Consider the following 142734-nt stretch of genomic DNA (forward strand, 5'->3'; position numbering starts at 1 on the left):
TTTGTTTCAATGGTAAACTCAATAATAGATGTTTTATGGCGTTCTATCAATTGACGTGTGCCTTCGAGGCGAAGGGCATCAACATGGCGTCTCCATACAAAGCTCTATAAATTTGGGGAAGACACTTTTCCGAATAACGCGCGAATGAATAACCGCACAGACCTAAATTTTGGAGAGGTCGTTCATCTATCATATCCCAGACTTAACTTTATTGAATGGTTACGATTTTTATTTTTGATTGCGTGACAGTACAGTGTAAACTAAAATCATGGACGAAAGTCTTGGGACAAATTTGCGCTTTTGGCGCTTTTGCGCACACACCAGACGCGAACACAACTTCACCTGCCTAACCTCGTCCCCCAGCCCCCATTCAATGTTGAAAACTAGTACCATTGTGTTGGGTGGAGAGGGGCGACAGCAACGCGTTTTTAAAGGATATAGCAACGCTTTTTTTCAAACTTCAGTTCTAAAACACAGATAACTCGTTACATTACATAAGTGTCCCAAGGACTTTCGTCCACGATTGTAGTAATTCACGAGGGGAGTCCGTGTAGTCCTGTCATTATCTTTTGTTCCTACTTCTGGAAATTTCTTTCCTGACAGCGTTAACAACCTCCTGCAAAGGAGAATAATTCTTTCTTCCGAAGCGGGGGGTGGGGGGGGGGGGGGGGAAACTCCCATATGTGGGCTATATAAGTAAGTGCCGCGGGATAGGGTAGGGTTTTTGAGGTTCTCAATCCTTAAATAGGGTATCATTTTTTTCCCTGTTGGCATTGTGTCCCGATGTGATCCGTAGATAGGGTACCTAAATTGTATCAGCTACAATTGCAGCGCGTAAGTGCCCAGCTAAACGGAAAAACAAATGATTTGTTAGAATTGAACCTTCGGCTAACTTCCAATGTTACAGAAACGAAATAAAGACGACCCCTTCATGCTATTCTTAGTCTTTGATTTTCTCTTCAATGGGGAGTCATTTTTCGGAATAGGGTGTCACTTTCATATCCTTCATCCTTAAATAGGGTCAGGGTTTAAAACCCTTCGCGACAGTCTGGCAAAGCACAATGACAGTACAATGGAAACAAAATAAGCATCAAGATGACCCTGAGAAACATGGATACTGAAATACCGTCTTCAAGTTACCACAGAGCAATCCACTACCAGCTATAATAAAATGTCACACACAAAAAAGTCGCGGATAAAAAAAAGTCGCGAAAAAAAAAAAAAAAGGCGCGGATAAAAAAACAGAAGTCGCGGATATATAAAAAAAGTCGCGGATAAAAAAAGAAGTCGCGGATAAAAAAAAAAGTCGCGGATAAAAAAGAGAAGTCGCGGATAAAAAAAAAAAGTCGCGGATGAAAAAAAAGTCCATGTCCCTTCCAGGCCACCGTAAGAAATACTCCTAGTCGCTTCATGCTATGGAAACCGGGATAAGCTGCGGCCTGATGGGCCACTTGGTTCGTATGCAGACTTTACCTTTTTTTCACCACATGAATTTAGACTTCTTATAACTGGTTACCTGTAACTGGACGCCTTCGCCATTCGCATGTCAATTACGTGAGCTACAACTTATTGAAAACCCTACTGACTTCCTCACTAAGAGAAGAAGAAGTTCTCAAGAGACTTTATTAATCTCAAAATTTAACTGGATCTTGTGTTGCGCAATTCAGGGAGAAATTGTGCTCGTAATTTCAAATTGGCCTCGCGCTGTGTGCTCGTCAGATTTTGAAATCACGTGACCAATTACCGGTGCCCCTTAAATAATTATTGTACTCCACTTGGTCAATTACTATCACTTATTATAATTGTATTATTATTATTATTATCGTCCTCACGTAATGTTTGCTTAGAGTCCTTAGGGCCGAGACCAAACCATGGTCCTGGGACACTAGGGGATAGCCAGTTTTTAGCTTGATAGCACCCTCCTCAAAATGTGTGCTGTACCTAGCAAGGTTATCTTTTGTAGTTCACTGATGCTTAATTGGCCGGGAATTCTTCCAAGATAAGTTCCTAGTCCCTTTTTGATAGCTCCAAGTGCTCCAATGATAACTGGTATCGTTTCCGTTCTCATGCCCCACATTCGGCTTGTTTCGATTTCCAAGTCCTTATATTTGGATAGTTTTTCACTGACTTTCACGGATGTGTTTCTGTCTGATGGTACTGCCATGTCAATAAATTTACAGGTTTTCGTTTTGTGGTCTTTAATCACTATATCGGGTCTGTTGGCTGTTATTTTCCTGTCTGTGTGTATTGGCATGTCCCATAATATCGTGACATCCTCGTTTTCTGTAACTGTTTGCGGCTCATGGTCATACCACTTTTCTGATGTCTTTATATTATAGTTGTGACAGACTTTCCAATGTATATACGCGGCTGCTTTATCGTGTCTGTGGGTATATTCTGTTTTCGCAAGTTCAGGACACCCAGACACGATATGGTCAATTGTTTCGTCGTATTTGTTACACATCCTGCATAGGGGGCTAGTACCGTCTTTGATAATGCTGGCGTGGTATGATCTGGTAGCTAGGCTTAGGTCTTGAGCTGCGATTATGAATCCTTCCGTTTCTGCCTTCAGTCCACTGCTTTTGAGCCACTGGTTGGTTTTGTGGTGGTCAACATCTGCCTCCTTTATTCTCTTTGGGTTATTATTATTATTATAATTAAAATTATTATTATCATTATCATTATCATTATCATTATCATTATTATTATTGTTAGTATTATTATTATTATTATTATTATTATTATTATTACTATTACTAGTGTCATTGTGGGTGATTTTCTCTCGTAGCATCCGAGTCCAAACCATGGACTTTGGGAGGCAAAGAGGGTTTCTACTTGATGGAGAGGTCCGCCTGAGAAGGTGGGGGGTAGAAAGGAGAGTTATTTTCTGGAGTTCATGTATGTTGATGTTACCAGGTATTTTGTTGATGTATTACTATTATTATTATTATTATTATTATTATGATTATGATAATGATAATGAAAATGATAATGATAATGATAATAATAATAATAATAATTTAAATGTGTAGGATATTTTTTACTATTCTTATTTACATTTTTTAGACAAATGACAATAGACAAATTTATGAGGGTTGTAAAGAATGAGTGTAATTTGTAATTCGTTTGTAAGTTAGTATTTCCCTGACATATATATTGTCCTAAGAATTTTTAGTTGTAATTTTTTATAAGCCACTAATAAACATTATTATTATTATTACTATTTCCATAACATCGCAAAGGTATGCAATATGAAACCCTTGTTTTCTCCAAAACACACGGAAGATGAGCTTGTTTTTTGGAGATAAATGAAAAAAAAAGTTAAATATCTGATGTAGTGACGAAGATGAGGAAGAGCGATGTTGTTTTACTAAAAAAGCAAATTTTCTTATCACGAAATACCACTTTCATTTTCTGTTGCCACCTTTGTTGTTCACAATATAACAATTCAAAATTAATGCACAACGATATTGGTGGCTGAAGTTTCAACGAAAACTATTGAAAGTTAACAGCGCTACTTGACCGATATGAACGAGTCTCCTCAAAGACTGATTAAGCTAATATGCGCTTTCATTACGGTGCCACGGAGTCTGCAGCAACATTTGAGCACTTTCCAGACTTTTTTTTGTCACAAATTTACAACTTGCGGAGTATTAAAGCCACCAACTTGGGAACTTTTTGGTCTCTCTTACAGACGCAATTAAGGCAAGAAATAAACAAGCCGCTAAGGAGAAGCAATACATTTGAACCCTGACAAACACACTATTGTAGATTGAAAACAGCAGATGATATTTGTTGAACCGACCTGATAATTCTAAAAGTTACACAGCCACAGTAACGTTTCACTTTTGCAATAAAAAGGGACAAGTGGCGCTACCTGAAAAATAACTGCCGTCCTCGGTCACATGACATGACATGAAATATAAAATACCGCGTGGAAACATAGTGTATAACACTAACGATGCTAGAACGCATGCGTCTTACATGTTGAGTTCTACGTACCATAAGAAAAACCACTCAACATTTGTGCGTGATTCCGTATGCAATGTATCCTCGACCTAGTACAGAAGCCACAAACGTTAATAATCTGCGCATGCGTTGAGAGCAAATAGGTTTTGTTCTAAAGAGAATGGTACCGCAAGGAGAGCAAAGGGTTACCTGAAAGAAATATATAGCTTTGCGATGTTCCCACTCAACTGACGTAGATGGAACATGCTTTACGTAGAGTACACATGTACCTTTCCCACCCCACTCCCACCACTTCCTTGCCCCTAGACTAGTTAATTAATTGAAATCAACTAATTAAACAAACATTAAAGTTTACACCTTAGCGCCATAGCACGATATCGCATACCAATTTAGTACCTTAGCGGCAGGCAGCCCCCAAAACCGTCCCAATAGTGCACTCTGCACTAAAAATAACCTAATTTGTATAAAAACGTGTTACTTTCAGTTTAGTAATATTTCTAGTGCAGCTTTATGTTATCTGTCTTTTTCTGTCAAATTTGTTGTTTCATGCCCTGAATAAATAGGGTGTCTGGAAAACCCGAATACCGAATAGTCTCGAATAGCGAATAGTACGAATAGCGCGAATAGTCTCGAATAGTGCGAATACCCAGTATCTCACAGTCAACCTCGCAGGAACATGGGATGGGATTTTCCTGCTAACAAGCACAGACGCTTATCAGGACAAAAGGTGTTCCTAAACGTAATTCATCCGTTTTCAGTGCTGCAAGAGTAAATACGTCTTTATTAGGTTATCCTTGTGTTTTCTGTTTTCCTAATGTCGGCGATGGACAGCCCTAGCCTGAGTCCGGAGAAGAGGTAATAAATTCACTGAAATTCTGTTGCTTATTTGGATAATTAACGCAAGATATAGACGTTTTTGTTTTTAGAACCGGTTATCTGAGCAGCTCGTTTCAGTTGAAAAACTAATCACAGACCACTTCCGTCACATTTGTATTTTATTGTTTTTTTCACAGAACGAGCTTGGTCGAATTTATCAGCGTCCGCAGATAAACGCTATTGCACCAAGTGATCAATTTGAACGAATCCTGCAGATCAGTGCTGAACTAAAGCGCTAACTATTGACGAACATTGTCGACTGTTCGCCACTATTCGAGGCTATTTGCACTATTCGTGCTATTCGCTACTCGGTTTTCCAGATACTCCTGAATAAATATATAAATTAAGAACAAATATTAATTCCGTTGGCCTGGAGGCAGGTGCTTATTAACAAAAAGATTCTTGTGCCTTAAACCTTTTTAGAGGGTTTTCTGGTTGTCAGTGGCTGCTTCCATCTTTGAACTTTTCTATTTCTCTAAAATGATCTCAGAAGAAGTTCCGCAACCAGTTTTCTAGAGTGGTGTTTATTTACTTTAATTTATTGACTATTGGATAGCTAGTGAATTTACATAGAGTGTACGTAAGTTAGCAACTACCAATGCTCCCTATATTCACAGCGCAATTGAGTGAATTCACTCTACTGTACTGTATCTCTTGTTGAACAACCACTCGTTTGCCATTGATTTATGAGATAAAAGATTAACAAATCACCCTAGGTTTTTTTGGCACCCGTCCATTTTGCACTTTTGCTATGAATTCAACAATGCTATATTGACTTTACAATATTAAATCTTTACCATATTGGAGACAGACGCTTCTTATGTCATTAATCCAATAAATTCATAAGTATAAATGAACACTGTCCTGTACGCTGGATATTAATACCGTTTACAACTGCACTGCTGAATTGACAGCTTCTACCTTACTTTTCTTGCAACTAAAATAGTGCAATTACACCTCAACAAACTCCATATTGTGTGTGTGTGTGTGTGTGTGTGTGGGGGGGGGGAGTGGTGGTGGGGGGGGGGGTAAGGGGGTAAGGGGGTCAGAACCTCCGCTTCCCGTACCCTGCTCTCCCGCTTTCTGTACCTGCATCTCCCGACTCCCGCCCTTGTCCGTCTTGCTCCCGTCCCCTGTAAATAAGGAGACTCAAAACACATCTTAGTCATTTATCTGGCAATCCTTAGGCGTTCCCGTTTCCTTTTTTCCTTTGTTTTCAGCCTTGCTCCTCTTACTCACGTCTTTTAAAAGCTTAAACGACAATGACGTAACCACTGTAAAAGGGTTTCCAATTTTACCGGAAGTAAACCTCAGTTGTTTAGCCCGAGAGCGAAATTTCGTTTTTCCGTTGGTTCAGAAGCCTCAAAATAAGCTCAATGCAAGTCAAATAACATTTTGGGTTGTTGTTTTTTTAGAGTATTTTAACGCTTGGTAAATGATTCTCCCCTTCTTAGAACTCCCACTTCCCTCCCTTTCCTCTCCCGCCTCCCGCCCCCTATTCTCCCGGGCTCCCCGCCCCCCTGTCCCCCTCCACCATATTCCCTTTGGCATAAAGAATCACTGAATAAAATGAACTCAGAACAACAAAGTTCATTAAATGAACAACCCAAGTATATAATGAAATGTTGGAAAAACGAACCAAGTAATGTAACAATCCTCGGTTCAAATGTACAGGACATCATTATAATAATGAAACAGCACCATACTATGGACTTGAATTTAACAAAGAATGAGCGATCAAGAGAAAATTTACCCTTGCACACATGATGAGAAAATATTGCCGCATACCGATTCTTTTTTGTTTTTAGGTCGAAAAGGGAAATAATCATTATTGCATGGTACAAATACACTGTTGTTTTTGTTGTTACTTGTTACATCTAAGTACAGTAATACCACACAGAACTGCTTGCTACATTGGGATTGAACCGTACCTACATTTGTAGCTATGCTCTTAACTTTGCAAACTATCATGGTTAAATGGCTGCTAAAAATAAATAATATAATTTAAAATCCCTTTCGTTTTTCTTTCGTGTTCATTTCACTTGGAAAATAACATAATTTGGAACATCCCCCTTTATACTTTTTAGTCTCCATTGTTGCCTTGTTGTGCGATGATCCATGTTAACGACTCGTTGCGTAACTTGACTCGAGCCACCTTTTGATTGGTTGATTTTCATCATCAGCCAGGTGACTTCTTACTCCTGTTCGTGATTGGTTAGTTTTTCCAGTGTGTGCCAGTGTGTATGAACCTGGTTTGGCGTCTTAAGCATGTCGTACCAATGCATCAATGAACTGCCGCTTGAATTAATATCCATTACAACTCCACCTAAGAGAAAAAGGTTGTCATTAACAAATTGTTACTACTTATTTTTTATTATAAATCTTTTTCGGAGACTTTCAATTCTATATACAAAATCCAAAATGGCAAACTGGAAGTGCCTTCTAACTTGGAATTTCTTGCTACAGAAGTGGTGTTGACAATCAGATAACGTAAACTGCCGCTTATAAGCCCTGGGCTTATACAACTTTGTAAGGGGTTTTTAGATGGGCTTATAAACGGAGGGGCTTATATCCGAGGGGGCTTATAACCGGAATAAAAAGAAACCGTTTTGAAACGAGCTATAAACCATAAACTGTACAACTTTATATGTATGCCGATTTCAAATCTAAATTAAGTCGCCACAGTTTAAAGTAATATCTTAATTTTAAGTACATTTTTAGACACGGCCTCCATGAAAAGCAGTTTTTTTTCTCTTTTAAATTTTTATTGTAAGTAGGCAGATAGGTAGATAGTCCAGTAACTTTGTTGACTGATGGAAGAACTGTGTATAAATAAAGTTATCTTATCTTATCTTATGTTGATCGAATTAAAAAATTGACGTCAGCTTTTCATGATCCGCAGACTACTTTGACAATGTTATGACGAAATTCATTGTCAGTAACAGGACAGACGCATGAAAAAGTGACGTCAATTTGTATTTTACGATAACAAATTGTCAACTTGTCCACTCTCGTTCGTTGACGCATTACATAAACATATTATAAATTCATGTGTCTGTCCGCTTATTGACTGTGAAAATTAGCCAATGAGCACGCGAGAATTTCTACAGTTGTCGTAAAAATACGTTTTTCATTTACTTGTAATAAAGCTTTAAAACACCATGATAATAAATTGAATTCAAAACAAGGCAAGCTTGAGGGGACTTATATCGGGGGGGAGGGGCATATAAGCGGATGTATTTTGGGGTTTCCAGGTGGATGAGCCTGTTTCCAGGTGGATGAGCCTATAACCAGGGGGGCCTATAAGCGGACGGGGTGGGGCGTGGGGGGGGGGGGGGCTTATAAGCGGCAGTTTACAGTAAGAAAAAGAGGGACTCACAACTTTTCCCACTTTAAGTCAAAGTCACCCTATCTACGGTAAGCATAAGCTGGAGTTTCTCACCTATAAAGTCGTTGCTTTTTCCTACATCATAGTCCCATACTGTTAACTCTAAGCATTTCTTTGCGAGATCATGGTGAGCAATTTCATAGACAAACTCCTGTGTTGATGGAACAAAACCTTGTGAGCACTTGCCAATTTCACAGAGTAGGTTCATGATTAGTATCGTGAGGTGCCAAAAAATATTGATTAACCAATACTACACCAAACTCCAAGAGAGGGTCTGTTACACTTATGCGGTTTGGCAGTTTAAGCCAGTTTTGAGTGCTGATTTGCGGGTACATTTACAGTTCACTGGCGGTTTACGGTTAAGAAATCATCGCACAGTTGCGGGAAATCATAAATTTACATGTAGCTTGCGGTTTTCAGTTTTTGCGTGTTTCTGTAGCGGTCATTCAAACAGTAGGAGGCTCAGATGATTGAGATGACTGAGTGTTGGCTTTATCTTGCTTTCAAGCTTCTCCCTCAACAAAAGATTACCTTTTAGGGCTAAAGACAATTGATTTGTTCTGTTCTTAAGATCTTTGTGAGGAGAAACACGATTATTTATTGAGAAGAATTTGTTGCTTACCGTTGAAAGATAGGTTATGATGATAATCGTCATAGTAGTAGGGCGGTTTTGGTTTTTAGGAAAAAACGAAAAGTGGTTGGCAGTTTCGAAGGAACATAATATGGCGGTTTGTAGAATGTACAGTGCACGACCCCCTATAATAAACCCTCCCAAGGGGGAGGGGGGTCACATAAGCCAGCACCTTTAAAGGAAAGTATAAATCAAAACTGGAATTTCCAGAGGGAGTTAGGGAAGGGGGAGGGTTCAACAAAAAACCCTCTGTGGGAGTATTGCTATTTTCTGGAATAACACACTGATTCCTTTCTTCACTCTTGCCAGCTGCTGGTAAAGTGACAATTTATTACAATAATTACATGTATTAAATGGGATCAATGATCCAGCTAGTTAGTCTTACTTCATTATATTCAGGATTAAGCGTCTTTTTCTTTACGCTGGTTCTTCTCTTGGATTTTTTGTGTACATCTGGTTTAAGGTAACTGAAGAGAGAGAGAGAGAGAGAGAGAGAGAGAGAGAGAGAGAGAGAGAGAGAGAGAGAGAAAACAAAAAAATAAAAAATAAAAAATAAAAAGTAAAAACAAAAAAAAACCAAGAGTACAACCATAACACATAATTTATTTACAGTAATTAAAGAATACCCTTTCCATGGGTAAGGTATTTTAATGTTTTGTGTTTTGGGGTTCAAACTTAATTACCTCCAGTAACCAGCCCTTTATGAAGAAAAGAGAGGTTAGGGTTAGGTACTTTGGTGCTTTACATCTATTTCACTTTTCCTTTTTTTTTTTTTGGGCGGGGGGGGGGGGGGGAAGGGGGCTAGGGTGTAGTAAATCACAGCTTCATTCAAACACCTTCCAACTTTGTTCTGTATTTTGAAAGCATTCCTTTTCGGCGGTAAAAATTGAACAATGCTGATCAATTTGCTTATTCTCACCACCTGTCTGCTTGATGGTCTAATGTCACTTAAAGGAGAAATCAGATATTGAAGACTCACCACTTGACATAAGGATCTGAATAGCCGTTAGCGTCCATGGCTGCTAGTCCGGCACAGCGTATCACACCAACAACAAGTTGATTTTTCTGTGATTTGTAGTTAAGGGAGAGCTGAATGCGGCCAAGATCAGGCTCCGGAGATTCCTGCAATAAATTGTAGTTTTGTCAGTCTGTGTTTTTAAATTTGCTTTCCCTCGGTGACCTTCTTGCTTAAGTCAAAGCAAATTTAAGGCTTATAAATCTTCACCTTTTTAGTAAGATGATAGACTTTTAAAAACAAGTTTAACTTTGAAAAGGGAAAAGTGAACATCATCCCATGTACTTATTTAAGTGATCTGCAGCTTATTTATAAATTTCATTGGTTGCACACTAGGGTTTCATCCACAGAGTAGAACCAGTACATGATCACTTGACACAAGATTTGATCCATGGAACAAAATTTTGGCATTCTCTACTTGAACAAATCCCATAATACACCTCTTTTACCCCCTTCCCCCCCCCCCCCCCCCGCCAATATTTTGCATAATCATTGTTTGCAATTTCTCCTGGGACATAAAGATGTCCCAAGAGAAATCTAAAACAATGCCTATGCAAATTTTTTGGGGGTAAAATAGGTGTATTATGGGATTTGTGCAAGTAGAGAATTAGAAGTCTGTTTAGTTTTTAAAGTTGATTGGTTAAGGCAGAACTTCAATGTTTTGTTCATTGGTGAACAGAAATATTTTAAATATTTATGGTAGACATCTATAGAAAATACCCAACTGGTCTGTTACATGACACTCACAGAGTTTTATTTCAGTTCTACACACATTTTGAATTACTTGTTTCCAAAGTTGTTAGGATTGTGAAAACAATTACAATTTTATTGCAGTTGATAATGGTTTAATATTCTAAAAAGCAAAGTAAGGTAACATACCCGTCCATCATCAAACTTTTTCATGATCCACAATAAGATTTCCACCAATGACAGAAAGGTACAGATATACAAGGAAAAAACCAACACATGTTAACATAATGGCCAAGGGAAGAAGAAACAAAATACTGACAGAAAAGTGCACACTTATATTAAATTTCACACTCACGGAAGCTCTAGAGACAAGTGACCTTTTCAGTGACTGCAAAGGCTTACTGTGGAAAATCTTAAGAGTCACACAAGTCTCCCCAATAAAGCTGTTGCGACCAAGTTTATCTTCATCAAAAATCTGAAGTCTGTTGGAAGAGAAAGCAAAAGCAATAAGTCTGATTTATGTGCACTGTTTCTGTGGATGGTACATGTGTAGTACATAACAAGTTATCAACTAACTTGAGGATCAAAGCGGGTATTATAAACTAATTATCTACCTGAGTGATTTCTTTGATATGTCGTCATCTGTGATGCCATGGTATACCAGCGTTTCATCAAATTGTGGGTTAAGAGTCTTGTACTTTGTATGAGTCCTTAACTTGTTACTCTAGGAATGCAGTTTAAGGTGGCATATCAAGTAAGGTAGAGGCAATTAAAGATGATGTTAAAAGTAAGAAAATGGTGTGCCACCCACAACCTTGCTAGACTGGACACTAAATAACCCAGGGGTTTCAATCATTAATGTCTACAGCAGGACTGGCAACTGGTTTTTGGAGGTGGGCAAAATTTTTTGAACTGAACTTCTTTACAAGAAAAGCTATCCTCTAGATGATCAAACCAGGTGGGCAAAATCATCCTCACCGCCGGTCTATTTGCCCAATGCCCAGCCCTTAATGAAATCCCTCAGTGATACCACTTACAGTGTAAGCATTGCTCCCTGAAAGGAAATGTCACGTATTAGAAAACTTCTTATACAGCATTCAAACAAATCAGACACCACACAAAGCAAGACACCGAAACATGGGGTGGGGTGAGTATATCTGTTACAATCTTGAGACGATTCACATTTCTAATCCCCATTATGAGATGATAATGAATTTGTACTTAATATGCAGTACAGTCGAATTAGCCAAAGGCACACCACTTTTTCACCAAGAAAAATGTCCACTTATGAGAGGATGGAAGGTTAGAAATCTAGTGTCTACGTGGATGGGACAATGATTAAGTGTCTGCTCATGAAAGGTGTCTGTCTACCGGAGGTGCCCCTTCACAAAGGTTCAACTCAATTTGTAGTAGGCGCATATATACAGACTGTACCTTACTAGCACCAGGGAGAAGGTGAAGCTTAACATAAGGATCGGATGTACCACCAGAATCCATAGCTTTCAGGCCCTGCAAAAAATGAATCAGAACAAAAAAGATAAGTATTGTAAGTTAAATAAAATTCACAAATTATGAATGATAACCCAGATAAGACACCACAAACAAGATTAATGAGAGTCATATTTTCAAATTAAAGAGTTTTTCAAGAGGAACTTGTCATCGTGGATGACTCCCATATAAAAAGGACAGGAGTGCTTGTCGAACCTTTTAGGGATTAAAAGAAAATGACAGGAGATAATGTGTTGTTTTAGACTTGATACCTCTTCAAGGTGAAAAAATTTTTGAAGCCATGCTCACAAAATAGGATCTTGGTACCTCGCAGGGGTTCTTTGCCAAATTTCAGACAAGTACCCCCTCCTCTTTATTCATTCATTCATTCTGTTTATTTTGCCTTTTTACTTAATGTACAGTATTTATAAATATTTTAATGTGAGGCGAGGTGACCTCTAGAAACTATCAGGCTTTTAATTGAGGCCACCTCGTACGTAACAATATGGTTACATAAATAGTGCAACAGTGTGCGGCTTTTATTTTACAAAAAACTTGTGCAGTTTTTTTCTTAAAATTGGGAAAACTTGACAATGAAGTGATTGCAACAGGAAGGGAATTCCAGATCTTTGGACCTTGTTAAAGAATTGTGAATTTTTTTAGATTTGTCCAGCAATGATGCACGCGCTAATTATTGGCTGTTCTGGTGCTATAGCCACGAATTTGACTGTTTGTAAAAAACAAGTTGAAAAACAATGGAGGCAACAGGTTGTTATGACAATAGTACATAAATTTAGCTATTTGAAACGTGTTGATTTGATAAATGTCTAAAATTCCTAATTTGGAGAATAAAGGAGCAGAATGTACTCTACAATCTGAATTGGTAATAGCTCGCACAGCCCGTTTTTGCAAACAATAAATTCTATTTAAGTTAGTTATGTATGTGGAGGCACGGTGGCCTCATGGTCAGTGTGCTCGTCTCCGGATCGAGCGGTCCGGGTTCGAGCCCTGGCCGGGGACATTGTGTTGTGTTATTGGGCAAGACACTTCACTCTCACAGTGCCTCTCTCCACCCAGGTGTATAAATGGGTACTGGCGAACTTAATGCTGGGGGTAACCTTGCGATGGACTAACATCCAATCCAGGGGGGAGTAGAAATACTCCTAGTCGCTTCATGCTACAGAAACCGGGATAAGCTCCAGCCTGATGGGCCACATGGCTCGCGTGCAGACTTTACTGTTACCTTAGTTATGTATGTAGACGACCATGTAGAGTTACAATAGGTGATTTAAGGATAAATTAGTGAGTAGTACAAGGTGAGTTTAGTTTTTGAGGATAGATAGAAGCGGGACCTGAGTAACATTCCAATTGATTTGGAGATTTGTTTACATAAATAGCTGAATGATATGATATTTCCAAGTAAGGTGCTCCTCAATATATACCCCAAGAAATTTAGTAGCGTTGGTTTGCGTTAAAAGTTGGCCACCAAGGGAGATAGAAAAGTTGTGGTAACATTTCTTCTGCCAAGGTTTAATTGAAAATGAGGTAAGACATTTTCTTAACATTTACCAGTCAATTGCAGACGAGATTTTATTAAGCAGATGAATTAATGTGTGTGATATTGAGTGATTTTTACCAAAACCAAACTGACAAAGATGGAATATTTCGTTTGTTTCGGCAAATTCAACTAAACAATTATACATGACCTTTTCAAAGAATTTTGAGAAATTTGGCAGCAAAGAAATTGGTCTATAATTAACAAAAAGACTCGGATCCTCTGTTTTATAAATGGGAATTACTTTACCTATTTATGTGGGAGTCTTCCCCCCCCCCCCCCCCAGCTTGTCTTATGCGCAGATGCACATGGCAAGAATTGATGATGATACTGTCTTGAGAGTGATCCACGATCTATGGCAGTGATGCTCTACACATTTGGCCTTTTCAACCTCCATGCTTTAAAATCTAGTTTATTGCCGTGTTATTGCCAGGCAATATAAACGTGTGGGAGAAATAGCGTTCTCTTAATGATATATAACATTCTTTCTAGATCTAATAACTTCTTAGAATTGTCTTGAATTTCAAAATTTGTAGATTCTAAGGAGTCAGGGAGTTGGCCTGATTAATTACACGTATGTTGCTTATGAAAATAAATGTACTGTGCACACCCTGGGGATTACTCCCTTATATGGGCTATATAGGTATGTGCGGCCCCAAAGCAGGGCTCAAAATTGCGACTCACTGGTCGCCAATGCGACCAAAAATTGAGCACTGGTGACTAAATTTTCAGAACTGGTTGCCAGCTGGTGACTCGTGTTTTGTCCGATAACTAAATAAAACCATGACACAACTTTTGTTTTTAAATCTTCATTTTAGGAAATCAATCGGATATGGTAGCTTAAGTATACAACTCACCTTTCCGTCCCCAGTAAAATAATGTCTGAATATTACAAGATAATCAAAAAAATTGAGTGTATTTCAACACGTTGATACTGTGTTCACGGCGCACCATATTGTTTCAGCGGCTTCTTCCGAAACTGGGATCGCAGGTGCACTTCAACACCATGTGCTTTTCATTTGCCATGAAAATGGCGGCAGATACCAATCAGTTGAAGGAATTACGCGAGTCTTTGCATGCGGGGAATGAAGATTCAAGCATGGTGTTGTTTGTCGGCAGCGAAAAGCGTTGAGGAAAGCAAATCGAAAATAAAGAACAGTATTTCGAAGAAGTAGAAAGGGAAAATACACAAGGACCGTGTTTGTCTCACAATGAAAACCACGGACTAGAAATGTTTTATGCTTCGTTTCATTTAAAATGACTATGGAGACAACCATCACCTTCGGACCAGAGACATATCACCTCAGAACAACAGTAGCTTTCTGTAACTAAGTGTTACTCGTGTTGTTTTTAATTGTTTTCGCTCTTCAATTGTGACCTTTCTTGCATGCGAATTAACGTATAAAATCTTGTTCCTGTGTAAGTTATATATAAAATAAGTTGGTGACCAAAATTTACGATCTTGCGACCAAAATTTTTCCGTTAGTCGTCAGCTGGCTCCCGAACGAAAAAGTTAATTTTGAGCCCTGCAAAGGGTATGGTTTTTCAGCTGTTTTGATCATAAATAGGGTATTGATTTTAGCTGATTTTAGCCATTTTGGTCATAAATAGGGTATGGATTTTGCACTCTAGCCTTGAAATGGGTATGTTTTTAAGAAGAAGCCACTTTTTCATCATTATTGAAAAGAAGATCAACAAAAGCCCTTCACAAATTATGTTAACGGTTATTTAACATTGGTCTGAAACAGGGTTTTGATTTAAGGGTCAGGTCATAAATTGGGTTTTGAATTTATGGTCAGGTCATAAATAGGGTAGGGAATATGGCAGATTTTGGTCATAAATAGGTTAAGGGTTTTGGGAAGCGGGCTACACACCGCCACCCAATTTTTCCGTGTGTACCCCCCCCCCCCCCCCCGGGTATGCACAGGACCATGGACAGTACCCAATTGTCACTCTTATACAGGGCAGGGCAGGAAAAATTTCAGGTCTGATTGCCTGCGGCAGGTATCTTTTGCTTTTGGGCAAGTGAAAATGGAAGTCTGGTGGGCAAGTGAAATTAGCCTCAGTAGTCTTATTAGTGATAATTTCCAATCAAAACCAATTTCAAAACTTAAGACTGCAAGATTAGCAAAACAAAGAGTTGAAAGCTGGATTAATCAAAAATATCCAAGCATACTTGATTATAGACAGTACCTAGAGTAAATGATGTAGCTGATAAGCATGAACATTGCACACCTAATGGGCAATAGTAATTCAATTAGTGTGGGCAACTGAAAAGTGAAATGTACTGGCTCACTGGGCAACTGGATTTCAAAATTTATTTCCTGCCAGGCTGCAATAAGAAACTTACCTTTGCACAAATGACTGTCACCTGAAGCTGACTGTGTTGTTTATCATAATGAACATCAAACTCTATTGTTCCCAAACCTGCCACAATAGGAGCAAGAAATAAGATTATATATTTAAGCTTATTCACTCACTTGATCACACTGTGTCAAATTGTACTGACAGAGATGAACACTGACCAAACTGAACACTCAGTCTGACTCAGTTAAAGTAAACCTATTTAACTGGTACTTAATTAACACTCTCTACATTCCACATTGTAGAGTTTGTAATCACTTGCAATGAGACTTTCACACACATTCTTAGTATATAAAAAACTCCTAACAATCCCACTTTTGGAATTTGAAAATGATGACAGAATGAGTCATTGAAATGTCATTCGAAATTATTATCGCTGATTTTTATTCTTAATATAATCAAATAAACATTGCAATTTGAAATTCTGGTCTGATACAAAATGGATCAAACTTCGCACTTGAACTCTACCCTTGTTCTAACTTAAAGGCGTATGGATGAAGACCTCGGGTAAAATCAATTTTACATTTGAATGACAGGTATTGAGAATAAAGCGTTAAAAAAATGAGGTTTAAATAGTATTCGAACTCTTGAATGACCAGTGCAGCACTAATAAAACAACTGTGAGCTATCAGGCCACCTGGGAGCTGTTGACCCCGGCAGGGGGGTGGGGGTTCCCCTATAAAAAAACACAGGTGCTGGTCAAAAATTTTGAAACAAACCCCTAAGAAGTACCAAGATTCTGTTTTGTGGCTGTGGCTTGAAATTTTTTTCACCCCTAAGAGGTTCCAGTTCTAAAACGACACATTAAGTCCTGTAGTTATATTTTTTTCAGCTCAGTACTCTGAAAGCTTCTGCTGTGGACCTTTTGAGGCTAAACACCCTAAGAGGATTAAGAGGTATCAAAACTGCTTTTTTTAACCCTTGAAGGCACACCAAGCACCTCCATCCTTTCATATGGGAGTTCCCCACCCCCCTCTTAAGGGGCTGTTAAGGTTGTGAGTTCCTAATATACCTCTAGATGGTGAAGAATACAAATGAATGCAAGTAAATGACAGATCATATACTAAATTAATAATATGAACCATGGCAAAAGATGTAAAGACATGAGTGATCATGATAACAGTTGTCGAGGAAAAGGTCGTTGTTATTCATCGTGGTAGATGCGATAATAAAGTGTATTATCGTTTGTCTCAAGATGTAGTCACTTGAGACGTAGATTGCGACGTTTCGACTGCTTACTGCTAGTCTTCTTCAGGCGATAAGGTCGACTGATTGCACAGTATCATTTATATCACAAAGGTCGGCTGTGATTGGTGCATTTCGATCCTCCTATTGTTCCATTGTTCCGGCGAGTAGCTGTTCCCTCAGTGGTCCACTGTAGTACCATTCTCCTGTTGTTGTGTTTCTTGATTGTGGGTATCCATGCTTCAGGAATTTCAATTCCACTATCCCTGTTGATGTTGTTAGGGTGAAGTCTTATGTGAATAGCTTCCTTGACCCTACGTGTGTACCAGTGAGGATCTCGATCAATAAACTTGACCTCATTCCAGATAGGATAGTGGCCGGTCTCGTGGGTGTGTTCAGAAATGGCGGAGGTCTGGGTACGGGCGAGCCGTATATATCCCTGTCGTGTTCTTTGATCCTCTCCTGCATAGATCTCCCTGTTTCCCCGATGTAGACTTTGCCGCACTCACAGGGAATCCTGTAGACAACACCATCTTGTTTAGCCGGATTGACGGTGTCCTTTGGTTGCACTAAGTGTGACTGAAGTGTCGTGTCAGACTTAAAGACGGTGCGAATGCCTTGTTGTTCTACGCAGCGGCGGAGAGACTCCGAAACTCCTTGGACATAAGGTAAAACGGTGGTGGATTTAAATTCCGCAACAAGCTCTCTTCTTGGGGTTGTTCGTGCCTTTGTGATCTTCTGTACAAAAGAGGAGGGATATCCGTTAGAAACAAGTACAGATGACAGATGTTTCTTCTCTCCAGCGATTACTGATGGTTTGGTCACGAGACGTTTAGCCCGGTCGTACAGACACTTCACCTTCCTTCGTATCTCCCTTGGCTCTCTGCATCAGTCTGATTCTTTCCCTCAGGAATCTCATGGATGCTAGTTCAGCGACTCTGCGTGCACCTCTGGTGGGAACTGGCGGCCGAACTTGCAGATCTCTTGGAACAATGTGGTTCTTAATACACCTTGTGAGAAAGGTGAGATGGTTGGTATAGCGTGCGAGCTTGTGTGAGCAACGCTCATGTCGACGAATCAACGTTGGGGCTGTGCGCCCATATTTCTGGTCAACATTTCTGGTCATATTTCTGGTACAGCGGACCACTGAGGGAACAGCTACTCGCCGGAACAATGGAACAATAGGAGGATTGAAATGCGCCAATCACAGCCGACCTTTGTGATATAAATGATACTGTGCAATCAGTTGACCTTATCGCCTGAAGACTAGCAGTAAGCAGTCGAAACGTCGCGATCTACATCTCAAGTGACTACATCGTGAGACAAACGATAATACACTTTATTATTGATAACAGTTGCGTACATAATGTAATGAAAGCTGAAAAAAAAATCAGGCTTGGACAATTAACAGGATTCATAGCCTTGACAGACGTGCAGGGTTCAAATCCTCTTCAAGACTGAATTTTTTCAAACTTAATAAGTTGTGTATGTAACTGTGATGATCATTCACGTCTTTACAATGTTTATTACGCATACAAGGTGGTCCTAACTTTCTGCAAATGAAACTCCGGGAGGTGACCATGCAAATGACAATCTTGTCCCTAGAATTTGCTATTTTTTTAGTCAGCACCAAATGGAATGTGGACTCTGACCAGTAATGATGCATGGACTTAAATAAGCTTTAGCTTAATGCTGATTAGCTGAAAATCCAAAAAGAGCACTTAAAGGCATGCTCAAAAACTCGGGACTGGCCAAAGTCTGTGTTTTTGGTGCTGACCAAAAGAAAAGTGGCCTTTGGGGACAACATTGTCCAAATGAAAGATATAATTGAGCAGTATTTTCAAGTGGTACTGTTTACATTTATGTCCAATGCAAGGTGATACTATACATATAGCGTTTAAGTGCAAAAATAAACCTACTGAGTGGCTTACCAGCATCCCCAGTATCCTTAGGCACAGCAGCCTCAGACTCCTTAAATGTCCTCACCAGTTCATCAATGTCTTCTTCTTCTGTGTCTTGCTTTTTAACCAGTGTCTTAGCTCTGCCATCAACTTCGTCTCTCCTGTCTGGTACCGTAGAATTGACACTTCCTGTAAAACTACCACTTTTTTCCCTTTTGGGTGACTCTGCCCTTGTATGACTGCTATCTGGTGCTAAAAATCAGAAGGGAAAAAGAGTAAAATCTTAGAAGCCAAGTAAACCTCTATATAGTCAGCTACTGGAAGAATCTACCAGGAATGAACTGAAGGAAATTTCATCTAAACTGATAATTAACTTTCAACAATTTTAAGCACTTACAGAGCTGGCCATTCGTGGTTTGAAGTGAACTTGAATTTTGGCTGATTTCAGATGGCCGACGCTGCTTTTCATCTTGTGTCATCGCAAGAGTTCTCTTGCGGAATGGAGGAGGAGTGTCTATGCTTTCTAATATGCTGCTTCCAGGCATTGACATTTCCGCTGATCTCCGATTTGTGAAGGATACTGGGTCCTGGGAAGATCTACCTCTGTTTGAATGGGTGTACTCTTTAGAATGTTCAAACAACATTTCATCTGAGGAGCTGCTAGACTCTTCCTCCTCTGAGTAGCTTTCTTCTCTGATATCATCATCCAAATTATCTGTACATTAATATTTTAACAGTCAATTGCAAATAATATTGTTAAGACCTCTTGCTATTTGTTATTGAGTCTTAGAGGTACCAGCATATAATTTTTCCTCAAAATACATCAATCATAATTTTTTCTGCTTATCATTCTTTTATTTATTTTTACAATAAAATTCTTATTAATTAAAGTTCTTTACAGCAGCATCTAATGCCACACGTTTTGCGAATTGTTTCATATGGGAACTCGACAGATCTATAAAAAGAAAATCAAGAGAATCACAGAAAAATGCTGACACAATTGGACAGATTGATGCATTGCGATTAACACTGCACACTTATTTTGCATCAACACTTGCATTTGTAGCCCAATCAATTCAACGGAATGTCAGGGGGCCATTTCGGCATTCACCAACTTCTGTGCCTTAGGAAAGGACTGATTAAATCAAAACAGGACATAATTTTACCAAATTTACGTTTCGTATTTAGTATAAATTTACAAAGGATCTATCGTGAATGCTGTTCCCTGATTGGCTACACTACTCACTATCGATTCTGTTGTAGATAGTGAGAAGCCTAGCAGAATGCACTTGCTAACAACTCTCAGCCACTTATAAATGTTTTTGAACTGTCTGTAAAGAGAATATAGATTAAAGTTTTGAAAGACAAGTAGATTCATACTAATTAAAAAACAATAATTATTCACTCTCGATTTCTATGTGTGATTATAGACTTAGGCTGTGCATGCCCTTGTCAGTTATCACGCGAGAAAAATCTCCAGTTGATATTATCTAACTGATAAATAGCTTGCAGGGATTTCCCTTGAAACAGCACACGTACAGTTTTATTCTGGGAGACACCTGCAAAGGTTTGGAGTATTATCTTAAGATTAACCATCGATCACCTTTTGATTTAGAGTAACTTGTCCATGTGCTGTTGTACTTATAATTTGATATGTCAGAGCTATTTGAAGCAGTTGTGTCCTGCAAATCAACCAAAAGTCTTGTGTTAATTTTTTTTACTGTCTTTAAATCCATAACTTTTAAGATACTAACAGTAAAATAATTATCATGGAAACATGTCTGAGCAAAATTTTTCTTTAACTTATTTGTTTCAATCTATGACTCATAATTTCTAGTAATGAGAACTCTGCAAACTCACTTTTCTGTTGCTGGATACTCGACTTCTCACTTCAGGGTATGTGTATTTGGGTATAGCTTTAAAAAACCAAGCACCAGTTCTTTTCCATAGCTACAGTAAAAGAAAATAACAAGATTTGAAATTGAAACAGACTAATTATTACCAGAAATTTATAATAACCTCTCCCATGCATACCAAACTAATAACTAAAGAACACTTCCAACAGTCTATTACAACAAGTTTATCTAAATTAGTGATCAGTACCACATTTCTCTAATAAGACCCTTCCTCGTCTCTATAAATAGCCTGTGAGTAGGTTCTGGCTGGAAGAGTCTGATTGCTGTGGGAAGGGCTGAGAAGGAACTGGTTGAGACTGAAGTGGCTGAGGGGGCTTGGGGTGGGGGTTGGGGTGTCAGAGCCTATAGACAAAGGTTTTCTCTCCCTTCCCTCTAATCCCCCTCCTAGCTCCTTCTTCCCATCTTTTCTCTTCACCCATCCTTGACTAGAGAACCTATTCACAGGCTACATCTCTATTAACTCCTCTCTCCTGAAAAGATCTTGGAAAGACTGACAATTGAAAACAGGGTTGTGAATATACAGCCTCTGCGGTAATGGAAATGCTACAGTGGTGTTGGGATTTACCTCTCTGTGTTCACTGCACAACATACACAGCCATATAACATCACCATCGCTATCAAGAGTATCCAGGCCACACTTCTGACAAACGTACTGAAATAAATATAAATAAATAAATAAATCACTTTATTTATTATTTAAGTGTCAAAGTGTTAAGCACTACAGCTGTACAAGCAAACAAATATTGGGAATTAAACAGCAACTTGTTGAAAATCCCAACTGGCGGGAGGTTGACCACTTGGCTATTTACAAAGCCTGGAGGAGTTGAATCTGGGACCACCAAACACAAATCCATCTAGTGGCAGGGAGGAGCATTTGAACTTGGGACCTCTGGATTACAAATCCAGCCCGCTAACCATTAGGCCATGCCGCCTCCACTAAAGCATAAAAGAGTTGGTCAGGAGTCAAACACTTAGTCTAACAAGGAACAGAGATTTCAAAACAATTTGTAAAATAATCTTTTGAAGAAGTGATTAACATGAGAACTTGGACACTTCCCATCCAGATCACTATACTGAGTGAACTAACAATCTCTGTCTACTATCCATTCTTGCTCAGCAAGCACATAGAGCCACTCAGAAGTAACCTTACAGGGAACGATGATGTTAGTATCAGAAACGATTATGGAGCAGGATAATCTTATGGATTGGGACTTGCAATAAATGAAATGGGACTCGAGTGAGTGTCCCCCTTTTCAATAACCACTCCTCCTGTTTTAAATAAGCGTCCCCTTCCAATAAGTGCCCTCATAGCAAATTGACACAGCAATCAAGCCATCAACATAGAATTTATTAGACAAATGAATTATCCAGTCAATGTAGTTTGCATTGATTTCTCATCTGAACATAATGTTGATCACATTGATTTGGTATAAAAATGTTTGAATATAAGGGCTCTCATTACAGTTCTAGAGTTAATTAAAAGTCTGTTGTTTTATATTAAATAATTATTGTTGTACCTCATTCAGATGAATTACAGTCAAAATGAAACAAGTGCCCCATTGCACCCATATCTGATAAGTGCCCCCCCCCCCCCTCCGCAAGCCGCAAGCTACATATACTAAAAGCAAATTGGCAAACCCTTCAATCCATTGAAACAAGGCGCACAAAAAGGGCTGTTCGGTCAGCGGGGACAAGTAGATTTTACCACTGGGCAAGTAGCTTTTCATTCTCGCTAACCCAATGGGCAAGGGCCCAGGTAAGTCATCTGCTAACTAAATATTTGAAACAAAAAGTAAGACTTGCCCAGGGTAAGGAAAACTTTAGAGCTGCTTTTCCAAAGGGAAAGCTGGAATATAATTCAAGTTTCTTCTAAGCCCTGGTCTAATGTGACATAACTTTTAGACATTGTCTAGTGTCTGATGCATACTATTAGTCAAGGTGTACCTTCTCACAAATATCACATCTCTTTGCAACAACTTTCAAGGTTCCGAACTTGGAACTGCATAAAAGGCATGTATCTCTTCCATCTCCAATGGCATTATTGCGCATGTTATCCAACTTCTCTACCAGTCGCCTAGACAGAAATATCCAGCAGTACCAAATACTAGATTAAAACATGGAATGAATCTACAATACTTATAGAGATGTAAAAAGAACTAAAATAGTTTGAATGAAAAGAAAATTCTTAAAATGACCTTATAACTTAATCAAAGACCCCTTGCCTGGGCTGCCTCATGTCACCTTTCTAGTGTCAAGAAATCCACTGCTAAACCAAACAAATGTAATGCAAGCGTAATGCTAGATCAAGTACACAGGATACATTTTTACTTCTGTTAATTTTACGAATAAAATTTGATCTGGCCAGATTCAACCCTTATTGACAATAATTATTAATTTTAATTTGTAATTTAGACCTGTTTGCTTACTCTCAGAAAGTGAGCATTATATGATTACAGTGTTTTTTAACCGTCTCTTTGTGATCCCTAGATTTTACTAATGTTATGGTTGCATTTAGCTTTTTGGGACACTATTTACAACCCTTTATCAAAAGGGTTTCCTAATAAAAACAGATTGTCACAGAGAACTTTTCGAATTCCTGATGTCTTCCATTTCAGGAACATTTACATTTTATTAAGTACAGATTAACCAAAAGTTTGCAAATCAGAATTATTTGCATCAAAGGGCGAATATATATTCAAAACCGGTTAATGATAGAGGTGGAAGGCATGGTGGCCTCATGGTTAGTGCACTCTGGAACAAGCAGTCCAGGTTTGAGCCCTGGCCTGGGACATTGTGTTGTGTCAACTCTTGGCAGGGCAAGATGTTTTACTGTCACAGTGCCTCTCTCCACCCAGGTGTATAAATGGGTACCAGTAAATTTAATGCTGGGGGTAACCTTGCGATGGACTAGCATCCCATCAAGTGGAGAAGAAATACACCTAGTTGCTTTATGCTATAGAAACCAGGATAAGCTCCGGCCTGACAGACCATTTGACTCATATGCAGACTGAACCTATTCCACCAAAACAAATTTCAATTGTACTCTCAATATCTTCCAAAAAGAGGCATCACCAATCCCCATACATATGCAAATTTATTTTATGGCTAGCTCCATGAGTTGGCAAGATGAACCAAATGCTGCACTGTGATTGGCTACTCGAGCAGGCAAGATAGAGCTATCTTGTTGCTCAGGACTACCTCCTGTGTCCCACAAGAAAAAAAATCTCCTAAAAGCCATGAGGTCAAGATGGCTGGATATTGGCCTTGTTCTTTTTTTTTTGCGAGTTTATGGACCTTGCCTCCAACTCAGTCCATAAACACAACATCTGAGTATATATGTAAAGTGTGCAATATTTCCCCCAGAAAAGAAAACTTCTCTTTTTTTCTCACATTACACTAGCAATCCATTTTTTAATTTACATCACATTTAGCAATTAGCCATGCAAATACCTCTACTCTTTGTCTCTCTTTCAATGATTGATTTTGACATTCAGTCTTTTTTTAAGTAATTGCTGTAGCATTGCTGATCAATGTTGTTGTAGATTATCCAAATCAATAAGTAAATAAATGTACTTAGAGTTAAGTATTGGGTAGCATTTTGGGAGAACACCATTGTATTGTAAGTAATGTTTTTAATTGTACGTTTCATGTGAAAGTATCTCATTATAAGCAGTCTAAGTATTGTACGACAGGGTTGTATCTAGTAACACGCCAACCGAGGCACTTGCCTCAGCAAAAATTTGGAATTTTTTTTTATTTTTTCAAGTTTCCATAATAGGCTTAATGCAATAAAAGAAATAATTGAATTATATACAAGAAACAGTTTCTTTTTTAAGAATTTTAGTCTGGCTTAAAGGTCATGTAAGAACAGAGCACAGTATCTTAAGTAGTGAGAGTACCCAGTATTGATATGTAAATAATAGCACTTGTACTTAGCAAATCATGTTATAAGTATTTTTCTTTCTTTTGTTGGAATAAATAAATATCACAAAAAAGAGGTAATATGGTAATTCAAACTTATGAGAGCCTTGATAATCATGAAAATGACAAAATTTAATTATAAATGAAGACTGGTTGTCCTTGGGCGGGAAGGATTCAGTGACCTTTCAATTCAGTTAGTAAGGGTTAAAGGCCAGTTCAAGCTTAGAAATGAAAAACACAAGCTCACCGGGAAAAGTCAAGGCTGTTTTATCGAAATAAAGCACTGCATTTAATTTACAGAGATCATTAAGTCCAGTCCTATATAAAAGTTTTTTTGTTACGAATAACTGAGGTCAGTCTATTAGATGTCTGGATACAATCAATTGTCTTCTAATTAGCCTAACAGATCAAAATGGTCAGAACCAACCAATCAAACATTAGCTAGCAGGTATTGATCATTAGAATAATATATCAATTCACTAATACTCCAACAAGCATCTTTATTTCAAGTGCTTATGGGGAGGCAGTTTTCAAAAAATATAACTACCAGAAACGTTCATTATGTACTGCGATTATCATTATTGACCGCAATGCACTGAAACGCTTTTTGACCAAAAGAAAACAAATTATACTCAATGTAAACATCAATTGAATGCAAATCACGGCAGCCAAAGTGTTAAATTTTAATGTAGAATATATAGTACATTTACATTTTCTTTCATTCCGCACACACAAAAAAACTCAACCTCAGGGATCTCTAATGATGTTTTAGTTCGGCTTAATATTTCTTACCCGATCCTCTCTTCTTCGACTTGACGAATTCTATCAGCGCGCTCCAAAACATTTCTGATGATCTCTTGTTCGTTGTCAGTGATATCTGTCTTTCTGCCAGTCTTCCTTGCGGGCCCACTTGAATGAAAAGACCATCCCGAATTTAGCCTAAAATGAGGTGAAAAATAACCCTCACTAACGATGTACTTCAAGCTAGTGCATTTATCTATCAGCTTACTCTTAATTAGCATCCAAAAGTTCACAAAATTACAACGTAAGCTTATTTAATCTTGCAAACTGAAAGAGGATAAAGAATCAAGCCTGATTGAAAATAGAACGATCAACCAGAGAGAAAAAAGCAATGTACTAACAGCAAATTCTCCAAAGACTTGGGCCATCTCGTACGAGTTTTCTTAAAAAATCTTTTCAAGACTTTCTTGGGACGGAAACACATCGTGTTTTCATGGCCAAACAAAGCGTTGTGTACAATCGACCACTCGCAGGTATCTCAAAACCAAACTGGCAACACGCACAGAAAAAGCAGAAAGAGATGATAAGAATGGCTGTAAAAACCAGGTGTTTGCGGCTAAAACAATTTTGAATTATTTAGGAACCGGAAACAGAACATTCATTCGCTGTTCTGTTCTGTTCTGTTCTGTTCTGTTCGCTGTGCGTAAGATAACAAAACAACCAGATTTCCCTCTATAGATATGGTAAATAATTCTGTCACGGTACGTACTAGCTAAAGTTAACTCACTTCGCTCTTAAGTTCAATTGCCGATCGTTCGGGCAAACCCATCGTTGTTCTTCTTCACTGGCTAATTCTCCCATGTCTGATTCTTTTCTCGAGGAAAATCAGCAAAGCTAATATTAAGTTGGAGCGGCGGGAAAATCTTGCGTCGTCTTCATCGCTCGACAGCCTGCGTCGAGTCAAATGAACAGTTCACTTCCTGAAGTGGGTGTACAAATTTACTCAACGGGGGAGAAAAATCACGCCAGCAATAAACACAGAGCAACTTGAATTTTCTCCACAGCAATGCTTGAAACCATTAAAATCTGTGCAAAATCTCGTTACCTCCCACTTACACTCGAAAGTCAAACAATCCAGCACAGTACGAAAGTGTTTTCCATGACTCCGTGTACCACGTGATCGAACAATCTATGAATTAATATTTTCATTTATAACTGATTAATAATTCTAGGCAGGCATGAGCTCAAAATGGCTGCGATGTGTTTATCAAAAGAGCAGTGCCGAGATTAGACTGATCTGTTTTCCTTGGGCTGGAGGTGGAGCGGCATTCTATGCAAACTGGGGAAAGAAGTTTGCTGGCGAGATTGAAGGTTTGATGCTCTTTTATTGTTGGAGATTCCAGAACCGTTTGTTTCAGCAGAGATAAGCGAATGTCAGATATGTTTTGGATGTTTTGACGGCTTGTCTTTGATCTAATAATCATGCGTCAATGTCGGTATTTAGAAAGCAATTGAAAATCCATTAGTTTGCCGTCTGATCGACTCAGTTAAAGATGTTGAATGGAGATTAGTATAGAACAGGAAGTTGATCTGAAATTTCCATGGGAGGCAAGGAGGAGAGCAGAATTTTAAAACGAGTATATAAATATTCAGAGCGGAGGAAGTCGATCCTGGTGTTTTCTTAAGGCGATTAGACCTGAAAACAAGATCTCTTTCATAATCTTTAATACACTGATGCTTTAAATAATAGCTATATACTCAAAGAAGCCAGAGTCCAATACCCCACCCCCAGGCACCTAGTAAAATGTCAAATTCCTTCCCTAAGGGTAACCTATTTCTGTCAGAGACACACCTTAATAATTGGTGAGGGGTTTTACATAACTTACAAATAGTGTTTCAAATAGTTTTCTTTCGCTCACATCATGATGAACAGAAAAGCAGAGAATTCCCTTGCGCATGGTGACTTCCAGGATGGCAGAAACTCATTTCCAGGTCTTCTCTGTATTTTAAGATGGTGGCGATGTACAATTCCCGACCCTCTGGAACAACACCTAAGTGTCAAAATCCCTACCCAAGGGGAGGCTTGCCAAGTCAATTTCCCGTGGTTAGTCCACCCCTCATGTGTCTTTTAGGAGTCAAATAAACTTGAGCCATGCCCAGGTTGATCTCCTGTTTGGGTCAAATTCAGTTTTATCCAGCATCCCATGCCCTTTCACATGGGATATATTATCTCTCCATGGTACAGTCCTGTTTCTATCTATTATCAATATTTTTAACGTATATTATTTTGTTGTTTTACTGAGGAATCAGTTGTTTATGATGTTACCAGAACATTTAAATTATCTGTGAACTCCTAAAGTGGCAGGAATAGTGTTTCTTATTTTAACCGTACTGAATATTGTCAGCAGTGCATGGAGTGTGCTTGCCGGGCAGAGAGAGCAGATTTGTGGAGCCATTTATTGTTGATGATTGGAAATCTCTTCTGAAAGACTTCTGTAAGGATGTTCACGGGATTTTAAAGGAAAAACCATTTGCATTCTGGGGTCACAGGTTTGTGTTATAATTATTCTCTCTATCAAGCTTCAAACCCTTTCAATATGACCACCATCAGACCACAAAACTGTGGTTGTTTAAAGGAGTGGTCATATTAGGAAAAAAAAAAAAATACCGGTAAATAAATTAAAATGAAAATAAGAAAATGGCTGACCAACCATTTGCTGCGGGTCAGGAAAAGTGGTCACAATAAGGTGGTCATAAGGCAAGGTGCCGAAGTGACTACACCCCATGTTGAGTATATATGTCCCCTCTACGGAGTCCTCTTTCTTAGATTGAACTGGTGCACGATATTGTTGTTGCATCTCAACAAGATGTAAGCACAGAAATTTGATTAAAAATAAAAACATAATACACTCACTGGCCACTGGCCACTCCCCCCTCCCCACTTCCATGGCAACCAAGTTAATTTCACTACAGGGGCAATGACTTCTTGGAAGGAAGTGCTTATTGGAACTGGGGTGCGTATTAAAAAACAGAACTCAGTGGGGAGTACTTATTGGAAAGGCGGAGCTTCTTGTAAGGGGGGTGTTAAATCATATATAATTTACAGCTATCGACTAACGATGCAGGCGAAACAGGTGGCTGCTTTTACAGGTTGAGTGCTGCTACTGTCTGGAATTTTAAATCAGGCCTGATGCCACTTGGGATATCTCGTGTATTCTCTCAAACTTTGAAGCCATGATAAAGAAAAAGCAACAAAAATATTCGTCTACCAATATTATCAATCCAAAAAATAGTATTTACCGATCCATGGGTCACTGACAAATCATGTTGTGACGATTATTCCAGTCTAGGAGCTGGAATTTGTTTTGAGGCAGCAAGATACCTGAAACTGCACTACAACATGCAACCAGTCCACATGTTAATATCATCGGCAACAGCACCCCAGGTCAGTAGAAGTTCATTATGATTAGACAACCATTGGAGAAGAAAGATTGCATGAGATACCAAGAGAACCTTTGTGTAGGATGCTGGAGCTATAGTTTGGGCTTGTCACACAGTCTATATACCCCCGCCCATGAACATTCTTAAGGCAGAACTGCCTGACAAGCCAAAAATTTCTGTGTGGGAGCACTAAAGCTACGTCGCAGATGTAGAGCATCAGGAAACTTTTTCAAGCTTGGTGTTTGTAATCCTTGTCTATCTGTCCCTGCCATTTGTATTTCTATTTGCTTTATTCGTTTTCCAAATTGAAAGAATAATATTAAAATTTGTAACAAAACATCAGTGTGAAGACTGTTCATTGTGCCAGTGATGACAGACAGTCACTGGTAAAATCTAAATTATGTCGTTTTTTATGTATTTCATTTTTTTTTCTTTTATGTGCTTTGCTCTGGACAACAGAATGGTGTTTGTTTCAATTTAATTCCAACCCAAGATTCCAAAAGGCTCTCACTGCAGTATTTTGTGCTTCTAAATCTTCCCCCTCCTTACCCCATCCAGCCAAAAGCTGCTCAATGCCAGATATTATTTCCTTGTTAAGGTGTGCGATTTCCAATTCCCTCTTTTACTCACAGATACCAAGAACAGTACTTGATGTTTCAGTTCTCAGTGATGATGAATTGATTCACAAAATTCGCAGTTGGGGCGGAACACCAAAAGCACTGACAGAAAACAAAGACATGATGAAGATCGCAGTGCGTGTATTAAGAGCTGATCTCACACTCCTACACAACTACAGGTATGGTAACAGACCGCTCCCACTAGATCTCTCCTCTGTTCATATGATGACGGGCATGATAATTTTTACAGAAAAATGATCGAAACGATTATTAGAGGTTTACACTTCCTACATTACTTGCAAAAAAAAATTCGGACGAGTTAAATTTCGGACAAAGAAAGTGTCCGAAATGAAACCGTCAGAAATTTTTAACCATCCGAGCTTTTAAATAGCCCCAAAGCCATTAGTTTCCTTTATGGAGAGAACTCTAGTTGAGAAACTCCTTGAGATGCGTGAGGGCTTTATAGAGTATTTCGTATTTTCCCGTCGTTGTCTCTGTAAAACCTTGAAGGTGCAGTAAAACTATAATTTTTACATAATATTATGTTTTTTCAGTATAAAACGTATTTTGTAGGCGTAAATTTACGGAAGCTATGTTTCAGCAAAGTGTCCGAAATTTTTGTCTGAAATTTGTCCGAAGTGAGATAAAAAGTGTCCGAAATTTTATCGCCCGAAAAGAAACGTCCGAAATTTTTTTGCAAGTAATGTATTGGTTTAAATCGTATGTACTAGTTCCTTTATTATTTTAAACAACCCACGTCTTTACTACGGGCATTACTTGACCGTCCTAAACCTTCTTAAAGAGATAGGAAGTTTCCTCCCTCCCCCTCCCCTTGCACGCTACCAACCACCAAAACTGGAGAATCCAGTTGCTTCAGAAGCATGAAGCGACCTAGCGCATTTCTCCTCTTGAGAATGGGATACTAGTTCTTCCCAGTATCCCCCAGCATTTTCTTCGGTCGGCTTTACTTATCTACTGATACGCCTGGGCTGGAGACGAATTACCCGACTCTGAATTTATGTTAGGTGACGGTTCATTCCTCTGAGACGACTTATCCGCCTCAGACGGATAAATCGTCTAGGTATAAATCCAGTGATTAGACGAATCATTTTGCGGCCAAATTCGTCTTCTGTTGATTTGTTTGTCAGTACGTTGTACCCGTCACAAGCAGACTAATTACCCCTCTCACTTGGCCAATTCCTCTGAACAGAAATTCGTCCCAATTATGAATTAAATTCGGCCAGTTAAATGTCTTGTTCAAGAACTGTAACGATTGAGGGGCCGATCGCTCATTTGAAGAGCTTTATAGAAGAACTTACTGCTAGCCATGCATTCTAAACATGTTTTATTTAAACTGACAAAGATATTGAGAACTTTCACACGGAAACGAATGCACGGCTTGAATTAGGTACTATATTGGCCTGCAGGCGCAAGGTGCAGATATAGCCTTTTCGAGCGTGAGGTTTGGGAGCAAGCTTGGATATTTCCCACAAGTCGAGATGCAAAAGCCAAGATGAAGAGAGAAAAAATTCCACGATGTTAAAAATCAAAAAAAAAAAAAAAAAAAAAAACGCGAAAGATCTTGGGAAATTTTGTATCGATCAGTGGGTAGTAGAAATCGATGGCACATCCGTTTTGTCTCTTCTCTTGTGCTGGTCTGTACCACTCATAATTCCAAGGACAGATAATGACCCGATACGCGATACTCATAAGTGTTTACTTGTAACAATTCCCTAAGCGAACAAATAAATTCTTTGTCTCACGTTTACAACGAGATAAAAGCTATATATAACAATGTATGCTCTTGACTGATAAGCAATGACCGCAAAATGTGGACAAATGACTTCGTATAATGGAGTTCAATGTCAGTGGAAAATGAATTAATAGATATCGGACCGATGAGGCAATACGTTGCGCTAATGATGCCCTGTTTACCGCCTCATTATCAGATACTGGAATAAATACATCATGGAACGACTATGATAACTGCCATATCACTGTGTGCGTTTCATGACAGAGATGATAAGTGGAACATCTTCTGACGGCTAATTACTTGACCTTGCACTGATGTCATAAGTATTTGGCGATTATCAAATTCTTTGAGTTGGTACATCTCAGTGTCAAAACTATCTCATGTAAGCTGGAAATGTAAAGATAATGTTTAAATTCAAAGCAGATGCAAACCTCGATATCTCATCGTTGACCATCGTTGTGGTTCACAGCGCACGTGGAGTTATTTATCCGGGGGGACTCCCATATTAAAAGGACGGGGGGGGTGCTCGTCGTACCTTTATGGGGGTTGAAAGGCGGTTTTGGTATCTCTTAGGGAGTTCAGCCTAAAACGTTCCACAGCGGGAGCTTTGCGGTACCTTTTAGGAAATTAAACCGAAAGACATGACAGAAGATAATGTTTTGGTTTAGAATTGGTACCTCTTAGGGGTGAAAAAAATTTCAAGCCACGCCCACAAAATAGGATGTTGGTACCTCCTGGTTTTTTTTTTTTTTTTTTTTTTTTTTTTTTTTTTTCAAAATTTCCGATGAGCACCCCCATCCTTTTTATATGGGACCCCCCCCCGGGGGTATTTATTTGGCGTTGTTCTTGTTGAGGTCGCCGTCGTGATTTTTGCCCCTTCTACACTACCCCGGAGAAATTTGAAAACGGCGTTTTCTCTCTGACTGGAAAACGCTCTAAATGTTTTCCGCCCAAACTACGCTGGAGAAATTTGAAAGCCCAACAATTGTCGATGATTTTGGATTTAAGTTTGAGGAAGACTCGGGCAGCGAAATCACATAATTATCGTGACGTCACAGTTTTCGAAAAGCTCCGTTTTCAAAATGTTTTCCATCCACACTACTGAAAACGCAAAGCCGGCGTTTTCAAATCCCTCCGGTTTGAAGAGCATTTTTCGAAAATTTCCATTTTCGTGATGGATTAGTGTGGACGCTAGCTAGGCCTAACCGTAGAAATAAAACTGCGTTTTCCAATTTAACCGGCGTAGTGTGGACCCGACCTTTGTTTACTGTTTTCAAGCAGTACGTAAATAAGATAGATATTTTTCCCTCCAACAAGAGTTGTTTGCGGAAATAAAAATCGTGAACCTCTTTAGTACTGAAGTCTTGCCGCTGATGCGTGCTTACGCCATAACACTTTTCACAGACTCATTCGCCGCTCTCCTTTTAACAGCTTTAAAAATATTTCTAGGTTTGAAGCTGATGACAACGCAATCCTGGACTGTTCGTTAACTTGTTTTGATGGATCAGAAGATCTACACAACCAAGACGGTAAGTTGGTGATCATAATGCTCGTAGATGATGCCGTTGGTTACCCATCTTCTGTTAGCTGGTTTCAGTTACTGGGAAAGAGTCGTGCGGGTTTGTGGAGAAGAGACCAAATGATTGCCCTTTAAGTCTTCAGACATCTAATCTGTACAAGTAGTAGGAACGAGGTTCGGTTACAGAGCCTTTTTCACGCCAATTAATTTAACCGCCTCCCACCGCCCAGGAATTTTCCGCTTAGCCAAGCACTGATTTATATTCTAACTCTTGCTGAATCTTCGCTACAACGGTCAGCTCCGTACAACGGCCATCGTAGAAAAGCTCGAACCATGAACGAATCAGCGCTTCGAAACAACCTTCAGAAATTTATTTTTGCCCGAGGTCAAATTTTTACTGAATTCTCCTCACATTTCACCACATATCTCTTTTAGTGTAAGTTCTGAGAAATCGTTGTTCTGTCGAAGACTTATCAAGTCGAGCTGGGAGAGCCTAAAATTTTTGCGACGTTCAAAATCCAAAGGGTGGGTGGAAAAGGAGCGGCGCCTGGACTCTCTAGAACCACGGATTTTGATAAACATGGCTACGTGTCTCTATTATATATGCTAAGGAGAAATTGAGTGTTACTTAGGCACTTTCTTGCCCACGCAGGCTGGACAGAACTCATCCAGGGACCTTTTAAAAGACACGTCCTGCCAGGAGGACATTTTTACTTCATGGAAAGAGACAACGAACGTTCCGTCATAAAGCTTGTTTCTGCGGCTTTGGGAGTCCAATGATCTCCGCATCTATAATAAATTTGAATTTTGTAGATTTGGGTTTTCGTACCTGCATGCTTAACTGCAGTCCCGAGCTCGAATTACTGATCAATTCTCTTTAATGTGTGCAAGTCATTTATGAATGTTAGATGGGAGAATTTGGTGAAAGGTCAGACAATGTCTCTAGCTTATATGACAAGAGCTGATCGCACTTTTAGTGTCTTCACACCACGCGGTGACGTAGTGATAAGTTTAAGGGAACAGTTATATAAAAAGAGAAATCAGTTGGAAAATGAATTAGAATTTAATAGAATTTAATGAAGCGAAGGTCTTTTTGGGTTTATCTGAAAACCTCAAGTTTCCCTCTTACTTGAGGCTTTTTGCCGGCGAAGAAAGATATTGGTAATTTTGGAGAGGTACGTCAAGAAAAACAACTGTTAATAATAAATGATTATACGGTCTGATTTTGATAAGTTGCCTTCTTCAAAGCTCATGTTGAAGGGTATTAAAAGATGTAACCACAAACATGATTTTTGTTTGCGAAATTCACGCAATTGATACCATGACCGGTGCAAGTTTAAAATTTTCCGTGGAAACCGTTACTGATATGTTCAGTTAAGAAGTTTTCCTGATCAAGTTATTCGCAAGGAAACATATTCCTGTGCATTTTAATGCAACCATAAAATTGTTCCACTCTGTTCCGTTCGAAACTATCTTAATTCATGAAAATCGCTTAGAGTAAGGTCAAAAGATAATTATTTTATCTCGTCCCGTCCCTCGGGTTTTCTAATACGTGAACGCGCGCGCGTGGTGACCATTGTGACCTATTAAGAAAACAAGATTTTACATTACAAAGGCTTTTGTGTTTATACATTGCCATGGACGCCTTGAGTAGAGACGAATGGCTGACATATCAAGCGTACAAAAATGCCAACACAGACTAAGAAATCGGTGTCTGTGACGCCAACAGAGAGACCTGCTAAAGCAAAGAAGAAGAAGAAAAAAGAGTCGGGAAGAAACAGTCGACATTCCGGCAGTAAAACGCCCGCTTCGGGCGCTGATAGCTCCAGTGAAGGTTTGTTAGATTAATTCTGTTTGTTTATTCTTACACTGAAAAGAAAGGCCATTAAGTTGAATGTTCTTATTTGAAAGAGATTCGCACTTGCCAAACGCTAAACTTACAACCTTTTGAAACATCTTGAGTTGACTTTAGTCTGTTGACGTAGGAACCCGTCGAAAGTCAAGATCGAAGTCACGAGCAGACACCGAGAAAAAGGTTGCAAGCGATTTCAACTCGAAATCTTGCTCTTCAAGCACACAAAATCCTTCTTCAAGTAGCTGGCGAACAAGCAGTTCGGACGGCCGAAGCACAAGCAGCAGTGGAGAAAACTTCGGCGCAACAAGTTGTACAAATTCAGCTTCTTCGAACGAAACGCGTTCACGAGAAAACGCGGTCAACACAAGCACATTGGCCGTTGCATCGTCGTCGACTTTAACTCGAATAAACGAGACTTTAAGATGGGACTTTACAAAGTGTGATGATCCAGCTGAGGAAGAGGAACGGTTAAAAATCTATAAATTACACAGAAGGAAAAGATACATGGATTTTTTGCACAAAAGGACGGGTGGAGAACCTCAAAGTAGCTTCTATGCGTAGATAACTTTTTGTGGCCTAGCAACTCAGCGAAAACTATTTATAGTGTATTTGATTTTGTGACTGAAATGCGGAAGCTTCTCTTAAAGAGAGTGCAAAGCCAGATAATAGACCTAACTGTATAGCAGATAGCTTGATAATTTATTTACATTTGTCGTCTACTTCTTGACATTTTCGGTCAAAGATCTTTCCATAACATATGAACAAAAATTTGAGAAAACAATTAAGGACGCGTTAATTAATCTTTTACTCAGTACTACGTACGTGACAAGGTCACACACGAAAGATAACTTTTAGGTTATTTACACAGTGTAAAAACCCCTTCTCTGTTTTCATTGAGAAGGACTATTAAGGAATCTTTGACAGCTAGATTTTCACGTTACATAAATAACGTATTTCGCTCGCGAAAAACGTGAGATCGATTTTTTGGATTTTAACGGCATTCAAACGAGAAGGATTAACGCGGATTCAGAATAGCTTTATTAGCATACACCAAACATAACATCCATTTGTTTAAACTGTACTATTATTCCCCGTTGGTTTGTACGACAAACTACTGTACATAGCTCAGGCTGTTTTATTGCAGACCTCAAAATGTGTAAATATGTGAATATGTTTTCATCGTGAGAGATGTAGAGTGAATTGAGTTTTAAGAGCAGAGGGATAATATATTGAAGACTAAAGAGTGTCACAAAAGACAAAAGTAGTATTGTACTTGAATGTTTACTCTGTAAAGCGAATACAACGAACGATTCAATAGTTTTCCATTGTGTGGACGACCTGCTATTAGGTTGTTGGACCTTCCCAGCTTTCTTTTTGCACGCACCACAATTGGCTTTTGAACAGTAAGAAAATAAAAGGCGGAAGGAAATTCTTTAAAGCTCTAGTTTTCAGGAAAGAGTAACACTAAAAGCATGGGCGATGGACGAAGGATAGGAGCTGTATTTTCAAGTGAACATTTATTGTCAGTTTACAATGTCTATTCACAAGGGTTGACAAGTGTTTGGTTCTACCAGCACTCCAGCTGGATTAGAGAACAAGTTATTATGTTCCTTTCTTCTTATATAGATCTTTATTCACTGTCGAAAGTGATGGACAGTGTACTTGCATTGATTTTGGGCTAGTTTACCGCGTTACCTAACTCTTATTTTAATACCGGGCCCGAGTATTTTCTCTGCGGGTTTCCACAAGTTTCTTAGTTTTTCTGCTCTCTCCTACTCAGTAGGGCTCAAAGGAATTTATGTTTAATGCAAAATAGACAAAACATGTTCCAATCCTCTGGGGAGGAGAGTTCTTACCACTGATCATGATGAACTGTTAGCAAACTCGCAATCTGATTGATCGGAGAGGAACCACTACATACATGTACGTACTGATCGAGAGAAACTAGTGTCCGGCAGGATTAGTATTAGGCAGAACAGTGAAAGCACAAACTTTGTAAAGTTTTATTCTAACAATTCCTTCACTTTCTTGGCTTGCGATAACGGTTTCGTGGTTTTCAAATGTCTAATTAAGTAGTGGTCAGTGGGCTTAGCTACACTTAGCTAGCTCACAGGCATGTCACTTAAACTGAAAGAAACTGATACATCAACTAAAACATACCGTAATAGGCTTAAAAATCCCAACTGACGGGAGCTAGGCAGACCAGTTACAAGCTACGAGCATGACCGAGGGGTCGAACTAGCGTCAACCGAGAAACAACTCCAGTTAAGTGGTCAGAGCAGGGATTGGACCCGCGACTTCCGGATGTCAAGTCCTGCGCGCAAACTACTCGGTCAAGCTGCCTCCTCAGTCGGCCCGCAGCTGCCTCTATCCTGTACGCTTTCGCTTCCACCTTTCTTTTAATAATAATAATAATCAACTTTATTTATTGAGGGTAAGACAGAACAGTAATCACTGAAAAACCAGTGGCCCTCAAACAAAAATCAAACAAAAAGTATTCATAACTGCGCGTTTTCACTTACATTCGACACAATTTAGGCACGTGACCTCGATTTCCTTATTCATTTTAAATCAATTCAGTTTGTGGTGTGTTGTTTTTGCAAAACCTCGTGTGATTGACACGTTGTTTAATCCCTTACTGACAGCCTAAATCAACCGATTGGCAAATAAAAACCGAGAAAAATAAGATTTGTTTGTGATTCTTGGAAAGTTTATCATAAAGCGATCGATAATTCGTCCTATTCGGATGACGTCACGTCGTGTGAAGGCAACACACAGCGCTTTCATTAAAGACCAAAATAAATAAAACATCGAAAATTTGCGAATTCGACGTTTGCAACTGCTACCCGCCTGGAATTGATATTTACGTTTCAATTTCTCCTTTTAAAGCAAAGTTGCATTTTTGGCTTCAGTGTGGTTTCATTGGCGAAAAATTTGGACGAGCCGGGGAGAAAAAATGCACAGAAACAGGTTGGAAAAAAGTGGATTTTATCAGCCTCGGTCAAACAGATCAAATGCTCAAGCCAGCCACGTAAAAAATGATGAAGTAAAGCTAGTTCCCGAACTATATTCGGACGGAATTTGCTTGTACACATTAGGGCCGACACAAGTTTATTCCTACCACTACACTATCAGAACTACGTCGACGAAAAGTTACGTCAGCGAGATATTTTTCTACCCTAAAGTGGTGAAGAAAAAACACATCTCTGTTGTGGTTCACTACCCTGCCAGGAACAATGCAAGACCATATACGCTGTACAAAGATGTTGTATGTTTTGTGCCACGTTGCCTCGAACATTATCAGTCGAGAAAAATTATCAAGGAGCCAAAACTGGAAGCGATTTTCAAAACTGGGGTTCACCAACAGCCGAAGAAACAAATACGCGAATATTCTTCGTCCGTGCATTTAGTCCCTAAATCGATTGACACCGTCCGATAGACAATTTGAATTTGTGTTTTTTTTATGCTCGTCGATCATCGAGGGATTGTGAATAATGCGTTTTATAAATAGAAACGTGCTTGTTGTTTTTCAACCTCTTGCCAGTTACGTGCATTAAAGATTTATCTTTTCTCGCCGCAACATTCATTTTTTTGATGAAAGAAAATCGCCATTGAAAACCAACAATTATTTTAGTGTAGTCTGAAATGGTAGCTAGCGACGCTGATCGCAATAAATCTAAAACTATTGCCAGAATATTTACATATCATACTATTTACTCTAGAAGGCAGTGAAGTAAAATTTTATTGTTGAGGTATCAATCGACATTGGCGATATGACAAGATCTTGAGTGACCCATCATTCTGTTTACAGCCTGCATTATTTTCAATATTCAAATATGGTCTGTTAATTTTGAAATGAAACGATGAAATTCCGTTTATTTATCAGTTATATGAGACGTTTCCATAGACGAAAAAACTCAACGTATGAAAAAAAAAGGAAAATTGGCAGACGTGAACACAAATATAGCTGGCCTTGTTAACTGATAATTTGCATTCATATATATTATTTATTCGCAGAAATACGCACATGCAATGAAATTTAAAATTTAATGCCATCTGTCATGAAATGAAAACACAGCTTTTCGAACCGAAGAAGTTTTTTCTTAAAATAGTTTCCATTGATTTTCTTTCTGAGTTTATTACTGTTCAAAAGGCTGCAATGAAGTAAGAAATGTTTTTCCAGGGAAACATAATTATTCAAAATTGAGAAACATTAAGCGGAAAAGGTTTATAATAAACACTTGTCCTTATTTGGAACAATGAGCCAAATTTTACGGCCTTGAGTTTTTTTTAGTCCCAGTTATTACAGGTGTTCGTATGCATGAATGGAAGTGCAATTAAGAATTTCAACTAGGAATGACATTTGAAAATTCTCTCAAAATTACACGAGCGTTTACGCTAGTGCAGTTTTAAAGAATTTTCAAATACATCACGAATAGTGTTCATCCTTCATGAATCTCTCGAACATTCATACGATTTGGCTTAAAAAATTACGAACGCGCGCGCGTCAATATTCACTGAGGTGCAAATTAAAAATTAACGATAAATTGGCCAATCACAGTGACGTAATTTTCTGAGTGATATAATAATCAACCTAGAAGTTCTCCTTAACACCTAACTTGCCACGAACTAAGTATTTTTTCGGAGTTCAAAAAAACTGATTGTCGTTTTACATAAATAGGCAGATTACAATCACAGAAGCATATCTTCACCCCAAAAAACGTTTTCTTTGTTGTATTGTGTTAGTTTTACATTATCGTTTTGCTAGTTGTGGAAAAACACTGCTAACCCGTTGTTGCCAGAAGTAACAATGCGACCAAGATCAGGTCTTTCCGTCTTTTACTTTTAACAATTAATTATTAAACGTTTTTTGAGTATCACATCCCTCCGAAATAGCGAGTCTTTACTCTAGCAACTCTTTGGTCATTACTTACTCTGGAATTCTGACTACACTAACACGCGACATTCAATGTGAATAGTTTATTGAGGATGCGTCAGTCAGTCATCTGATATAGATGTATTCAGTCTTAACACATAATCTGTATCCTTGCAAATTACAACTAATATTATACATTGAACTCACTATCTCTTTTCTGATTGGTCAAAAGCGTACAGTGAAATTTCGAAATCAGCGCCTGTGACGTCATCTCTGCAGATCATAAAATAACCATGTTAAGAACACTCAAGGTCACGGGTACTCATGTCAAGTTCGCGCGCTTTGTGTTGCTTGCCGTCAGTCAAAAAGCTAAAACGTGACTTCCAATTTTTTCGTTCAATGTATAATAAAACAATTGTTAGATTCGGTTTTTGTGATATCCAGAGTAATCAAGGTCTCGGTAAGGGTTATCAGCCTCAGCCTTCGGCTTCGGCTGATAACCCCTACCTCGACCTTGATTGTTCTGGATATCACAAGAACCTTATCCAATAAGCTATCGTGTCGTCAGAAAGATAATTTCTGACTAATTCGTCCCTCAATCATCAGAAATTACATTTTACTCTGGAACGTTAAAAGTAAGACTTCATCGGTAGGAAGGGAAGGGATAAGTGTTTGTCCCCCGCCCCCTCACCCCCACCCCTGGGCCGGCATGATCAACTATCTCAACCCTTTAACTAGGCCGGAGGAATTTTTCCTTCATCTCTACATTTCGCGTGGTATTAAGCGATCAACCTTTGTCATGCCATGTGTTGTCCATGTGTCTCGGGAGGCTCTGACTTTCGTATCCTAAGTAAAAATACTTATAAGCGGATTTTTAAAATGTTGTCCCGAAACATGTGACGCTTGGAACAATTTTCTTCCGGAAGCAACGTTTCCTCGTTTATAATCTCTCCATATAACGTTAATTCTAGAAGGCAAAAACAATTAACAATTCTGAGTACAGTCGAACCTCCGGTTGCGACCACCTCTCCTCAGCAACCAGTTTTCCAAAATACCAAAAGTTTCCAAGTCAAATCACTATATTTGCAGTCTCTTGTAAGCGACCACCTCTCGTAAGCGACCGCGACCACTTTTAGAGCTAAAAGTTTGAAAATTCCTTTAGTTTTTAACCTCTCGTAAGCGACCACTTGACAGATAATAGAATGAAAATTGGATACTGTAATAGGGTTTTGTAACATTATCGCGAGGACAAGAGATGGAAATTTCTCAATTCGCCTTTATCGCACAGCAGCCATCTTGGATTGACGTCATGTACTTTTGACATCAATGCGAGGCCACGCGTGTAAAGTCAACTTCCGGCGATCGAGGAGACAAGGCGATCATCTGCAATCATGCCCAACGGAGATCACTGTTGCGTGCCGCAATGTAAAAATAATCGCGCTAAAAATATTCCAAATCATACCTTTCACCAATTTCCCAGTGATGAAGCCATTCGAAAGCAGTGGGTTGTCAAAATACGGCGAGACGTGGGCAAAAGTGTCCAGGTAAGTTGGTTGGGTTATCGATGTCATTGTTGCGCACATGTATTTACATTAATTATTATGATCTGGTCCATCTACAGATAACAAACAGCACAAGAGTATGTTCTGTACACTTTAAGGAAGCGGATTTTCAGACAACTTTAACAGGGAAGCGTGTTCTGGAGAAGCATGCAGTTCCAAGTATCTTTTGCTGGTCAAGATCACCCAGGAAAAGAAAATCTCCCACAAAGCGAGAACCACCGCGTGCACGAGTGCGATTGTTTGATGTAAGCGTGCCCTCGTCCCCTGTCACTGTGACAGGTACATATTGTTGTCGATATTTCTTTAAACATTCCTTGGTTAAAATCGTAAAATAATCAGAAGTATTTTTATGTTTTTCATTTTAATCCATAGCATCAACTTTCGGCCAAGCTTCTGGTGAGGAAAGTTCTATGGAGGTCCAACCGGAACTGTCATCCTCTCCTGTTGTTGCGGACTTCCCGGAGCCAATATACACTGTCACTGTCACACGTAAATATTGTTGTCGGTATGTCCACCAGATTGCAGTACCAAAACTCTGAAGAAATCAAAGTACTCGCTGACTCAGCCATGATGTTTCAACACGCGTGGCCTCGCTTTCATGCGAAAAATGGTGACGTTGCATCCAACATGGCGGACTGTGATTAAGGCGAATGGGAAAGATCGGATTTTTTTCTTAGGATTGACTTTTCACGTGAATAGAACATTTAAAACATGGGGTAAGTCTCTGCAGTTACAATATGCTAATGAGGCAAAACTTTACCCCAATATGGTTTTAACTCTCGTAAGCGACCACCTCCAGTAAGCGCGTACGGGAGGGTCGACTGTATTTCATGAACCCCCATTGGATTGGTGATAAACAACAAACGAAGCCTGTGGTGCTGAGATTGTCATAATCATGATAATCGTCTCGTTTCCAACAAAAGCTAACGGAATAAAAAAAATATATAAATAGACTTGATGTTGTGGATGTTTCATTGTCCTTTAAATGAAGGGATGGTTTGAAAAAAGGCGGCAAAAGTGTGCGGCGCGACGTGTGGCGTTGATGAAACACGAAGAAAGCGAGACTGAGCTTTCTTCCGTTGTGTTCCTCGTACAAAGTCCTTTAAAGTCGCCTATTTTAATTTAACGAACAGATATAAAAAGATAAAAGTCCGAAGTAATAACGTTGCTGGCAAGTTACTTTTTACGGCTCCACGGTTCCACGACTCCACGACTCCACAAGTTATTTTGAGACGAAACTGCTCAAAAATCGGTCAAGTTCAACGAGATATGAAGAAGCAGGACCTAAATTTAAGGTAAGCTACGCTTAACCAAACCTTACTGCAGTGCCATGCGTAATTTTAAGATTAAATGCCGTGTTCACTTTCGGAAAGAAATTGTATTATCTTCCCCTGAATTCCATGCAGCTTTTCTCCACCCAATTCAGTCGCTTTTGTTTTTATACATTTTATACAGTAAAGCCTTTCAAACCCTGATTGACGTAGTTCAATTAATCAGCGAAATTCTGTGGCGTTTTGTAGGTCCAAGAATTGCGTTTTTTCTTGCATTCTCAAGACAAATCTGCTGAGCAAGTCACTTGTACAGGTTTTTCTTGAGAATGCAAGAAAACCTACAAAACGCCGCAAATATGAATATGATGTCTTCGAATCTGTCGCGTTTCGACATTTTTTCTGCGGAACCCATTTTCCATATAAGGTTCATAACGAAGATTAATAGTCTGTTTTCCATATATTAAAATTCCGCTTGGAAATAAGCCGTTAGAGGACACAAACATAGGAACTTGAATGAGCCTGTTTATTCATTTCTCTTGTTTGTGTCTCTAGGTCTAGCTATCAAGCTGAATTTCAACACATCAAAAGTAGCCTAATACCAATGATCAGAAAGCCAGAATCCGAGGTTGAGTCGGTATTTAATAATAACTGATATGTAAAGGTTAAATGCCTGTTCGGTAGATTACTACACAACATTTATACAGCAGGCTATCTATAATCTGTACAATGCCTTCATAGTTTTTGTAAAAAATTTACATCACACAGCTGCGTATGTGTGAATACCGCTCATCTGTTTGTTACTGGTAGCCGCTTGTAAACAGGTTAAACAGGTAAACAGTCAAACATGGACTCAGTGACAGAATGTGATGCCTCTGCTACTAGTTATAAGCATAAAATGCCTTCAATTTACATTTTGAAAGCGGCAAAATCGGTTAGCAAGGCTCAAGGGTATCATTAACGTTTTCATCAGGAGGGCAACTGGTTTTTACAGGCGGGAAAAACGTTTTGAACTGAACTTCCTTATATTAAATAAAACTTTCCTCTAGATGGTCAAATCAGGCGGACAAAATTATCCTCTCAGCCGGTCAATTTGCCCGGTGCCCGACCCTTAATGAAACCCCTGCGGAAAGCTGTCTACAACTTCTTAAAGCAAGGGGGACATTCACTTCAGTGTTTCTTTCTTCTTCGTTTGCACACTAAGCAAAGTTGCCAACAGTTTCCGGCGTTAAATTTCAACTTCAACTTTCAATGGAATTTCAGTCTCAATCAGCCTCACACTGAGCTCAGTCGCTCATTCTTCCGCCAATTCCCAATAGGAGTAGGCAAGGGAAGGTTTAAATGCCCAGACTACTTCGCATTAGGAGTTCACTTCAAGTGAGAACAATCCCGTCTTGAACACAACGACGCATTCTTCATTTCCACGCAGCTGAAGAATACCATTTCATCACGAGCTAACAGCGATGTTGCAATCTTTTAGATAGTCTGCTATGGCATCCAGAATCTCCAGGAGCAGGTCTCGGCTCAGTCTCCTGAGGTTTGGAGATTTTGCAACCTTCAGTGGGAGAGAGAGGACAAGAAACGAGTCAATGGTTTGGCCGCACTCACTCGAGAGACGTCTTTGATTAAACCCGAAAAATTCCATGCTTATGACGTATCTTCGAGATCCGTGTCACATGTGTCTCTGATTGGTGGTTGGTTGCTTGATTGACACTTCACAGACACTACAGATGACACACGGACCTCTGTAGATTGACGCCAATGGTCGGCACGAATCGCTAGAGTTTGGGATGAGAAGCGCGCTGTTTTGCTCATTACTATTTTAGCCATATCGCAATATAGTCGCTTAAATCAAGTCTGTCTTGGTGGCAAATAAGCTCCACTATTATTACTAACTGGAAGAAAGGTACACCGTATTAACTGTTTTGATTTACTCACTCACTCACCCACTCGTGCCCAGTGGCACATCAGACCTCAAGGTTACAGTAACGAGATTTTTTTAACAGAGCAGTGTTGTTAGTCCTGCGCAAAAAAAACCCAACCGGGAGCACTAGGGTAGTGTCTGGTCAGGCCCCTCTCCACCTGTTTTGGTTACCTTTACAAAATGGCCGACAACAAGGTCCAGAGCATGTTTCTTCATGTCCGAGGCTCCAATCCTGTGAGCAGCTTCAAGAATCTGACAAAACAGGTAAAGAAAAGTAAAGTATGTTTCTCAGCCTTAGCGAAACCGTTTCACAAATGTCTTGTAATCTTTGCCATTGACTCTGATCTTCACGCGAAACATTTTTCTAAAGATGTCCGTATTCATTACTAGAAGCACGTAACATAATAGCATGCTGCAGTCATTACTTAATTGTACGAGCAATAATTGTTTTCTTACCTCAACTACATTTTCAAATGACACGTTCATTTCCAGGTTCTGTTTACAGAAAGCCTACAGGAAGAATAAGAGTTAGTGGGGAGTATAAACAATTTACCGATGACTCATTGAAGCCAAAGAAAGGTCTAAATTCCGGCCAAAAGGAATCACGTGTGATCATGCGTTCTAATTGATTACATTTGGCTAAACACGCATCAATCAGAGCCAAATATGCTGTTTTCAAGTAATATATCAAACACGAGAGACAGTGTTTCATCGGGTTATCCAAACACCGAGAAGAGAGTTGAAAATACGACGCGCAGCGGAGTATTTTTGACGAAATTCGAGGTGATTGGATAGCCGATGAAACACTGTCCCGATTGTTTGATATATCTTCTCAATCGAAACAAAAACTAGGAAGTAAACGGAGAAGTAAAATCGTCGAAATCTATGCTAATTAAGACCGGGTATCCAAACCTCCTTCACGGTTGTGATTTTCTTTGTTTTAACTTGATGAATTCCTGATGAGTTTGAGAAATAAGTGGCGTAAAACCAAAACCAAAGTTATCACTCCAGCCAATCACAAAGGACACAGACAATAAGGTGAACCAATCAAAACTTGAAGTAATTACATGCAGCTGACGCAAGGCGCGGGAAAACGAGTGCGAGCGATTAATGATTGGGTTTAGTTTTACTTCTGATTGGATGAAAAAGTGGCGCGAGGTTTTTAAGCCGATCGTAAAGCGTAGTTGATGCAGAACAAATTTCTTTTCGACACTCAAATGAAAACCGCTCTATGCTGTTTTTCAATGAATCAGAGGCAACACCAATACCAATCGTGACCTTTTCCGACGCGCGTTTTTCCGCGCTTCCTTCTGGTTGCATGTTTTTCCTTCGAGTTCCGATTGGTTCAGTGTGCTATTATTGGTGCGTTGTGATTGGCTAGGTGTAACTACTTTCATTGATTTCCGTTTTTCAACAGTCACAGACACTCCTACAAAAGACAGCTTAAATACAACTAGCACGTTTACGGGTAATTCAGTATCTCCTACTTTAACCGAACTGACAACCTTACACCCTGCTATGAATAATACATACCTGAAGTCGATTGTTGGTGAAGCCAAAGAAGTAAGGAGCAGACAATAGATATCTTGTAAACAGCGTTAAGAGAAACCAAAAACACATTTTTTTCCCCACTTGAATTCTGAAAAAGTTCCACTAAAAAGAGACCACCCTCTGGAAAAAAATACACATAACCAGATAACCAAATATATGGAAAGTATTTCACACAGATTTCGATTAAAATAATTTTCTCCTGGCCATATTGGCCCCATTTTACTTTACAATGACCAAGGTACAGGTTGTTAGTCAGTAGTATGTCAAGTTAGGATACAATGAATCCTCTGGCGGCATGGACACGTCTCCGTGATAAATATAATGAAGAAGCGAGTTGAAAGCTTCTCGCGAAGGAATCGTCTCCCCAATTGTGATCTGATAAGTAGAAAGAAGATAACAAGAATTAAGGATGAACCTATCCACAAGGTCCATCCTGAGGAAAATTATTTGGCGGTAGGAGGGAGAGAGAAGAGGGAGAAGGGCAGAGTGGATAGGGGAAGGACGGGACGAAAAATACGGGCAGGTTCGATCGTGCACCGCAGGGAGACATGGTCTAACATGTATCACCTGGGACGAAGTACTTACAGGCGTGCGTAGGTAGCTTGATTCCGAGAAGATGATAAATCAATACTATCCACAATTCACAGGAAAGACGCCAACGACAACAACAAATTGATTTTGTAGATTAATATTCGCCAAACGACAGGAACCAGTTTGGTAGACAGGATCACTAACGACGACATTATGAACTCAAGTTTGCTGAGTGGGTATTCTATGCAACACAGAATTCAACGAGAAATCGGTTTCTGTCATTAGTGACACTCGGAGTTCATTAAAAAAAGCAGTTTTTATCACCGATAAACTGAATTTTACTTACCGTTACCGTATTGTCTTCGGGCATAAATGATCGAAACATTGCCTCAAAGTAACTACAAAGGAAAAAAAAAGAAATATACGACAGCTTGATAACATAATCAAAACAAGCATATATGGTGTAAATAAAAATACGCGTCTTGGTTGGGAATCGCACTCCCCATTTTTCTAGCCTGCAATGCTGGCGTATTTTGGGCGCGCGAGTGCACATTCTCGTATTAGGCCGCCATCTTGGATTTGGTAACCGTGGAGGGTTGCGGCGAGGGAAACTTCCCGAGGGAGTAGGCATGAAGTGGAAAAAATGCGCGAAAAGGAGCGGGAAGAGAAAAAAGTGCCCCATTCCCCACCCGTCTCTGCCCCAAGCATCCAATAACAATCCAAGATGGCGGCATCGAAATCCTGGTTTATCGAGCGTCCCGTTCCCAAATAACGCCTGCAATGCAGGCTTCCATTTTTCGTTACCCAAAACTTAGTCTCTTCTTTAGTTTGTCTACGTAACACTAAGCTCTAACTCTCCTTAATGAGTGCCTTACTGAGATATGGCGGCATATCAGAGTGATGTCCCTTCGTTGTATATTTTCTCGCGACCTGTCTACTTGGCAATGTACTGATAATGTAAGGTGAAATTCAATTTTGATCAACTTACCTACACCTTGCAGCCAGAACTGCCTGCAGAGAAAACAAAAAACAGTCAATTCCTTTACAACAATGTTAGAACGTACATAAAACAAGTTAAGACATTCTGCCATCTGAAGAGCAGATTTCTTACAGTCTTAATACGTGTCTGTTGAGAGCACTCCACTTAAGAAATAGAACACATGCACCGTGTTTCTAGCGAGTTTAAGTATAAATCTACTAGCGTTCTATCACGAGTGCCGTTCTCTTATTTGCTACGCTACTCACTGTCTATTCTGTTGTAGATAGTGAGTAGCGTGGTAGTGAGCGCTTGCTAACAAACTGGCAGCCTGCTTCCTTGAGTGTCTGTTATGAAGATTTAGATTAAAGTTTTGAACGACTAGTAAATTAATGCTAAAACAATTAGATTATTTCCTCTCGATTTCTATGCGTGATAGTTATCCTTACCCTTCCCTACATCTTAGCCAGTTAGTTTCCTTCGCAGCTATTATCAACCCCTACTCTCCCAACCCCTGTTCCCGCGAATTTCGCAGACTATCAACTCTCAGACAAGAATCCTGACGAAACGTACTTTGTGCGCTCCTATTGGTTCTCCGTCCACAATCAGCGTAATGTCATGGAAGTCCTGGCCGCGCGCGCCCTGGAGGAAGTCCAGCATGTCTTGCTGCAGGGTCTTCTCTACAAAGTACAAATACACGCGCGATGAGTGAATTAAGAAAATCAGCCATGGTAAAGCTTCCACAATTCGAAAGGTGATTTGTTTTAGTGTACCTGGATGCGTAGATCTGCACTGGTTGTCTCCTGGATTATGAGCACTCGCCTGAAAAGCAAAGAAAGTATTAATACCACATTTAATTTAAAGATTTACACAAATTTTCGCAGAAACCAAGTACTTTGTCGGGGTTGCCACAGGTCAGGAAATGGTCAGGGGAAAAAAATCTTCAAGGTCAGGGAAAAGTCAGGGAATTTTATTTAGAGTCAGCAAAAATTGACATTTAGAAGAAAAGTCAAGGAAAATTGAAATCATTTAACACGGCTGATTTAACACCATTGAAGGCTGGAAGAAACATTTGGGGTCACTGTAATCACAACGATATTTTTCCTTAACGAAGAAGGAAAATTTATTCTCAAATAATTCATCAAGTTTAAACAAAGGAAATCGTGACCATGACGGTGTTTTGGATATCTGATCTTAATTAGTATTTATCTTTACAATTTTATTTCTTCATTTTCTTCTTAGTTTTAGTTTCGATTGAGAAGATATATCAAACACTCAAGACAGTGTTTGACCACAATTCCAAACACCTCGAAGTTCGTCAAAAATATTCCGCCGCGCGTCGTATTTTCAACTCTCTTCTCGGTGTTTGGAAATGTGGTCAAACACGGTCTTTCGTATTTGATATATTACTTGAAAACTTACCAGTCTTATTGAACGAGTGGAAAGGACGGCTATAAGTTCACGCCAGAAGCCGCTACTAAATCTAGATTTTGTAGCTATTTGGTTAGGGAAATTATATTTTTATCAGGGAAAACTCAGGGAATTTTGATGAGTGATGTCTGTGGTATGACTGTTTTCCGCAATTTATCACATGTACCTGTGGGACTTGTCGTCTTCTGATGATCTCCACCATGAGTTTTTGTGGCACAGACTCAAAGTTCTTGCTCATGATGATGTTGTTGTAGTTTGCTTCACGGACAATAAAACGAAGACAGAAATCCTGTAGATAACGGAAACACACAAGGAATCGTTACTCAGTCCGTGGAGACAATAGCGCTTAGACAAACCCATCGCATGCAACCTCACTAGCATTTTGGTCAGGTTTCCCAGAAAATTCAACGATACCCATTCATAAACCGACGAGGAGAGTAATGACCAGGGGCCTGTTTCTCAAAAGCCCCGGAAACCTTTCGGGCCCGAGAAACCATTTTTAGTTAATCTGTATCTAAAACAGAAAGGTGTATACGCCTGAAACTTCTTGTATGAAGGGAACTGCTGGTCATATTAAGAATATGTAAATAAAACAGCTCTGTAATTATAAGGTTTGAGATTTTGCTACGGCTTTCCGGGTGCGAAAACTTTTCGGGACCTTCGAAAAACGGGCCCCTGGCCCCCAACCAGGATGACTCCACCCGAAGTCCAGCGCACTAATTATTACTCCACCGCGCCTCCATTGATCATCTGGCAAGAAAAAGTAGAATTTCCCAGTGGGAAGTTGATCACGAAGACAGTACGAGCCAAAACCAAATTGAAGGCGAGGTATGACTCAAGCTTTACCCTGGTTATAGCCCGTGAACAGCCTCTCTAGTCGAGTATGGGGCGAAGAGAAAGCGGGAAGAAGAAAGAGGATAGAACTGAGAGAGAGAGGAAGGTAACCCAACACCCACCCCATTCCTCCCTCGGCCACTTCACTCTCACCCAGTTCCTTCCCGACCCTTCCAGCTGCGGTCATACCATTCCAACCGGAGCCTGTTCACAGGTTTTTTATTAGACTCCGGCGCGCTTTGTAGCTCATGTGATTTTACCCCGTGGTCTTTGAGATTCACGACGAACAAGCAAAGCTGTCAAACCTTTAGTGGATCCAGTTGTAGCCGCGCGGCGCTATCCAGTGCCACTAAGACGTTTTCTTGACAAATTGAAGACTCGATGTACTGAACACACAGCGCTTCCAGTGAACCAATCTCAAGCTGTAAAAGGCAAAAACACATAGTTCAGGATTTATTTGGTTATCTTCATCTACTCGACCATTCTGATAATGCGTGAGTTAGATTTCTTGTTTTCCTTCCACTGGATGAATTCAAAATTTCATAAAATGCGAGCCTTTCTCTGACTTTCTACATATTTCAATATATTTCCATTCTCACCTTCGTTGTTTTTGTTGTTGTTGTCCTAACTTGCTAAACACTTTCTGTCATTTGTTGTTTTCCAAAAATATTTTCACTATGTTTTCTATGCTCTAAGTATGTTCTGATCTTTTCAAAACCACCAATGCTAAATAAAGTTGGCACAGTCATTGTAAAAACGATTTTACCTTGAGCGCCAACCTGTAAACATCCATGATTAGACTGATCTCCTGTAAACCCTGACAATCTGTTTGAAAAATAATACTGTTTTGTACAGCGCTCTTTACTGGTTCGTTCACACTGTTCGGAGTGGGAGAAATGCGCTGCATTAAAAGGAGTTAGGTCAGGCTGTTTCAGAACATTTTGCGTTTTCTTTGACCCAAAAATCACAACACACCTAAAACTATAGTAAACAAACGAAACACTTGATAATAAGTCTTTTACATGTATAGAAGAACAAAACGGAGCACTACTGAGACAGACTGTCTGAAAATGTCCTGTTAAAAGAGACCTTTCTATTGCGTAGTCAAAACCAACTCCGATCCAGTGAAACAGACAGAGAGCAGAAAAAATTCTTCATCCAGGAAGCACGTTGTCTAGTTGGTTGTTGCTTGTTTTTGCGCGCAAGATTAACAACCAATGAGGAACGCTAAACGGACATCACCCACAGCGCAATGTCATTTTCGTCGTGAATTTCAGTCGACTTTCTCTCTTCGTAACGTTTGCGCATAAGACGCAAACATTTTCTAGAGATTTCACACAACGATGGAATGACAAATGCTCACCTTTCACCAAGGGGAATATACAGTCTGTATACATGTAGCGAAGTGCGACTGCGAAAGACTGGACTTCAGCTTCGGGCAGCTTCACTTGCAGTTTCTCCTTGACCTGATTCTGTTGTCTGTCTTCAATTGGTCTCTGAGGGTGCACACAATTAAAATTAGAAACTCTAGGATGTTTCAAGAGTTACTAGAAAACTACGATGGAAGAAATTCAAAAAGCTAGTAATGCCCGCAGTGAACGCGACGGAGAATATTAGAGAGAGTGTTTCATTTTCAGTTATCTTGCACTCACAAATCTTTTTGTGAAAAGTCGTTCGAACTGATTCATGCTAACTTGATCCTGATTGTCACTAGACTGGAGATTCGATCAGAGACATTTTTTTTCGAGAGTACACCTTTGATGAACCAGGTTCTCCCACAAGCTCGTAGATGGAAAAGTCGCAAACTTAAGTGATTGTCTTCAGATCCTCCAACAAAATCGTAATCACCTCTCTCTGTTCTTCTTTGGCACTAAACAAGAAAACCGAAGGGACACAACCTGCATTTATAAAGCGTAAGTGTACAGGAGATTGAACTAGATACTTCCATACGGGAAAAGATGAGGAATCAGGCAGAGGTGCAAAGGATGGCCCTGACATTTGTCTTGGCTGTCAAAGATGAGCATTATTTTCGACTGCGTACAAAACTCTCCTGTCTTGAAGATTTCGCATTATCTACTACACTCTAAAACAGTTTAAAGAACGATTGTCTAACCTGTGATGATCTTTCACGTGCTCGCAACAACTGTGTTCTCAACCAAGGCGACCTGGCCGCAACAAAGGCCGCGTGAGACGGGAATCGAGTTTCTTCCTGCAAGTACATAACAACCATGGTCACACATTGACAGACGGTTTAGCACAAGAGAATACGTGTTGAAAACCCGGCGAGAGTCGCGAGCGGTAGTGTGACTGCCGCTGGACAACGTTTTTGTTGATTCTAAACCAAGCTGGTGTGCGTTCTTCTCCGTTACGCAGCCACATAATAATTTAAAAAAAAAAATCAGAATGCACACATGTAGAACTGTAGAACTACTACGTTGCACGGGACTAGAATTAATATTAGATTAGTAGCACCACCATTTCACTTACTTCACCCACAAGGAAAACCATGTCACAGAACTGTTTGCTGTCCAGTAAGCGACCAAAATCACCTCTGAGTGTGCACCGAGGATAACTTGCCAACTGTACAAAAAGTCAAAGTCAGCTTCCGCGTACAAATTCTCCCTTTACTGGGCTCCATACCCTTTCTACAGCACTAGTTATAAGAAATTAGATGATGGTCACTTCTGGTACTAAATTACAACGATTTTATTAAGTGTAGATGTTTGTGTGAAGCCACATTGATAGATTTAATTATAAGTACTTGGGTCAAGCAAACTGTTTTTTTATATATAATTATAGCCTTTTGAGCAGTTTGCTGCATGTAAGCTCTCAGAATTTGGTGGAGGGTGTGAAATAACTGATTCAGTAAGTTCGTGTTCTATTGGGATCAACCGTTTTCAACCGACACCGGTTTGGGCTGATGGGATTGGCATTTCTCAATAGGACACTTTTCCAATCGTTTTCGGTTGAACGCGGTACCACCTAGAAGTGACAACTTATTTTGAAAATTGAAATACACGTGATCATCACTCCTTGTAAGTGTAGTGTAGTTTTACCTGAAATCTGTACAGTTCACTGCTTCGTACATTGTTATCAACAGTTCCGCCAAATATGTACATTTCGTTGTTAATAACGTCTACGTCATGAAAAAGGCGTCCTGATGGAACCTGCGGAGAAATAACACACAGAAGTGCAAAATTCATCGCCAAAATGAAGTTCACAACTTTAGAATATTGTTTGATGAACAAACTACGAACAACGTTATTTAGACTGCGATCCAAATACCTTACCTCACTATCTTGTGCTGGCTGAACAACTTCCCATGATTTGTCGTCAAGAGAGAACCTCAAAAAAGCGGGAACAGTGAATACGTTAACTTTGTAGCGCTGTAACACACCGGTGTCAGAATAAGCAAGCAAGTTTTATTCGAGAGTTACGGTCACACGAGTGAAAGAAATGTCTCCAGCCAGATTCAATGTGAACATGAATATGACAAGTGCAGATTTGGAAACGACTTTCAAGACGAGGTTCTTGTTGCTTCCGCAACAACAAAGTCCTCAGATCTGTAATGTTCAGTAACTAATTTCAGCTAGTGAATCTGAAGAGACCAAGCTGCTTCAGACTCTTTTTCCGTACCGTTTTCGCTCGCTAAAAGTTTGAATTCTTATCAAGGTTTCGACAACTTTGTTAGATTTCCAAATTTCGCAGCCAATCAAGGTACAACAACCACGCCGACACGTACATGTTTCTAGCATGTTTGTTCCACAGACTAACTTGGTTTGGATGACCACACAAAGGCAAGCCCAACAACTACATGTAATAAAAAACAAATCTAACAGCAAAGCGGATTGGCGCATTTTAGAAAGTTTGAGAGGGAACAAAGAAAACCTCTACAAGTCACTTTTTTGAGCATCATTTCGCTAGTAAACCCTATATGACATGCCCCCTAACGCCTTCGCGAAGCTTGACACACTCTATACAGTTATGTAAGAAATGTTATGGGTAATGCAATCCTAACGTCTTTTTTTGTTTCTTTTTCGTCCTTTTCAGTTGGATTAATTGTGGTAAATTTCGAACGTCGTGATGGGAAGACCAAAATTAATAAAACTAAATTGACTCTACCTGTAGAGATCCGACGGTAAAGTGTTATCTGCTACTCCACCAAACACGTACAAATACCGATCAAACGCCACCATGCTGTGACCATAACGCCGCTGAGGGGGCGCGGGCGAACCACGCAACAAATGCGCTGACGGAATACGAGTCCATCTGGTGAAAAAACAGGCACGCAACGCGTGCATGAGGTGTCAACCTGACTTTGAAGTGTTTAGTCAAGTGCACCTACCTACAGTAAGTGCAATTACTGCACATACCCGGGGAAAATAAGCTTGCCCTCAACCGCTGAGCGAAGAACAAAAACTTACAAAAGACAGTGGTGTAGATCACCCCTAAATGCACCTTGCAAGTTAACAGTCTGGTTCTAATTCCACTTTGAAAAAAAGAATCACAGTAATCTCCATCTCTTGATCTTTCTCTCTTGCTTTACTCTAATCCCTTACTACTATTTGCTTTTCAAAGAGTGCTGCAAAGAAAAATGCCAGTTTAGGAAGCTAAAGTTTATGTGGAAAAGCATTGTAAACCTACAATGCAAAAATTAATATGTCAGCATTTATTCTGCGGTTGACAATCATAAACAGCTGTTTTAAAACTTATGTCTTCTCAGTTAGGTTATCAGTTCTTAGCCAGTTCCAAGTAAACAGCTACACGGCAGTTCCTAAAATAAAGTTTGTCATTTTCACCTTTGGTCCAGAAAATTGAACTCAAACATGTCATTAGTGATCTTGGCTCCACTTTGTCCAGAGAATACAAACATGCTGTCCCTAACCACAGCAACAGGAAAGTTACAGCATGTAGGAGGTCTATCACCTGACTGCTGAACCTGACAGACACAGATGATTATTGTTAGTAGAATTCTACTAGTATACTAATGCAAATGCTGCAATCTGATTGGCTGAGCTACTCGTATAACTATCAGCCATTAGAGTGCAGTAGCTGTCGGTCGTTCACAAAATGCGACGTTTTTATCGTTTTTTCCGAACTTTTGGAAGAAAGTTTAGATTAAATGGGTAATTATATTCCTGAGAAGACAAAAAGAAGGACATAAACGGGTTCTTGACTTTAAAAACTTGAAATTATTGAAAAAACTGGTGCGCGCACGTAAACAACTGCAAATTTACCAAGGACAATTCAGTACGTACGATGCTGTTACAGTGTAAAGTTCAATGATGCGTCGAAAAATATTTGGAAACCACTATCTGCGTTAATTTAAGTTAGAATCTTAATAATTAATAATTAGATTATGAGCTCTTGATTTCTATGAGGTGATAGTTGATTCGGCCTTTGGCCTCAACAACTATCACCTCATAGAAATCGAGAGCTCATAATCTTATTGTTAATTATAAGACAACCTTGACCACTACTATATTGTTACGTGAATAAGTCTTGATGATGACGAGTTGAGTTATGGTACCAGTGTGCCAAAAGGGAGGCTAGGTTAGGTTATCCACTCCCAGCTACTGAGCAGCACTTTCATGTGACACTGCTAATCATGCTATACAAGATTTAAGTTTATTTTTTAAATGTAGGCCATATGGGACAAAGTGTGATGCTGTTTGTTACAAAGAATGCACAATGTTGAAGGTTGGTTGAAAGTTGTAAATCTACACAAACAAAAAGATTATTTACCTCTTGCCATCGTGGGTTGAGGTCTGTCAAGCAAATGGTCCAAAGATCGTCCAACCTACAACAGAAATGTACCATTTTGTGGCTGTTTCCTTGTATCTAGTTCTGCAGTTAGAAGTTTTGTGACTTTAAGAAAAGACATGTATGTTGTCACTTAGCCAGGTATTGTAAACTGATGCTTATCAGCCCTGGGCTTATCAACAGAGGGACTTATATCCAGGGAGGCTTATAGGCAAAATAAAGAAAACCAATTCGAAATGAGCTAAAGCATTGCTGATTGAAATACAATTTTCACACTTCTAACAGTGGTTTTTTTATTATAATAATTAAGGTTTAAAACATCATAATGAATCAAATTCATTTCACTTTAAACTGGCGGGGGGGGGGGGCGTTAAATCATGGGGAGCTTATAGTGGAAAGTAATGTTTTGTTTACAGTTAGATGGGCTTATAAGCAGGAGGGCTTAGTTTATGTTATATGCATGAACACGTACGTACCTTTTGTTACCATCATAGCCAGCAAAGATCCACAAGTTGTTCTTGTAAATTGCTGCACCATGGGCAGATCTTGCAGGAGGCAATCTACATGCAAAAAGAAGGAATTATCGCATGGACATTAAACTGCAGATCTTTTCTTTTAAACGTTTAGTTACCTACTGAGCTTTTAAAATTAATAATGGTAATAGGACTGAGTGGAGTCTAATACGGTTTGTAATCATATGAGTGATTAACAAAATCGGACAGCCGCGAAGCGGGAGTCCGATTTGTTAATCACGAGTATGATTACAGACTGAATTGGATGACATGATGTCAAAACTATGACAAAATTCACGAAACGAACAAACCATCGATTGAGCACTGAACAATTTTAAAACGTTGTTATGAATGCTGAAAAACCCAGCAGTTTACTCAACAAAGTGCACCGCAACAGCGCACGCAAAATGACGCGTACTGTCCAATTACAAGCATGACGCGTACACTGTCCAATTAGTGCTCAAATCGGGCTGCTGAAAGCCAGTCACATTCGAAAATTTTGTTATAGTTTTGATTAATCAAATAAACTGAGCAAAACGTTTATGAATTTGGAGATAAACTTAATAAAAATATATTAAGACATAAGAATTCATGTACATGTAACATTTGAAAGCTGATCATAACTCAAACATTGGTCAATTTCACTAACAGATCTGCAGTCAAGAACTGCCAAAGGGTTTATAAAAGACAAAAATTTTACAAAAACTCTGCTATTAAAGCCTCAGCGTTTTAGATTTCTCTGAAATGATAACAGTGCAAGTAGAAATCTGGTATGGCACGCATCACTGTAAATATAACTCTAATATCATAATGGTTACTCTGAGGATCAGTCAGTGAGAATCAGTCAGTGAGAATCAGAAAATATCGGCAAACCTTCCTTCCATCCGCCACTCGGTCCACTGTCCAGTGTTGAACTTGTATTCAAACAAGTCATTCTTGTTTTGAAGGTTAGAGTTTGAGTAAAGATCACCTGTAGTCAAAATTGTATCAAGTAATAAATCGATGTTACTCAACACTCCTGTAAGTGATTGAAGAAACAAGTACATGTACTTGAAGGTCAGTGAGTCAATGTTTACGTCCATGTCACTGGCATATCAAGAGGTCAAATTAAAAACATAAATGGAAACACGCCAGAGAAGCGTTAACTATACCAGTGAATCCTCCAAACACCAGCATGTTGGATCCAAAGATGACAGCTGAGTGGTGATACCGAGGAGCAGGTGGGGCACCTTTGGTTACAGCTCTGAAAAATTGAGACAGGTTATCATTTCTATGCATACACTGTATATGATGCACTGTGGACACACAATACTACCTGTAGATACCGGTATTTTAATTTTCATAACAAAACACTCATGTAGCATAACAAATAAGTGATGTTTGTAGAGAAAGTATATAACCCATAACAGATCAAATAAAAATATCAGTTAACAGTACTTCAGCATTTATTGTGGAGGGAATGTGGTGGCCTAACAGTTGATGCACTGGAATCAAGATTGAGTAGTCTGGGTTTATGCCCTTGCCATGGTCATTGTGTTGTGTTCTTGAGCAAGACACTTTCACACTGCCTGTCTCCACCCAGGTGTACAAAAGGAGGTATCCAGTGGACTTTGAGCTAAGGGGGGAAGGGGGGGGGGGGGTGTTTTACTTGCCCTGCTGGCTTTTCTTCCTTCAGTCATTTCTTCTTTTTCCACCCAAAATAAGGGGGGGCCCTCCATTAGATCCACCACTGGTATCCCTGCAGTGAACTAGCATCACAGGGCTTCAGATAAGTTTTCAAGGCAGTGTGCCAACACTGAAAGAATTACTAAAACAATGGATCAACTCCCACTGCTCCTACCAAATCATTATAAATTTATTTAATATTTATTTGTCGGGTCATGCAGCTGGCCTTGTAGGATGTTTTACCTGAAATCCCTCACTTATCATCACATTTCAGGGAGGAGTAGAATTGCCCGTACTCCTGCGGTTGCCTCATCCTAGGGAACCTGGCAATGGTCAGATAGGGCCACTTGGCTCAAACAAAGACTTAAACAATAGCATTTAATACTTTAAGCTATACCTGCTCCATGAATTGTCTTTGATGTCAAACCTCAGCATGTCATTCAACATTCTCTTCCTGTAAATTCAGCAAAACAAATCTTCATGAAGCATTTACAGTGCTTAAGAAATAATGTTCATGATATATCAGGGCATGACTTGTGCTCTTTTAAATCTCTATTTAGACCAGTCACATAGTACTAAATTGAATTTGGTTGGACACTAATGTAATTTGCACCCACGAATAATCTGATGAATCTATCTTTAGCAATACAAGAAGTAATACATGTGCTTAAAGTAACACATTTATAAAGGTTTGTATGGGAACGCAACAGTTTTGCTTGAAAAGTCAATTATTTCAATCCATATTTTGGCCGCCTGTGCATTGATCAGTATCATTTGTGATTTTTAACATACCGTAAATCTTCGAATTAGCGTCCCCCCTTGAATAAGCACCCCCTTCAAATAAGTACCCCCCTATCGGCTGAAATTTAAAATAAGCGCCCCCCCCTCGAATAAGCGCCCCCTCCCCTCCCCCCATTTTGTGGGCGAGTAATGAGACAACAATGTATAGTTTTCGTCATGTAGAGCTTAGATCTTTACATTGTTTCAGTTTGTGAACTCGTTAAGTGAACACGTTGAACACTTTAAGTATTAACAGTGCTGTGATTTAAACTTTAGGATCAGCTTTTTATGTCAATAAACAGTTCATGTTGTTGGTTACGTGCAGATGATGTATTAAAAAAAATGATCATGTCAGGCCACGATTTCGGAAAAATTAAATAAGTGCCCCCCCTCGAATAAGCAACTCCCATCTTCTCCTAAATTTGAAATAAGCGCCCCGTGTGCTAATTCGAGGATTTACGTGTATGGTATATAATTTTCAAAGCAAACATGGTCTAGGAACAAGATCTCGCAACCAAAACCTGTCATTTTGGTACTTGGTCATGTCGTGTGTACATGATGTAAAAATAGTTGGACAATTCCACAAATTTGGTTGAACAATGTTTGATGACCAGCTGTTATTTCCAGTACTGATTTAAAAAATTCTTTGAGCCAATTTGAAAGCCACGAAACACTTAAAATCGATTGTCACCTACCCATTGTCTCCACCAAACACGTACAAGGCATCATTCCATGCAACAAGAGTATGCTTGCTGCGTCTGGAAATGAAAAAAGATGGAGTTAAAAATGTGTGTTTCCAAATGACACTTTTTCTTTTAGTACAGTTTGCAAAGACCTACAATCCATTGTGATCATAGATCTGAGGTCTCCCTTTGCCACATGAAAGTATAGTGGCCATTTGACCTACCGGTACTCATATGATCTCACCAAACACACAAGACTGGGGGACTGTAAACCATTGATGAGTTATCACAGACCAGGAAATCTGGTGTACGTAAAGTCCATTTCATCATAATGTACTGATCAACATGCCCTCCCCTCCCTCCAGGGCATACTCTGGGCATTCGACCAGTTCACACACCACAAGGGGGAGATTTCATATCTGTTGTGGATATTAGGGTGGGATATATGTTTGACATATATGGAAAGGGGTAGGGAGAGATTTGAACAAGTTACCTTAGAATTATGGTGAAGCTACCAGGTATCAAGAGTTATCCCCAGAGTGGAGGGAGATGTATATGAAAAGGTCGCGGATGCCTGTTGGAAAATTGTTATAAATTACTAGCCCAAGGAGTCCAATCTGGGCATGGATCAAGATTTATTTGACACCTAAAAGATACCACTTAAAATTGAATAGGCTTGATTACCAGCCACTGTTCAGGAAAGGAGTCTGCTCTAATTGACTGGACTCCAGAGACCAGCAGAAATCGATCGTAAAAACAGAAATAAAAGTGTTTTTCATTATCATACCCCTAAGAGAGACGACAAGCATCCCAAGCCTTTTCATATCGGAGCCCCGCCCCCCCCCCCCCCCCCCACTCCAGGAAGTTAACACCATTCTTTGAATATATTGTGGATTAGATGTATAAAGGACTAAACAGTTTGTGCTGTACTGTTTGTTTCAAGGTAAACATGAAGTTCTGGTTGCCTGGATGGGGGAGGATGTGGAAGGTTTCCAATTAAGTCAGATGCATGTGTACTCTTTTTGATTTTTGAATCGGAAATCAGTCACTTTTTTGTTATGACTATACTGTGAACCAACAAACCAATGGACTTCAGTAAGCTCATTTTTGATCGGGTTTGACTGATCGACTTTTCTGAGTGCAATTTTCGCAATGTCAGCAAAAGAAGAATTATTTCAATATTTCTTAATGAAATTTCCCTGCTTTTATACCTTGCTCCCACAAATTCGTCACATTCTGGCATTCCCTTCCATCTGTTGACTCTCTCGTAGCGTCCGAAGTCAAGCGAAAGTGAATCGATAGCCTCCATATCGCCATCAATTTCAAAAGGTCGGAGAGTAGGACTGCAGTGACTTCCGGTAGCCATTTTGAATCCGTGAGACACATTCAGCATAAAATGGCTGGCCTCTGACCGATCCAATCCCTTAGCACCCTGTCTTTAGGGTGACAAAATACATATCTTTATGACTGAAACAAACCAAAAAAACCTTAGAACTTTAACCTCTGTGTTTTTCTTAACATTTGAATTGCGCTTAGAACTAAGCTACTAAGTGGTCACAGTGTAAGAGCGATTATACTTATATCCTTTGGTAACAGCGTAAAATAAACAATTTAAAACGAACTAATGAAGAAGTCGATTAAACCTTACCAGTGCAGATCACTGAATATTATTTTTCGGCTGGGATATTCATTGTTTTCCTTTCTTCCCGGCCCCGCGCAAGATCTGACAGGAAAGCACGTGACCAAACATCACACAAGGCTCGAGGAGGTCTGGTCCCAAATTTGATTTGTCGCCGTTAATGCTAAGCTTTGCACGATGTCGAAACGTAAAGTTCAGTTTGCTGAGAAAGATGGAGAAGAAATTCAAGGAGAATCTTCTTTGGGTCGAGTCAAAGCACACTCTTTGGACAGCGATGAAGAGGGTGATGATGACGATGGAGTTAAAGACGACGAAAAGTATGTCCTACGAGAAGAGGATTTGGAAGGTCAAGAAGACGCAACGATCGACTTCGACGAAGGAATCAAAATTACACCGTTCAATTTGAAGGAGGAAATGGAGGAAGGCCACTTTGATGCAGAGGGAAATTACTTTGAGAAGAAAGAGGAGGTGATTCGTGATGAGTGGCTGGATTCGCTGGACTGGGTGAAAGTCAAAGAACGAGGTGATCAGTTTCGGAAGTACATCAGCGATGATGAAAGCAAATTTGAAGACGCCGATGAACCAGCCGATCAAATTAACAAAATGAAAGAGATTTTAGGCATAGTATTACCTGGGGAAACAATCTTGAAAGCGCTCAGACGTCTTGGTGGAAAGGAAAGTGGTCGCGGAAAAAGTTCGTCTGCTAGTGCACGCTGGCAGCTGAAGGCGAAGAAAGCAAAAGTTTCCGGGGATAACAGCGAACATCCTGCTTCAGAGGAAGATAAACAAACACTTTTAAAACTTACCGAGCTGGCGGACCATCTGCTTCAAGCAGGTAACTTCAGCATATATCAAGATACATATGAGAAGTTGGCGCACAAAGTCAAATCTATGGAGGAAAGTCTGAAAGAAGCAGACGAAGATGATGCCCTGGAGGTTGCTTTTCGACAGGGGGGAGGAGAGGGTGATGGAGCAGCCATGGAGACAGAAAGTTCTGACACTGCCAAAACAGAAACAGCCAATGAAGATGAAGTGTATTGGCAATACAAATGGGAAAACACAAAAAATGCAACTGTGTATGGACCATACTCATCAACTTATATGTTGATTTGGAATGATCAGGGATGTTTTGGAGATGGAGTGTGGGTGCGAAAAGTTGGGGAAGATGAGGGACCATTTTATAACTCGAAACGTATAGACTTCGAACTCTACACCTAAAGCTCAAAATTTTACATTCACTGGTTTCCATTGTAGTGGTAAAATACAAGACAAGAGTCATTTCTTGTCAAAATTCATGGATGCTATGTCCTGCAAGAGGTTTTGGACGGAAAACCATCTGCAAAACAGTTCTTTTCAATCCTTCAAGATGCATTTATCATTGTGTTCCTTGCAAATAAGCAGGACACATGAAGCACCCATAAGTAAGGGCAAGCATGTCACCTTTTTTGAAATGCTATATTTTGAACGAATAAAAAAGTGTAAACAACTCTTCTACAGTATAGAACAGGAAGGTAGAAAAATATTAGAGAAAACAGCTGGGAACTTGCTTTTATTCAGAATCTTTCAGCATAGATCTTGGATAGTTGCCTCCCAGGGAATAAACTGTCTTATTTCCCAGGCTGCTGGTAAAGGTACAGCGCTAAATTTTAGGTGCAAAATGGTGGTCATCTAAATTTATAACAATTATGCTTGGTGTCCAGTCACTCATCTGATCGCTTGTCCAGTCACTTGCTCTGTATTGAGATAACTCAGCATTAGTCTGCTCCCACAAAAAGTTAGATGATGCCACACAGAAGTGACTTCACTCTCAAAAGAAGTGACTTTGTTCCACAGAAAAGTAACTGCTCTTTAGATATATTCCAAGATTCTGAGTAGCAATAAGATAGAAACAATGCCAGAAAACCTGAAGGTAACAAAATAAATGGGGGTCTTGCATTTCAAAACACTATGTTAAAAATATAGAATTTGTAAATGATTATCCGTACCCCAAACAAGCTGTGCAGAGTTGTTGTGTATCAAAAACTGGTTATCTAACAGATGGGTAGATTGTTGTCTTGTCTAGTTCAAAGTGTGATACTCTTGCATATATTGCTTGTGCATGTGCAAGTTATTTTATAAATACACAGAAGATACAGTGCAGAACACCCAGTGGGCATATACATGTAATGTTTTAGTTGGAAGAGGAAGTACAGCCAATGAGAAGAGCCTTTAGCACACAATAAGTGGAAGATCCAGAAGTACACATACTTTCTTGCCCCAAAAAGAACCTCCCCCCATGCAGGCATCAGTTTTGCAATGAAAGTGGGAGTAGGAGGGTGTGGTTCCTCTAGGTTTACTACTGATCTGAGAGTAACTCAAACTTGTCCAAAAAGCAAGCTGAAAGCACTTTGCTTTGACGAAGGCTTAAAGTGCACCTAACCCCAAAAATTTTTTTTCGCTAGAACGAATCTACTTATTATTTGAAATAGTTCTGCGAAAAAAATTTTGAATTCCGTTAAATCCTCGATTTTCTGTGCCACGACGAAATCTCGAAAATAGCTCCAAAACACCGCCATTTTGTTTCACGACCGAGTTTGAGGAGAATGGGTCCAGCGGCTCTTGTGACGTCTACCCAGGAAGGTTGGATATCTCATTTCCTCTCATTTCCTTCAGGATGGTGCAATACACATTCGAAAAGTGCGCAGAAACGCCTTCCAGAGGTGCTATCGGCTGTGGCAGCAATATTCCAGATTTAAAGAAAGATATACTGTACAATTTACTGACGATGATCGGCTAATGGTGCAATAAAGACGTAAACGATGGTTGATTTTGTCGAACCGAAACAAGCGAACTGAATCTGTGAGAACCATAGAAGAACTCTCACTGGAATTTGTTCCGCAGACTTTCGAACGCTATTTTCATAAATTTTCTGCTTAAAGCTAACCAGCAATTTGTAGAAATACTACCTACAACCTATATCTTCCAATCCCGCAATATTTATAACATAACCGGCAAAGTTGTGTGATCCGGTCATGATCAAGAAGCGTTATACTGATATGTAAATAGGTCGCAACTGTACGCCGCTAACCAACACTTATTTCTCTTTCGATTTAGATGAAAGTCGAAGATTAATCCTCTAGAATTACATGATAACAAAACTGTTAGACTCACAGAGTTTTTCGAAGGTTTGGAAATCAGCAGTGCGACAAAGATTCTGTGCAATAGCGTCGAAAATATGACCGCGTAACATTATCTGCGGACCGCTTAGGGAACACATCCTTTTCGCTTATCCGACGAATTTCACTGCAAACTTTGAGAACAATTTACATTGGTTATTTGGAGTTACGACTTAAAACGTGTGACAATGTGAAATCGGTAATTGTATGAAATGTTTCCTTCCGCCTTGCTTCCCGCAGCTTCAAAAATACAGGTCCAAACAATACGATTTTCAATCGATCGAAGCCAATGTTTTGGAGGTCATCAAGTCTCGAAAACTGCAACACGTACGTCGCTCTTATAAACATGAAGCATTCAACTGAAAGTAAAACACAAACTGGATTTAACAGAACCTTGACAAAATACATTCTCGGTAAGGACAAATGTAAACGGGCTATAAACACGCATGGGAATCTTATGTTTAGTTGACGAAATTACCATCCAAAGCAGTCCTTGAGTTTTCTTTCCTGCTTTTCGTTTGCCTGCTCCTCCACTTCGTATCTAGCTTTCCATTCCTAATATACAAGCAGCTCGTCCGCAAAGACGTCTTCCCCGTCGTCGCTTGAAATATTGTAAATATTGCTCTCAAAGCTCTAAGCAGTGAGTTCACAGTTGTCGAACGTGCTCGATCGAAGTTTATTTCGGAGCCTTCCGAATCGAAACTTAACTCTGACTCCAGTGACGAAAAAGAAATGATTCTGAGACAAAACGTGGACGTTTTAGTCCCAAAATACATCGGAACGATTAGTTTTGCGTTCTATTTTCTCGAGCAAATACAGAGAGTTGACTGAGGCGCTATTGTGTTTGGTTCCTGGGTAGACGTCATCAGGTACCGCCGCCCCAGACTCCCTAAAACGCGGTCGTGAAACACTTAATCGCGACTTTGAAAGGGCATAGAAAATCGAGGATTCAACCAAATTCAAAAATTTCTTCGCCCAAATGCTTCAAATAAAGTCTAGATTTGTTTTAGCGAAAAAAAAATTTTGGGGTTAGGTGCACTTTAACACTTGAAACAGCAGCTCAATAAACTCGCTACAGCTGTTAACTTCAAGGTGATAAAGGTAAATTAGCTACAGTCACAACAAAATGATCAGGAATTTGCCTAGTTTCATGTGCCTCACTCGGCTTAAAACCTTGACATACTGTACTAACACAACAAGACCAAGAGTTAATGTGCAGGCACTAGGCTATGTTCAGCTCTCTCCCAGGCCTTAAACATCAAATTGATTCTACAATAGCAATTTTGCATGTCAGAAAAATCAAGGACATTTCAAAAAAAGGGGGGAACAATAAAGTTGCCAAATTACGTTTTAATTACAATTGCACTTAAGACTGTGAGGGTTATTCTGTTACACTGATAATGCCAGAAAAGAAGATTTTGAGAAGAATAACAATGGCCATGCATCCACAACCCAACTACAACAAATTTACATCCCGAGAGTAAGATCACTTGAGTCTGCAAACTGCTAACATTTCATAGATCAACATTTTGCAGACAAAGTTCAGCTTGAAATGATCACCTAGGATTCCTATGCAAACAACAAATTCAGGCTGTCTGCTAATTCAGGATAATACAACTTTAATTAATCTAACACTGATCACAACCATCTGATAATATGTTTTGGAGGTAAATTAAACAACTTTTCAACTCTGTAGGAAACAATCAAAGATTGAAATTTTCATATTGGCAAGAATTGGGAGGAGGGGGGAGAGGCAGGGGAGAGAGTAATTGGAAGAGTAATTCTTGAGGGATGTTTTGAAGCCCTTCTTATATTCAAAGACTTCTCAAGACTGTAAGACCTTGTGCCAGCCAAATACAAATGTCTGTCATAACTTCAATGCTAACATGATCTGTACCGGCCAATCACAACTGAGAAATTTTGAGCCAATCAGCACTCAATTTGGTGAAGCATGAAATGCAAACATAGCAGTAACAGCCTAGCCAACATCCAATCATGTGTAGAAAGTGGTTCTAACAATTTTCAAGCATAGGTTAGGGGTGTGTTTGAGGGATGGTGGGTGGGGGGGGGGGGGGGTTTGAGAGAGCGGAGGACAGTTATGGCTTAGCACTGATTGGAGTAGCACCCTGGCATAATTGCTAGGAAAAAAAAATGTGTAACACCCTGGTCCCAGAGGTTCTCTGTCTTCTCTACATCCACTGCCTCCCCTTCAGTAAATGAAAGACAGAAAACCCCTGGAACCAAGGTAATCAAGGAGGGCATTTCAAAACCCTACTGAAGTCTTATGTTCTAGTACCCAGTCACTGTTACGAATGTGGACTTGAAGGACGGACTGCACAATACAACATATATTGACTGACATTACTGTTTCTTTAATGTGACAGTTTTAAGCTGTCAGCTTTTGTAACTTACTAATGTCTATCTCCCAAATTTACAACATACATAGATATATACAATAGTGAGTGAAACATCTTCTCTATAGTTTCCTGACTTTCCCATGTGATACTTACAATGTGTTTCACATACCGTTAGTATAACTTAACACAGCTCCTCTAAAAGAACATGAATTCTGTTTTTTTTTTCTTCTCTCCCTTTTATTCCACATAAAATTGCACCTTGTGCAATGAGGCATGAGGCAAATGAGGCATTCTCTTGATCCTCTTCCTACTTTCCATGAGCTAAATGATTACCTCTAAAGAACTGTTTACTTCTAAAGTACTGCTTAAAACTTTCAATTTTTCTAATTCATTTCCCACCCAGAACTAAGACAAAATAAAAATTAAAATAAACTATGGAGAAAAAGTGACAAGAAGATGGAAGCAAAACTACAAAGCTTGTGTGTGACTCAACTGGCCTCAACAATTAATCTTAACTACTGTAAGTTGAAAAGAAGCTAATTTTGGAGCAAACGTTTTGGTCACTTTCTTCTTGAGATGATTTGCTGCTATGCAAGTATCTTGGAGCCATCTGGAGCCTTCTTTGGCCTCTTGAGAGGATACAACTTCCAGAAAACGATTTGAACAATGGCAATCACAAGAGGGATGAGACACAAAAGAAAGAACATTGCATCTAAAAGCTGTGGTGATGTTCCTGAAAGAAAGAACAGCCATATAAGGATAATTCCAAAGAAGATGTGGTCACCTAATGATTACGAGCTTATGACTCTATCAAAGACAACAAAGAAATGTTTCTATCTAAGATCTGGCCCCTCTTTGTTCGAAAAAAAATGACTGGAAAGAAAAAAGAGAAAAGCAAAGGAAAACAGGACCCATAACATAACCAACTGAATCGTTGTTATGATCACTCGTGCTTTCTAGTGTCTAGTTATGTAAAGTGAAAATGTCAGAAAGCTGTTGAATTTAAGGCAATTAAATCAGTGCCAATTGCACCATGACTAATTACTGCCAAGAGACAGGTGTAGCTTCACAGCTTATTCCATGACTAAATTGTGATGAACTTACTCATGTTAGTAATAACTGGTTAAACACAGTAATTAATAACATTAACTTAAAGACAAAATTAAATTTTGATGTACAATATCAAGCACTAAAAACAGTATTTCATCACATTTCCAAGCACCCTGAAATTCACCTAAAATACTCTGCTGCACATCATAATTTTCCACTCTGTTGTCCAAATTTGGAAATGTGATTAAATGTTGTCTCTTATATTTAATAATTTGGATGCAATTGTAATTGATATAAAGAATCATAAAAGTACTGAATTTAATTACCTGAAGAAGCCTTGTCTTTATTTACACCCAGAGTTTCCTGCAAAAAATATCCACAGAGAAACGATTAAACACCCAGACAGAAACAGAGAAACACCCAGGCTAGTGGAGGGAAGGAGGCACCTTACTGTTCCATTCTAGACCGGCACCAAGCAAGGTCTAGCCACTGCCCCAAATAAATTAATAATTAAGAAAGTAATGTACAAAATATGTGGTGCAAATCCTAATACTTTCAATGACAAGTAACATCTGTATGTAAAGCAAATAGAGTGTGACATAAAGCTGTGACCATAGCATTACTGGAATCTCTCAGGCTCTAAGCAGTTTCTGCTTTGGTCCTTGTGACTCAACAATGCACATGGCCGATTTTGCTATTTTACTTAACAAGTCTGATGCAATGTGATCTTTTTTCTGTAGATTGATTGCATCCAGTGTTGCCTCACCTTGTATCCATACCAAGACAGGATGTGTACGACCATCATAGGTGCTAAGGACTGAGCTGGCTTGGTAAACAGTGCATTCGTACCGAATATCATCGATGAAACAGGTGCACTACAGTAATGGGACAAATGTCAGTATTTGAATTGATACACTTGCAACATCTTAGTTAGTACACAATTGAAACCAAAAGTCATTCACGAGTTCAGACCATGTTTCAAACACCATTTAGTTTCAGGTTGTGGTAATTATAGCCCTGTAATAATTGTATTACTGAGTTAATGATGATATACATTGACTTAAATGCCTGTATTCTTTGATATAGTTCTAAATTGGTATTAAAACAGAGAAATCAGTCTACAGTATATCAGAACTATATACCTTATAATCTCTTCCAGACTATCCTTTACTTACTTTCTCTGGTATTTTTCCATGTCATGATCAATAATATCCGAGACTGATAAATTGAACAATGAGAATGTGGCATCTGGGAGGGAACTGCAATTAAATATACATGCAAAAGGAAAACTTAGTGGAGTTTATTACACAATCTTGAAACGTTTTACACACTTCTGCTAATGAGCCAAAGCTACTGGAGTTTTATTCAGATGTTCGTAAATGTGAAGCAAAGAGAAGCTATGTTTTGAGATAAAAATTTTGCTTTAAACTGTGAAACTGAAATTAACCTGTATTATGATTGTGCATCATTAATATTAATATTAAAAACTGTGGTTTTGTTTTTTAAATGGTCAAAGCCTTACTTGTCAATTATGAGAAAAAAGTACAAGATCCAAATGTTATTTCTTCCAGCAAAATAGACAATAGCAGGTAGTGAAACCTAAAAAAGGGGAAAAGTTAGACTACAGTAACTGTAAACTAGACAGGTCTTACAAGTTTTGAAAGTAGCAAATGGCAAATAGTAAATATAACATTAATATAGCTCAGACTACAAGACTGGGCAACTGAGCTTGGTTAAAAATACACTACGATTATATACTTAACCACCCTTCAAGCAGAGCCTCTTAATCTCTTTTTGTTTGATCTCTTTTTTGAAAAAAAAGCATAATAATCATTATTTACCGTAAGAAAAGGCTCTGCTTACAGGGTGATAATTAACAAACCATAAGCCTAGGACTATTTCAAATGTTCTCAAGAAAAAAGAAATTGCATTTTATGGCTTATTATGCTGGTTCTGCATGCATGTACATGTATTAATGTTTTAAGGTGACAGCATGTTGCACACATGTTTGGCCACCCTATTATAATAATAAAGATGATGAAGGGTGCAACAGGTTGGCCCCTTGGGGGTACTCCCTTCTATGGGCTACACAAGTATGTGCAGCCCAAAGGATAATATTAGTGGTTTTAGTTGCTCTGGTCAGAAACAGGGTATCGATTAATTAGGCCATTTTGGTCTCAAATAGGGTAAGGGTTTTGGGAAGCCTGCTGCCTATTCCCATGCAATTTTCCTGGGAGTACCCCCCTGGGGGAGCGGGTTGGTCAAACATGTGGAATGGGGTGTGCACAACAATGTCGCAATCAACTGTTGTACAGAAAGGCTGTGTGTGTTTACCGGGTCTTTACATGTACACTCATTACATAACATAAAATTAACAACATTAATGCTATAAAAGAAATAAAATAATTATGAAACAAGATTTGCACAATCCCATCATAATTATGCCAAATAAAAGAATCTTCAACCAAACTTGTAACATGAAAGTCATGTTAGTCAATAAAAATGTCCCTTTACAAATAACCAAACCTTTAAAAAGCTTAATTTTAATTAGTTAATCTATTTTGAGGTTGTTTAATTTAAATCTCTGTCAAAGCGATACCTTCCTTTTTGTTTGGTTGACGTAATTTATGATCAGAAAATAATAAATCCCATCCACAACACAAGAAGGAAGTTTCAGTTGAGAAGTATATAAGCGTGAAATTTATATTATAAAGCAAAATAAAGACTATGTTAAGTTTACTTGAGTGTAGTTCAATTCCCACCTTTATATAGAACGACCACAAGATGACCTTGTAAGAACCAAGTCTAGCTAACAATGGGCTTGTTAACAAAACAAGTAGCTGAAAACAGCAAAATTAATATTTAGTTTAAAATACTTTTAATTAGCTGAATGCCCTTCTGATATTTAAGAAAGAATCAAACTATTAATTATTATATCACAGTACTATTCCTTCCTTCCATAATGTAAATATCAACCTAATCAGCTTTCCACCAGCAAGGAACAAAAACAAACATGTCTAAAGTATGTTCATTATTACGGTATGGGAGAACTTCAAGGGAAAATTATTGTAAGTAGTAGTTTCAGGGCTTGGTCTACTGTAGAGGTTTCATTTCATCTAAGGAAGACACCCTTAAGGAACTAGCTTTGTCAGTCTTTTTTTAGGAGATGTCTGCCTCACAAAGAGCTAATGCAGCCAACAGTAATCCTGCTGGAATTTACTGATAACAGAATAGACAAAGACCTTAACTTCAACAAGTAGTCATATGGGTTAATACACTGTTTTACAATATCTGGGCTATAAAGTATTAATTGTACCAATTTGCCAAGGGATGCAATCCATTTTTAGCCTAAAAATATATCTTCTAATTGCCAATGATCATTACAAGTGAAATGTGGCTAGTACTGGCTGTATGCCTTAATGCAATGTCTTTATTACAGTGGTGTCCCCTTTTCGATGTACATTGTAGATGTTAAGGTGTTTTAATGCAAAATTTTTCAATAGAAAAATCAAAAGCAATTAGCTTGTTATATAAATTCATAAAAATTAACTTAATTGTTAAATTACTTACCCTGGGTAACAAGAAAACAGACCCAGTTAGTAGGCTGTAAAGGATCTGAAAAAATAAAATTAAAACAAATTGGCAACCAGGAATAATTTTATATCATGACTTAATATAGTTAGTTCCAGGGAAGGTCATCACTTGAACAGTACAGTTGGCACTTGCATGATTCTAGTCCTTATTGTAAATGCAGTCGAACCTCCACTAATGGCCATCTCTCTACAACAGCCTCTTTTTTTGGTCATGGTGAACAGTCCATACATTCACTATTATTTTAACCTCTCTACAATGGCAATAGCCACTAAAACCCATTCCAACTGCCAAAATAACCTCTCAAAATCAGTGGCTGATGAATGACGTATACAAAACCCCTTTTTATTGAAAAAAGTCAGCAAACTTGATCTGCACCAGGCACCATTGAGGTCTCTGTTTCTGTGAAGTTTCGGTTTTATTGATACATTTTGATTTAAGCCAAAATAAGCAATTTTTGAAAGAAAATGTTGTTGAAAAAAACAGACCGTGTCATGTTACACCCCTGTCTCCCCATAATGGCCATCTCTATACAACAGCCACTTCCCTCTGTCCCCAAGGTGGCCGTTGAAGAGGTCCGACTGTGTGCATGATTGCATAACTTTGATTCACTGCTTCAAAGTTCCAAACCAATGAATACCCCAAACCAATAAATTATTATTCAATTTAATTCTTATGATAAGTCTTACTATAACTTACAGCTGGTATCACATCAGGTCCAATGAGGTGCTCAGCAAAAATGAGGAAGAAGTTGCTACAAAATGTAGTATGAAAAACCTGAAGATGGCAATGCAACGGCAAAGATAATTTCATGTTAGCATGGAAAAAATTAATATGGATTATTACCAATTAATGAACAATCATGGCTCTATAACTTGACTCCTTCATAAAAAAAAGCCCTGCATTTTAACGCCAAAATAATATTATAATACATCAAAATAACCCTCAGTTGTTAAGTCAAATTAGTGTAGCACGAATACCAAAAGAGACAACAAAAACAGACAAAAACATTTTGTGTCATTAAAAATGATAAAGATATGCTTACCTGAAAGAAATTCATAGCCACAAAGCAAACTGCAAAGCAAAAATAATGACAAACATAATTTTCAAAAAGTCACATTGCTCAAATAAAACTTTTGATTGTTCATTTTCAACAACACATGGCAATCAATTGCACGGACAGAATGAACTTTTACAATTTTGAACATACTATATTCTCCTTACACTAAATATTAATTTTATAACAGTCCTCCAACAAATGATTATTTCACAGTTGTATTGACTCCTTGAACCTTCCTATTTCTGATCCATCTGCCTGTCTGTCTGTCTGTCTGTCTGTCTGTCTGTCTGTCAGTCTGTTTGCCTTACTGTCCATCCATATGACTATCTGCCTGGTCCTTACCCAACCATCTACTCTGATAGCCATCTGTCTAGCAGTCATTGATTACTTGATTCACTTAAAAAATTAATGTATATCTAATGTAGTTACCAAAGCTTCTTTGTGTTAGTATTTGCTTCAACAATGTGAAGAGAGGAACTGAATCTTTGGAAGTCTTCCCATCTAAAACAACAAACAGACCGAGCCTTGTGAGTCTTAACATAACTTACAGTTTACAGGTACAAGTACCAACCCTCGGTTACACAACAATCATTACTATAGCAATTAATAATAATACCATAAAAATGAGAGATATATAATGTAGCTCAAAAAAGTTGTGTGGTGCAATTAATAGAGGCAGCATGCATCCATAATTCAATCTGTATACATTTGTATAGTCAGCATGTTCAACAGATCTACATTCTGGTATTAAATATATATCATCCAATTTTTGAGTTATTTTTTTTTGCAAAAAAAGTACCTTGTAGGCAGCATGTCAGGTGTATGTATTGAATGGTTTTTGGGTGGACCGATGTATGTGTCTCAGACCAATCATATTGAAGCTTCTATGAAAAACCAATCCAATTGCCGCTTCTTAGTTCGGACATGCCGATGTTGACATTGGCTAAACACGCTTGGGCAAGATGGCGAAGAAACTAGTATCATTTCACATTGTTTCACCCAGGATCACAATCAGGGGAACTGAAAGTATAATGAACATCTTTTTTTTGGAGAAAAGGTGTTTCCAAATACAGATTTCTACTGTGGAAATACGAACAGAAATCACTGAAACCAGAGAAAATGTTACCTTGAGGTGGAATTGGTTTTTGTTGCAGGTAAATGTAACAATGAAGATATTTTTATTTGTTAGTTTCAAATGGTAACTTGACACTTTTGTTTTTCACACACGAGTGGTTGCAATTAAAACTGACGAATCAGTGACTCTTGATTGTTCACTCTTTTCAATTATCAGTACCTTTACAAAATAAAATGCTTTTTATAAATTTTTATGGAACCTTGATTTTGTGTAGTGCTGGTGGTGCTTGCCTCCACAGCAACTTGGACATTCATGCCAGTGTACCTCATCAGCAACCAGCTGAGGAAAGCAATGACGATGCACACAGCTTGGAATAACTGGAAGTTACTTTGCTGTTTAATAACAAAAATTGTATAACCAGAAATTATCACATTGCAGATAAAATAATAGTTTTCACACATGTTCTCCAAGATTTTCTAAATAGAGTCGTAAGAAGACACAGTCAAGTGTTCAAACTGCATTAGGTTTGACTATGCCTGTGGGGTTCTGCAAGGAACTCTCCTCTTGAGTTCAGGCCACTTCGCTCGTTTTGCTGTGACGGTGCCTCATGATTGCCTTTCACTGGGTTGTCATGGTTGCCCTGCATGCTCAGCTTGTAAGAACTTGCTCCACCAGCATTTCAGGCACATTCCCCACACTCATCTAGTGTTGATGAGTTCAACTGGCATACATTCACACTCAAGACAGCTGAAGTTCCTCAGCAAGTTGATTGCACATCATTTGTCATAATTTTATTTTGAAACTTGTATCCTCTTGCAAGTGAACTTGCTAGTCTGGATGAGCACTTGACGCAGTTCAACTTGTGATTACATGTGGATCTGTTTAGCCAGGCCTTAACCCATGTGAACGCTGTAGTAACTGACTAGATTCTACATATTGGTGCTAAGCTTGTATTTTGTTGTTTTCATAATTTAGGTCTAGCTTACCTCATTCTGATACACATTTGTACTAACTAAAAGAGCTGTTGTGCCAATAATGGATGCCACTTGCCTGAAAGATGACCAAAACAGATACATGTATCAGTCAAAACTCTGATAAAGTTTGATTCTGTGCTCTGAACAGCTCCATTCAATGCAATGTACATGTAAAGGAGGCAGCATGGCTGAGTGGTTAGAGCGCCGGATTTGAAATCCGTAGGTCTCGGGTTCAAATCCCGTTCTGACCGCTAGCTGATGTTGTTCTCCGTAGCCCCGAGTTCAACTTCTCGGCTACGCTTGTAAACAGCCTACTGGTTTGCCTCCCGCCTGTTGGGATTCTTAACCTAGTTATGTTTAGTTGAATATTTATTTATCATTGTTTGTTTATATTGGTCCTGAAAAGCCCTAATGGGGAGTGGCCAATTAAGTATACATACATACATATACATACATGTCAACGTACAATGCTTTTCTGAACAGATCTAGACCTGATTTTATTACTGATTTATAAACAAAGAAAAATTCAATTTTCCAGGCATAAGTGAGGTCAGCATCAAGAATTGCTACTCCCCCAAGATGGAATGTTACACTGCAGGCCATTGTAATTTATCCCCTGTACATGTATGTTGTTAGATTCCTGTTACAATTCACAACTACCAATACACTCCTAACAAGTGAAAATTTCCTTTTCAAGAAACCAGTTGATAATGCTCTATGTTCGATCATGTTAAGACAACTACAACTACAGCATGGCACATTTTAGAACACTATTTAAACAAATTTCTCAAACTTAAATGAGTTAGCTTCTTACGAATATTTGAGAGTAGTCTGTCTTTCCTCTTGTTCAGTTGAAATCTCAGCAAAAAGAGCACATTGGGCAAGTACCACTACAACAAAATGAAAACAAAAGTAAATAGCATTAAAAAAGCTTAATGTCAGTTATATTACTTGTAAATACATTACAAAACTACTCATATTGCCAATATACAATATCTGACATCTACACGTACATTGTGTACAGTGCGTACACATGTCACTTGTAAGATAATTAATAAATGGTCTTGGCTTGTGTTTAGCTAGACAGTAACTAAACATTTTGATGTATTTGAAAAAAAAACTGTCAGTACAAATGTGAAATTAAATGTCTTTTGGGCTGTGGCCACATTCACACGTCTTGTACCCCAATCAAATTATTATGAGAATTTCTCTTGAAAACATTCTGTCTTGGGTGAATTTAAAACCATGCTTATGAAGGTAGGCTGAATACCTCTTTCATGGGACCAACTTCCCTGCTAAAATGAGTGACTACTTAATCAATACAAGATCAGAGGTTTGACTACAATTTCTACATACCAAATGTGAACATTCCATCGTAAAAACATAGTGCAGTCATAAGATGAAGGCCAACTCCCCAATCTTCAGAAAAGCCAAACCATGTCCATGGAAACCAAGGAGTTAAAAAGCTTCAAAAAAAAATAATTAACACACATGTATTAGCGGCTTCAGTAATGCTAATTATTGGGATAATAAATTAAATGTCAAATAAGCATGTCCCATCATACCAAGTTATTAGTTAACACATACAAGCCATGAAATAGGACATGAATGCAAACTTAGTCTTAATACCGCTTACCATTACGGTAACCTCAAATCCTTTCAGAATACAAAAGGTACACCCTGCACTAGTGCAGTCACCCTGCATAATCTATGTACAGTTTGTGTACTATTTTTATTACCTATGTTAAAATATGTTGCAAGCTTACCTAATTGCAAAAAAGGGGGCACCATAAAATATAGCCAACCTTCTTTTTCTTAAAAACATCCAGGTGGAACTGTCCTTAAAATGATGACAAGAATGAAAAGCACATCAAATAATGTCATGGATCATGCATTGATCATAACGACACAAATGTGATAATTAGCACTGAACAATGCAAATCAAACTTGGGAAAAGAGTGCCCTCACTGTATCTGGTCTTGACTAGCTAATTCCAAAAACCTCTGTCATTACATTTTTGTTATTCATAGCTTAAAATACGACAAATCATTAATGATTGAACCTATTTTTGTATAAGGTAAAGCAGACTGGCTCAAAACATCACATTTACACATAAACCATGACAAAAAACCCCACCAAATCTAAGAAAGCCCAAGGTTTATTCTCTTACCTGGAAATATCCAAACAAAGGGTCATTGATGGCATTCCAAATGAGGAACACAATTTGAGCTAAATTGAACCAGTAGTTTGAAATCCTTCACATTCAACAGATGAAGATGTAGATACAAAGAATTAGTATACAATACATACAGTAGAGTCCCACCTTGCAGCTACCCCGTTAACATGGCCACCTTGTTATTATGGCCAATTTTTTTCTGGCCTGAAGAAAAGCTCAGTCAGTCACTTTCTTACCTAAGAAACCCTTTAATACAGCCACCCCAATGATACGGCCAGATTTTTGTGGCCAGTTGGTGACCGTATCAACGGGGTTTCACTGTTAGTACAAGTTTAGAAAACATCTTGTACATCTTCAATCATGCACAGAAACTGGCTTGATCATTAAATGATTGTGCGAATAAAGAAAATTTATATTAATTTTTGATAATAAAAGTAAATGGCAGAGGAGTTTATGAGGAGTACCCTGTCCTCTAACGAGGCAGGGTGACCTCATGGTTAGTGCACCCATCTCTGGATCAAGTGGTCCGGGTTCAAGCCCTGGCCAGGAACATTGTGTTGTGTTCTTGGGCAACACAGTTTACTTTCGCACTGCCAATAATCTCTCCACCCAGGTATATAAATGAGTACTGGCAACCTTAATGCTGGGGGTAACACTGGGATGGACTAGCATCCCAACCCGGGGGAGTAGAAATACCCCTAGTCACTTCATGCGAGTGAGTGAGATAAAGCTTGTGTCAAACCAGTGAGTGGCTCATAGAGCCGGAGCAGGCCCAATTTCTGTTGCATGAAATGACTTGGGAAATTTCTACTCCCCTAGATGGGAAGCTAATCTGGTGCAAGGTTATCTCCAGGATTAAATTTGCTGCAGGCACCCATTTATGCACCTGGGTGGAGAGAGGTAATGTGAGAGTTACTGTAAGTGTCTTGCCCAATGAAATGATTGCAGCCAGGGCTCACACCCGCGCCAGTCAATCCGGAGTTCACTGTGCCAACCTTAAGGCCACCCTGCCTCCATACCTCTCCCACAAACAGCTGCTTAAACCTGAACTACATTGCTTTCCTTTTGTTTTAACTGCAGGACACCTTGACAAGGTGTGTCAGTCACTGTTTACTTCAACTCTTAAACTTGGAAGCCTTAGGCGGCATTGTTAAAATCTGTTTGGATTTTGTGACAGTGGGTTCACGATATGACGTGACAGTTGATCAGTATAGTCAGCAACTTTAGGCACAACTGGTTCATGATTATATGAAGGAACCCATTATTGGTTACAAGGTACAAAGAAATACAAAACATTGGTGGTGACAAGTATTTGCGTAAGTGTCAAGTTTTTATTTTATGTCTTGCAGTGATGGGAGCATGCCTCCCTTTGCAAGACCCCCATAATGTAGGTGTAGATGTAGATGTAATACAGAACAAATGCCTGTCTCCTCTCAGATTTGGGATGGGCAGGAACAAAACTTGGATTGAAGCAACTCTGATCTCACTGAATAGGAACTTTTTTTTAATGCCCAATATAGGATGCAAGTCTGCAATCTGATTTGATCCAATCCAAGTTTTGTGCATGCCCGATCAGGAAGCCTTATTTCCAAGAGGGCTTCACATTACGGTCTCTCGTTCCTCAGTAAAACGTATCTTACGTATAGTCTTTACGAAACCCAGCATATATCGTGTTTTAAGCTCACCTGTATACGTTCAGAAAAATTTTCACGTAATAGAATTGGAATATAGAATTCATCATTGTGGCTGCCAGGGTTGTGGCAGAATAGGCCAAAGCATTCTGGTTGAGCTCCATGTTCATTGTCCTTCTCTTCGTCATTTAAGACGGCTTACGAAAATTATTCGTTCTTCAGTGTTAAGGAAGACTGAGTAGACCTCAATGTGACCAAATAGGGGAGAAGATCTAGGTAGCATTCAGCATTATGGACATTGCTTACGTGTTGGGGTCTGTTGAGCGCGATACGTTTGTTTGTCTAGTTGTTTGTCCACCAATTGCGGCGAAGCATGTCAGCGGTCACTGCGTGTGGGACCAGGTACTTCATTTTCCCTCCTAATTTCTCCTGTTTCTATCGAAGCTCCTTATGGTTATGATAAGTCTTTGAACGCGCATGAAAGTTACCTGAATAACTGACGGTCTTAAAAGTTGATTGACTGACTGACTGTCTTAATGTCTGACTGACTGTCTTAATGTCTGACTGTCTGACTGTCTGACTGTCTGACTGTCTGACTGACTGACTGACTGATGACTGACTGACTGACCGATGACTGACTTCTGATTGACTGACTGACTCACTGACTCACTGACTCACTGACTCACTGACTCACTCACTCACTCACTCACTCACTCACTCACTCACTCACTCACTCACTCACTCACTCACTCACTCACTCACTCACTCACTCACTCACTCACTCACTCACTCACTCACTCACTCACTCACTCACTCACTCACTCACTCACTCACTCACTCACTCACTCACTGACTCACTGACTCACTCACTCACTCACTCACTCATTCAAGGAAAATTCTTGAATGTTATTAAGTCCATGTATTCGTCAATTAGGAGTTGTGTTAAAATTAATCAAAACACGCTTACCGAACTTTTTTCATGTAACAAAGGGATAAGACAAGGTGATGGCCTAAGTCCAGTTTTATTTTCGTTATTTATGAATGATCTACCGCAATATTTTAAACAGAACAAATCTCCAGGTGTGATGTTAGGGAACCGCTCTATAAACTGCTTAATGTATGCAGATGATGTATTAGTAATCAGTCCTTCTCCGGAAGGGCTGCAACAATCGCTCAATGTAATTCATCAACAAGCTCAGCAATGGAAGCTCAAAGTCAACACTAAAAAGTCGAACATAATCATATTTAGTGGTAACGGGCGAAACAAAAACAATACAAATTTCAAATACAATAATGAAACTTTACAAATTGTCGATAAACAAACATATTTAGGTGTAGAAATGACTTCATCCGGTCGTTACACCTATGCAAGAGAAATTCTCAGCAAAAGAGCCACAAAAGTTCTCTCGATAATAAAAAGATCCTTTTCCAACTCAGATTCAGCAACTATTGCGATTAAGAACAAACTTTTCGATGCCCTTGTTAAACCCGTGTTACTTTATGCATGTGAAATTTGGGGACCAGAACTATTGTCATACAGAACGCATTTTGATAAAAGCACAATTGAACAAGTCCACATTAAGTTCTGTAAACAAACACTGAACATCCCATGGTATACAGAAAATATTGCCTGCAGGGCAGAGCTTGGGAGGTACCCTTTAAGCATTGATATAAAAGCCTCAATCTTTAGCTATTGGCAAAGATTGAAGCATTCTTGTAGCAACGTTTTGTTACGTGAAGCATTTCAATATACAACAACTTCTACACCTTTCTTTGATGTTACAATTAATGAAGAGATCACTAGGGGGTATCAAGTAACAGAATCAACAGAACCAGTAACACGGCAACACATCAAGAACGGTCGATTAAAAATAAACAAAAATCTTAGAAATCAGTATTCACAAAACTGGCTTGAGACTAAGAACAGTTCATCAACAACTTCAAGGGAAAAATTTACGCACAAGGAAGTTAAAAAGAGTTATCAATTTGAAAATTACCTGAAAACGGTTACAAACTCAGCACACAGAATTAGCCTGACAAGGCTTAGGTTAGGATGTCACGTATTACGAAAACAAACTGGAAAATATGAAAATAAAGGAGCATCAATCCCAGTAGAGGAAAGAACATGCTTAGTATGCAAAGAAAATTGCGTAGAACACGAACAGCATTTCTTGATGTATTGCCAGGGGTACGCTACCATAAGAGTTGAGCTCCATTCTCACATTTCAAACAAAGATGCACTTTACGCAAATCTGAGCGATAACGAGAGAACTAAGAACTTACTTAGAGCTAACAATAGAGTTACATCAAAAATGATAGGTAAATATATCAACTTAATGTTTAAAAAAAGAAAAGAGATTCCCAACTTACAAACGAAATGAGCATTATAATTTTTATTTAATTTTATTTGAATTATAAAAGAATCAAGTGAATGTTATTTCTTATTGTACTAGGTAATGTTAAACCTTTATTGTAAACAGACCAATACCTCCCTTTGGAGAGTAAGGCGCAATAAAGATATACTATACTATACTACTATACTCACTCACTCACTTATTCACTGACAGACTGATTGACTGGCCGACTGACTGGCTGACTGACTGAATGACTGACTGAATGACTGACTGACTGACTGACTGACTGACTGACTTACTGACTGACTCACTGACATTAAGACGTGAGCTGCACTCACATATTTCAAACGCTGACAACCATTACCCCAGTTTAAGTCAGTGATAACGAGAAGACGAAGTATTTACTTAGAGCAGAAAATGCGATTACATCTAAAATAATAGGTAAATATATCCATTTAATGTTTCAAAAAAGAAAAGAGATTCTCAATTCACAAAAGTAATTAGCACTATGAGTTTCCCAATTTATTGTATACCAATATGGTAAATATTATTTTGTTTTATTATTAGTTAACGTTGAAACCTTTATTGTAACTAGACCAATACCTCCCTTTGGAGAGTAAGGCGCAATAAAGATATACTATTACTATTACTATTATTACTGACTGACTCACTGACTGACTCACTGACTCACTGACTCACTGACTGACAGACTGATTGACTGGCCGACTGACGGGCTGACTGACTGACTGACTGACTGACTGACTCGCTGACTGACTGGCTGACTGACTGACTGACTGACTGACTGACTGGCCGACTGACTGGCTGACTGACTGGCTGACTGACTGACTGACTGACTCACTGACTCACTGACTCACTCACTGACTCACTCACTCACTCACTCACTCACTTACTGATCATAGAGAGGAGCGGTCGGCCAGTTGATCAATTAACAAACAAATAAATTAATAAAACTAACTAATTATCCAAACTTCTCTCATACCTTATGATAAAATTATAGCCATCATTTTGTTTCTCAGCTTAACTGATTTATGATATAAGAGATTCCTCTTTTCTCTCATCTTCAAATCAAGTACATGTAAACATAACCCTGAAAATCGTAAACTTTCCTCCAGCCACTTAATGATAATACGCCCCCTGTAATGTGTGAAATTTATCAAAACAGCGACATGTACACAACAGGTAACAAAACATTGACGAGCTTAACATCAATATGAAGACATGATTGATCATCGCAGTGATACACACAACTTAATTAAGCAGTTGTGAAATTAAGTCAAGTTGTGTGTGTAACTGCGATGATCAATCATGTTTTCCTATCTTTCTCTGCAGATCCAATGTATGTTTTGTTATAAATTCACTTGTATGACATCGATAGTAATGTCGTCCTCAATGAGCAGTTTTCTCTCATTTTTCAGTTAAGTGCACATTTGAGAAGATAAGTCACTTAACATAAAGCGAAATGATAAAACTGAACTGCGATAATGGTTTGAATTTTAGTTTATCTTCAAGTTTCTAAAGATTTTCTTATGTAATTCCATGTTGTCCATCGAAGATATAAAACTTGGTCCTCAAGGCGTGCGTTGGGCACGATTTTTATCAGTTATATCTTGTCATACCTGTAAAAACAGCATTTGTTCAGGAGAAAAAAAATTAAGGAAACGAGGTAAATCCACCCTTTCAGTGATTATTAAAATGAACTCTTCTAACGGTAAAAAAAAACTCTCCCCGAACACAACTCAGTAATATTACGAATTCTCGTTACTGCGTTGTGACGGAAAAAGACTCGGTTGTTTTTCAAGTATTACTTAGATATCAAAATTTACAATCAAGAGTTTTTGAGGAGTTTCATTCCGTTGGTAAACACTCACTGAGAGATAGGTTTCAAGCCTTGAAAGAAAATTGGTCATAAGCAAACAAAAACGCCTCCAAACTGAAAGCGATCAAATATGATTAAAGAAAATATAAACACAGGTAAATAATATTTTGAGACAGAACATTCTGAACATTAATTAAATAAGCGCTACATTTGGCGTTATCAGCTAAAGTTTCAATCCCTTTCTTGCGTGAAATCTCACGCCACTAGACCCACCACTTGTGTTTAATATAATCTCATCGAGCCAAGTTGTCCAGATTTAACTGTCAGACTAGTTTCCAGATATGAAGTTTGTGTATGTCTCGTACTGCAAACGTTTCGGGCGTAAAATTTGCAAATACCCAAAACAAATTTATCTGTTACGTTAGTCGGCTGTTGTTTATGGTTAAAACATGTTCTATTTTTGACTGGGTTGTCAGTTGTTGTTTTTTTCTGTCGTCTATTAAACCATGCAGCCTCTTTTACGTATACTGGATGCCAGGTAAACGTTTTAGTTATTTCGAACGAACAAGTGATGGCATTTATCAAGCACTGTTATTTTCCAGTTTTCAAAACCGCGAACAACTGTATCCTGCGATGTTTGCTTGCTTGGTTTATTTTCGGGAACAAAGAAAGATTTTCCATGTAAATCATATTTATCTTCCTCAAATGCAAAACTATATGCCATAATTGCCCCTTATTAAACAAAGTAAAAACTTCTGAACAAGCCCGGGACTTCAATATTCACTTTATTCTCTGAGTTTCCCCAATGAAATAAGTATTTCATGGGGATAAAAAGAACAAACAGAGAAAAAGTATACCTATTGAGGAAAAAAAGGGTAGACGTTCGCTTGGACTGGTGGGAACATAGTGCAGTATTACGTAACGAGTATAGATAACGCCAAACAAATGCCGTGCTATTGACAAAATGCAATTGCTTGAGGGCTTTTCGCCGAGGGGCAAAGTTTTGTTTAAAACAAAAATGCGATAAAAAAGTTTAATTGAAAGATCACTCAAATAGTTAATGCTTGCTGCATGCTCCTGATTCGTCCGGGCTTTACGAGGGCGAGGGGGGGGGGGGGCGACTGGGTGGCTAGCCACCCCCCTTTGGAGAAGCACAATTAGAAAAATTGAAAAAGATTGTGGCAATTATGGTAGAAATAAAAGGAAACACTCTGGACAGGAACCTCATTGTAATTTCAACTTTGACGAATTGCTAGTACTTCTAGTGTAACAGTTTTCATTAACGTTCCAGTTCTCAAATATTGCAACATTTTGGGGGCATGCCCCATTGATTCTGCAACCCCAGGGTACCAACCAGCCACCCCCCCCCCCCTTCCCTGAAAAATCCTGTTTTTGCCCCTGTTCGTTCTGTTTAACAACAAACAATAACAGATTGGTACAATGTTTTTACTTTTCCAAGGTAAATTGTTTTTACATCACGCAGTAAACACCACAGCTATATTACATAACCTCAGAAGTTTATATTCTAATCAGGACGCTGCAATTTCAAAAGCGTCACTGATGTAATCAGTGTTAAATGATAGAGCATCTTCGGAAGAGTTTCACAACCTGTGCGTGTTCTTTGCGCGATAGCCGGAGACTTTTGGCTTCACAGCCAGACCGGAATGAAAAGGTCACTTCATTGATTGAAACTTTCAAATTTCGAACCGTTGGAGCTGTTGAATCTGAACACAGGAGGGAAATCAAGAAGTCTCTTAAGGTAAAAGCATGTAGAAGGAAAAATTTCAAAAGAAACGTTGTTCATGTTTTTATTATTTATTTCTTTTGACAGTCAAACCATCACAAACCTGATCAAATATTTTTCTTCTAACTGGTAACATTATTTCATTTCAAAAAATATCAGTGTTCTAAATGGATCCGTGGGTAGCGTGGCACGGTGTGGATAGTTCAAAAGTAATAAATTGAAAATAAAATTGTGCCAAAAAGTCAAATTATTCGCAGATGTTTCTAACCTGTTTCTTGTTGTTACCAATTCATTCAAAACTAAGCACATGAAGAAGGGCCTGGCCTGAAATGTCCGCTAATGACTTGACTTTTTAGCACAATTTTATTTTCAATGTATATTTTTTTGAACATCATAAAATTTTATTTGGCGGTCAGTGCCGTTTATATTCTTGTCCGCCATGCGCCGATTGTGTTTTAGTATTGTTGAATTTCTCGGCCAACGATTCCTGCAAGTGCCGGGATCTTGTTTTGCGATATGAGAGACATTTGCTACCTCCAACCTTTTCTTTCACGCTTTCCCAATTTTGATCAATCGTTTTCCATCAAATTTCTTTTGTTAACAGAGAGGCATAAAGTAACTGTGATATTCTAAATGGTTGTCTCAAGTTTGTCTTTCTGCCACAAAGAATTGAAGCAAACTATGAATTTTAGCACTTATTTTTTTGCTCTTCAACTCGGTGCTCCCAATTTAAGTGCCCATTGGTCATTTCCCACTGACATGTTATGGACGTATGTTTATTATTCATATTTTGGTTAGAAGCATACTTGATGTTTTCCGGTTACTAATCTTTCGGTAAATAACAACGGCATGACTCTCCTAAAATTAAGCGTATTGCGGCCCTTCTTTTTAACGGTTAACCGTAAAAGTAACGTTTGTCTATTTTTTTCCCACTATTAGTTCCTTCAAAGAGATTTCTATTTGCGGAATCAAACCTGCTCTGTTTTGTTTTGACTACATGCAATTTGCTCGTCCGATTCGACCTCATGCAGTTGGAACTAATTTCTTAACATGACTTTAATCTCTTCCATTCACCGAAATACAAGCTGAGAAGAGACGGCAGAAAAGCTAATAAACATGACTGCAGGTGGCCTCTTCCATACTAGCGGAAGATTGATGGCTTTTCTGACTGATAAAAGATTAATTTCATAGCAGAACATTTTATCTCCGAATCGTACTTAAAAGAAATTTGAGTATTATTTAGAGCAATGGGCCACTGTGTCGAGTTAATTTGTTTCATTCACACTTACTTCAAGATGATACTCTTTTATAGCCGTTTAAAGTTATCCGGATGTTTTTTTTTTCATGTTTTTAAGCAGCGGTTTGCCTTTTGGGGTTAAACAACGTTTAACCTTTTGGGGTCATGAAACTGTCCTTTGACTAAATCAGTTTGAGGTAGGATTTTTAAATAAGGGTTAAAAATAGGTTGGACTTATATAGGAATCAGGTAGCGATTTGTCATTAATATTCGGAAAATCAGCCTTATATGCAATGAAAACATAATGTGTTTTCTTGACAGTGTGAAAGCCTAACGTCGCAAACTTGAGAGATCTTGAGAGTGTGGGTATAGGAAGGGTTTGTCCTTTCAAGCAATATATCTCACTCAAATCACGGAGTTAGAGGATATGTTAATTTTTGGCAACCTTTTAATTCCTTCAAATTCTTCGTGACCAAATGTTTCACAGATATTGAGAGTGAGAATGTTCCAATAGAGGAACATTATAGAAGTAAGTATTTCTTAAACGTGAAAGCAACTACGGTAATTTTACTTCACTTAGGATCTTCACTGATGAAAAAAAGTTATACCCCGAGCGATTTTGAAGTTGAAAGATAACTGCCGATGACAATACGTGTACTAAAAGATTTAAAATGTTCATCGCCTTGATAAGGCCATTTATACAAGAAGGAACACAGATTCAAACTTTTTTAGATATCATATCAACGGAAAAAGTTGGACTAAAAGCTTACTCAATTTGGAAATGTCACGAGAATCTAAGTCAACTAATCTGAGCTTAAACCAAGATTTCCCTATTTAATTCTAAACTTGAGAGAGGAAAAAACTTTAGGCGAAACCAAATCCACAAAAACAGAAATTTGTAAACATTAATTACTTAGTTGTGTGAGAGTAAAGAAAAAAATGTAAATCTTATTTAGAGTGATCATGCACTTAGCAATACAAGCACTAAGCTTAGCTATAGTTTACAAGCATGCCACTGAAACAAACGAACAAATATTTCAAATAAACGTAAAATAGTTAAAAATCCCAACTGCCAGGAGGCAGACCAGTTGGCTATTTACAAAGCGTGACCGAGGGTTTGAACTCGGGACTACCGAGAAACAAATCCAGCTAGCGGCAGGGTGCAGGCCTTGAATCCGGGACCTCTGGATTACAACACCAGCTCCCTAAACCACTCGGCCACGCTACCCTCAGTAATCCGGCTGTCAAAGCTGTTAAGGTAAAGATTGTGTACGAGCAAAGCAAGTGTAGAAATATAGTCTTAGTAGTGGTTTGAAATTTTAAATTTCTGCGCAGCTCTTTTTTACGAATTCAACCTGTAATGTTGAGATTCTTTTAAAAATCATGAAAATTGGCATTTGGAAATGGAAATGGCTATTAGTAAGCATCTCTTAATGATACATCTTGCTAAACTTCTTCATTTTCCTTTATTAAACACAGAACTTACGAGAAACCTTGTTCTTTAGACAAGTCAAGAAGTGCAGCGATAAAGACATTTAACATTTCAGTTCTCCTTGACAAAGAAACATGTCAAATTCAAAGGAGCAGGAACATGGAACCATTTTCAGTTGGCATGACGCTTGGTACCTAACATACGGGATAGTAATGTTTCTCATCCTCTCTATTGGCTTCATTGGTAACGCGCTGACGGTTCTCATCTTACGCAAACCGGAGCATGTCCGTAAAGCTCTGACCCCTCTCATGATTAACTTGTCTATAGGAAGTCTCATCATCATTGTGTTGGGATATCCGGTCGTCATGACTCTTCTCTTGACTGGGGGACAAGTTGGTGAAGACGATCCGACCTGCAGGTGCGGAACTAAATGAAGGTGTTGAATTTGGTGCCATTTGTTAGTTGTCCCTAAATTTTGATGCGGAAAAATAGTCAAATATGCCGAAGCAATCTTAGTTTGCCATTCCTTACATCATGTAAGTCACAATGAAAAAGGGAGTTTCACTTAACCCTACGCACGGGGGCGAATCCAGGATTTTTCTTAGAGAGGGTGCACCACTAGGAAATTGCGTAACTGACTGGTGAGGAAAACAAATTTTAAAAGTGAATACGAAGAAGAAGGCTTCATCTCAGAAGAGGGGGGGGGGGGGTGCGCATCATAATTTTAGGGCGTTTTTTCTTTGCAGTAAAGCTGCAAAATTAAGGCGTACTATACAGAAATTTTGAAACACGACTTCTAACAATAGAAGATTTTGAATAAGAATAGAACATTGTTTGAAACATGACATGGTAAATTTGAATCGCACATTCTAAGGTCTAGGAAATTTTTGCATGAGAATAGAACATCACCTAGAACATAACATAGTTAATTTGATTCTCATCTTCTAAGGTGGAACGCCTTCATCAATGGAACCGTAGGAATCTCGGGTATCATCACTCTGACAGAGATGAGCCTGGTCATCAACTACAGCTTGCACAAGGCAAACCCCAACGTTCGACTCTCTAACAAGAAAATAGGATGGCTGATCGCTGGCAGCTGGTTCTATGGACTGCTATTTATGTCTCCGCCGTTGATAGGCTGGAGTCGCTTTGCCCCAGGTGCCGCGCGGATCAGTTGTGGACCTGATTGGACAGACAAATCAACTTCAGGGATGACATATAGTCTGGTGTTGGTGGTGGTTGGCTTTTTCCTTCCTCTTTCGGTAATGTGTAGGGCTTACTACGGAATCTACAGGTACTATTGACAAATTATGGTTTTGAATTCTATGATTTGTTCTACTTGTAAGTAGAAGATGGTTGTATTTAGGATCAATGCAACTGCATGGCCGGCTCAGATTTTAGTAATTTTCATCAATGAAGATATAGCGGATAATTTCATGGGTGACGAGTTACTCCTTAATTTTGGCGCAAAATTTCAGCGTTAATTAAAACTTTCACACGTGAAATTACAAAATTGCTATGGCAACGTTTGGCGCTAAATTTCTCGGTACAATCATAACCATATATAACCAAGTCAAAAACCTACGATTATAAACGTAATTTGTCAGCCATGATATTAAAAGGTCTTCAAGTGGCATACTCGTGAAATTAGAAACAAAAATTCACTTGCGTTTTGTCAAATTAAATTTTTATTATTTCCCTCGCGCGAGATTATTTCCTAATTTCACTCGTCACTATTTGATTACCCGTCGTTCAGATGTCATCAAATTTTAAAAATCTAGGGTTCTTATCACTTGGGAACTAGTTTAGCTCCGAACTTTAAAAACATGTTGTCTCTATTAGACTGTAAAGTGAAGTGATAACAATTACGTGAAAGTAGGAGTACCAGTCTTGAAGGCACACTATGTTTGATCAGGAAACCTTAGTTATCGGCAATATCATACTTTGCAGGTTACTGCGCCGTGAATTATTCACCCCTGAGAACCGAGACTTTCGGCTGCGACAAAAGCTGTACATGACCAAAGTAGTGCGCATGACTGTGACAGCCATAATTGTCTTCATGCTAAGCTGGTCGCCATATTGCTTCGTCAGCATCGCCGCAGTTTTCAAGGGCAGTCACGTGTTCAACAGCGGGGAAGCCGAAATCCCTGAGCTGATGGCTAAGGCTTCTGTAATCTATAACCCTATTGTGTACGTTGCAATGAACGATAGGTTTAGAGGGAGTCTGACGAGACTTATCTCCTGTAAAATTCATTCTTCTGTGGCGCCTGTCAGACGGAATATATCTCCGCGGACATACTGTGAAAATATCGAGTATCAGGACGGTAATGACCGGGTTAATAAGAGAAGAAGGCACGTGGCTTTTGTTGTGAAACCGCTGAAGAAGAGGGATTCCTTCACTGGTATGTACGTTGTGGATATTGCACAAGTGTCGTAGCTGAAAGCGTGGATATCTATATTCCGAAACATGATCTATACCTGCCAACTTTTTCCGGAAGGAGTAAGATTCTTATCCTAAGAGTGGTGGGGTTTTCGAAGAAGACCCGATCATATCCGAAGATGTACGGAGATTTCTGAGGACATCCCAGGGATTTACGGGGTTTGGAACATTTCCAGGAATGTTGCGGCCAGTACTTTTAACTACCTAGAAAATTGGAGAACTGAGCAAATATACTGTCATTTACACAAACCTTATTTTTCCACTATATATATCTTCGAGTAGGTGTTAGCTAATGATGTAACGGCTCAAATTTTCTTAGCTAGTTTGAGAGTTTGGTTCGAAGGCGTCAGGTGGCATGGCATCGAAGTCTTCGAACCCCTGGCCGACTCCCATATGAAAAGGCTTGGGGTGCTCGTCGGAGATTTCGAAAAAAACGGTAAGATGAACCAAGATCCTGTTTTGTGAGCGTGGCTTGAAATGATTTTCACCCCTAAGAGGTATCAATTCTAAAGCTACACCGGCATTAACTGTCACTGACCTTTTTTCGGCTCAATACCCTAAAAGCTACCACAAAAAACTCCCGCTGTGTACCTTTTGAGGTTGAAAATCCTAAGAGGTACTAAAACCGCTTTTTTAACCCCTACGAATTGCGACGAGCACCCCCGTCCTTTTTCCATGAGAGTCCCTTGACCCTAATGAATCAAAGTCATTTCTAAAGTGTGAGAGTTGGCAGGTATAACAGACTTTAACGAAAGCAATATCTATTTGTATATTTACGTAAAGTACCATGGCGAAAATCCTTCACTTTCTCAACGAAATTCTTTGCCTAAATTCTCTGCTGTATTTCGTCTTCGGTCTGTCGTTTTTGTAGTTCATTTATAAGGCCTTTCTTACACGTCTCACGTCAAACTGTCTGTATTACATTTCCATGGTAATATGCTCCGTATATTTAATGATTTCACCTCCTTTAGAGAAAATTCTTCCAAAGACAAACAAAATTGTAAACAGATCTCAAGACATTGATTTACCAAATAAGGTCAGCTGTCTGTTATGCCCTGATAACGGATGAGAAGAGAACCAATAGGAGGGCTAGAAATTCAATAGATAGTTTGACTGGTTTCTTCCCGTGTTATCACACAGGTTCTGCTGAACTAGCGTGAAGTCCAGATTGAGCCAATATTGGTCGAGTTCCTATTTGCATCTTTATGGACCAAGCCGATGAATTTCAAGGTTCATTAACTTGCAAAAAAAAATAAAGATTGAGGCTAAAATTTCACAATAATTATAACCAAGAGACTACGATAGATAATAGTTTCTTGCTATAGCGACATGCTCTATATAACCAAGTTAGAGAAAATGGTATAACTAAATAAATAATAAATACATCTATTTTAGGCAAATGCACTCGTTAAAGACAAGCACTAGTTAGTTAAAGAGAGATTGCTTTTTTTGGCGCGAAATCGTCAGAGAAAAGTTATGACTTATCGGCATTACTACCTTCTTTAAGGTTCCAGAAAACTTAAACAGACTGAAAATTTAGCGCCAAAACAACTCGATCTCTCTTTATCTTTCTGGTTCAAGTCGCAAGGCAGTGTTTATTATGATTATAATAAGTATCCTGTATTCTCTCTCAACGCATAGATAACCGCTATTATAAATGAAAGGTTAAACAAAACTGTCTGCCAGGCACAACTGAGAAAAATTAAAGCTTGGCAGTGTAATACTAAATTAGCTGCTGCGCTGATTATCAATCAGAAGAGATAAATCAAGTCCCTAGAGCGAATCAGTGATGAGGACCTGCATGCGAGAGAATGTGGTATCTGTGATACACGCTTCCTTATTCTGAAATAGCTAGTATTCCAAACTAGCAGGTCTCAGGCACACCTTCAGCTCATGACAACCAGCAATTGCAGTTTTGTCTCTCGGTTGACATGTAGGCACTATTAGCGTAATCATTCAGCCATTTTGAACACGAAAAAAATTGATTAATAATGGTAATAGGACTGAGTGGAGTCCAATTCGGTCTGTAATCATACGAGTGATTAACAAAATCGGACGACCGCGAAGCGGGAGTCCGATTTGTTAATCACGAGTATGATTACAGACCGAATTGGACGACGCGAAGCCCTGTTACCAATTAATCAAAACTATGACAAAATTCGAGAGACGAACAAACCATCGATTGAGCGCTGAACGATTTTAAAACGTCGTTATGAACTAAATGCTGAAAAACACAGCAGTTTACTCAACAAAGTGCACCGCAACAGCGCGCGCAAAATGACGCGTACTGTCCAATTACAAGCATAACGCGTACACTGTCCAATTAATGCTCAAATCGGGCTGCTGATAGCCAATCACGTTCGAGAATTTTGTTATAGTTTTGATTAATCCTGAAACCGGAGAAGAGCGCGCATATTACATACTGGAACTACTTGTGTAACTACAAAGCGCAAGACAACACGTAAATGAAGCTGTAATAAGCCGTTGTTACAAATATTTACTGTTTATTTCAAGATTTCTCTAGATATCCCTCTTTTCCCATTTAACTAACGTCAGCAGTTAACAGTTTTGGATGTGAACTTCGAGTCTTCCCGGCTTCCAAGATAATCGAACCCAGTTGGCCCACATAGTGACGTAATGGTAAATGTGGTGGGCGCCTCCAACAGACATACGAATTTCCTAACCTATTATTGCAAAAGCCAGATTTATATCAAAACTAGCAAGACTCGTTTTTAGTCGATTGCTTTGATTGCTTAGGAGACTCAGTAAGAGCTACTTTTCACAAGGGCGTATTGTTTTCTGATGTGACGCGCGAATATGGCCGTGCCAGTCATTTTGGCTGCCAGCCAGTCCTTTCTGAATCTCTTCTATTTCGCGTTATTCAACTCTCTCGTTTTAAACTAGAGCTTCGCAAAGCTCAAGTAGTTTAGGCACCAAGTGAGTGGTAGGGCCATACCTCTCCGGCCCCAGGAAGCTTTGCCCGGCAGCTATCAGGGCTATTTGAAATCGAAGGGTGAGTAAATAAACGTTAGATGCCACATATAATATAGAGATGTTCTTCACAATGTCGCATTATTCGTCGGCTTCGCCACGAAAATGCATTGTTGAGATGTCGCTCACAGAATATTCGCCAAGCGAATGTTTTCTGCCTTCAGTTTACCGTCGAAGTCAAAGGCAACATCTAACGAAGTAATAGCACCTGTATTTTCATTGCAGACACTTTGCACTATGCATGAGGTGAGAAAGTCTGCAGTCATCAGATGCTGAACCGTGCAAGCACTTCTTTACTCATTAGGGGGTGGGGTGGGGGGGGGGCAGTTTTCCTACCCCTCCTCCTGATACGCTCCATCCTCACTACTCCCCTGAGTACATCTTGGCTCACGCAGACTTGACCTTGATTTTTGATAACGACTTGGAAATTGTAAAGTTGAAAATCTAATTTCTGTATCGCACTCCCGAATGTAAGTGCTTGAGTCCTTGTTTTTCCTGAAATGGCGCCATTTACAATATCTGCAGCGCGATACCATGGCGCTCAGGGTCCTGCGAAAGCGTCTATTCATAATGGTGTACACGAATGGGTTGTAGATCACCGACGCTTTGGCCATAAGTTCAGGAACTTCTGCTTCACCGGGAGAAAGTAAATGGTCGCCCTTGAAAATACTGACAAGGCTGACGAAACAATATGGAGACCAACTTAGCATAAAAGCGGCCATTGCAACTGCTGTCAGGCGCGCTAATTTTATTTGCCATTGTCTTCGCCGCTGCCTGATGCGATTGTTTTCTGGGACGACGTCTTGACGAAGAATCCTGCAGGAAGAAAAAAAGTTATTTTTTATGTAGTAAGTCTTTACGCGACCTCCTAGTGATACACAAGATTGCCTTTAAATGAAAGTTTTACTTCAAAGTAATGGTTAACTAAGTTGAGAAAACAGCGTTATCTATGAAATATTTGACCTCTTTTACATGTGTATTTATATATCTAACGGTGTTTAAAAGAAAAGATCATCTTGAAGATTTTTACCTTTACCCTATGTGCGCTTTCGCTTTTCCTGTTCGACAACTCACATGCATTACGTTCTGAACAACAATAAAGTTACACTGGACTTTACATATTGCTTTAGTTAAAGGCTATTTTTGTCACTTTTCGACGCAAGACTTTCTCAGCTAATTTGGAGGTAGACATCATGGCAGAAATAAAATAACAGACCAATTAAGATGGCGCCATGTTGATCGTGGAGGGATCTGTTACCGCAAATTCATCTGTTTTTAACCACATTATCTATCATTCATAACCATTTAAAATGGAAATCTTTAGCAAGTGCTGCTTAATTCGTGGTTAACAATTGAGTCAAAAATTTAGGAACTTAGCGATAAAGAAAATTGGTCGGTTGTCTTGAAACTAAACGAAGATAAGACCCTGACTTAATAATGGATATTTAAGTTGATATGACAAAATTAACAAAACCCCCTCAAATACAGTTGCCCTTCAGCTGTCAGGAGAAATCCTTTTCTGTGTAGTGTCAGTAAAAGTTGGAGTCATTTCCTGGTTTTCATTAGCAAGGAAAACGTACGTGCGAGCTCAAACGTCCATAAAAACACAAGAAAAATCCAAAAGGAGGGCAAGAATCAAAATGGAGTTTTGAGTCTTGTTCTCGTGTTTGTATTTCGCAGTCTTTGTGGGTACGTTAGTGCTTTTTCAGTATATTTTCATCGCTACAGAGAGAAGGATTTCGCCGGACAGCTGAAGAGCAACTGGCGTTGAGGGGGCTTTGTTAATTTTGTGATATCAACTTTAATTGAATTGTCTTTATTAAGTCAGAGTCTTTCTTCTTGAAGAGGCCTTAGGGAAGCTACCGTGGACGAAAATAACCTACCCACCCTATCCCTAGCCCTCCTCAATGCCCTGCAAAGTAGGTACGCTCTTCTGAAAGTGAGCCCTCTCCGCGAGTAAAGACGCTAAAATTCCATCTGAAATAAGCTCTCCACCACCCCAAAAAAATGTTGGGAGACTCCTGTTTGTTTAATAATGACTTAAAACCTATGTCGAGTTTCATATCATTATGTTTAGATAATTTTATCATGCGGTATTACCCTAAACACAACTAAATTTTTTCAGACGTATTGTGGTCTGATATTCTTTCCAAACATGAATCTCGAAAATTTTTAAAACCGCAAAATTTCTTCAATAGTAAGCACTACCGAAATAAAACCCACTAGGACAGCTTCTGTTTTTTTCATCAAGCACAAGCCGAGTGCTTATTATAGCACATTTTACTGTATGTCACTTTTTCTGATGTATAAAAGTACTTCCACTTAAAGAGAACCAGAATAATTGTTTTCCAGCTGTTGAAAAGCAGCAAAGAAACCAAAAATAAACAAAACTGGTTTCGACTGGGGGAGATTTTAAAACACGGATTATAACGACGACAAACTTGAAAACATTGGCCTATTCTTCAAGATGCATCAGAACGAGCAGGTTGAGAAGGGTTGAAATCTGTCGACATTTGGAGGTGAAGTTTTCCGCAGTTTTTACTGAATGTCCTCCACGTTTACGGGTCAAACGACTTGTGAGTAAGCAGATATAAGCAGAAGAATAACACGGCGACTTTCATGCAGATTTTAGCGGTTTGAAATGGAGCGAACGAAAGCTTTCCAACTCCCATTCACTCTCGTTTTGTTTTCATTTTGCCGTCACAATTCTGGCCATTTAGGGGTGAGACAAGAATACGATTTTTCAGCAAAAATAAGCGTCAATTATCAATCGACAGCAACATCGCCCGTCAACACGCCCGAACTTTAAAACTGAAAAACTCAACTAAAGGTTGTCGTGGTTTCACGGTTTCATCAGTCATAACTATGTCGAACTGTCAATGTACTCTCGAATTAACATCTACCAATCAAAAGCCAGGTAAAGACTTGGTTGGTCATAACGGGACGGTCTCATGCACCTAAGGTGAAGAGAGAATTAAGATGAGGAAAAAAAATCATAACCCAGGCACCTGAAAAACCTCGTCCCGGGTATTTTTCACCCTGGAGACGAGGTTGGCACTTGACGTGCATTTTGAATAGTCGGCTGAAATGATTTTCAGTGTAAAAAGAAGCGGTTAGCGAGGTTCGCGCGTTCTTGAAAGGTTCTCTAACCCCTGGGGGGAGGGAACTTGGGGGACCCCGTATAAAAAGGAGAGGGTGCTCGTCGTACCCTTTAGGGGTTAAAAACGTGGTTTTGGTTGCTCTTAGGAGGTTGAGCCTCCAAAGGTTCACATCGAAGGCAGAGGCGGTACCTTTTGGGGTATTGAGCCGAAAAATTAGGACAGGAGATAATGTCTTGCTTTAGAATGGTACCTCCTAGCGGTGAAAAACATCTCAAGCCACGCCCAGAAAACAGGATCTTGCTACCTCTAAGGAGTTCTTTTCAAAATTTCCGACGAGCACTCCTGTCCATTTAATATGGGAGTTTCTCTTACTCCTTGTAAACCCTCAAGTTATACTCATTTATGGGCTGCTGGAAAAGTATGCTCATCTACGGACTGCTGGGAATGACACATACCTGAAAATCTTGAAGTAAGAGACAGAAATCAATGAAAGTGGCACAACGAATCCCACGGCGATCAGAAGAAGATTATAAGCCTTACCAGACGGTGAGATATCCGTCCAATCAGGGCCACAGATCACCCCAGAATTTCCAGGCACAAAGCCAGTCCAACCCAACAACGGAGGCAGCATTGTTACTACACCATACACCCAGGATGCCGCAATCAGACAGCAACTGATTTTGCGCGAGACTTTGAACCTTGGATTCATTTGCCGTACGCTATAACTCATGACTAACGTCATTCCAGTGAAGGTCGCTATTGACGCAATCCCCACGGTGCCCATCACAAACCCGTACCAGTTACACCAGGTTTGATCTGTAGCAATTTCCCTTCCTGTTATTATCACGTGGATCAGCATCGGGTATCCGAATACCGTGATGAAAACACTGGCAAAGGCGAGATTCAGCATTAGTGGGGTCAGGGTTTCCTTGCGATGTGAAGGCTGGTAAAGGACGAGAATTGTCAGCACGTTGCCAAGGAAACCCAACGCGAGAATGACCAGCATTACTGTGATGAAAACAACGTACCCAGATTTTTGAAAATCAAATGAAGATCCTGTTGTTTCAAGACTGCTTGTCATGTTCATAGTGTATTATTCATTTCATTGATTGAGATTATTTGTTGACTCGGGCACTTTTGTCTTCAAATGGTGGATAAGACTTCAAGGCATATATCTGTGTGCAGTTCTCCAAGGAGTTTTCCTCTAATATTTCACCGAAACAAAGGGATCACCTGAAAAGGAAGCAAACAGCCATAATAAAAACTGTTGATCAAAATGTCAGAAATGTGGAGTATTCATGTTCTAGTGAGACGTTCATAATTAATAAAAAATGCCGCAAATGGAGAAAGCTGTTTTGAAACGTGCTCAATAAAACAAACTAATTATCTTAGGGAGAGCTTGCTCAAAGGCTTTATTATTTCCTGCACTATATTTGTTCCAAATTATTTTCATGTTTCATGACGTGGCTTGATTTCTAATCGGGAAAGCGGCACGCGAAATTAACTGCGTGAGTCAGTGAATAAGAGCGTTATTTTCCGGTTTGTATCAGTAAAGACGTATACTCAGATTTGAGTCTTATCTCAGACCTTAAGTAGTAAGGATATAAAATACTAAAGAAAAAACATTTTTCGACGTTTTGGGTAGATATGTTAAGTGGATTTAAATTTTTATCTGAAACCTCTTGTCTATGAAACAACATATATGACAAATAAACCTTATTTCGCTATGAATGCTTTTTCATGGAATGTCGATGGGATTTGATGTCCGGAAGAATTGCACTGAAAAGATGTGTGATCTATTAGTGATCATAACAAATGAGTTGTAACAAAAAAACAGCTGAAGCCGAACAATGAAACGAAAGGTCATGTCTTCAAAGGAACACGTTCGTGAACTTAGGTGCAAAAGGTCAAAAAAGGGCATAGGCACAAATTTGATAAATTTGAGAACCAACTTGTAAATCGGTATTTTTCAAAGGACTCTTGTGTTTGTATTTGATATTGCAACTCTATCGAAGAAACGGATAGACGTTTATTCAAAGCTTCTTCTGTTGATTTGAAATTTTCAAGTTTTCAGTGGAATTTCGAAATCGTAAAGCTTAATTAATCTGTGGTTAAAATTTGTGCATCTGAAGTTGGTGGGCAATAACGAGGGTGAAACTCAGAAAAAAATCATATTTTCTGTCAACCGTACCTGTGAGAAACAATTGCTCCTTGGGTGCAGCCTTCTCGATGCGTTTGACCTTATGTTCAATAAAGATATGTTATATGCGATTCCCCGAGCTTATTGCTGTTACTCACGTCACTCTCACCAAAGTGATTTTGTTGATAATTTGTTTTTGTTGTCGCTGTTTTCAAACAGGATAAAAACAACTGCTAGTTTGCTATTTATCTTTCTAACTGATGTCTTTCTGTACGCTTGATATCGAGCGGCCGGAATAAGCCAAGTATATATGTTTGTGTCAAATTAATGGTTTTTTATCATCTCTTGATAAGTAATTCTACTTCATGCAGCCGGAGCCTAAAAATACACATCCCGATATGAATGATTGATTAATTAGCAATTCTAATGTAAATACGTGCGCTGGAGAGAAAAGAAGTAGAATCTAGTCGTCTGACTTTTACCCCGCAGTTTCTTCCTGTATTCGATAGCACCTGATATCTAAAGACCTCTGTCGTTTTGACTATACATAACTTTTTACCGGATTTCCAGACTGGAGCTGAAAAACGAGAAGAAAAAAGAAAAGAAACAAATTAACGAGAAGCAGGTGTAAACGATGATGACAATCTCTCCGGTGAGAATCTCATTAACCTTTCGTATTGTTGCAGTTGACATGTTTTTAACTGACAAAGAAAGGGAACCCCTGTAGTTTTGTTGCTCGGGGTATTTTGACGTCTCGGTGAAATGAAAATAATGGTGGATTTATTCTTGTCCACACAGACAGCTTGACGTGTAGAGTTTATTTTGTTCGGTTTTAGTAATTGACTGACCAGGAGCTAACGACCCACAGAACGGAGAGCAGAGGGCTTGTCCTCCGGGGGTATCCCTAGTAAAAATGGGTGGGGGTGCGCGGCTTGCTTCCCAAAACCCTTACCCTACTTAAAACCAAAATCTGTGATTATCCCTACGCTGACCTGACCAAAAATTCGATACCCTATTTAAGACTTGACCCTTAACTCAATACCCTGTTTTAGAAATTCTGTATAATTAGTTCCCTTTAGGCTAGTTCAGACCGATGTTCAGAGGCAATGTTTATATGTTTTTAGTAGATTCAGGATATGACGTCGTGATGAAAAAGTAGCTCCTTCTAACAAACATACCCAATTCAAGAATAGAATGCAAAAACCATACCCTATTTGAGTCCAAACTGGCCAAAATCGATACCTTTTTTCTGACCAAAACAGCTAAAAAACCATACCCTTTGGGACCGTATACACCTATATAACCCATATGAGGGAATTCCCCCCCGGGGGGGGGGCTTGTCCTACAGCTGCGGTGTTCGAAATCTGTATCAATCTTACAATTCCCAATCAAAGCTATCGAGTTTTTGTTTTGGTCTAAAATAAGCTTTTTTGTTTGTGCTTTTACCCCAGAAAAAGGTCAAAAGGCTTCTTGCTATTTAAAACTGAATTTTCGTCACGAAAAAAATTACAGAAAATAGTAATTGCATTAGAATTCGGAGCGTGTTCCCCGCGGGTACGAGAGTTCAGTGGCGAGTTTCAAGGCTGAGTTCCATATGAACGCTGTAGTCGCCGAAAAATACTTCAGCTATTGTTGTATTGGATTACAATTCATGACAAAAAAACTGTTCAACGAAGACTTCTATCTTGATCTATTTCGAAGATCGCAACGATTGCTGCCATTGTACGGAAACCGCTCTCCAGATGTCGATTTTAGCGATTGCTGTATATGATAAACGATAGTAGAATGCAATGAGTCGTTGTTTGATGCACAATCGTAGACGGAATAAAAAGAGAAATGAAACTGCTCTTCCCTGCCGCCAAATCACCGATGAATTCTAGTTCAAGCCAAAATGCGCCATCATTGAAAAGAGGGGGCTGGGGGAAGGGGGTCAGAGGAGGGAAGGATGAGGAGGGGTGGTCTTAAATTGTCATTTCAATTGCCCGATTGTAGGTGTTTGCTTCATTCCTTCTTACATGGTCTCGCTCGAAACAGATGACTAACTGTAAAGGCAATTTAACAATCGAGATTTTGTAAATAATAAGTGAAATTGCGTTTTCTGAATTCAGCAGAGCCTGCTTGATGGTTTTTCGCTGGAGCTGGAGATTTCGACTGGGGCACCGTGGGGAACAGTTTGTTTCATGGGTGGGGAAGGTGGCGGCGATGTGTTCCCACTCTGGGTTGTTTTTCTAGATCAAACGAACGAAAGCTTTAGCTTTTGATCATTTTTTTTTTTTCATTCTCGCTAAGAAATGGCACAGCTATTGGAATGCAAATTAGCTGCAATTTTCGCGACCTTTGCCAGGTTGTGGGTCACCAGTGCCTAGGCGTCCCTCTTGTCTCGCTGTCAAGCGAAATCTGAGAAGGAATGGGCAAGAGGACGCATAGCAGATATGGCCAAAATTTCCTTTATTCGATTTTACGAGTTCCCTTACCTTTACTTAATTTGCAAAAGTTGCTCACCGATGAACTATGGAAGTGTTCATTAACGTCGGTAAATTTTAAACTTTGTGAGTAAATGCAGTATCATGTGCTCTTGTTTGCGGTTACTTCCCATCGAATTTCATTGCTGTCATTTCCTTTACAAAGTTTACAAGAATTTTTTGGCAGATTTATTCTCATGCAATCAGTGTTTGTTTCAGAGCGGAATAGGAGTCTGCAGAGGTTGCGATCGACGGGCATCCTGGGACATGCCGGGCAGTGAAGTCTACCAGGGCGGTCAAAAAGAAGGTTTTTTGCACGTCTTGTAAATATCACAGAGTATCGTTTACGTATATCTCATTAAGCAAGCGCGAAGGATTTGCTGGGAGAAAATCGGTCCGAGGAGTTGACAGTGCGGACCGAGCGCAGCGATGATCGGTTCAAAAAAGACCGAGGGCCGATATTCGCTCGGTACGGTCCCAAGCAAGCTTGTTTCTAATAAGAGATTTGTAATTATTAGAAAAAAAGCCACAATCACGGACTGGAAAAACATCGCAAACTTCAAGTGAGCAATTCTGATTGGGCGCCGACTAGGAGTATACTCAGTATCACGTCTGATGTTAACCCGGTGTTAAGTAAAACAGAAGGGAAAGAGGGCTGGAAGAAAAAGAAAAGGAATCTTTGATGCGAAACCAACAATCCCAGCTTAAAGTCTTAGACAGCAAAACAGTCGTTTCTTCTTCCCTATTCGGAAGACGCAAAGCGCCGTAAGCGCGATCCGAGAGCGTAAGCGCGTGAGAGAGAGGGGGGAAGGGGTTCGAATGATGATCTCTCTCTTTAATAACAATGGCATTATGCGCCAACAGTTGGCAGTTGAGTGTCGCAAAGACTTTCAGCCAGGATTGAAGTTCTGTGAGAAATGTAAGCGATAACAAGGCAAGAAATCTTCAACAGTGATAGTCAATGATCATTCGGGACAGTGCCCGGACCAATAGTTATCGAATATTGGACCGGCAATGCGGCAATATGATTGGTTGATTTTGGTTGTAATCGTGTATTAAGGTATGATTAATCATTAACTTTGCAGAATGCTGCCCTCGTCTTGATAAAGTAAGTACGTTATTTTAGCACAAGGTTAAGCATTCATCAAGTGACGAATATCTGCCGTCGTCAAGTATCAAAAGGCAACTGCTTTCGACTTAAAGCGAAAGCTAGGCAGAAGAGATTAAAACAAATATCACCAGAAATAAGGCAATTATGGATCTGGCAATCTTTGGTGAAGTCACCGCCTTTGATAGGACCAGACTGGTAAGTCATATGACACGCGTGATGGGAGATGAGACTGGCGTGACATTATAAATCAAGTTTATGCAAATTTGAGTTTCAGCACCGTACGCTTCGAATATTGATCAGTTACTTCTGCCGGAACGAATTTAAGGTTAGAAAAGGTGAATGTTGAATAGGAATGATTCGTTTTGAATCCCTAACCTGTCGCGAGAACTCTTCATTAGTTCATTCATAAACGTCCGGGCTTAATGGGCAAAACCACGGCTTGATCCTGGCCTCGCTATAAATCTGTATAAATGTGTGGTGTCAAATTACTTGTGCAGAATATTCCGCAAATGTGATCTTGATCTGTTTATTTTATATTGCAGTTTTGGAAGGACAATGACTGATTCCGAACGGGACAGAGGGTATAGTTATCTCGAAGAGACAGAAGCCAAGCCGTTACCCATTGACAATGGGTCTCCCAGAATATCTCACCGCGTCGATCACGGCAAGCCGCGTCAAGTAAACCAGGCTTCGCTGTTCAAGCAAATCTTGAAATGGAGAAAATATTTAATCCTGATTTTGACTCCGATACTTCTGATGCCCCTACCCATTGCTGTAAAAGGAACGGTAAGAAACGGAGAGGGACGTTTATGATGCTGTGCTTCTGTTAGAGAAGGGACCGGGGCTTCGGGCAGCCAATATTGACTTCCATTTGTGTTTACAAACTATACTGTCTGACTATAAAACGTCATAACTTGATACTTGATTTGCATCTCATTCTCATTTCATTTTATCGTTTACGTCTTTCTTTTTCGACGTATTGTGATGAATCATGTCCCCACATACGTGATTTTACATTAGTTTACACTAGCTTAATCGCTCTCAGCCTCAATTGCCCCAGGTCGCAACTGGTACAACAAGTGGTGCTCTATTCGAGTTTAAAGCGGAGGATACATTGTCGTCACGATCCACTTAGTTTCAATTTTCCTTCACTTGCCGATGGAACGATTGAGACTGGGCAACTGGTGAACGAAAAGATAAATGATTAAAATCATTTATCGTAACAGTCAATCAACCTAATAATCAATAAGTTAACCGATATACACGGGAGATTAACATGATAACAGACGCTTTCTCGGCACAGTCTGATGAAAAATAGGTCCGCATTGCATACATATGTGCCTACTGTAATTTACGAAGGCAACAGTTGTTCGGACGTTCAATTTTGTCTGAAATCAATGACCGAGTTTTTTGAAAAACATAACACTAGAAAGAATGCAAAGGCTGTTGAGTTCAGGGACCAGATCGATCCGTCATTTTGAAAATGGTACGCGTCGCAATATACAATAAAAGCCCTGTAAGAGGACTTGTGGTTACTGAATAGTGAATAACCACAATGGTATAAAAAAGAGTTGCGGAGTTTTAGTCTTACTGCTAAGTAGTATTTTAAAATTTGAGTGCTTGACATTTATGTCCTCTGCATCATTGTGAGTAACATTAGGGACTTTATACGATGCAAGGACGGGAAGGCCAAGACGGGAGCGGCAGTGGACGTGGAAAACTTTCGCGTGTCCCGTCGTGTCGCCAAAGACAAATGCTAAAGTTGTGTAATTTTCGTATAGGACGGCGACTTCAATTATTGTAGCTTCATAAAAGCTTTTCATAAAACTAAAGTGACATCCTTTAGAGATAGCATGGAAATATTATCCTGTTAGCGGCTTCAACGATGGTGAACAGACGACACGGAACTTACTCTTCTTTATATTTGTGAAACAAACATTCCTGATCTGTCGGTATTTAATAGTACTGAGAGAATCCAGAATTTCCGTATGAAGAAATTATGTAAACGATCTTATCGACCTGCGTCAGTTATCTTTTTGCTAGCAGAGCGTTTTAGAATCGATCTTGTATGTAACTGAAGCAAATATTTATAATAAAACAATCGAAAACAAACACATGAAATAAACATGCATTTTATTTGCTCGATAGCTGCTTTCAAGGCACGTAATTCGTATTTCCAATCAAAACCTTTCGGAAACTGCTCAAAATCCTGCAAGATTATTCGAGAACAACATTTTTGCACATTCGATGATAGCTGTGCCTGGTTATATGACAAAAAAAAAACTATGAAAACCTTGTCTACGTCACTCCGAAGAACGCGGGAAAATCAGTCTGCAATGTTCTTCATGCGGTCAGCGGTTAGAGATCGTAGTCATTCGTAATGCTCCGTAACGTTATATTTCTGCTAGTAAATTCGCAATTTTTTCACTTCAATGCTGATATCAAATTAAACGCATCCAATTTTAAACGGCAAAAGAAGTTATTTTCATTAAAACTCGCGTTTTAAAGGTGAAAATCGATGAAAGGAACTCGAGCAAATCTCGAGGTATTTTTGGCCTCGCTTCGTGAGGTTGCTCCGAAAGCTTCCAAAAAGTGTCGGCCATCTTACTCACCTGTTGACATTACGGTTGGCTGAAAGCCAGTAACCACAAGAACACAGACGTTCGCTGTTAATCTTTCCTTATAAGTCTTACTTATCCGTCATCTTATTCGTCTCAATGTGAAGTTTTTATGACAAATCAAGCCCAGATGGATCAATTACGCCATTCGTTAGTTAAAAACTGGGCTGGTTTTCAAAATTTGCTGGTTTCGGAGCTACTGTAGACTCGGCTACCGTGTTAGATTGCGGCGTTTAATTCGTTACTTAAGCTGTTGAAAATCGACAAACAAAGTGTTCCAGGTTTCTTTGTTTTTCTTTATATCCGCTTAGCAGTATAAGCGTCATGCAAGGCTTGCTCTACTGTCGGTCAAAACGAACCGAATTCTGGTATTCAAGAACTTCGTCACTATCTGACGGAGTCCGGTTGTTTCAAATCTTCAAGTGCCTTTTTTATTTGCATTAATTGCCTGATCTTTTTTGATTGATTGGCTGCTAATCAAACTCTTAAAACCTCATTATACAAGTCCTGCATTAGATATTGTTATATCTGCTTTGTGAAAACAAAGGAAGTAAAAGTGGTCTGGCAATCTGTGTGTGTATAACCATATTAAATCACGACTTGGTCAGAGTTGAACATTGTTTGTAACCACTGGAAACCCTTAACAGAAAATGGAATTTACCCGTATGGAAATGTTCGGTGGTTAAGATTGAGCCCGCTCGATTTAAGTGACCTGACGTCTGCAAAGTTCGTGGGAAAGAAAAACAATTTGTTTGCAAGTTTCAACTTAACACCCTTCGCTCCGCAAGTTAAGAATACACCGTCTAAATGGAGACAGGCAAAACGAACGTAGCTTGCATTTCGTCCGTGGCCATCGATCAAAATGCCGGCGAGACTCCAGAGAATTCAGAAAAGGAATCATCTTCGTATCCACAGACGATTTCTCCGAAGAAAAATACCTCAGTCGCGAAGTGCCTTATAAAATGGCGCAAGTACCTAATACTTCTCTTCACGCCGATATTGTTAGCGCCATTACCGATTGCTGTGCCTACAACGGTGAGCAATATTTAATTAAGTTAAATTTGTTCCAATGGCGAAAGGCTTATCTTAACCAGGTTAGGCAAACGTAAGCCCTAAATGCCAACTTCACTATTTATATGTGTGTTTTGATTAGGGATTTAACTGTTAGAGTTTCGCACAGCCCTGTTCTAGTTGTTCATGTTCATTATGGATGTTTTTTTGGATCAAGAAGTAAGCCAATCGGTTTGGCAGCTCGGTTAGCAGATCGCTAAGTTTACGGCAATGTAAGGGCATGTATCTCGAAGAAAAACTATGCATAAAGTTGTGCCATATTGTACCATGAACTTACACGTAAAGTAAACAAAGGTTCTCCGTATGCGGAGTATGATTGTACACGCAATCCTTTGACAAGGACGCGTTGGCATTTGTAGATGTTTTCGCTAACGATAGGAAAACGTGAGATTGCTGGCGCTCATTATAAAATGACTTTGAAGAAGTGGCATTGGCGACTAAGTCAAATTGACGCTAGGAAACCGCTAAAGACATCAGTTATGATTAAAGCACGAACTACAGTGAACAAAGAGGTAACGGCAAATCATAAAGGTGAAAGAATGGCAAAGATTAGGCGGACGGATTACGGAAAACAAAGTCGAATGTTTAAGGGAGAATATTGTAATTGTCAACAAGGGTTCAAACTTCAGTATCGACACACTAATTCCCTTTACTTAGTTTCATACATTTTCTTCTGTACTAATCGGAAGAATTTCTTTGAATATCTAGAAAAGAGTGTCCAATTTATGGTTTATGACCATTTTCTTAATTCTTACAAGTCACCTTTTCGCCTGGTCATTGCGGATTAAGTACCTGTGTTGATATTGCAAGGAGAGATGAGATTTTGGTCACTGCTGAAAACTAAAGAGTTAACACGCCTAATTAATATTTAGGTAATCTTTCTCTTTTTTCCCTCCTGAGTAAATAAACTGTCCGTTTGTCCATAAAAAACAAGCAATCTAATCAAGAATCTTTTGTACAAAAAACACAGGGTGGTAGTTAACTTGGAAGATTTTTAATTTATACACTGTATGCGATTTTCCGCTTTAGTAAAACGCGCGCTCTGTGTGCTTACTGACGAAAGGAAGTGCTTAATGGCGGACGGACAAATCAAAATTTTGGAAATGGTACAAAAGTTTTAAAGATATAGGGCTCCGGTTGCGTGCGCGTTTAGCATGCGCGGGAGCTCCGCTATGAATTACACAAATGAGAGATTCTTAAGAAGCGACTGAAATAAGCTTACATGCAGCTCAAATGCAGCACAAAAACAAAGGCATCGCAAATCAGCAGCAGGTTAATCATCAATCGCAGTTTGTGAAGTTTAATTATCTCGATAAATTAGGTATTTGAGCCTGTTTCACTGTAGAAAAAGCAACTGCAAGACAATTTCTTTTCTAGCTTTGCACATTTGTTAAAGAAACATCCTGTGCATTGATTCCCAAAGCAATACATCTTGATGAAAATGATGCTGAAATGAGCACAATCTTACAAGAAATAATTAGATCGTAATTAAAGTATTTCTCTTATCCCAATGAAGGGTATACACAGTGTTTAGTTTTAGTAAAACGCGGGAAAGCAAGATATTTTAACTGCCTAATGTAGTCTTAATTCGGAGTCTCGCAGTTTATTTAGCTGCTATGGCGTGGAAAATATTAAACTGTATGACGAAATGCAAACAACAAAGGTAACTAAACTACGAATTAATTTTGTTGACTGAAAGAATACTTGCCTTTAGAGAATTTAAATGTCTGTTTGTTACTCCACTGTTTAGTTATCCGTTCACGTTACTTTGATGAGCAGCAACTCTTATGTCTGACAGTAAAGCTTCCATTGCTGTGTCCTTCTCGCTGCAAACTGAATTACTTCGGGTGGAATCCGAGCCGATAAATCCCGTCCGTTTGGAAAAAGCTGGACTAGCGGAGTTTGCGCGGTTAGCCAATCAGATTTAGGGATTTGAACTTCAGGGCCGGTAGCACGTATCGATAAAAGAAAAATAACACTTATGAGATTTATCTGAACGAATTGCGGTCGCCTTGAGTCCCACTGCGGTAATGTGACAGTGTTAACCTCTTTGCCTGGATTTGCGAAACTTATCTCTCTCTTTTTTTTTTTCTATTTGAAAATCACGAGAAACGTCTTCAAATGAACTCTGTTTAAAGCTAGGAGGACACCCTTCTCCGGTCCGCCCTGCAGTGAGTTTACAAAAGCTTCTTAGCGTCGGAGACCTGACGAGAGCTTTATTAAAAGAAGCCTTCTGAAATGTTTATTGTTATAAGTGTCATTAAATATTGAACATCACCCGTTCTTCTAATCAGATCAGGGACAAATTTTTTCACGACTCCTGTTTTTTTTTTTTTGTACCGCAACGCAGGTAGAATACACAGTTAACATTAATTGCCTTAAAAATTGGATTCGGCATTGAGGATTTAACCACGGATGATAATACATGTTTAAAAAAAGTAAACGCACACATGGCTACGATCTTTTTCTTATCTGTATGCCGACTCCCTATAGTCTTACGACCGCACACGGGCTGAGGACGGAAGCTTTAGAAGTTTAAAGGCGCTAGAGAAAAGCGTCACGGTTTTCCAAAATTGTATGACGTCAGCATGACCACAAAAAGCAAAGCTGACGGTGTTTTTGTTTTCTCGCATTTTCTACTGAGAAACTGAATGAAATTTGTCGGACTCGTTATAAATATTTTACTTTTGTTGGAGCTCGATTTTCATGGAAATCTATCTTACCAGTTTTCACACGTCAGGAAAAAACATAAATTTGCAAAAAAACGAAAAAAGAGAGAGATGCTTGCACTAGTACCTCTTTTATCGTGTTTGAATTCTTATCCGGCCAGATTCGATGTGCTCTGAAAATTTTGGAAGATTTCACCGAAGAAACTTCAAGAAAATCACAACAACCACATAAACGCATAAACGGTGAAAGATGCATTTTCTAGAGCAGTTTTTAAGTCAAGACTAAAATTATCAGAGATGATTGTGAAGCACTATTACATTTGTACAAGTTTGAGTAAACTGGTTTGACTAACCTGGTTGTAAACGACTGCACAACAAGCTTTCAGTAGCGCGCGCAACACGAAAAATGATTACCCTATGGAGCCACCCTAACATAAGTTAACAAACGGATCCTTTTAAGCTTAAGTTAATAAATAAGTACAGGTACCGACCTTATCAAATTTTAAACGGAGCACTATCGTATTAGCAAGTTCAGCGAAAACGTAAGCTTTTGAAAACGCTGTTGCTGACCACATCGCATGCGTATACGACGGTTGTGGTTTTTCTCATAGCTCATCAGTGTTCTCGAGCGTTTTAGCGTGAACGGGGAAAACGCTTTGACAGCGGCAGTGAGGATGCGAAGCTTTTGATCATGAAGAGCATTATTTCACAACGAATAACACGTCTTCCTCGATAAATGCGGCCAATTACACTTGATGTTTCTTCATCCTGGTTTTTAATGACACTGTCTTTACATTGCTACCTATATATTTCCGCCTAAAAACGATGTGATGCTAAAACGATGCCGGAGAACTTACCAATCTCATATTAGAACGGACGTGTAACATGCTAATTTTCGTTAATTTAGCTAATCAAACCATGGCTTTCAAAAACAATAGCATTTTTTAACTTGCCCGTTGACTTACATCTTGCTTTGGTCAAACAAGCATTATAGTAAAGGTACACGCAAGTGTGGAAACATTTGTTTGCCAAGTTGTTTCATTGGTGCGCAAAAAATGAACTATTTGGTACGGAAACAATGCTTTCGTGACAATGTTTCCTCCAGTTTTTAATTACTTTGTTGTTAACTACGTTAAATAAAGGATTTGATCTTATATTTGCGCTTTGTTGAAAATAGTGATACCCCCGGCTACATAGTCACAAATGGGTAAACGGGATAGCGAAGAAAAATTTACGGAATAGCGGATCGTGGTAGGGATTTATGGACGAAATTGTCCCTTCCAAAATTGCCACCAATAGGCTTTACCTTGGGAAAACGCAACCGAGAAATGTCCGAAATTTGCGTAGCCAAGATCGAGAAGTATTTCAAATGTAGTCATAGTCCAGTGGTGGCATTGTTGCTTGTAAAGTTTTAGCGGCGGTGCCGCAAAAATTAGCGGTGAAGCGGCCACAACGGGCTTTGCAAGCCACGAGAGAAAAGCACCGCCTCCAGAAAAATCCCGCCTACTTTTATCACTTAAAACATGCAATCAGAATCAAGCTATAGAGAGTAGCAGGGAGTGGCGGGCCTAACAACTTCTAATAATGGAAGCATTTGAAAAATTTATCCTCTTTTTATGCACTTAAGAAATTCTGCTAATGAATTTTTGAGCAAGGGTCCTGCGTGACCTTAACTCGGCTGTACTTTAAAATTTCTAAGCTGTATATATAACGAGCCAATTTATTTATTGTGTGATTTATTGATGATCATTGCCTTTACTTTACCAGGAATCCCGTTGTGCGTATTGTATTCTGATCATGGCGGTGTATTGGGTGACCGAGGTTGTGGAGTTAGCTGTCACAGCTCTTCTGCCATTGGTTCTCTTCCCCTTGTTTGGGGTCCTGGGCTCTAAACAAGTCTCTACTCCTTACTTCAAGGATACTAACGTGCTTTTCCTTGGTGGTCTGATCGTGGCAGTCGCTGTAGAGCAGTGGAACTTACACAAACGAATTGCTCTTCGAGTTCTCCTGTTGGTTGGAGCTCAACCTCGGAGGTATGAATTTGTGTCTGTTCAGTCGATGAAAAGGGGTTGGGGGAGGAGAGGGGGCGAGGTTGGTGCGGTAGGGATGAGGTGGATGATTAGACTTAGGCAGCAAAGTGTCGTGTTCGCTGAGGATGGCCAATGAGTGATGGCCGGTATAGTCGAAACATCAAGTGTTCCTCGGCAATCTTCGGAAATGCCGAGAAACCTCCGAAAACGTTCGTATGATGTTTGTCTAATCTACCTGAATTAAATCCTCGGAACGTTGTCGGAAGTCGTTAAAAATCGTTAGGATAAAGCTTATAAAGAGGCGTGGAGTGCTTTTTTCATGGAATACGCACCAAGATAAAGTTAATGGAGTGCCAAAGTCTCGAGCCGCTAGAGAGGCTTGAGTGCGTGCCCAGGAAATGATATCATTTGGGGCTGGAAAATGCCGTTTTCCAAGCAATGCTTTCATACATCAAAACAAACATTGGAACTGACGTTGAATATTTAGTAATTTATGCTACTTACATGTCATGTTACTAGGTTCAATAGGAGAGTTCCTAGAGATTGTCAATCCAACCGGACGCTATAATTATCTATTTTTTTTTCTCTGGATTTTCGGAGGTGCGTACGTGCGTAAGTGGGTGGGTGCGTACGTGCGTACGTGCGCCACGGAAATTAATGCGAAGAGTTCTATCCCGAGGTTGTGAAGCGTGTAAACTGCTCGCTAACGCAACAGTCCTTTTTCCCAATTATGAAGTCTAGCGATCGGTTGTTGATATCCATATGAGACATTGGTGAGAAGAATAGTTTTTACCCTTTAAGGAATTCACGAGACCAACCGCCTGGAAAGAAAAAGAACTACGTGCAAACAGTGCATAGCTTTTCGAACCTTGACGACAGTAATGGTTTCCACAAGCATTTACTGACAGCCACCAAGTACGAAATATGTCTTGCACAGTATATGCCGCAATGAATTTTTCTCTCTTAAAGGACGTCGAGGAATAGGTACTATAGGTATCCACCATTTGGCGTCTTAGAGTACTGCGCTAATCTGTTAATATGACTATTCGACGATGGTCAACCTTTTTTTTTTTTAATAAGCTGCGAAAACAATATCATTCACATATAGTTTTGCCACTTAATTAAAAAGGAAACCCACCTTTTTCTAGCGACCGTTTTGTCCTTTCGTAATCCAAGTAAAAGAAGTCCTAGAATTCCTTTATTTTCTTTGTCAACTTTTGGTTGCAGACCGGCTCTCTGTGTGTCAAAATATATTATACGTTAGTCTTGAACTTCTCGGTTCAAACAGGAACAGGTTTCAGAGTGAAATTATTTTCTACCACACGCCTAGCGCTGTGTAGGGAATGGAGGACAGTAATATCACCGTGACTGTTAGCGTTCTAAGTTCGTGCGGTTACAAAATTTAGAGTGACTTACCGTACAGGAAGTTTTTCTTTCCCAATATTTTTCTTCGAAGTCAGCCTAAGCTTCGTTACAGATTAGCCCTCTATCAAAAACAATAGATGAGAGGACGTGATTATTTTATATATATATCGTATCACATTATCGGAAAAATACAATGAAATCGGACTTTTCTTATGATAAAAGTCGGCAAAAGAGTTTTAACCAATCAGAGAGCTTAAAATTTATGCGTTGCCACGAAATGCTATATCAACCGTGTAACAATTTGCCATATGTCCTGATCAACCTAGAAGCGTAGTTACGGATGTCCTTGGAGCACATCTGTTATTTGAGGCTCTCAGGGAGCTGTTCACTCGGCAACAGATAATGTCTGCAGGCAAATATCCGTGTGTGTTTTGAAGGAGACGTTGTTATTTCAAAATGATAATGACAGATTGACAGCCTAAAATAAAATATTAATGAGCTAAGTAAGTATGTAAGTACTTTATTTAGACACATTTCACCAGTGAGCCTGGGGCTCGTTTAAATGTGAACGTGTATGTTAAATTAAAAATGTAAAATTTAAATATGTGATCTACTCAATAAAAGTACAAAAACTAGACTATAAAATTGAAAATTGAAAAACTAGACTATAAAATTGAACAACTAGACTATAAAAATTTAAATATTTAAACTAATCGATATAAAGATTACAGGAACAATTGGCCTCGGTAGTCAGGTTAACATTTGAATATAACGAGACAGATTCGAACTATGGCTATTTTTCTTTTCGAACTGAACTCAGTAACTCACTCGCCAGATAGCTAGCTGAATCTTCAAACCGAAACACACACACGCCATTCTCTATTTCTCTGCCCGTGATTTTAAATCAAATGCATGAAGACGCTATTTAATCTTGTTTTGCAGTTTGATGCTTGGATTTATGCTGACGACAGCATTTCTCTCCATGTGGATCAGCAACACAGCTACAACAGCCATGATGGTGCCGATTGTTGAGGCGGTGTTGGGTGAAATAAAGAATGAGAGCATTAAGAATCAACTTGAGAAAAACAACCAGGATAACACTCAGGCGGACGAGGTGAAAAGCAGAGCTTACGTGTCTAGACTACGAGTAGTCCCTCTTTCACTTAGTACGTCGAGCGAGACCGTAAAATAAACCGCCAGAAAAAAATGGCCGCGTGAAATCCTGGGGGCGAGACGCGCGCGTGCTTCTCGCCCCCAGGATTTCGCGCGACCATTTTTTTCTCGCGGTTTTCTTTCGCGTCACGGACGACAGACTAAGCGAAAGAGGGATTCCTCATAGTGTATAACATGTGTTGCTATTAGATTTAATTCCTGGTCCTGGCCGATTCCCAAACGTTATGTACAGGTGTATTGGGCGAGGAGAGATCCTGTCCAATCTTTTCCTAGACCGAAATCGGATGAAGAAAGACTGGGTTCAAGCATAATGAGTGACTAGTTAACAAGCGGCCAGCTAGAATATAGTGGTTGTACTCACATTACAGTGGCGGATCCAGACCTTGAGCTAAGGGGGGTGAGGGTTTTGTTTTGCTTGCCTTACCGGGCTTTTCTTCCTTTCGTGATTTTTTTTCTTTTTTTTTACTCAAAATAAGGGGAGACGGATCGAAATTTGCTGAAACTGACCAATGACTGTCGGCAAACTTTATACGGGTATTGCAGCAAATACCATCACGGCTTAACTGACCAATCCGATTCAACGGACGAGACTTATAACACCATCGACTGACAAACACTATTTGCTTGACTTTGGTGATAACTTCCGCTCAGGCTGTCAAAAAGTCAGTCATCAACAACATTTCTTTTCAGAGCTACCCTCACTATACGAACGGCTGAAAATTCTCAATTTCTATTACCCAAAGCTAGTGACATTTTGGTCTGCCAAAGGGATTTTTGTAACACGTGTGGTCTGAAAGCAAAGAGACAACGGTATTAGTACATAGGGAATCAAATTGCGATTGATGACTGGGACCTCATGCAGATGGTTTTATCGTGAGATGAGACTTGTCATAATTTGTAATGTAACATATGCACTATTAATAAACTAATAAAATAATAAATCTTAATTGACCACTCCCCCAACGGGGCTTTACAGGGCCAATGAAACCAAATGATGAAACAAATGATGCAAATGAACATAACATGGTTAGAAATCCCAACTGGCAGGAAGCAGACCAGTTGGCTATCAGTTTACAAGTGATTCGTAATGTGTTTGTGGCGACCCCAGTTCAAGTCATTTTTGCCTGGCCTGCTATTAATTCACTTTACTCATACACCTCGATTTTGCTTTTCCTGATAACTACAGATTGACGAAGTTGTTCCTCAACATGCAACATTTCAGCTTGGTTACATGAAAGAGCAAAACGAAGACGACGAGAGGAAGACGGTCAGTATCCAGGAACCCGAGATCACCAGGGAGAAAAATGAAAACGATGGCGGATTCCAGTACAAGAAAGATGAGAGGTATTGTTTGGAGTGTATAAATCATATAACGGCACACCCCAGGTGGTACAGTATACTGATGTAATAGGCCATTTCCGATTTACCTTAAGCCTCTTTCTCAAAGCGAGTCTTGGTGTCCATCCTTTCATATGAAAATGAGATTTCATTCACATGCAAATTAAACAGATTTTCATATGAATGGTTGAGCACTAGGCCTCGCTTTGATAGAGAGGTATGGACTATCGACTTTTTCTCGTTTCTGCGAAGTTTTCGATAAAGGTTTAGAAACATCACTAGATAATTCAATTTCCGAGAGGATATAAAGAAAGACATCCATCCTGAAGACCCTCAAAGAGCTCAAAATTGTCGTTTGAACTCATGAGCGCGAGTTCACATCCACCTAGAGCTAATTCAGCCCCTAGGCGTTGTAGCTAAAACGAAAAATGCATTACTACTTAAATTGCAGAGAAATAATTGGAAATTATTTTCAAAAAATTTAGAATTCTTCGAAAACAATTATATTTTATGCTCCAGGTCAAATCTCCAGGTCAAAATCTAATTGATTAATAGGTGATGATAATATAATGGTAGAAGCCAGACAGAAAATATTAAGAGAATTCGCACGGATGCAGGGTGAATCAAATGGCGAAGTAAGCCGTTTTCGTTTGACGCGGCGTTTGACCGTTATCGAAGATTCTCTTTTAGTTTCACTGAATTTGAACGCGCTAACATATCAAATATTGCATTTTTCTGTGTTTTTATTTAATGTTTGAAGACATTTCCACTATGTTTCCCGTCCAAAAGAGTTTTCTCACCTGTATTCAGACTTGTCTATCGTTGGTGATATTTTTCGTACCCAACCGGAGTCTACTGGAGAATATTTTGTAAGCTATACAGACATAGTGGGGGTGGGTTAGTTGTAAGTTTTCAGACATAATTAGGTAATGTACGAGGAAGCTTTTGTGCTTGTAGACACAACTAGACGGTGATTTGGTTTAATTTGTTTTTCGTGACGAACCCCTCAGCGGAAATAGCTGCCTGGAGGTTGTCCAAAATGGCGCGTGACAAAATACATGTTCTTACAAAAGGTTTCTGGTTTTTGCTCGGCTTTCTTTGACTGCCGTGTTTTCGGTTTCATTTGAGTTACCCGACAATTGCAAGCAGCCAGCAAAACAATCTTATTTATAGTAAAAAAAAACAGTCGTCTTATTTACAGCCTTGATAACGTTGATTGCTTTCAAACTGAGGGAGTGGCTGAGGGTTAGAATTTCCCATATATGCCGCAGTAATTAAATTTAAAAATACATGTTAGTTTACATGTGAGGACAAGAAGGAAAAGGGTCATGTTTGCTTCCCCTGACCACTGTTCAGTCTATTATTTAGCTGTGTTTTAACGACAAGATTGCAAGAACGCAGCCAATATTTGATTATACTTCTCATGCAGGCATTCAGACAGGTTTAAACTGATTGTCTGTCAGTTTTCATTTTGCAAAATTTCAATGGTATGACAAAAAGTTGCCGGTAGATCACAGCGTAAATCTAGCGAGCTACCATGAAAAAACGCATGACAAAACATGTATCTTTACAAGAAAATCAATTTGCATGATCAGTGGCAATTTTGAACATTCTCATTTAACCGTTTCAGCCAAAAATCTTGACGCATTCTCTGTAAAGAAACAGAAAAAGAGCTCGACTTTATCCCACCTATGATTCAAAATGCGAACAGTAAGCAAAACGAAAATCAAAAGCAACTACGTAATACATCTGAATGCTGATTTTCTAATAAAAAGCATGTAGCGAAGTGTACTTTTAGATAGTTCCATCGTTCCCCCCTGTTAGTGTAACATGAAATTCGCCAAGAAGTCAAAGTTCATTAATCTAACTATGAACAGCGGCCTTTCCAGTTTTGATTCTTGCCACTCACCTCGGATGTTTGTGCTGTAACTGTACCAATGTTTATTACAGATGGCGTCTATGCAACACGAGTGATCAAAACCTACAGAAAACGAAAATAAGTTCGGTTTTTTAGTTGCGGTTTTTTAGTTCATTGAAAGAAATTCAAACACCGGCCTACCAGGTTTCAAAATTGATCCCACTCGTTTATCTCTAACAAGCAAACAAACCAAAGTAAAACACAACTGAAGGCTGGACTAGACTCAGTATATAGCTGAATGTTCCTGTTTTTTGAGTAAAGTGATTCGTTGATTTATGTTTTTTTGTTTTAAGTCGACTCAAGTGTTCATTTATCTTTTTTTTTGAAACGTTTTGTGATTTGGACTTAGTTTTGATTTGTGACGTCTCAGTTCCGCCAAGTTCCGGATTTGGAAGCACTCTAAAGCTTCATGTGTAATATAAAGCGGTAGGTTTATAAGAAAACGCACATATGGCAATACAATTTAAAGCATTAATTTTAATTTTCAACTTACAACGTAGACCAGTATTTTGATAACATCGCCATATAGTATTTTGTCTACTGCGTAAGTGTAATTCCGAAAGCATACTTAAATGAAAACGTTTTGTAGCCTACTGCTGTATCTTTATTGTTTGAAGTGTAAATTATCAATGCGGGTTTTGTGTTTGATTTCAAAAGTTGAGTGGTGTGAAATATCATCTTTTTTATTTTTGGCTACGTGATGTTTGTCAGAAATTAGGGCAAGACTTTGACTATTTCGCGCGTTGTAAAACTGATCCACTAAAAGGTAGTGACACCGATTTAATTAATTTTGAGTTAACTTTTTTTAATTAAAGAACGTCTGCCGTAAACTTACTGAGAGAGGAAAACGAGATTGAGGTGAGTGATGCACTTCTTAATTTCCCCTTCTCCGTTTCCTTACATTTTCCTCGACGTTAGTTATGAGAATTTAGTGTTTCACAAAATAGACTATTTCTCGCTGCTATTATTTTCGTTGTTCTCGTCAGCTGTCAGCTGCTTTATAATTTATTAATATTGTGATTGGAAATTAATTATTAATCAGCAAGGCCTCTCCACAAATATCACGTAATATGGCCTAAATTTATTTCCGGAAATTCTCCAAAAATTAAATTCTAAATATCTCAGTCGAAAGACCCTGTTAATATCACTTATTTTTTTCATTTTTTTTTTAAATCACTAATTTTTTTTATTTTTAAACGAACCGATTTTGAATCACTTAGGGAACAATTTTAAAAACTTTTTGCAGTAGTAAAAGGACAAGAGGAAGACGATTCAGGCACCTTGATGTTACAAACATGTGCCATTTTAGAAAAATTGTAGTCTCCTCCGCAGCCGTTATTAGGGTCGTCACGCAACGCTTCTCCCCCACTAACGGCTGCTTAAACCCGAACCCCATTTGTTTCCGCGGATTAGCCAATCCCAACATTACTGAGGCGGTCGCGCCGAGACTAATTGTCCAATGACAACTCGTGTTCTATCGGCTACTGATAGTGAAACCAACATGGCGTCGCTCGAAGGAGCCTTTATTTTGGTGTCTTCCAAGTTCAAAATCCCCACTTTAAATCATCATCAGAAGTTGGCAATTGAAAAAATAGTTTCAAATAGGAAAGATGTTTTTGTGGACCTGCCTACCGGCTTTGGTAAATCCTTTTTTTATCAAACTCTTCCACTTGTGTTGTCGTAGTAGTTGACAATTCATTATTGCTCCCGCGATTTGCGATGGAACGCCATCAGCCAAGGCCTTTCCAACGGACTGATAAGCTGATGATAAAGTTTTGTTCACATTTTTACTCGGATACTTAAAGGACACTTTGACTTGACTCGTATCACGAGAGCCATGGCCAGAAATCGGCGTCGATGTCAACATTGGAAGGGGAGAACTTCCGTTCAGTTGTGCATTTGGAAAAGCGCGTAAGACCTGACCAAAGGGATGACTTTGAATCGGTGATAAGCAGGAACCCGGCGGCGTTCTGTCAGCAGAAATTGGTGTTCCCAACTCCTCTGAATCTTCGTGGATGGCAGAAGAAGTACAAGTGGTATCGGCAAATCGCAGCGATTTGGATGCTTTTCCTCGAGGTGATGAAGTTGATGTATTTTTGGCACCTCTGTCGGCATTCTCATCTGGATGTAGTAGGCGTTTTGCCTTGAGATTTTCTCTTGCCTTGAAGACTTCTTCGATTTCTTTCTTTAGCTCCTTCAACTTTTCCGATGCCCGATTAAATTTTATCAAACGCTGGTCGCATTTGTCTCTGCAGACGAACAGTTCGCTGTTTTCTGAGTAGCGAGTCACGTCCACCAATAGCGAGGATCGGATGACTTCAGCAATGTCGAGTGAACTCTTACCGAAAATGAAGATTTTGTTATTCTTGAGGGAAGCCGACGAACAAATGAAGCACCTAGAGCTACTTTCGACTATTTTCTTCGGAGTTAGATCCATAGGAAATCTCTGGGACGTCTCGCAACATGTCGCGAAGGAGACGATGAATTTACGCGGGAAACTGACGTCATTGACAAACTACTGATACGTGATTGGTTTCAGAGCTAACAATAGGCAACGCGTGATTGGTGCATTCTGTAATTTTCACGTGAACTCTAAACAAAGGGAAACAAATGGGGTTCGGATTTAAGCAGCCGTTAGTGGGGGAGAAGCGTTGCGTGACGATCCTAATAACGGTTGCGGAGGAGACTAGGAAAATTGCGGCCTTAGTGTTTGAATATTCACGATTATATGCACACGCTTCCTCAGTCTTTCCATAATTTCATGAAGTCATGTCGTTCATGGTTTATTCTTTTCATCCGACAACGTTTATTCAATCAGGTGTATACGTTCTTTCATATATTTACTTTTATCTCCTAAATATCTCGGAAACTTCTAAATATCCCAAAAAATATCCGTGTATTTGTGGAGAGGCCGACGCGAATCACCAATTAATATGGGGTTCATGTGGGAAAACGCTTTTGACAAGATCGATACGATACAATGTACGCGCCACAAAAATAATACATAGGATTAAATCTTAAGGTGATTCCTCTTAAAAAGAAAGAGTATTAAAAAATGTCTCAAATTTCATCCAGTTGGTTATCATGTTATGTATATTAGCAAAATGTAAAAAAGATAGGGGTCACCGTGCCCATTTTTTGCACAACATGGATGGCTTTTATAACAACTTTGCGACCGACGAGTTTGTCATTACTTAACCTTAATTAGCAGAAAGGGGCACTAGAAATTCTAGGAAAAGCACTTATTGGATTAATTTATTAGACTAAGTGAAACAAAATAGACCCTGAAATTACATTTTAAACCATGTTAGTTAAACAGGAGTTACGATTATATTACAAACTTAAGACTTCTCTGCGTACGCACATACCCTTAAAGACGTGTTCTTTAAAGCATTAAAATTAAAATATTTTCAAACAGAATTTTAAACTTTTCTTCAAATCGAGATATATTGTGGATAAACTCGTGTAATTTAAATTCATTCATCAAAAAATGGGGGTCATCGTGTGTAATTGTAAAGACTCTAGAGGTTGCTTAAACAACTACAAGAAAGAATCGCAACTTGGTAATCATATAACAATTGGACTGTCTAATAAAGTAACTGGACAATAAACAGTAGCAATAATAGATCTCGTGAAAGCTAGTGGAAGCTAAGCTCCATAATTAAAAAAAAAGATTAGCAAGCTTAATATATATTTACCGTCATTTCTTTCCTTAGCAGTTGTCGTTGTTTATGTATCTGTAGGAGTACCTTATAAATCCATTTTCCCAGACTTTATTTTGTTTTGAATCTGCAGGCAGCAGAAACTATGTACTACAACAGATTGTGCAAGGCTATGATGTTAGCTGTTGCGTACGCTGCAAATATTGGCGGCACAGCTACACTGACGGGAACTGCTCCGAATCTGGTCTTTAGTGGACAGGTTAACAGGTATGTAACTCGAATGCGCCTGTTGTTTTCTTTACGAAAGCAAAATTAATAAACAGACGAACACTACCTCTTAAAGAAAATCTTCGCTGGAAACAGTTACTTCAAAATTACAGGTTGGTGTTCGTGTTAAATTGTTTCAGCGATCTGAAGGCGATAATAATTGATTGCCCGTTTTGAATGCTTGCGTTTCGTTCCTTCTATTTTAGCATTTCGAGTTTCCCGCGCGCCGCCATGTTTATTTTTGCAAAGCTTGATGCGCGGTAGGGCGTCGCGTGATATATAGAAGTGCATCTAATCGTTTATGAATCACATTCCACTTGAATATGTACAGTTCCCAACGAGAAATCTTCTGTAGACTCCATACTGACGTCATAAATTACCATAAAGTTTTGAACGACTAGTAGGTTTATTACAGACTATTCGCTCTTGATTTCTATGCGTGGTAGTTGACCCGGGCTGCGTCCTCGTCAACTATCAAGCGATAGAAGTCTCGAGCTCATAATCTAATTGTTAAATAGAAACACGATTTTAAACCAGTCAGTGCATGTACCTTCTTTGGGATATTTCTAAGACTCGATGATGCACGCCAATGCATAACTCCGTTGTTAAGTATTTATTCAATTCATGCTCAACTTCTTGTGCACTTAACTTGGTAATGCTAAGTTTATGCTGCTTTTGGATTAAGTTGCACATGAAAATTTTAGTTAAAACTGGGCGAAATGAAGTTGTGAACCAATGTTGTTAGATAAACATCTCACACACACAGAAAAGTGTAACATCAGTAAATCTTTATTTGTTTTATTATTTACAGCGATAAACAAAATCAAAGATGTAATATAGCAATAAGCATACTTTTAAATAGCTATGAAGTTTTAATAATGTAAATTAAAAATGCTTTACAACTCCATTCAACCTGGGGCGCTTGCCTGCGAAAGTGAGATGTACGGAAAGAGGTCCTAGATTCTGCCATTTTATTGGTCTCTTGATTTTTATAATTTATATCGAATAAGATAATTTATGGACATTTTAATGTGCATAAATTTTAAAATTTCGATTACAAATGACGGAGAAAATGTCGGCGAAGCCAACAGCGAAAAGGATTTGTGCTCGATTTTGCGGCTTTGTAGCAGTTCTTTCAGTACTGTTTTTTTCGGGACCTTTGTTTCTCAACTTGAGAGGAAAACCCCACTGGGCATAAGGCTGAAGTGTTCTATTTCTGAATGGAGATTGAACACTAGCTAATAATTGCAAGCTTTTTGTTCAGCTCAAGTTCAATATAAACTGAATCTCTTAAAATTGACAACGTTGTCAATAATGAGATGCTCACGAATTCAACCAAAGAGTTCTCAACCGAGTCATCCGCTGACACTCGGGGTATAGACAATCCAACACCTGTTATATATACGTTTGAGCTTAAACAGCAGCGTCTTGTTAACTTTCCTTAAAATGAAAACGATGTTTCTTTGTTTTAAGTCAAACTTTCTTACGAAGTTAATGATTTCTTTGCTTCATAATACTATCATTTAAAGTGTCCATACGGCCAAAAGGGTATTTGTGGTTTTGTAAAAATGTATTTAAAACAAAAAAAATTAATTCTGGTGCTTTTTTGCCATGAAATCAAGCTTTAAATTTCCCGCTTCGACCACGCCCAATGAAGTTGACCGCGTAATGAAAGATTGGTGGCGAATGACGTCACTTCAGGAACATCTCAAAGGTTCATGTTTTTATTTTGTTTGATTGACGACCGCATTGTTTCACCAACTTCGGTTTGTTTGCTTTTTGTCGACGAAAACTCAGTCCTAACCACTACTTAAACAACAGTGACCTGAACTAGCAGGATTTGGCAATTCCTGTCTTGACGCCACGACCCATTCAGAAACCTAGACTCTTTTTTTACATTGACTCACGGTCAACCTCATTGGGCGTGGCCGAAGCGGGAACTTTGAAATTAGATCTTTGGGCGTTAAAATGTCGGAATCCAATATTTTTTCTTAGAATACCTTTTTACACATTACAGAGATACCAAAACAGCAAAAAACTGTGTTGGCCTTATAGACACTTAAAGATTTCAGTTAATTAATATTTCAAAATAACAAAGCGTTGGCATTACACGTCCCGGAGAGGCAATTCTCCAACTTGTCTTTGTCGCCGAAGTCGTTTGCGAAAGAGAGCAAGTACAGCTGATCTGTATTCTGGCAGGCGGATAGCATATAATATAGGATTTACAAGAGAGTTTGCATAAAATAAAACAAATATGGCATGATCTACTGAATCGGGCAGTGAACGCCACAATTCAGATGCAAAGCTAGAAACAATAAAGGCTGATATAACGTATGGCAGGTAAAACAGAAGAGATACAACAGTCACAATCAACAATGTCATGGTCAGTTTTCTTTCTCTACTGATTGCACCATGGTGGTGAGGCTGCGCTCCACAACGGACTTTAACGATAATGGACGTGTAGGAAATACAAATGATCAAAAGGCAAATCGAGCAAAATGTAATTCTTAGGTAAAGAAAAATTATTTCAAATCGTTTAAGAAGAACATAAGTAATTGATACCAACGCTGCTGTAACCCAAACAATGGCAATTATTATTCCATACACCCATTTCTTTAGCACGCGATGTCGAAATGGAAATAACGTCGCGTGTGCCCGTTCTAAAGCAATAATGGCAATGTTTGTTAATGACGCATTAGAGAAAAAAAGTAAGAGTGTAAATAGTGTATGATTGGCCCAAACATCAATTGAATGTCTCTTCCACACATTACAGTCTGCTCCAACCAAATAGAACAGAGCATACACAGAAAATCCTCCAACCAACATATCCACAAATGCCAAATTTATCAGCAGGTACGTACTACGCTTGCGGAGATTACGGCTTTTTGTGAAAACAACTATCGTACAGAGATTGCATGCTACAATAGCGACAGACACGGTTAAGTCTATAGTCATCCATGCTATGCACTCAGATAGAGAAAACATCTCAAAGCTATGCCCTTTGTTCGTATTGCTGTTCGACGTAATTACTCGTCTGTCTGCGGAAAGAAGTCAGAATTATATTTATCAGACTTTTTTTTCATAAGGCATACGGCATACAGTTAACAGCGATTCAAAGATCACATCATCGATTTTATTTTAGCACATCTACGACTGAATTTTGACTAGTTACTGTGTGAATGCCTCCTTTGTATTTCATCTAAGCACAGCGCGTCAAAGGAACTTGAAAAGGCAACCTGCGCGAACCATTAGCTAGATCAGGAGCCCATCACTAGGAGCGTTCAACTACCCCATACTCCTGTCACGGCGTTTTCACAGACTGATATATTTTTAGTTTGAATTTACCGAGAATTCAGACCCCGCAGAAACCTCAGTGACCAATTACAAGCACGGACTTAATTTTTACTGGAAGAAGTGATGGGCTCCTGATGTGAGGGCGGCCATTTTTTTCCTTACCGATTCGCGCTCATGTAGACCGGAACTGATCTATTTCGCGGGAAAAAAAGTCTAAAAATAGACCGGTCTGTAAAATATTCCGTGACATAGCCTTAGTGTGGGAGTTGCACGCTCCTAGTTATGGGCTCCTGGCTAGATTAATTCCAAAATTTACGTTCACATCCTCTTTAAGAACCTTCTGATTAGTCACAATCTAGATTTATTTCAGAAAGTTCTTTACGATTTGAGTAGGTGGTCCCGCGCTTCTTTACCTCGCGCTCTCGAGCATCGCAGACATGTTCTCGCTCCGAGCTCGGCTATCGTAGCTCGACTTGTAGGAAAGTTTTTGCGTAGTTCCTTTGCGGCTTTTTTCTAGGCCTTCACGGTCAATTGATTTCGGTGATGTATCCGAGACGAACGGCCCGGGTGACACTTTTCGCCCCTGACCACGAGACCCAAAAGCGATTGACCACGGCGAAATATTGAGGCCTGCTAGGAACTAGGCAAGGAAAGCTTAATCACAACCTTCTTGCTTGAAACCCATCCAGCAAAGAAACCCAACTCATGCCTGGGGTATATCAGCAGTTTAAAGGGAGCAATTATCCTCTTAGATTATCGGACTGATAAATAATGTTTAGATAAAAGAACGGTTGTATTAACAAGATGGAAATGTTCATAGACGACAAAGACGTTCATAAAAACCTGTCACTAACCGTTTCAACAAAAAGTTCTCCTCTGGAAAATTTTTTCTTAAAGCACCAGTCACTTGACTGCAAAGGAAAATACCAGTTTTAATTAACAATAGTTCGAACAGGGCCGTAGCCAGACAAAAATTACTACCCGGACAATATCATATCAGAAAAACAAAACGCTTCTGTCATATTTATTTAAATTTTTAATGCATAGCTTCTTAAATCGCATTTAAGTCTGCAAAACCACCTGCTTTTCAGCGACAAAGTTCTTTAGTGCAAATTTATCTTTTCCAGGCGAAAATGGTCATGTTGTGATCCCCGATAAATTTGGAACAAATTGAAGCCGAAACGTAAATAACCGTCTTGCCCTGCGGGATTGCGTTTCCCTTCTCTTTCTTCACAGTAAAACTGAGACGAGAGGGAACCTCTGCTCGCAGCCGCTCAGTTGTTTGATCATCAGCTGCCATCCACAACCAGGGACCAATAAATTAAAAATACTGGTGTTGACGAGTTTTAGCCGATACTATAACTTATGCGTGACAGATAAGATTCAAAACTGTATCCGTTTAAGAGACTGCTGACAATATCTGCTGCCCTTACAAAATTACAGTGACATAGCCTCGTCATGTACGCACGTGATCAAATTCAAACCTTTTGTCCTCTGGAAAACCCACTGGCAGTCGTTGGTCTTTTGCTGTTTGCACAGTGTCAGAAATTATTGCTGTACGTCAATTCATGTTTGCAAGCGATTCATTGTCCAAGGAGCATGATATGAGAGTTGTTGTTAAGCCGGAGCTTTTTTAATTAAAATTATTCTAAAACATTTTGTCGAATTTTGTTTACCTGTAGTCGGCTTGCAGTTTGCGAAGCATGACCTGGAGTTAAACCTTTGAATACCAAACTTTCGCCAAAAAATACCGTTTTTAACCGTTTAGTCAGCTTTTTGAGCTGCCGTGACGCTAAATAAGCCTAAGTTTTGCTAAAAACGCTTTTTTTTTACTAAAAGGAGAGATTTTTCGAGGATTGGGTACAAAATTGATGAAAACTTCAATTTCGGGCATGCCATTAACCGTTCTCAATTTTGTTTGTTGGCCCTTTCCTTTCTGTTTTTCTCGGCCCTTTTACACTGGCTACCTTTTGCATTGTATTTTTTTTCTGGCTGCAGTGAAAAGTTGGATGTTAATTACGGGCGAAGCCTAGAAATGGACCTTGATCAATCATAGGCGTTGTCGACCATTTTACCACCGTTTTTGCACCAAAACTGATAACGTTGTTTTTCGATTTGCGACGTCGGAATGTCGTCGATATCTAAACCTGACCATTGTGCGGAAAGGGCTAGCCTAGCACTACTATCTGCTTATCAAGAATATCTGATGACATTTAAATTGATGACGTCACAAGTGGTACAAAGAGCACGACCACTAATTACGCATATATGCGTAGTTGGTATTCAAAGGGTTAAGGTGGCCGAACACAGTTTTCAAGAGCCTCTGCCTAATTCACCATTACTTTAAAGCTATTTATGCTTTGGCGCCCGTTTTTTGCAAGAGTCAAGGTTAACCACAGAACGGTTTATTCTCACATTTTGGCTAAGGTGAGTGCTGTTGCCATGGCAACGGGGCTGGTTAAAAACAAGGCTTAAAAAATGGTTTTTGTTTATTTAAAAAAAATTCAGTCGTTAGATTTTTTTCAACATTTGCCCACTATGAATTGACATTAAATCCCTTCTGTCAACACTGCTCTAATAAAATTTTGACATAGGCGACTTTCGTAATTCGCCGTAAATCGTTTTCACTGCATGTTCTGTATTATTAAAAATTCCCTATGTCAAAATTCAGATTTTTTGCGATAGATCATTCAAGTGGTTTCTGAATTATTTTTTTTGCCAAATTTCTTGAAATTCTATCGACTGGATCGTTAGAAATCGGCAAGTTTCTGCAAAAGCAATCGGTCTCAATTTTTCGAGCAACTGCGCATGCGCTGCATTTAACTGGGTTCTTTCGGTAACAAAGAAAAAGCTGAGAATTGCTGGGTTCTTTGCGTCGTTACCTTTTCTAACATAGCTTTGTAATAAAAGACTAAAGGCACCAATACACTGCGTTCAATAATGGAGAAAAATAGCGCATATAGTGCGGGTGTTGAGTAAATAAAATGATCGCTCTATTGAAGGCATGTTTGTTTTTCAATCCTTGTGCGCGCGCTGAATTGCATCAGCAAAAGCGCGCGCGAAAACTGTGTTCGGCCACCTTAAGCGAATTTTGATTTTAAAATTCGTCTGTTTCTTTGTCGCTCAGTACTTCGAAATTTCTCTAACAGTCGGAATCAAGTAATTTGCCACAATTGAACCGAAAAGAACCGTGTAGCAATGAAATAACTCAGCCCAGTAAAATAGACATTGTTCAATATTTGCATTCGGAGCTTTTCTTTCTTTTTCCGACTAGTTCTTCCTGCTAAGGAGTTCATACGTTAACGCAGATCAAATTCCTGAAAGTACTCTCGAGCAACTCTAGTCGTAGGAATATTCTCTAAGTTCTGCTATACAGGGAGGTCATCTCACAAAAATATGTCTTTACAGTCAACAAGCGTTTGCATATAGACAGGCTGTACACGTCTTTTGTCCAGTTCAACCCAACGTCTTAGCAGCTAGCTCTATTAACGAAAAATAAAATTCGAGAGGCAAAGTTCCAATTTGGCAGCCGTTTCCTAATTTTTGAAAAGTATTGCATAAAATATTTATTCTTACTGACTCGCACGAGACATTGTAATTAACAGTGAAATGACCGTAACGCAAAAGACAAGTGTTCGAATAAGATAATTTGAAACTGTGCAGCTTTAGACTCACATTAGTATCACAACTGTCTGCTTAGTGCTGAGGTACTTCATCTCTTCATGCAACAAAAAAGTGGCGGAAGCGAACTGACTCAAAAATGAGTACAAAACTCAGTTCCTTCCGTTTTTATATGTTTAACTGAGTTCTTATTTAAATACAATGCTTTCAAACAGCAATCATGATCCTACTACTGGAGAAAATGGTTTCACCTACCTGCAAAACAGAGTGCTTTACGAAAGAGAGGATAAACCTGCAGCGATAGTAACTATCAGTTAAAAAGGTACAGAGCTGAAGTCACCGAAAGGAGACTTAGTTCCGAGCGAGAGGTCTTAGTGCCAATGGAGAACGGTCACAATACAAAGATAAATTTGATGTTGTTTAAGTAGAATAATTAAATGTAAACAATCTGTCATGAATGTTGATTGACTGAACATTTTTCGGTTTCGATTTTCAGCTGTCCAAGATCAAAATAAAAAACGTCTGCTTTCTAATTTAGTTTGAAGCCAGAAATAAACCCATGGCAAGAGTCAGCGACGAAACAGTCAGTGTTATTTCTATCAGAAGGGATGATATCTGTGGTAAAAATTTTAGGAAATATATCCAGGGACTCTGTAACCTACAGTGCCACTAAAAAACGCAGTTCCTTTGAGTTGATTCAGCCTTGAGGAAGAACAACCAAATTGGAAACTGAAAATACATTTCAGAATTAATGATTTATTAGACCCCATGTTAATAATATGACAATATGCCATGCTGTTGATTTAAATTATTGGTTGCACTTCTCCTATTTCAGTTTTCAGCAGCCTGAATCAACAACTATACATCAGGCTTTCAACCTGACTAGAAATCGGTCGTGAAGCATTAAAGAAAAATTGTGAATCTTCGCAGCACCTCTTTAAGTAGATTCAATGTCGTCATATTCAGTTATCTTTGCCTTAATTGTCTTAATTAGCAGACCTTCCTTCTTTTGCTTTGTGTTCTTTCTTCAAGGACATGTTTGACTGTCGTCTACTCTCATAACATGAATGAGTCAAGACGAAACATTGCTTCTTTCTTCTTAATACTCGACTTCACTGTAACGGTAGCTTCGTTAACATTCACAAAGCAAGTCACTTTAACTACATATTTCGCCTGAGAAGATAACTTACTTGGTTTTAATGCTTGGGTGTGGTATTATATTATTTGAAAAACAACTTAACCAGTTTTGAAAATGTGCATTTCGTTACGGCTTCCTTTCAGCTGTTAACATTTAGATTTGCATTTAGGTTCTCAGTGCAAAGTCACAATATTAATCAAAATTTAAATGGCAAAATAAATAGAGAAAAATTAGATAAAATGGAATAAAATTACAACACATGAAACTGGCCATTAAAACGTGGCCTTTAAATTTGTGGAAGATTGTATCGACAATTAGTATATATCTATTAGTGTTCTATCACGAATGCCGTTCTCTGATTGGCTACGCTACTCACTATCTATTCTGTTGTAGATGGTTAGTAGCGTAGCAGTGTGCCCTTGTTAGCACAATGACGACCGCTTCTTTTGCGTTTTCGAGGTGTTGCGTTGTCGAGCTCATAATGTAATTGTTATGCACTGGAAGACCCGTTCTTATTTTGAACGAGTTCTCAGCTCCTCGGCGAAACGTGTTAAAATAAATGATTGATTGATTGATGGATTGTTCCAGTCAGCGATAGTTCTTGGCCAGAAACTATACTTACAGGATGTCTGGAGCGGTTTGTATGTTTTTTAATAGACTAAAGGTTTTATTCTCCCTTGCATTTAGTAATTTGAAATTCTCATTACCTCGTTTATGTGAAGTATATAATTTCTACAATCTTTATAATTATCATGGCCTCTCATGGTTATTTGCATTTTTGTTAAAAGTGTGTCGGTTTATCACTTTCTTTTGACAACGAGGATATTTCTTTTCAACTTTACACGGCGAGAAAAAGCAAATTCTGATTAATAGATCCACTCCGGAATATACTCTTCCTTTTTTTATAAGAATATGTTCAATAAGAATTTTGAGACAAGAAATATAAGTGATAGAAACCGACGTTTCGGTGCATCTTGCGCCATTATCAAGGTTACATAATTTAAGACAAAAAGCGGTTTGTGAAGAGGCTAAGTTGAAGCGAATTTGCATAAGAGAGTGCCAAGCTATTCAAGATCTTAAATCAGCACTGAATATACAGTCTGATTCTCTTCGTGCTAAAGTATTCATGTAATTAGCTTCAACTTAGCCTCTTCACAAACCGCTTTTTGCGTTTCGACGAAGTGGAACGCAAACCTAATTTCGACCTGTGGCTTTTCAGAGTTGGTTTTCCTGTGCACGGTTCTAGGCCGCAAAATACCACATTCCTGTAAGGACACCAAAATGCCCACCCCGCTTGATTTTTGCAGGGGCATGTCACGGCCAGTAAACTGGTACCGTTTAATGCTAAGACATGTGATAAGACATGTGGCGAACATGTGAGTATGTGAGCAGGCCACGTGAGCTCGTCTTTCCGATGGATCTTTTTTTGACTTCTTTCCATTCAGTCGCCGTACGCCTCGCTATTATGTGCTCTCAGCGTTAGATTTTGGCGAATTTAAACGCTTCGACGGCAGCATTTATCGCAATCTGAGGGAATTGTCCTTGTTTATTAACACGACTTGGCTTTGGGATGATAAACCGTGGAAAACAGCTACATTTTGATTGCATTTGTTGATTAGTTGCAGCCGCGACAGATAGCTCAGTCTTTATCCGGTCGAAATTTTATTGTTTGGAATCGGTGGAAAAGTACTCTGAAGGCAAGATCCATAAGACTACTTTATTCATCAGGGGAAATACTCGAATTAGTCGCGAAACGAGCACGCGACTGCAAATGCTAGCTTAGAATAATGTACGTAATTTAAATATACTATGAAACTTGAGAGACTACAGAAACTGGCAGCGTCACGCAACGTATCAACAAATCGTGACCTCTTCACTAGCATGGACTTTGACACTATGCATATCTGTGGGCGCCGAACCAGTCAATATTCCCTACATATTTCCATGGTCTGTTGGACTTTTTATACGGTCAACTCGCCTTTTTATATGGTCAACTCGACTTTTTTTATGGTCAACTCGACTTTTTTTATGGTCAACTCGACTTTTTTTATGGTCAACTCGACTTTTTATATGGTCAACTAAACACTTTTTATATGGTCAACTTGACTTTTTATATGGTCAACTAAACACTTTTTATATGGTCAACTCGACTTTTTATATGGTCAAGTAAACACTTTTTATATGGTCAACTTTCGAATTTTTAATGACGTCCACAATGCATTGCGCCCAAAATCAAACAAAGATGGCTGCCAGCAAGGAAGACGTGCAGCAAATCTCCTCGGCGTGTGCCATTGCCAAACAGGCCCTCGAGGCCATTGGGAACTTGCAGAACAAGGACATTCGAAATGTGGCAGCGTTGACCGCGACGAACAGCTCTTCAACGAACTCTATTTCGTCTTCAAGCTCGGGGTCGATTGCAGCAGAGCTTGCGCGACGATTCCCAAGTTACAACGCACGTGGAGCAACGAGTAGAAAACGACCTTCAACGAGTAGTTCTACGAATTCTATGTCTCGTGGAAAGAAGAATGGGCGCCCCAATAAGACCATCATCCACAAAGACCTGGTGATAATTCCAAACCCTGATACCAACCAAGTACCAAGTCATGTCAGCAAAGTGAAGCTGGAGGAGAGGGGTCTTATTATCCACCAGTTGCCTTTTAACAAAGATTGGACTCACCTGGACTTGAAAAGAAACATCGAAAGCCAAATTCCAAGGGATGATATTATGTTTGAATACCTTAAGGTAAGTTATTATTTTTTGTTTGTTTTTCTTTTCATCAAGAGAAACAAAGAAATATTAAAGACATTTTTAGAAAGCACAACTTTTCTTAGGGCAAAATGCAAAGCAATTTGTGGAGACAAAAGCTTAGTATGAAGCAGAAATGACTGACTAATACATGGAGCCTTTGGGACTACATATACCTTTTGCCACTTTTATCTAAAGCTTGTTTTAGGTGTGTGTGTGCAGTGTGTGTTTGCTTTTGCCCACCCCTTTAAAAAACCACACATCTTTTTTGAACACAAGTCAAGGGCTTTTTAGTGATTCCAAGACAAAAATGTATCCCAGTTCCACACAAAACAGCAATAGGTATAAAGACAACAGCTGACATAAGGTTTATTTTTGTGTAAGTAAAATGGAGAATATCTTTTTCCCTTTTCAAACCACCATACCTGTAAACTGTGATGGTAAATTCACATGCATAAGCATGTAAACAGTTGCTTGGTTACAAAGCAGTTGTTTCCTGTCATTCACATGACTTGTGTATTTGATGAGAATTGCTTCCTTTTTTTGATTGTAAATGTATACCTTATAGGCTTGCTATGGAACCCTAGTAATTCCAAAACTAGCAAAGAGAGTGAGAATGGATGGTGAAAGGATAATAAAACTGTCAGGACAAGGGAGTGTGTACATCAGATGTTTGGAGCCCCTTGAAGAGGAGGATAGAGATGAAGAGGATGAACAGCTTATGACACCAGCCTATGCCCAACACACTGACGACATCACAGGAAACCCTGCTGAAACAAGTTCTTCAAGTTTACAGAAGCAAGAAAGTGAATCTGTATCCACAGATCTGGGAGTGCCACTCCTACTTGAAGATCCAATGCCATTCTTCCCAGAAATGTGGGACAGTCAGTCTATTGACAATAATTATGAAGCTGTCATTAATGTTAATCATGTATTTTCACCAACTGCACCATCAAATGGAGGTGAAACTGCACCATCAAATGGTGGTGAAATTGCATCATCAAGTGATGGTGAAATTGTACCATCAAATGATGGTGAAACTGCACAATCAAATGATGGTGAAGTGCCAACTAAAGTTATAAGAGTGCACAGGTTGCATGTTAAGGCTGATATGCTTGAGATCTTCTCAGATCCATCCATAATTAAGTTCAGTTTAAGTGCCATCATTATAAATCAGCTTGGTCATGAAGAAGCTGGACAAGGTATTGGGATCTTGAGGGAAGTATTTTCATTGTTTTGGAACGATTTCTATGAGTCACACATGTTGGGGGAGACTGAAAGGGTTCCCTATATCAGGCATGATTTTGACAGGAATAAGTGGGAAGCAGTAGCAAGGATACTTGTAAAGGGTTACACAGAGAGTCAGTATTTTCCCCACAAGATAAGCAAGACCTTCCTTGCTGTTTGTCTTTTTAGGGAGGAGAGTATTACCTGGGAAATGTTGCAAGATTCTTTCAAGCGTCATGTTTCTCATTCTGAAACCAAACTTATTGAGGGCTGCTTGGCTAATACTATTGCTTGTGACAGCGATGAGATGCTTGACTTTTTCTCAGCATTTGATTGTAAACGGAAGGTCACACCCAGCAATGTAGCAGAAATCATGAGAGAGGTTGCCCACAAGGAGATAGTGCAAAAACCCCAATATGTGAGTGATTGTTGGCAGCCAATTCTTGCCCACTTTAAGATCTATTTTCCAGATGTAAGTTTGTTATATCAATTTTATTCCTCTATTATACCAACTAATCTCAAAGTAATTGCCCTGCTCAAAGCAAGTCCAGCTACAGCTGCTGAGACTGAAGCCATGGCCCACCTCAAGCGATTTATTAGAGGGCTTGATGAAGCAAAGCTTACAACCTTTTTGAGATTTACTACTGCAGCTGATGTTATTGTCACTGATGCTTTGACAATATCGTTCACGAATAGTGAGGGTCTTCAAAGAAGACCAATTGCTCACACTTGTGGTTGCACTTTGGAGGTGCCAAGCACATATGCAAGCTTTTGTGAGCTGAGAGAAGAATTCATGGCCATTTTGAATTCAGATAGTTGGGAAATGAACATCTTGTGAAGAATTATCACATACCATAAAGTTATTGTCTGAATCTTGATCACCTCCAATTAAGTTTCTCAGGCCGTTAGTTTACTGTTGAGTTAACTGTTGAGTTAAAGCAGTATTGCATCTACTTGCTTAAAACACAAATGATTTCAAACACAGGAGATATCATTTAAATACATTTTTTCTGAATGCCAGCAGTCTTCTAGTGTAATCAAGGCTGGCTTGTTCGAGGTAAATATGTTACATTTCTTTTCAACGTTGGGGATTCAAACAATTTGTGTAATCTTAAATTTGTTTTAAATATCAAAGTTATAGAAGAGAATATTACATCCAATAATAAAAGCTGTTGTGTTTTGTGCAGATTATAGTCTCAAGTGTTGATGTCTTTCTTAATGCATGTTCTTTCTTAATACAAGTTCGTTACCACATTCAGCTTAGGCCATATCCTTTAAATGAAAGAACACAGAATCCTTAAACATTCTAAGTATGTATTTTCACCACTTCTGTCATTTTCTTGCAAAGGATTGCACTGATTTTACAACAATGCCATCTGCTGATCAGAAAGTGGGACAGTTGTATCTGGAACCACTACCTGATAGTCTTCTTCCATGGGAAATGGACCTGAGGGATCAAATCCGTAATCATGCATGCTACTAGGATTAAACACACTTGCAACTGCAGCATATCCGGAAAGTTCATTTTCCAGCATCCCAGCTGTATATAATTGAAGAGGAGAACGATTCCCCTCGGAAGATAAAGGATGGTTTTCCCACTGCCTTTTAAATTCCTCTAAACACTTATTGATCCTGGGAATGAATGTGTAATGCAATGCAAATAAATGCAACTCATTGAGAGGATCAAGGAGACCATTATCCTCTAAGTGAGCAAATGTTCTTGCAAAGAAGCAAAGTACTCCTGAGTAAATATCTCTGTGGGCCCTCTCCACACGACAGTTGTGCACAGAACTACCAGTTATAATGCTACCTCTATCACAACCTCTTTGCTCTAACATAAATTCTGCTACTTTGAAATTTTCCATTCCATAGTCGCTTCTCACTCTTGAGGGTAATCCATAACTGTTGACGCCTCCAACAAATTGTTCCAAGACTGTATCTGCTTTATTGTTATTGCAGCAGTGTGCATAAATTATAATTCGGGAATATCCATCGACACAAACATGAGTTATAAGTCTCCACCTTATTAGTTTGTGATTACCGTCGATGTGCCAGAGGGCGTTTGGAGTTGGAACATTGTACTTTCTTCTGTAGATTGCTGAACGCCAACGTAAAACCGTACCAACAGGATCAAGGGTGCGAAGACAATTTCTCACTCGCCATCGTTGAATATTTAGTCCTCTACTTCTCAGAGCACCAAGCAGTCGGACCTGTCCGATATTAGGAGTTAGTTCTTGGATTTCTTGAACAATTCTCTCCAAATCAGAATCTGAAATCTGAGTCCAGCTTGACTCTTCATGGTCGGTCATGCCATACATCAATCTCCTCCTTCGAAGGGTGCTCTCACTTACACCAAGTAAGTCGGCTATCGTTTTCCATGGAAAATGCATTTCTCTTAAAAAACGTATTTGATCTTCCTCAATGACATAACGAGGGCGTCCGGGACCACCCTTTCTGGAATCAGTTCGGCTGCTGTATGCCCTTTCGCCAACGAAGTCTGACATGTAATTTCTGCATTGCTGTAGCTGAACACTCAAGTTTCTGACTTTAATCAGAATCAGGTTCAGGACGGACGAAACATCAGTTAAATCGTCATTATTTTCAATATCTGAGATGAGTAGCTGAATGGTCTCTGCAGCAGTAATCAATCGATCAGCAGCCTGGTCAATATCCTCAAAGCCCAAGTTATTGTATCTCTCTGCTTCCCCGAATGTGGATATTGTCGACAGCAGTAACTTAAAATTGTCAAAGAATAAAAACAACCCATGTTCGTTGCGTTCTCTTGCAGGGTTTCGAGCCATAATTATTGCTGCTTCCTCAAACGATAGATAGTGGCAGCCATCTTTGTTTGAGTTTGGGCGCAGTGCATTGCGCACGTCATTCGAAAGTTGGCCGTAAATAAAATACTTAGTTCCGAATCTGGTCTTCAGTGGACAGGTTAACAGGTATGTAACTCGAATGCGCCTGTTGTTTTCTTTACGAAAGCAAAATAAATAAACAGACGAACACTACCTCTTAAAGAAAATCTTCGCTGGAAACAGTTAGTTCAAAATTACAGGTTGGTGTTCGTGTTAAATTGTTTCAGCGATCTGAAGGCGATAATAATTGATTGCCCGTTTTGAATGCTTGCGTTTCGTTCCTTCTATTTTAGCATTTCGAGTTTCCCGCGCGCCGCCATGTTTATTTTTGCAAAGCTTGATGCGCGGTAGGGCGTTTTTAAAATACAGCGTCGCGTGATATATAGAAGTGCATCTAATCGTTTATGAATCACATTCCAGATGAATATGTACAGTTCCCAACGAGAAATCTTCTTCTGTAGACTCCATACTGACGTCATAAATTACCATAAAGTTTTGAACGACTAGTAGGTTTATTACAGATTATTCGCTCTTGATTTCTATGCGTGGTAGTTGACCCGGGCTGCGTCCTCGTCAACTATCAAGCGATAGAAGTCTCGAGCTCATAATCTGATTGTTAAATAGAACAAGATGATGCACGCCAATGCATTGCCATCCGTTGTTAAGTATTTATTCAATTCATGCTCAACTTCTTGTGCACTTAACTTGGTAATGCTAAGTTTATGCTGCTGTTGGATTAAGTTGCACATGAAAATTTTAGTTAGAACTGGGCGAAATGAAGTTGTGAACCAATGTTGTTAGATAAACATCTCACACACACAGAAAAGTGTAACATCAGTAAATCTTTATTTGTTTTATTATTTACAGCGATAAACAAAATCAAAGATGTAATATAGCAATAAGTATACTTTTAAATAGCTATGAAGTTTTAATAATGTACATTAAAAATGCTTTACAACTCCATTCAACCTGGGGCGCTTGACTGCGAAAGTGAGATGTACGGAAAGAGGTCCTGGATTCTGCCATTTTATTGGTCTCTTGATTTTTATAATTTATACCGAATAAGATAATTTATGGACATTTTAATGTGCAAAAATTTTAAAATTTCGATTACAAATGAGGGAGAAAATGTCGGCGAAGCCAACAGCGAAAAGGATTTGTGCTCGATTTTGCGGCTTTGTGGCAGTTCTTTCAGTACTGTTTTTTTTGGGACCTTTGTTTCTCAACTTGAGAGGAAAACCCCACTGGGCATAAGGCTGAAGTGTTCTATTTCTGAATGGAGATTGAACACTAGCTAATAATTGCAAGCTTTTTGTTCAGCTCACGTTCAATATAAACTGAATCTCTTAAAATTGACAAGGTTGTCAATAATGAGATGCTCACGAATTCAACCAAACAGTTCTCAACCGAGTCATCCGCTGACACTCGGGGTATAGACAATCCAACACCTGTTATATATACGTTTGAGCTTAAACAGCAGCGTCTTGTTAACTTTCCTTAAAATGAAAACGATGTTTCTTTGTTTTAAGTCAAACTTTCTTACGAAGTTAATGATTTCTTTGCCTCATAATACTATCATTTAAAGTGTCCATACGGCCAAAAGGGTATTTGCGGTTTTGTAAAAATGTATTTAAAACAAAACAATTAATTCTGGTGCTTTTTTGCCATGAAATCAAGCTTTAAATTTCCCGCTTCGACCACGCCCAATGAAGTTGACCGCGTAATGAAAGATTGGTGGCGAATGACGTCACTTCAGGAACATCTCAAAGGTTCATGTTTTTATTTTGTTTGATTGACGACCGCATTGTTTCACCAACTTCGGTTTGTTTGCTTTTTGTCGACCGAAACTCAGTCCTAACCACTACTTAAACAACAGTGACCTGAACTAGCAGGATTTGGCAATTCCTGACTTGTCGCCACGACCCATTCAGAAACCTAGACTCTTTTTTTACATTGACTCACGGTCAACCTCACTGGGCGTGGCTGAAGCGGGAACTTTGAAATTAGATCTTTGGGCGTTAAAATGTTGGAATCCAATATTTTTTCTTAGAATACCTTTTTACACATTATAGAGATACAAAACCAGCAAAAAAACTGTGTTGGCCGTATAAACACTTAAAGATTTCAGTTAATCAATATTTCAAAATAACAAAGCGTTGGCATTACACGTCCCGGAGAGGCAAATCTCCAACTTGTCTTTGTCGCCGAGGTCGTTTGCGAAAGAGAACAAGTACAGCTGATCTGTATTCTGGCAGGCGGATAGCATATAATATAGGATTTACAAGTGAGTTTGCATAAAATAAAACAAATATGGCATGATCTACTGAATCGGGCAGTGAACGCCACAATTCAGATGCAAAGCTAGAACCAATAAAGGCTGATATAACGTATGGCAGGTAAAACAGAAGAGATACAACAGTCACAATCAACAATGTCATGGTCAGTTTTCTTTCTCTACTGGCTGCACCATGGTGGTGAGGCTGCGCTCCACAACGGACTTCAACGACAATGGACGTGTAGGAAACACAAATGATCAAAAGGCAAATCGAGCAAAATGTAATTCTTAGGTAAAGAAAAATTATTTCAAATCGTTTAAGAAGAACATAAATAATTGATACCAACGCTGCTGGAACCCAAACAATGGCAATTATTATTCCATACACCCATTTCTTTAGCACGCGATGTCGAAATGGAAATAACGTCGCGTGTGCCCGTTCTAAAGCAATAATGGCAATGTTTGTTAATGACGCATTGCAGAAAAAAAGTAAGAGTGTAAATAGTGTATGATTGGCCCAAACATCAATTGAATGTCTCTTCCACACATTACAGCGTGCTCCAACCAAATAGAACAGAGCATTCACAGAAAATCCTCCAACCAACATATCCACAAATGCCAAATTTATCAGCAGGTACGTACTACGCTTGCGGAGATTACGGCTTTTTGTAAAAACAACTATCGTACAGAGATTGCATGCTACAATAGCGACAGACACGGTTAAGTCTATAGTCATCCATGCTATGCACTCAGATAGAGAAAACATCTCAAAGCTATGCCCTTTGTTCGTATTGCTGTTCGACGTAATTACTCGTCTGTCTGCGGAAAGAAGTCAGAATTATTTTTGTCAGACTTTTTTTTTCACAAGGCATACGGCATTCAGTTAACAGCGATTCAAAGATCACATCATCGATTTTATTTTAGCACATCTACGACTGAATTTTGACTAGTTACTGTGTGAATGCCTCCTTTGTATTTCATCTAAGCACAGCGCGTCAAAGGGACTTGAAAAGGCAACCTGCGCGAACCATTAGCTAGATCAGGAGCCCATCACTAGGAGCGTTCAACTACCCCATACTCCTGTCACGGCGTTTTCACAGACTGATATATTTTTAGTTTGAATTTACCGAGAATTCAGACCCCGCAGAAACCTCAGTGACCAATTACAAGCACGGACTTAATTTTTACTGGAAGAAGTGATGGGCTCCTGATGTGAGGGCGGCCATTTTTTTCCTTACCGATTCGCGCTCATGTAGACCGGAACTGACCTATTTCGCGGGAAAAAAAGTCTAAAAATAGACCGGTCTGTAAAATATTCCGTGACATAGCCTTAGTGTGGGAGTTGCACGCTCCTAGTTATGGGCTCCTGGCTAGATTAATTCCAAAATTTACGTTCACATCCTCTTTAAGAACCTTCTGATTAGTCACAATCTAGATTTATTTCAGAAAGTTCTTTACGATTTGAGTAGGTGGTCCCGCGCTTCTTTACCTCGCGCTCTCGAGCATCGCAGACATGTTCTCGCTCCGAGCTCGGCTATCGTAGCTCGACTTGTAGGAAAGTTTTTGCGTAGTTCCTTTGCGGCTTTTTTCTAGGCCTTCACGGTCAATTGATTTCGGTGATGTATCCGAGACGAACGGCCCGGGTCACACTTTTCGCCCCTGACCACGTGACCCAAAAGCGATTGACCACGGCGAAATATTGAGGCCTGCTAGGAACCAGGCAAGGAAAGCTTAATCACAACCTTCTTGCTTGAAACCCATCCAGCAAAGAAACCAAACTCATGCCTGGTGTATATCAGCAGTTTAAAGGGAGCAATTATCCTCTTAGATTATCGGACTGATAAATAATGTTTAGATAAAAGAACGGTTGTATTAACAAGATGGAAATGTTCATAGACGACAAAGACGTTCATAAAAACCTGTCACTAACCGTTTCAACAAAAAGTTCTCTTCTGGAAAATTTCTTCTTAAAGCACCAGTCACTTGACTGCAAAGGAAAATACCAGTTTTAATTAACAATAGTTCGAACAGGGCCGTAGCCAGACAAAAATTATTACCCGGACAATATCATATCAGAAAAACAAAACGCTTCTGTCATATTTATTTAAATTTTTAATGCATAGCTTCTTAAATCGCATTAAAGTCTGCAAAATCACCTGCTTTTCAGCGACAAAGTTCTTTAGTGCAAATTTATCTTTTCCAGGCGAAAATGGTCATGTTGTGATCCCCGATAAATTTGGAACAAATTGAAGTCGAAACGTAAATAACCGTCTTGCCCTGCGGGATTGCGTTTCCCTTCTCTTTCTTCACAGTAAAACTGAGACGAGAGGGAACCTCTGCTCGCAACCGCTCAGTTGTTTGATCATCAGCTGCCATCCACAACCAGGGACCAATAAATTAAAAATACTGGTGTTGACGAGTTTCAGCCGATACTATAACTTATGCGTGACAGATAAGATTCAAAACTGTGTCCGTTTAAGAGACTGCTGACAATATCTGCTGCCCTTACAAAATTACAGTGACATAGCCTCGTCATGTACGCACGTGATCAAATTCAAAACTTTTGTCCTCTGGAAAACCCACTGGCAGTCGTTGGTCTTTTGCTGTTTGCACAGTGTCAGAAATTATTGCTGTACGTCAATTCATGTTTGCAAGCGATTCATTGTCCAAGGAGCATGATGTGACAGTTGTTGTTAAGCCGGAGCTTTTTTAATTAAAATTATTCTAAAACATTTTGTCGAATTTTGTTTACCTGTAGTCGGCTTGCAGTTTGCGAAGCATGACGTGGAGTTAAACCTTTGAATACCAAACTTTCGCCAAAAAATACCGTTTTTAACCGTTTAGTCAGCTTTTTTAGCTGCCGTGACGCTAAATAAGCCTAAGTTTTGCTAAAAACGCTTTTTTTTTACTAAAAGGAGAGATTTTTCGAGGATTGGGTACAAAATTGATGAAAACTTCAATTTCGGGCATGCCATTAACCGTTCTCAATTTTGTTTGTTGGCCCTTTCCTTTCTGTTTTTCTCGGCCCTTTTACACTGGCTACCTTTTGCATTGTATGTTCTTTCTGGCTGCAGTGAAAAGTTGGATGTTAATTACGGGCGAAGCCTAGAAATGGACCTTGATCAATCATAGGCGTTGTGGACCATTTTACCACCGTTTTTGCACCAAAACTGATAACGTTGTTTTTCGATTTGCGACGTCGGAATGTCGTCGATATCTAAACCTGAGCATTGTGCGGAAAGGGCTAGCCTAGCACTACTATCTGCTTATCAAGAATATCTGATGACATTTAAATTGATGACGTCACAGTGGTACAAAGAGCACGACTAATAATTACGCATATATGCGTAGTTGGTATTCAAAGGGTTAAGCGAATTTTGATTTTAAAATTCGTTTGTTTCTTTGTCGCTCAGTACTTCGAAATTTCTCTAACAGTCGGAATCAAGTAATTCGCCACAATTGAGCCGAAAAGAACCGTGTAGCAATGAAATAACTCAGCCCAGTAAAATAGACATTGTTCAATATTTGCATTCGGAGCTTTTCTTTCTTTTTCCGACTAGTTCTTCCTGCTAAGGAGTTCATACGACAACGCAGATCAAATTCCTGAATGTACTCTCGAGCAACTCCAGTCGTAGGAATATTCTCTAAGTTCTGCTATACAGGGAGGTCATCTCACAAAAATATGTCTTTACAGTCAACAAACTTTTGCATATAAACAGGCTGTACACGTCTTTTGTCCAGTTCAATCCAAAGTTTTAGCTGCTAGCTCTATTAACGAAAAATAAAATTCGAGAGGCAAAGTTCCAATTTGGCAGCCGTTTCCTTATTTTTGAAAAGTATTGCATAAAATATTTATTCTTACTGACTCGCACGAGACATTATAATTAACAGTGAAATGACCGTAACGCAAAAGACAAGTGTTCGAATAAGATAATTTGAAACTGTGTAGCTTTAGACTCACATTAGTATCACAACTGTCTGCTTAGTGCTGAGGTACTTCATCTCTTCATGCAACAAAAAAGTGGCGGAAGCGAACTGACTCAAAAATGAGTACAGAACTCAGTTCCTTCCGTTTTTATATGTTTAACTGAGTTCTTATTTAAATACAATGCTTTCAAACAGCAATCATGATCCTACTACTGGAGAAAATGGTTTCACCTACCTGCAAAACAGAGTGCTTTACGAAAGAGAGGATAAACCTACAGCGATAGTAACTATCAGTTAAAAAAGTACAGAGTTGAAGTCACCGAAAGGAGACTTAGTTCCGAGCGAGAGGTCTCAGTGCCAATGGAGAACGGTCACAATACAAAGATAAATTTCATGTTGTTTAAGTAGAATAATTAAATGTAAACAATCTGTCAAAATGCTCTTATGGTAAATAACTATTAATTGAATGAACATTTTTCGGTTTCGATTTTCAGCTGTCCAAGATCAAAATAAAAAACGTCTGGTTTCTAATTTAGTTTGAAGCCGGAAATAAACCCATGGCAAGACTCAGCGACGAAACAGTCAGTGTTTTTTCTATCAGAAGGGATGATATCTGTGGTAAAAATTTTAGGAAATATGTCCAGGGACTCTGTAACCTACTGTGCCACTAAAAAACGCAGTTCCGTTGAGGAAGAATAACCAAACTGGAAACTGAAAATACGTTTCAGAATTAATGATTTATTAGACAGTATGCCATGCTGTTGATTTAAATTATTGGTTACATTTCTCCTATTTCAGTTTTCAACAACTATACATCAGGCTTTCAACCTGCCTAGAAATTGGTCGTGAAGCATTAAAGAAAAATGGTCAATCTTCGCAGCACCTCTTTAAGTAGATTCATTGTCGTCATATTCAATTATCTTTGCCTTAATTGTCTTAATTAGCAGACCTTCCTTCTTTTGATTTGTGTTCTTTCTTCAAGGACATGTTTGACTGTCGTCTACTCTCATAATATGAATGAGTCAAGACGAAACATTGCTTGTTTCTTCTTAATACTCGACTTCACTTTAACTGAGGTAGCTTCGTTAACATTCACAAAGCAAGTCATTTTAGCTACATATTTCGCCGGAGAAGATAACTTACTTGGTTTTAATGCTTGGGTGTGGTATTATATTATTTGAAAAACAACTTAACCAGTTTTGAAAATGTGCATTTCGTTACGGCTTACTTTCAGCTGTTAGCATTTAGATTTACATTTAGGTTCTCAGTGCAAAGTCACAATATTAATCAGAATTTATATGAAAAAATTAATAGGGAAAAATTAGATAAAATGGAATAAAATTACAGCAAATGAAAGTGGCCTGTAAAACGTGGCCTTTAAATTTGTGGAAGATTGTATCGACAATAAGTATATATCTATTAGTGTTCTATCACGAATGCCGTTCTCTGATTGGCTACGCTATTCACTATCTATTCTGTTGTAGATGGTGAGTAGCGTAGCAGTGTGCCCTTGTTAGCACAATGACGACCTCTTCTTTTGCGTTTTCTAGGTGTCTGTGAACAGGATTTAGATAAAGTTTTGAACGACTGGAAGATTTATACTAAAATAATTAGATTATTCGCTCTCGATTTCTATACGCAGCAGTTGACTCGGGCTGCGCCCTCGTCAACTATCACGTGATAGAAATCTCGAGCTCATAATCTAATTGTTAAGCAGTGGAAGACACTTTCGTATTTTGAACGAGTTCTTAGCTCCTCGGCGAAACGTGTTAAAATAAGTGATTGATTGATTGATTGATTTTTCCAGTCAATGATAGTTCTTGGCAAGAAACTATACTTTAAAGTGTCACGGGATGTCTGGAGCGGTTTGTATGTTTTTCAATTGACTAAAGGTTTTATTCTCCCTTACATTTAGTAATTTGAAATTCTCATTACCTCGTTTGTGTGAAGCATATAATTTCTACAATCTGTATAATTATCATGGCATCTGATGGTTGTTTCCAGTTTTGTTAAAAACGTGTCGGTTTTTCACTTTCTTTTGATGACGAGGATATTTCTTTTCAACTTTACAAGGCGAGAAAAAGCAAATTCTGATATATAGATCCATTCCGGAATACACTCTTTCTTTTTTTATAAGAATATGTTTAATAAGAATTTTGAGACAAGAAATATAAGTGATAGAAACCGACGTTTCGGTGCATCTTGCGCCATTATCAAGGTTACATAATTAAAGATAAAAAGCGGTTTGTGAAGAGGCTAAGTTGAAGCGAATTTGCATAAGAGAGTGCCAAGCTATTCAAGATCTTAAATCAGCACTGAATGTACAGTCTGATTCTCTTCGCGCTAAAGTATTCATGTAACTACCTTGGCACTCTCTTATGCAAATTCGCGTCAACTTAGCCTCTTCACAAACCGCTCTTTATCTTTAATTATGTAACCTTGATAATGGTGCAAGATGCACCAAAACGTCGGTTTCTATCACTTATATTTCTTGTCTCATGTATTTCCAAATCGTTTCTTGTAAGAATAAGAATTTTGATGCTGAAATTTGCGAAATTTTAAGAGTAAACCTGAGGCTGAGATTTTGAAAAGAATATAATTTTGCGTGTTGAAAGTTTATAAATGCAATAAAAATTCTTCCTTTCTCCAAACGGCAAAAACTTGCTAAAAAATGAGCAACAAAAACAGCACCAGTACATTTCTACACGTGCGTCACTCAGGCTTTAATACCTGCAGGCTGGCTCCAAAATTACTTTAACACCATCCAGACACAAAATACATTCAAAAACAGACATGTCA

General features: G+C 39.0%; 12 protein-coding genes across 17 annotated transcripts in view; 6 read left to right on the forward strand and 6 right to left on the reverse strand.

Annotated features, from left to right (window-relative positions):
- Positions 1-6840: 6840 nt before the first annotated feature.
- Positions 6841-26773, reverse strand: LOC145464014 (rabphilin-3A-like). The gene is made up of 17 exons (XM_081447822.1): positions 26428-26773; positions 25692-25838; positions 22923-23052; positions 21544-21630; positions 20923-21012; positions 20666-20744; positions 19460-19777; positions 19093-19314; positions 15963-16039; positions 12004-12078; positions 11184-11293; positions 10925-11051; positions 10759-10773; positions 9844-9986; positions 9250-9331; positions 8288-8384; positions 6841-7171 (listed from the first exon to the last, which is right to left on the reverse strand). Exons 1-17 carry the CDS (start codon positions 26499-26501, stop codon positions 7041-7043), a joined length of 2004 nt encoding a protein of 667 aa, XP_081303948.1. The 5' UTR covers positions 26502-26773; the 3' UTR covers positions 6841-7040.
- An 85-nt stretch (positions 26774-26858) lies between these two features.
- On the forward strand, positions 26859-34270 carry LOC145464039 (S-acyl fatty acid synthase thioesterase, medium chain-like). Of its 2 annotated transcripts, none has more exons than XM_081447856.1 (6): positions 26859-27011; positions 28046-28190; positions 28986-29085; positions 29714-29877; positions 32901-32980; positions 33623-34270. In XM_081447856.1, exons 1-6 carry the CDS (start codon positions 26879-26881, stop codon positions 33748-33750), a joined length of 750 nt encoding a protein of 249 aa, XP_081303982.1. In that variant the 5' UTR covers positions 26859-26878; the 3' UTR covers positions 33751-34270. The 2 variants fall into 2 exon arrangements, with proteins under 2 accessions (XP_081303982.1, XP_081303983.1); XM_081447857.1 differs by having other exon boundaries at positions 28049-28190; positions 33623-34265.
- Positions 34271-34363: 93 nt separating this feature from the next.
- LOC145464042 (uncharacterized) lies at positions 34364-40966 on the forward strand. The gene is made up of 2 exons (XM_081447860.1): positions 34364-34804; positions 34956-40966. Exons 1-2 carry the CDS (start codon positions 34657-34659, stop codon positions 35384-35386), a joined length of 579 nt encoding a protein of 192 aa, XP_081303986.1. The 5' UTR covers positions 34364-34656; the 3' UTR covers positions 35387-40966.
- Positions 40967-40969: 3 nt separating this feature from the next.
- LOC145462269 (THAP domain-containing protein 1-like) lies at positions 40970-43130 on the forward strand. The gene is made up of 4 exons (XM_081445771.1): positions 40970-41245; positions 41323-41542; positions 41636-41752; positions 43087-43130. Exons 1-4 carry the CDS (start codon positions 41093-41095, stop codon positions 43128-43130), a joined length of 534 nt encoding a protein of 177 aa, XP_081301897.1. The 5' UTR covers positions 40970-41092.
- Positions 42867-60909, reverse strand: LOC145464009 (leucine-zipper-like transcriptional regulator 1). Of its 3 annotated transcripts, XM_081447816.1 has the most exons (27): positions 60830-60909; positions 60393-60648; positions 59194-59256; positions 58116-58172; positions 57205-57296; positions 56927-57023; positions 56018-56101; positions 55524-55578; positions 54578-54717; positions 53901-54047; positions 53069-53123; positions 52835-52945; positions 52266-52358; positions 51892-51987; positions 51142-51274; positions 50545-50603; positions 50084-50200; positions 49111-49233; positions 48287-48335; positions 48087-48193; positions 47526-47548; positions 46884-46935; positions 46284-46381; positions 45989-46040; positions 44912-44965; positions 44627-44707; positions 42869-44086 (listed from the first exon to the last, which is right to left on the reverse strand). In XM_081447816.1, the coding sequence occupies exons 2-27, from the start codon at positions 60572-60574 to the stop codon at positions 43979-43981; spliced, it is 2328 nt and encodes a 775-aa protein (XP_081303942.1). In that variant the 5' UTR covers positions 60575-60648; positions 60830-60909; the 3' UTR covers positions 42869-43978. The 3 variants fall into 3 exon arrangements, with proteins under 3 accessions (XP_081303940.1, XP_081303941.1, XP_081303942.1); XM_081447814.1 differs by having other exon boundaries at positions 42867-44086; positions 52835-53123; XM_081447815.1 differs by having other exon boundaries at positions 42867-44086; positions 52835-53123; positions 60393-60617; positions 60830-60895.
- Positions 60910-60996: 87 nt separating this feature from the next.
- On the forward strand, positions 60997-63221 carry LOC145464031 (CD2 antigen cytoplasmic tail-binding protein 2-like). Its single transcript, XM_081447846.1, has one exon. It carries the CDS (start codon positions 60998-61000, stop codon positions 62036-62038), a length of 1041 nt encoding a protein of 346 aa, XP_081303972.1. The 5' UTR covers position 60997; the 3' UTR covers positions 62039-63221.
- Positions 63222-66547: 3326 nt separating this feature from the next.
- Positions 66548-78077, reverse strand: LOC145464020 (solute carrier family 68 member 1-like). 2 transcript variants are annotated; one of them, XM_081447829.1, is made up of 17 exons: positions 77944-78077; positions 76253-76337; positions 75849-75922; positions 75439-75548; positions 74897-74972; positions 74095-74158; positions 73368-73500; positions 72463-72534; positions 72019-72047; positions 71673-71750; positions 70953-70997; positions 70145-70222; positions 68905-68981; positions 68558-68641; positions 68149-68257; positions 67709-67745; positions 66548-67065 (listed from the first exon to the last, which is right to left on the reverse strand). In XM_081447829.1, the coding sequence occupies exons 1-17, from the start codon at positions 78075-78077 to the stop codon at positions 66920-66922; spliced, it is 1431 nt and encodes a 476-aa protein (XP_081303955.1). In that variant the 3' UTR covers positions 66548-66919. The 2 variants fall into 2 exon arrangements, with proteins under 2 accessions (XP_081303955.1, XP_081303956.1); XM_081447830.1 differs by lacking the exon at positions 76253-76337 and having other exon boundaries at positions 75849-76252; positions 76495-78024.
- A 14177-nt stretch (positions 78078-92254) lies between these two features.
- LOC145464030 (melanopsin-like) lies at positions 92255-96295 on the reverse strand. The gene is made up of 2 exons (XM_081447845.1): positions 95481-96295; positions 92255-92740 (listed from the first exon to the last, which is right to left on the reverse strand). Exons 1-2 carry the CDS (start codon positions 96110-96112, stop codon positions 92257-92259), a joined length of 1116 nt encoding a protein of 371 aa, XP_081303971.1. The 5' UTR covers positions 96113-96295; the 3' UTR covers positions 92255-92256.
- A 4648-nt stretch (positions 96296-100943) lies between these two features.
- Positions 100944-142734, forward strand: part of LOC145464013 (Na(+)/citrate cotransporter-like) — a 55447-nt gene continuing 13656 nt past the window's right edge. The window contains exons 1-6 of one of the 2 annotated variants that reach the window (XM_081447821.1): positions 100944-101524; positions 108864-109129; positions 111434-111605; positions 112851-113008; positions 115736-115778; positions 118716-118849. In XM_081447821.1, coding sequence (XP_081303947.1) covers positions 101294-101524; positions 108864-109129; positions 111434-111605; positions 112851-113008; positions 115736-115778; positions 118716-118849 — 1004 coding nt within the window. In that variant the 5' untranslated portion in view covers positions 100944-101293. The other variant, XM_081447820.1, reaches the window with a different exon arrangement.
- LOC145463638 (histamine H2 receptor-like) lies at positions 120956-121834 on the reverse strand. Its single transcript, XM_081447395.1, has one exon. The coding sequence runs from the start codon at positions 121832-121834 to the stop codon at positions 120956-120958; it is 879 nt and encodes a 292-aa protein (XP_081303521.1).
- LOC145464049 (uncharacterized) lies at positions 128125-131975 on the forward strand. The gene is made up of 2 exons (XM_081447866.1): positions 128125-129645; positions 130217-131975. The coding sequence occupies exons 1-2, from the start codon at positions 129106-129108 to the stop codon at positions 131711-131713; spliced, it is 2037 nt and encodes a 678-aa protein (XP_081303992.1). The 5' UTR covers positions 128125-129105; the 3' UTR covers positions 131714-131975.
- On the reverse strand, positions 133833-138282 carry LOC145464037 (histamine H2 receptor-like). The gene is made up of 2 exons (XM_081447853.1): positions 135657-138282; positions 133833-135613 (listed from the first exon to the last, which is right to left on the reverse strand). The coding sequence occupies exon 1, from the start codon at positions 136772-136774 to the stop codon at positions 135896-135898; it is 879 nt and encodes a 292-aa protein (XP_081303979.1). The 5' UTR covers positions 136775-138282; the 3' UTR covers positions 133833-135613; positions 135657-135895.

The sequence above is a fragment of the Orbicella franksi genome, chromosome 12 (genome assembly GCF_964199315.1).
Source record: "Orbicella franksi chromosome 12, jaOrbFran1.1, whole genome shotgun sequence".
Lineage (NCBI taxonomy): Eukaryota > Metazoa > Cnidaria > Anthozoa > Scleractinia > Merulinidae > Orbicella > Orbicella franksi.

Excerpts from the sequence above, each read along its gene's own strand:
- LOC145464014 (XM_081447822.1), bottom strand. The coding sequence starts at position 26,501 with ATGGGAGAATTAGCCAGTGAAGAAGAACAACGATGGGTTTGCCCGAAC. Across the intron at positions 19,315-19,459 it reads AACCACGAATGGCCAGCTCT|CACCAGATAGCAGTCATACA; the intron begins GTAAGTGCTTAA and ends TCTGATTTTTAG. Across the intron at positions 12,079-15,962 it reads TGACAGTCATTTGTGCAAAG|GGCCTGAAAGCTATGGATTC; the intron begins GTAAGTTTCTTA and ends CATTTTTTGCAG.
- LOC145464039 (XM_081447856.1), top strand. The coding sequence starts at position 26,879 with ATGAGCTCAAAATGGCTGCGATGTGTTTATCAAAAGAGCAGTGCCGAG. Across the intron at positions 29,878-32,900 it reads ACACTCCTACACAACTACAG|GTTTGAAGCTGATGACAACG; the intron begins GTATGGTAACAG and ends AAATATTTCTAG. Across the intron at positions 32,981-33,622 it reads AGATCTACACAACCAAGACG|GCTGGACAGAACTCATCCAG; the intron begins GTAAGTTGGTGA and ends TTGCCCACGCAG.
- LOC145464042 (XM_081447860.1), top strand. The coding sequence starts at position 34,657 with ATGCCAACACAGACTAAGAAATCGGTGTCTGTGACGCCAACAGAGAGA. Across the intron at positions 34,805-34,955 it reads CGCTGATAGCTCCAGTGAAG|GAACCCGTCGAAAGTCAAGA; the intron begins GTTTGTTAGATT and ends CTGTTGACGTAG.
- LOC145462269 (XM_081445771.1), top strand. The coding sequence starts at position 41,093 with ATGCCCAACGGAGATCACTGTTGCGTGCCGCAATGTAAAAATAATCGC. Across the intron at positions 41,246-41,322 it reads ACGTGGGCAAAAGTGTCCAG|ATAACAAACAGCACAAGAGT; the intron begins GTAAGTTGGTTG and ends GTCCATCTACAG. Across the intron at positions 41,753-43,086 it reads ATACACTGTCACTGTCACAC|GTCTAGCTATCAAGCTGAAT; the intron begins GTAAATATTGTT and ends TTGTGTCTCTAG.
- LOC145464009 (XM_081447814.1), bottom strand. The coding sequence starts at position 60,574 with ATGCTGAATGTGTCTCACGGATTCAAAATGGCTACCGGAAGTCACTGC. Across the intron at positions 50,604-51,141 it reads TATATTCCCCTTGGTGAAAG|ATTGTCAGGGTTTACAGGAG; the intron begins GTGAGCATTTGT and ends TTTTTCAAACAG. Across the intron at positions 46,936-47,525 it reads GTTCTGGCTGCAAGGTGTAG|TTACTTTGAGGCAATGTTTC; the intron begins GTAAGTTGATCA and ends TTTCCTTTGTAG.
- LOC145464031 (XM_081447846.1), top strand. The coding sequence starts at position 60,998 with ATGTCGAAACGTAAAGTTCAGTTTGCTGAGAAAGATGGAGAAGAAATT.
- LOC145464020 (XM_081447829.1), bottom strand. The coding sequence starts at position 78,077 with ATGACGAAGAGAAGGACAATGAACATGGAGCTCAACCAGAATGCTTTG. Across the intron at positions 75,923-76,252 it reads CTTTGTTTGGATATTTCCAG|GACAGTTCCACCTGGATGTT; the intron begins GTAAGAGAATAA and ends CATCATTTTAAG. Across the intron at positions 67,066-67,708 it reads TAAAGACAAGGCTTCTTCAG|GAACATCACCACAGCTTTTA; the intron begins GTAATTAAATTC and ends TCTTTCTTTCAG.
- LOC145464030 (XM_081447845.1), bottom strand. The coding sequence starts at position 96,112 with ATGAACATGACAAGCAGTCTTGAAACAACAGGATCTTCATTTGATTTT. Across the intron at positions 92,741-95,480 it reads TCTTACTTCAAGATTTTCAG|GATTCTTCGTCAAGACGTCG; the intron begins GTATGTGTCATT and ends TTCTTCCTGCAG.
- LOC145463638 (XM_081447395.1), bottom strand. The coding sequence starts at position 121,834 with ATGTTTTCTCTATCTGAGTGCATAGCATGGATGACTATAGACTTAACC.
- LOC145464049 (XM_081447866.1), top strand. The coding sequence starts at position 129,106 with ATGACGTCCACAATGCATTGCGCCCAAAATCAAACAAAGATGGCTGCC. Across the intron at positions 129,646-130,216 it reads TTATGTTTGAATACCTTAAG|GCTTGCTATGGAACCCTAGT; the intron begins GTAAGTTATTAT and ends TATACCTTATAG.
- LOC145464037 (XM_081447853.1), bottom strand. The coding sequence starts at position 136,774 with ATGTTTTCTCTATCTGAGTGCATAGCATGGATGACTATAGACTTAACC.